The sequence below is a fragment of the Crotalus tigris genome, unplaced genomic scaffold, assembly GCF_016545835.1.
Source record: "Crotalus tigris isolate CLP2741 ecotype Arizona unplaced genomic scaffold, ASM1654583v1 scf7180000018256.244077, whole genome shotgun sequence".
NCBI classification, from domain to species: domain Eukaryota; kingdom Metazoa; phylum Chordata; class Lepidosauria; order Squamata; family Viperidae; genus Crotalus; species Crotalus tigris.
Genome location: NW_024096907.1, coordinates 43,304 through 187,482, shown reverse-complemented (window position 1 = coordinate 187,482; position 144,179 = coordinate 43,304). Strand labels below are relative to the sequence as shown.

The 144,179-nt window shown below is 41.1% G+C and overlaps 2 protein-coding genes across 3 annotated transcripts in view; one reads left to right on the top strand and one right to left on the bottom strand.

Moving 5' to 3' along the window:
* CUNH18orf21 (chromosome unknown C18orf21 homolog) overlaps positions 1 to 4,246 on the top strand; it is an 8,497-nt gene extending 4,251 nt beyond the window's left edge. The window contains exons 3-5 of the mRNA XM_039349300.1: positions 964 to 1,166; positions 1,808 to 1,962; positions 3,746 to 4,246. Coding sequence (XP_039205234.1) covers positions 964 to 1,166; positions 1,808 to 1,962; positions 3,746 to 3,893 — 506 coding nt within the window. The 3' untranslated portion in view covers positions 3,894 to 4,246. The remainder of the gene's footprint in view (positions 1 to 963; positions 1,167 to 1,807; positions 1,963 to 3,745) is intronic.
* A 34,125-nt stretch (positions 4,247 to 38,371) lies between these two features.
* RPRD1A (regulation of nuclear pre-mRNA domain containing 1A) lies at positions 38,372 to 136,987 on the bottom strand. 2 transcript variants are annotated; one of them, XM_039349298.1, is made up of 7 exons: positions 136,384 to 136,961; positions 85,213 to 85,342; positions 84,481 to 84,587; positions 84,314 to 84,399; positions 76,891 to 77,017; positions 76,618 to 76,793; positions 38,372 to 38,884 (listed from the first exon to the last, which is right to left on the bottom strand). In XM_039349298.1, exons 1-7 carry the CDS (start codon positions 136,532 to 136,534, stop codon positions 38,735 to 38,737), a joined length of 927 nt encoding a protein of 308 aa, XP_039205232.1. In that variant the 5' UTR covers positions 136,535 to 136,961; the 3' UTR covers positions 38,372 to 38,734. The 2 variants fall into 2 exon arrangements, with proteins under 2 accessions (XP_039205232.1, XP_039205233.1); XM_039349299.1 differs by lacking the exons at positions 84,481 to 84,587; positions 85,213 to 85,342 and having other exon boundaries at positions 136,384 to 136,987.
* Between the last annotated feature and the right edge of the window lie 7,192 nt (positions 136,988 to 144,179).

The window sequence follows — 144,179 nt, the reverse complement described above, 5'->3', positions numbered from 1 at the left end:
TTTCACCCTTGGTTTCTTCCCTGCCCAAACAAATTTATTAATACCTTTTTGCCATTCATCTAAGTTACGTTCGTTCTTTAAAACAGGTAGCATTTGAAATAGAAAAATAAACTTTGGCAGGACATTCATTTTAATAACTGCAATTCTACCCAAAAGGGATAACTGTAAATTATTCCAATTTTTTAAATCCTTCTGTACCTCCATCCACAGCTTTTCATAGTTATTTTTGTACAATTTTACATTAGAAACAGATAGTGTAACCCCCAAATATTTTACCTTATCAACAATTTCAAAATCTGTTAAGTTAACTAAAGCCTGTTTATCACCATTAGTCATATTTTTAGCTAATATTTTAGTCTTATTATTATTAATTTTAAAACCAGAAACACATCCATATTGTTGAATCAAGATGGGCCATTTTCATAAAAATAGTTTTAAAATAAAAATTTATCATTATTTAGTCAATATGTGCTTTCTGAAAATAATTAAGTCTGAAAACCTTTGTACATTAAATACCCATGTCATCCATCTGCCTCTGAAGATTTTTCCCATCAAATATTTAACAGTCAACTTCTCCTTTTATATATTTTCAGTATGAACATGGGGAGAGAGGGGTAATTCTATGATATTTCTTTTTGTTTATGGAATTAGCTTTAAAAATGCCAGGTTTTGCTTCCATAAAGATAGGAATTACTTTCAGTTGCTTTCATGGCGCTTAAGAAAGACCTTTTCAACCAGCAGGCAGTTGAGCAGCACATTACTCTGCCAGGCAGTTCACAGTTGGCGAGAAAAGGTTGCAGGACATAGCAGTTGATAGTGGACTGGGCTAGTATAGGTGCACTTATGGCTTTACTCTTCCTAAACCCCAACTTAAAAACACTGAAATTTTAATTTGATTGTATTACAATATATTTATAATTAAAATTCAAAGAACTTCACTATTATTATTATTATTATTTACAGGCAAAAATGAACATCCTGTAAATCAGGTGTGCTACTACTGTTTCCAGTTTTTTTTTCCTAATAACTATAGAATGCGTCTGTTACCCAAAATGAAAATAACACCAAGAATAGAAAAAATACTTCATCTGGAAAAAAAAAACTACAGACTTAGTTTAAAGCAAACAAAGCTCTTGAGGAAGTACAAGGAATCAAAGAATGCCCTGGTAAGATTAAACTTGAAGCAATTTGCCTCATAACAATAGAATAACAGATTATTAATCCAATTGAAGAGTTCTTAACTAAAATAAATGAAGGAAATTTTTTAGAAACAACAAAAGTTCTTTTACATTGTGGCATTATATGGTTGAATTAGTAAATGCTAGCAGCATAATGTAATTCATACAGCTTTAGGAATTGTTTATTTTCTAAACATCAACCCATAGTTCTGACACAATAATTGGAGCAACTATGACCATAGAATATTGGATATCATATTTGAGATCCATCTAGTGTAATGTCCTTCTCACTGCAGGAATCTACTGACAGCAAAAGATGTTGGAAAGCAAAGGAGCCAAATTCTTGGTTTCTTCTGACATGTTCCCGTTTTCTTGAAATACAGTTGTGTGATTTCACAGGAGCCTGGGATGTGTTTGGCATATATAAAGTTTGAAATATTATTTTCTTTACTTAAATTAATAAATAGTGATTATACATTTTTTGGGCAAAACTTTGTAGATTTGCAAAACATTACCTATGGATTCTCAGTTATTTTCATAAAATATTTCATTGTAGTAGTTGTAGTGAATATTAATGTCTAAGTAGAAATGAGCTTAATAGCATGTGGACTTTCCTTGCCTCTCTCTAGCTAATTACCTGCAATTCGTGCAAAAAAACAATAAGGCATTATGGAACGAGTAGAGAGGAATACAGCTTAAAAACACCAAATTTGAAGTTATTGTCAAACGGAAATACACCTCTTATCCATAAGAACTCATCCATAAGATCCAAAAGAGGCCTCAGGTATTATTTATTTATCAGACCTATATTCTATGTCTTTTACAAATACTTCTATTTTGCCTTACAACAATCATCCTGTATGTTGTACTGAGATCGAAAGTCACCCAGTGAAATTCTGTGGCTGAGAGTAGATTAAAACCTAGTCCTCACTACTACTCCTTAATTACACACCCTGTTGCTTTTCTATTTTTCTTTTAAAGCTGAGTAGTGTTACACAACTGGGATTCATTCATGAACAAAAGTTTTAATCAATGTTGTTGCTGAAAAACTAAGCCATGGTGGCTTGTGTATGTGTGTGTGTGTGTGTGTGTGTATTTGTATGTGTGTGTGTGTGTGTATGAAGGTGAATGTTCATTCTCTGAACTTGTGGGTGGTTTCCAAACATTTTGTTACCAGGCTTGGTAACATCTTCAGTGGAGTTTAGGCGAACACTGTTGCAAACCTCCGTCCATAGTTCTTCAGGCACTCTGTCTATCAGATCTAATTCCTTAAATCTATTTGTCACCTCTACTGTATATTCATCAGGGATATGATTTAGTTCATACCTGAGTGGCCTAGTGTTTTTCCCTACTTTCTTCAATTTAAGCCTAAATTTTGCAACAAGAAGCTCATGATCTGAGCCACAGTCAGCTCCTGGTCTTGTTTTTACTGACTGTATAGAGCTTCTCCATCTTTGGCTGCAGAGCACATAGTCAATCTGATTTCTGTGTTGACCGTCTGGTGATGTCCATGTGTAGAGCCGTCTCTTGGGTTGTTGGAAAAGAGTGTTTGCTATGACCATCGTATTCTCTTGACAAAATTCTATCAGCCTGTGCCCTGCTTCATTTTGTACTCCAAGGCCAAACTTGCCTGTTATTCCAGTTATCTTTTGGCTTCCTACTTTAGCATTCCAATCCCCCATGATGATAAGGACATCATTTTTTGGTGTTGATTCTATAAGGTGCTGTAAGGCTTCATAGAACCGGTTAATTTCATCCTCTTCAGCACCAGTGGTTGGGGCATAGACTTGGACTACTGTGATTTTGAATGGTTTGCCTTGGATTCACACTGAGATCATTCTGTCATTTTGGGGATTGTATCCCAGTATTACTTTTCCTATTCTTTTATTGTCTATGAAGGCTACTCCATTTCTTCTGAGGGATTCTTGCCCACAGTAGTATACCTGATGGTCCTCACCCATTCCTATCCATTTTAGTTTGCTGATTCCTAAGATGTCTTGTCATCTTTTGTTTGACCATGTCCAGTTTGCCTTGATTCGTGGATCTTACATTCCAGGTTCCTATGGAGAAAAGATCTTTACAGCATCGGACTTTCCTTTCACCACCAGATCATCCACAGCTGAGCGTCCTTTCGGCTTTGGCCCAGTCGCTTCACTCTTTCTGGCGCTACTATACTAACCTTCTGTTCTTCCCCAGTAGCATATTGGACACCTTCCGACCTGAGGGGCTCATCTTCCAGTGTCATATCTTTTTGCCTTTTGGTACTGTCCATGGGGTTTTCATGGCAAAGATACTGGAGTGGTTTGCCATTTCCTTCTCCAGTGGATCACATTTTGTCAGAACTCTCTGCTATGACCTGTCCATCTTGGATGGCCCTGCATGGCATAGCTCATAGCGTCATTGAGTTACGCAAGCCCCTTCGCCACGACAAGGCAGTAATCCATGAAGGAGATTGTATATTTAGTTATTTTAAAATGTACTTTTTATTTGGGTAACTTATGTGCAACAGTAGGGATGCTATAAGTATTATAGAGCATATGTAATACTTAATCTGTGTTTCCTTTCAGAACTACCACAGTTGGATTATCCATACATCATTTCTCTAGGATACAGAATAAAGCCAAAATCCTTTCCAGTCAATTAAGAAAAATGCTTAACTTTGAAGAAGATAAAAGCAAAAAAGGAAACCTGAAGAATTTCTTAATGTCACTTTAAAAACTTAAAATAAGTAAGAACCTATAATTACAATTGTACTACATAAAACTGTATTATACTATGGGAAATATAGCATGAACAAATACATATACATTGCCCTGGAGATCAAAAATGTTTTGGGTGATAAGATAAATTAGGTACCCACGCCACCATAAAGAACGAAAATGGGAAAAAATGTTTTAATACTGCTTCTGACAAATTATGAAAAAGAACAATAAAATTACTCACTTTTAAGTAAGTCTAGGCTGATGCTGTTTTCCCACTTGAATTATTTCTAACATTTGAATAGTTTACTATTACCGCTTATAATCTTCAAAATATATCCTCAAAATAAAATTGGTCTGAACTTAAAACTCATAATATGTTGTGATGGAAAAATAATAGCAATAGCACTTAGACCTTTACAGCCCTCTCTAAGTGGTTTACAGAGTCAGCATATTACTCACAACAATCTGGGTCCTCATTTTATAAAATAAACCTGCAAATTCTTCTCCAAACTCCCCACTCACATTTTTCTTTGCCTCCCCCCCCACTCCCACTTCCTATTACAAGATCCATCCTCATAACAATGGAATTAACAGCTTTACCTCACAAAAAATATAATTTCCTTTATTTAATCAACTATCTCACTTGCTTAAAAAATGTCCACAAATTAGCTCTTATTTAACTGAAGATAATACATATCTCCTATTGAGCTTGTCTCAGGTAAGGAATTATTTAAATTCTTCAATCGTAATCTGATTAGAAGACACTTCAGATTTTTTGCTGAGCTGCACATGTTACAAATCAAAACCTGAACATGACACAAAAGAACGATATTACAAAAGTTTTTGAACGGAACATTATGATTGCAGGAGTATCACTGGAGGAAAGTGTTCTTTGTGTGTGTATACTGGTGCCTTAACTAGTAGACCAAACTGGCTCTATTTATATGGCTACCCAGCTAACATAGGTGACCCAGGACAGCTTATAACATTAAAAATCTACAGCATAAAAACTAATAAAAATATTACCTCATCAACATGTGCTATTAATAGAGGAAAGTCATATATTCAGTCAACAATATACAATAAAACCTGTATACAGATTTGGTTATGCTGCCCCTACCTCTGGCAAAAACAGAATTGATTCTTGGCTTGAAATGGGCCAGTTCTGAGAACTCCCTTACCATTGTGAGTACATAACTTACCCTGGTTCCTCACCTGTCCTGACTGAGGTCCCTGTTACAAAAAGCCTTTATAATGGCCTCAAACAGAGTAGCAGTTAAAACTTTCCAAGTCAAATCCCATAATCCCAATTTTCAGCTTCACTATTTATTTTAATGATAACTTTTTCTTAACATTTTGCTAAATATTTTGGGGAGGATGGCAATCTAGGAAGAGTCTAAGAAGTAGCCAGCATTGTTCTCCAGCAGTATAAAGGAAATTGTATAAAAAGCTTCCTTCAGAGAATAGAAAGTCTGTGCTAATGAGCAGAATGAAAAGGGACTAGGCAGGAAAGCAAAACATCTGGGAGCACAGATGGTGTTTTCATCAATTCTTCCAATGAAAGATTAACATCTAATAAAAGAACAGAGAATTCTAGAAGTAAACTGGCTCAAGGAATGGTGCCACCTAATCTTTGGACTTTTGGATCATGGCTTACATTACCTACAGGAAGAGCTCCTGGCAAGAGATGGGCTGCACCTCACAAGGACCGAGAAAAATATGTTTGCAAAAAAAACTGGTTCAGCACATCTGAAAGGCTTTAAACTAAAACTAGAAGGGGAGGGAGACTTTTAGGCCCAAAACCCAAGCCTAAATACCAGGACAACAATCAGACAATGAGAAAGATAGTGGTGAGAAAGGGGAATTCATAAAACTGGAAGACATAGGAAGCAAACACAAGATCAGCATAAAGGGCTCAGATGCCTAAACATTAATGCTCAGAGTTTGGGTAGCAGAGAAAACCTAAAAGTCCTAGTACCTGAGAACAGATATTTTATAGCTGAAACTTGTTGAAATGGAACCCATAATTGGAACATCTTGCTTGAAGGATAAAATTATCAAAAGAAACAGAACAAACTCAAAAAGGAGGAGAAGTTGCTTTGTAAATTATTACACATCTACAGGAAAACAAAAGTATTTGGATAAATATTGGAGGAAAAAGAAATGACATTGCTTAAGTTTGAACTATAAGTCACTCTACCAACTAGAACAGACACGTCAAGTATAAAACAAAATAAAAACAAAAAAATAGATCAAGTTAAAAATGGGAGACGTAATTAAGCTCTTTTCTATAAATATTAAAGGATTAAATATATCAAGAAAAAGAGTTTAGACGTTTAACAATCCAAGGAAATTGGATGTAGATGTGATGTATCTTTAGGAAGTTTACATAAAATAGGATTATAGAAAATTACTAGAGAAAGTAAAATTTAGAAATATTATACATAATATTAGCATAAAACAAAGGAGGAATTATTATATATGTCAAAGAAAAATAAAATTAAATATACTTGGATGAAAGGGGGTGAATTTTAATGTTGGAAATAGTACTAGAGTAAAAACAGTATATGCACTAAATAATATGAGAATATTTACATGATCACCATGCTTAGATGGAATTCCGGTCGAGCCTTATAAAAAATATGAGTGTTACTACAATGAATAATGTTGGATTCCTAGTAAGTAGTAGAATATGAAAGAAGGGAAATATAAATAAGAAACAATGGGGCAATAAGGACAAATATTTCAAAGAAGAAAGAGGGGAAATGTAAAGAATAGAAGAGTACTGTTACAAATTGCTGTTAACAAAAAAGGATATATTACGTGTGTATGTGTGTATTGTTTGTTGTGCTTTGTTTTGTTGGTCTAAAATAAAATAAAAAATAAAAAAAAGAACAGACATGTCAAACAAGGCCTGTGGGCTGGATCCAGCCTGGGGAGGGCCCAGATTTGGTCCCCTGAGGCTGTCCCAGAAATGGCAAGGGACCAGCCCCCGCTGCCCTAGCCCTGGCCATCCCACCCCAGCTGGGCACCCTGGTACATGCACAGGAAACAGCGAACACTTGGGCTGCTGGTGTGCAGCAGCAGCTGCAGCTCATTTGCCTCAGCCCGCCCCGCCCCTCCCAGCTTAACCCCGTCAAGCCCGACCATGCCCCACTTTGCTGGGCTTCTCCTTGTGTGGCTCTGCTTTGCCAGGCCAGAAAGGGTGAGAAGGAAGAGAAAGCAGGAAGGGTTTCTGTCTGTGTGTGTGTGAGAGAGAGAGGAAGCCGAAGTGTTACAAAAAAGGAGAACTTCCCCCATTTTTCCACCTCTTCTCTCTTTTTTTTATTTCCTCCCACTCCATTCAGGTGCAGCTGGAGGAAAAGGACAAGAAGGAGAAAACAGGAAGGGTGTGTGTGTGTGTGTGTATCAGAGACAGAGAGAGCCAGGAGGGGAAGAAGAGGAAGCTGAGGTGTTACAAAAAAGGAGAGCTTTCACCTTTCTGCCCCCTCCTTCTCTTTTTTATTAACGTGTGTGTGTGTGTGTGTGTGTGTGTGTGTGTGTGTGTGTGTGTGTGTGTGTGTGAGAGAGAGAGAGAGAGAGAGAGAGAGAGAGAGAGAGAGAGAGAGAGAGAGAGAGTTGAGCCAGCAGGGGATATCTCTCTCTGTCTCATACACATACACACATATGCTCATACACATACAAATACATGGGTCGATGGTGTGCAGGCAGGTGAAAGAGCAAACTTGCAGATTACCTTTGTGGTCTATTCTTGCCACCTCCACTCCCTAAAATCCAGGCAATAATAGAACTCTTTGGATTGAATGGGAAGAGGAATTGGTGTGAGTTAAAATTAAAAGGCCGAGTCAACTCCCCACCACCAATTATTTTGTCGGAGACAAAAATACTTCACTTCATCTACTCTTTTATAATTTAATCCAGCCTTACTAATATATTTTGGGTGTCATGAGCCACAGTTCCCATCCTGTGGCTATGCTGGCTAGAAATGCAATGCCTTATTTTCTCTGCAGTATGCGCCTAGGAGGCAGTAGGTCTGTGGGATTTAGATGTATTTAAACATTTGTTTCTTTTGCCTAATTTATTAAATCAACATCTAATTTGAAATTAAAAATTTCTGAGAAATCCAGGGTGGTTTACAAGAAAACTCTCTTGTAACAGCTATTGTAAAGCATCACAAGCACTGCTTAAAACAATATTAAAAGTGTATTTTAAGAAAGAAAAATATTAGTAGTAATTTATTTAGTGCTCTTTGACCATAAAATGTGTTGTTGTTTTACATATGCCTGGCTGAACAGTGTGTTTGGAGTTGCCTCTAAACGGGTGAGGGTGCACTGTTCATATTTTCCTTGGGAGAAAGTTCTATAATGGGGGTGCTGTCTCTGAGAAGGCTCTGCTTGTGGCCACTGTTGTATAAACCAAACCAGGGGGACCATTTGGTCTAAATGGATGGTAAACATAGATGATTAGGGGTCTGGAGGCTAAAACATATGACAAATGTTTGTGGGAATTGGGTATGTCTAGCTCAGGGAAGCTCAATTCCTCTCTCTGTCTCTCTCTGCAAAGGCAGAGGAGGCTGGGAGCCGCAGGGGAAGGCTCAAAGAGCTTAATGAAAAGGACTAGGGGTGGTGACATGATAGGAGTGTTCCAATATCTGATGGGCTGCCACAGAGAAGAAGCTATTTTCCAAAGCATCAGAAGGCAATAATAGATGGAAACTAATCAAGAAGAAAACCAGCCTAGAACTAAGGACTTGTGAAAACACCTAACCAGTGAAAGGCTTGCCTTCAGAAGTTGTGGATGCTCCATCACTGGAGGCTTTAAAGTAGAGATTGGATATTCCATTGTCTGGAATGGTATATGTCCCCTGCTTGAGCAGGAGCTTGGACTAAAGACCTCAAAGATCTCTTCCAACTCTTATTCTTTGAGAGAAGTGCTGCCAACCTCTCCCCCTCCCCTCATCCCTTCCTGGGCACAGAGAGAAGGAGGGAGGGAAGGAGGGGAGGGAAACAGGAAGGAGGGGAGGGAAACAGGAAGAAAGTAAGGAAGGAGATGGAAATGAAAAGGAGGGAGGCAGGGAAGAAGGCGAGGGAGGGAGGAAGGAAAGGAAATAAAGGGAAGGAAGGAAAGGAAGAAAGAAGGAAGGAAGGAAGGAAGGAAGGAGATTGGAATAAGAAGGAGGGAGGGAGGGTCTGAGGGAAGTCCTGCCTTAGCACTTGGCCACCAGCAGCCCTGTGGCCCTTTTGCCATCCCCTGATGGTCTCCTATCCTATTGCTGAAGATGCTTTGGTTACAAAGCCAGGTTTCCTCGTATGGAGAGGAAGTGGGCCTCCCTTTGACCCACGCACTTTGTCCTCCTGCATCCACCATGAGCAACCTGGCCAAGGAGAGTGAGCACAGCAGCAGCAGCATTGAGGAGGAGGTAAGTGCAGCTGGGCGCCCCCTCGGGGAAGTGCGGCTAGGCTAGGCAGGGCTGTGGGGTCCTGGTGCCATGGGAGCTCAAGGGCCAGGTTGGGTGCTTGACCTTTGCTGCCCAGGGCTCTGGGCAGTCCTTGCATTTTCCAGGGGCCCTGTGCACAGCCTGAGGCTCAGTGAGGCTCCTCCAGTGGACCATGCCGTGGCACTGGCCCCGGTCCCACCCACCTTTCCCCACCCTTGGATGCACCCCAGGCCTGCACAGGTGCCCCTGACATAAGTGACATCGAGCTGGCCACGCCCACCCAGTAGGCCATGCCCATGCCAGCCATGCCCCACCCAGTAGGCCATGCCCATGCCAGCCACACCCACCCAGCCCCCCAATGGCAACTACGATGCTGATGCGGCCCTCAATGAAATTGAGTTTGACACCCCTGAACTAGAAAAGCTAAATTAATGTTTTGCTAATCTGTTAGCTAAGGTGGGCAGAAAATGCAACACTGCAATAATGGGGGACTATAAGTAACCTGACATCAACTGAGAAACAAACTCTGCAACAAGTGGGTCTAGCTGACAAACTTGTCACCCAAAAGTGGAGGTGGGAAGTAGAGGGTCAGCTATATTGGATTTAATTCTGACTAATAGAGATAAAATTGTGGAGGGAGTGAAAGTTGTAGCGTCTTTGGAGGAGAGTGATTATGTCATACTAAAATTCCTAATAACGCAGGCACTGAACAAAGGAAACCAGTGTTTTAGATTTTAAGAGAACTGACTTCAACAAACTAAGATTACATTCCATGAATGAAAATCCTAGAGAAAAAACAGTTCATGATGCATGGGAAACTCTGAAAAATGAAATACCAAAGGAAAAAACAAAAATAATACTGCTGAGGAAGAAAAACAAAAGACACCTGATGAAACCAGCATAGTTGCACATAAAACTCTGAAAACTGACAGACAAAAAGGATAAATATTAAAAAAAAGAAAAAGAGGGATACATAATTAAAAATGAATACCAAAAAAATAGTCTGAATCTGCAGGGAGGGAGTCAGAAAAGTTAAAGCTCAGAATGGATTAAGAATGACAACTGATGCCAAATATAATTTTAAAAGTTTTTTAGTAGGTAAGGAACAAGAAAGTCAAGGAAAGAGCGAGAAAGCAAAAATGCTTAATTCATTCTTTACATTAGTTTTTATGCAAAAGGAAGAAATATCCAACCTATCAAAAGCAGCTCTGAAGGAGATAAAACAGGTATAATAGGCAAAATAAGCAAAGAATTAGTAAGAATATCTATCTGCTCTCGAGTACAAATCATCTGAACCAGATGACTTACATCCCAGAATTCTGAAGGAGTACACAGATGTAATCTCAGAGCCACTGAATGTAATCTTTCAAAGCTCCTGTAACAAGGGAACTAACAGAGGACTGGGAAAGAACTGATAGGGTTCCAATCTGCAAAAAGGGCTGTTGCGGGGGGGGGGGAATGGACCCAGGAAATTATAGGCCAATCAGCTTGACGTCAATACCTGGGAAAATCCTAGAAAAGATAAGCAGAAAATTTGTGAGCACCTAGAAATGAATAAGGTGATTACTAGAAGTGTGGTTTTGTTAAAAGATCATGCCAGATAAACCTTATATCCTTCCTTAATAAAGTGACTAGTGGATCCGCAAAATTTCTGTGGACATAGCATACATGAACTTCAGTAAGATATTTGACAAAGTAAACCACAGCCTGCTTCTTGATAAAATAGAATGATGGATTTGCAATTGGCTGATCAATTGCACTCAGCAGGTAGTCCTTAATGGAACAACATCTATATGGAGGGAAGCATGCAATGGTATAACTCAAGGTTTGGTCTTAGATCCAGTACTCCCCAATCTTTTGGGCACCAGGGACCAGTTTTGTGGAGAGAAGTTTTTCCATGGACCGGAGGGTGCATGGTTTTGTGTGCTGCCTGCATCCTGAGGATGGGTCTTTATTTGTGCCGACTGGTTGCTGGCATGCCACAGCCTGGTACTAGTCCACGGACTGGGGGTTGGGGACCCCTGATCTTGATCAGTAGCCCCCAAGTTTTTTAACTCTGTGGGCCAGTGGCGACGGCAGGAGCAGTGGTGGGGGAAAGGGGATGGTTCCATATAAGCAGTAGGTGAGTGCATTCACATGCGAAGCTCCATTTGCACAAATGGAGTTTCACACACTCCAGTGAGCTGCAGACTGTTACTGGGCCATGGATGGGAGGGGGACCCCTGATCTAGATAACAGGAGAGAAGGAGAAGGATAGTATCAAGACCATAAGAAGCGATAATACCACTTTTTATCATACTGTGTAGAATTCTGGTCATTTAAGATAAAAAGTTTCTGAAACTCTAGAAAGTCTGTAAAGAAGAGCAACAAATTGTGTGATGAACAGTTGAGAGAACTAAACTGTCAAAGAGGAGGATTAGGGGTACATGATAATCGTTTTCCACTACACAAGCAACTATCATAGACAAAACTGACTTATTCTCCAAAGCACCATAGGGCAAGACAAGGTGTAGTAGATGGATGCTTGTTAATGCAATATTCAACCTAAAAGAATAAATTTTCTGATAGTGAAAACAATAAATGGAATGTGGGAGGTCCATTACAGGAGGCTTTCAAAAACAGATTGGACAACCATTTCACTGAGATGGTTAAGCAGGGGGTTGGACAAAAAGACCTCCATGATCCCTTCTAGCACTATAATTCTATGTTCTATGAATAAGAGGTACCAATTTAAAGTATTTTGTTTTGGGCTACAGAAAATATCTAAGATGTTTACCTCATACAATTTGTAGCAATTACATTGGTCCATATGAAACTCTATGGTGTATTTACATCCGTATCTATATAGCTGATTACCTTACCTTACTGTTGTTAATGAAATATTAGTAACATTTTCTCTTTGCTATTTATTTAGTTAAAAGTTAATTTTAAATTTTAATTTATTACCCACACAGGAATTTTAGTTCATTAATATTTGTCTGTTTTTTCCAAGAAAAATTGTGTTAATCAAATACAACGTTGAATCCTTTGCATGCCTTATCTTCAGCATTTCTCAACAACCACTTTATTCAGGTTTCTTAATGTAATATGCCAGGACATAATATTAATAACAGCAACAACACTTTCCTAAATGTCTATGTTCCCAGTATAGAATTTGCAAATAATTCTCACTTTGATGATTTCAGTCTGCAATTTATCTTTATATTTGAGGTGTATACAATATTGCTTAAAAGCTTGTGAACCTTCTGAATTTTTAGTATTTTTCATAAATATGATCTAAAATGTGGTATCTTCTTCACACAACTCCACACAACCAAAGAGAACCCAATTAAACAGCTGCCAAGCATCACTTTTATCAGTGAGATGCAGAGCTCTGATTATTCACTTCATTTATTTATTCAAAACCCATTTTTCACAACACAGGAATATAAAAGAGTGTTGTGCTATAAACAAAGAAGATCTCTTAAGACTCCTCCCAAAAAAACAGTTACTGGTGTTCACCAGGAAGGAAAATTACAAAATTATTTCCAAACAGTTTGGACTCCACCATCCATTCTCAGGCAGATCGTGTGCCATTTAACACCAATGTTATATCCCCCAGGAGCAGCCGACCAGCTAAGATCATACCAGGAGCAAGATATATATATTCCGGGAGATTTTACACAACTCCAGGGTAACAGCTAAGGAACTGAAGATGATTCTCTTTCATGAGACCACATCAGGAAAGTACTGATGAAAGGACTACAAGGAGAAAGCTATTATAGATGATGCACAAAAGTACAAGGGAGTGTGTGAGAGGTGCTGCATGGGATCAGGAGTGCAGGATTGTTTTTTTTTGTATTATATTTTTTATTAATTTTTTACACAAGCATAAGTCACTCAATAATTGGTAAACAGTGTGTTGTCTGGGTTACATTTGTAAAAACACTCCTTAACAATAGATTTCTATAATCTATATTCCACATATTAATTTTGGTTGATTTCCTCTTTCCCCGAAACATCCTTTTTTGCAAACATTGAGTTAATACAATTTTTATTGTTTTAATAAATGACAATTTAGTATATATTTTTTCCAATATTCCTAAAAAATAATCATCATATTAATACATTTCTGTATTAATAATGATTGCCTTATCATTGATTCTGTTACAATCCTTATTTTAGTTTATTTCTCCCACCAAATTCTAAATATTTTTACTGGTAAAAGTTTTCTCAGCAATTAGTTACATTTACATTGACAGACTTAATTCTATTTTTTCCATATAAACCATTTTACGTTTCTTAAGTAATGGATATAAGAGTAAAAAGAAAGGGGAAAAGAAGAAGAATGAAAAAGAAACAAAAAATAAAGAAGAGAAGAAAGCAGTAATAACAGAACGTAAGAAATAACACAGTACTTAGAATATATATCCCTCCTAGATTAATAGTATTTATTTTCTCAAATTTCTTATTCTTTTTAATCATAATTAAGAATATATTTAATCTTTAGACATTCTATTCAATAGATCTAGTCATCTAATCCCTTAACTCTAATTCAAAGCATTATATATATATATATATATATATATATATATATATATATATATATATACATACATACATACATACACACACACACACATACATACATACATACATGTATGTAGGTCTTTGGTTATTCGGGTTTTCTCCCGCGTAGAATTGGAAGTGTCTTGGCAACATTTTGACGAAGTCCCATTCATCATCTTCAGGCTGGTGTTTTCAGCTTTGTGCTTGCTCCTCGAAGCACGAAGCTGAAAACACCAGCCTGAAGATGATGAATGGGACTCCGTCGAAACGTCGCCAAGACACTTCCAATTCTATGCGGGAGAAAACCCGAATAACCAAAGACCTACATACAAACACCTGCAAAAACCTCAGAAAACAAATAACAAACCTCTACGGGGAGGAAATCCACCATCTGACCAGGACCTATGAAAAAGTCCAAAGAGTTTCCATTTTATGCGACCTTGCATTCCTACACAACTGCCGAGATCAAAATTTAATCCCCACATGTTTCCAACTGAAATTCCACTCCAATTCTGCAGCCACCAAACGCATCCTGAAAAGAACAGAATTGGCCCTAATCAGAAATAAACTTCACACAAAAAGATTCCTCCTAGACCGAATTAACAAAGATCTCCTCACACTTCACCTCAAACTCAGCAACAAGATCCACCCCGCACTTTGGGACAAATCCAAACAACTCGCCGTCTGGAGAGCCGAAACACAGACCACCCTCAAGACAGATACACACACCAACAAACTCCAAAAACTACAAGAACGCCAGAAACAAACCTCTCCTCCCTCACAGCCACACATGAAACAAACAGTACATAACATCTCAGATAGGATCCTCACCAAAGCCAAAACCAATGTCCTTTCCAAAGGATTCAATTTTGCAGTCGCTCCCAAACACATCCCCACTGAAACCATTATATGTGGAGTTGAAACCAGCCTGACCAAAATCAACCCCGATAACGCTAACAGAATCAGACTCGAAATCACCAACATGCTCTGCACCAGCAAGCCACCCAAAAGCAACTTACCCAAAGAGGAACAGACAGCACTACGTAACCTGAAAGAAGACACCAGCATAATAATCCTACCAGCAGACAAGGGCAATGCCACAATGGTTATGAACACATCTGACTACCAAACCAAATTAACCAACCTATTCCAAGACTCCACATACAAACCCCTAAACACAGATCCCACCTCCTACCTGGAAAAAACCACCAGATCCAAAATAAAAGCCTCCCCCATTAGCGAAGAGATCCAGCAAAGAATCATTCCCAGAGAGAAATCATCCAGATGCCACAAACTCTATGGTCTCCCCAAGATACACAAAGAAGGAACCCCACTCAGACCTTTAGTCAGCTCCATAGGCTCACCTCTACAAAACCTAGCCAAATTTCTCGCCAAACAACTACAGCCCTATGCAGAATCCATCACCTCACACGTAAAAAAACTCATTCCAGTTTATAGAGATCATAAAGAAACAAAACTTACAGCCCAGCGACCTACTAGTGAGCTTCGATGTCATATCCCTCTTCACCCAAGTGCCTATCAAAGAAGCCTTGACAGCTATCCAAAACAAATATAACCCCCCCAACACATCTTAGATCTGACCAACCACTGCCTATCCAACACATACTTCATCTATAATGGACAAAAATACAAACAAACAGAAGGAGCACCCATGGGATCACCCCTCTCACCTGTCATTGCCAACCTCTACATGGAACACTTTGAAACCCAAGCTCTAGAAAAGTCGGATCACAAACCCAAACTCTGGCTCAGATACGTAGACGACACCTTCATAATCTGGCCACATGGAAATAATTTTGTATAAAAATCTAAAAAACTCTTTTGGATCAAATTTTGCTGAAAAACCTCAGTACCTTTATATTTTACTTTCTCTATAATTCTAGCTTTCTGTTTCTTTCGTAACTGATAAGCCAACCACCTCCCAGGCTTATTCGCGTTACAGAAAGTATTATGTCTCATTAGATTAGTAGCCACCTGATCTGCCATCAACACATTAAATTGTTCCTTAAGCATCTTTATAGATACCTTTAAATTATTGTCAATTGGATTAAGAACAAACTCTTGTTCTTTTAATTTAATCTCTTCTTCTATTTCTCTATGTCTTTTTAACCCTTTTTCCCTAAAAACCTTATTCAATTGAATCAAAATTCCCCTCATATATGCCTTATTGGCATCCAAAACCATGGACATCGATGTTCCCTTATTCATGTTTATAGCAAAAAAGTCCTTTAAATGCTCTTTACATTTTTGTACAAACTCTTCCCGAGTAAACAAATTCTCATTCAATCTCCAGGGTCTTCTATTCCCATCTTCCAAATGTAATTCCATCCACACCGGACTGTGATCTGACAAAGTTCTGGGAAAAAATTAATTGAATTGAATACTTGGATAAGAATAATCAGATTCCTGTGGCTTTTATCTTTTTGGATGCTGAAAAAGCCTTTGATGTTGCCTCGTCTTGACACACAAGTAACTGAGTCAGAATCACCACGTCAGGAACGAAGAACTTCCAGTTTATTTCAGTAAAGTAATGAATTAAAGACAGCACTGATAACCATTACATTCATGGCTTCTTTATACAGTTTACAACGGCCCCGCCTAGCCCACACCCATGCTACCGCCCATGCGCCACCACCCTCTTCCGGACCACCCAACACCCCTATATGATAATGCATCCGATTAACACGACCTGTGGCCACTGCCTCCTAACGCTTCCCGACGCCTCGGCCGCTTTCCCGACGCTTCTGCAGCCTCACAGTCTTAATTAGTAGAAGCGGCTTCTGTCTAGTGCCCTCCCACAGGGATTACGCAACTTCCGTTGATTCCACCAACTGCGCACGCGTTATTCTGGTCGGAATGTCTTGTGCGCATGTGCGGCTCCGGCAGTAACATCTGAGCGTCGGAGCGGCTTCTGCGCATGCGTGCCAGCCAGCTGGATGTCGGGCCGGTCTAAGCAGCTTCCGCACATGCGCACCAACCAGCTGGATGTCGGGCTGGTTGGATGCCGTTCCAGGCAGTAGAGGCTTCGCTGATGTAGGTAACCTGAACGGCCTCTACTACGGCCCGACATACTGCCCCCCTTTCACCAAGACTCCCCCTGGGAAGAAGAGAAGATATGTTATATCGGTTCCTTCGCCCCCACCTTTCCAACCCCCGCTGCCCTATTCGGTTTCGGTTTTCCAGGGTTGTGAACATGGAATTGTTTAACTAATCGAGGGGCCCTTACATCATTTACCCGTACCCATGTAGCTTCAGATAAAGGGTAGCCCTTCCACCTAATCAAATAATACAATGTACCTCTCCTAATACGGGAGTCGAGTATTTCCTGTACTTCATAACTACCATCACCAACAGGGCCTGGTTCAGCTTCTTTTTGATACATATAAACTGGCTTTACTAAACTGCACTGGATGTACTTTCCCCAACATCCGGGGTAGCTGCAATTGTACAGTGACCGGATTAATGATCTTAACAATTCTAAACGGGCCAATGTATTTAGGTCCTAATTTTCTGCACGGAACTTTCAGCTTCAGATATTTGGTGGGCAAATAAACAAACTGACCCATGACGAACGGCTTACAGGGCTGCCGTTTTTTGTCTGCCTGCTGTTTCATTTTTCGCCCATATTCTACTAGCGCTGTTTTTACAGCCGCCCATACTCCGGAAACCCTTTGGACCCATTCTTGTGGAATATATTGCCGTGTTTCCAGATTCCGACATTCCGGTATGGGAACAAAATCTTTCCCGGAAACTATCTTAAATGGTGCATAACCTGTACTAGCGTGCATTGCATTGTTGTACGCAACTTCGGCGAACACCAGCAGGTCTGCCCAATTAGCTTGCTGGTAAGACGCATAGCTTCTCAAATACCACTCAACTGCTGCGTTAGCCCGTTCCGCAGCTCCATTGGTGGCAGGATGGTATGCAGTGCTAAGCCCCTGCGACGACCCTAACAGGGCGGTGAAGCCTTTCCAGAATCGTGTGGTAAACTGAACCCCCCGATCTGATATTATCTGCCGGGGAGCCCCATGAATGCGGTATATATGTGTCAGAAACATGTGGGCCAATTTCTGTGCAATTGGCAACTTCCTACAAGGAACGAAATGTGCTTGTTTTGAGAACAAATCGATTACCGTCCAAATTACCGTATATCCCTTACTCCTCAGAAGTTCCACAATGAAATCCATGGCAATATCCTGCCATGGATGTTCCGGATCAGCCACTGACTGCAGATACCCCACTGGCTTTCCTGGTCGAGATTTGCATGTAGCACATACAGAACATGATTTTACATGGTGTTCTACATCCTTTCATAACGTAGGCCACCAAAATTGGCGCCTGGTCAAGTGTAACGTTTTAACAAATCCGAAATGTCCCGCCAGTTTGGCATCATGACATCGCTGAAGGACCTTGAACCGCAACACAAGTGGTACATATAACTTTACTCCGTACCACGCCAACCCGTCTCTATGAGTAAACAAATTACTATGTTCTCTATACCACGGATCCCGCAGTAATGCCGCCCTTAACTCGACTTCAATACTTCCGATATCGGAACGAGTACTTACCCTACCTACTCCCTGTGTATATGGTGGTACTATAGCCTGTATCAACTCCTCCCTTTGGCTCTCGTACTGGGGCAATCTAGATAATGCGTCCGCTAAGAAATTACGACCTCCAGGGACATATTTAAGCTGGAATGTGAATCGTTTAAAGTATTGCGCCCATCTCACGTGTTTCGGGGCTAAACGTCGGGGTGATTGCAGTACTGCTAAATTTTTATGGTCCGTCCATATTTCTATCTCCCGTTTAGCCCCTTCCAAAAGATGTCGCCACGTTACCAAGGCCCATTTAATAGCAAAGGCCTCCTTCTCCCATATTGCCCATCTCCTCTCCGTCTCTGTCAATTTGTGTGAGGTATACGCGCAGGGCTGTAACTGGCCGTCGTTGTTTCGCTGCAATAACACAGCCCCCACCGCGACATCACTCGCGTCTGCTTGGACGATATACTGTTTATCAGGATCTGGATGCAGTAGGATGGGCTCCTTGGCAAACAAAGCCTTTAGATGTTCGAACGCAGCCTGACTTTCTCTGGACCAAACCAATGACTGACTAGGCCGTACCTTTACAGGGGAGTTCCGCGTTTTCAACAATTCCGTAAGTGGCAAGGCCACTTGTGCAAAATCAGGAACGAACTGCCTGTAAAAATTCGCGAACCCCAGAAAGCTCTGCAATTCGCGTCTCGTCCTAGGAGCCTGCCACTCAAGTACTGCTTTCACCTTTGCCGGATCCATTTCTATCCCTGAGGCTGATATTCTGTACCCTAAATATTCAATACGGGTTTTGTGAAACTCACATTTTGAGAGTTTCACGAACAATTGGGCCTGGAGGAGTTTATGTAAGACCTCCCTAACCATCCGTATATGCTCTTCCATTGTCTTGGAATATATCAAAATATCATCAAGGTACACCAACACCCCGCGATATAAATGTTCGTGCAATACTGCATTAATGGTTTGCATAAATACTGCAGGCGCTCCTTTTAATCCAAACGGCATGACAGTGAACTGGAAGCTCCCTAACGGACAGTTAAACGCGGTCTTCCATTCATCTCCTGCTTTTATGCAGATGCGATAGTATGCTTCCCTAAGATCAAGTTTAGTAAATATCCGTCCTTGGGATAAGTGAGTTAGCATGTCTTTCAATAAAGGTAATGGATACATATTTTCAGTGCATACCGCATTCAACCCCCTGAAATCCACACAAAGCCTCAGTCCTCCATCTTTCTTTCCCTGAAATATCACAGGAGCTGCAATCCGAGACCGGGCTGGCTGTATAAAGCCACGCCTCAAATTTTCATCAATATACCTTCTTAGTTCCTCCAACTCCTTGGGAAAAATGGGGTACATCCGGGGTTTGGGCAATTTTGCCCCTGGTATGATATCTATCGCACAATCGGTAGATCGGTGTGGTGGCAACGCATCACACTCCCGCTCACTAAACATGTCCCTCAAATCTTCATATTCCACAGGGAACAACCATTCACCTTCACTAGCTTCCACTGCCACTTTGATCCTTTCTTTACCTAATAGTTTGGCAGGTGGTGATTGTATATATGACTTCTCCCGATCCTTGTCCGGAGGCCGGGGACCTACAACTAATCTCATACGGCGATATCCACTCGCCCACCAGATAACCGATTGCCATTTGTCAAGCCAGGCCAACCCCAAAATCACTTCTTCGGTCATTGAGGGCATTACAATAAAACGTACTAACTCCCAATGATCCCTCATCTCCAACCGTACCAGTTCAGTTACTTGAGAAACTGGCGCCCCGCCTAGCAAGGATCCATCCACCTGTTCAAAATTGATCGGTCGAGACAACTTGATCAATCGAAGGCCCAACTCATCTGCCACTTTCCTACTGATTAAACACCTGGTACAGCCCGAATCTATCAACGCTCTACACGCTATGCGTTGGCCAGAGTTACAATTGGTCAGGAAGATTGGTATGGTGAATGGTACCACTGGACTACTTACCATGGGATCCTGTTCCGGATCTTCCCGATCGTACTTGTCAGGCACCACCTCCGAGGTTGAAACCGCCACTGCTGGTGAAGGCCCATAAGGTGTGTTGCTTTCATCCTGCAAAGCTCTCATTTGATCCTTTCCCCGGAACGGCGTGGCCTCCGGCCTTCTTGTCGCTAGACTGGACTGTCCCGAAGATATTCCCCGTCCAGGTGATATTGAGCACTGGGCCACCCTGTGACCCGGTTTATTGCATCTGAAACAGCGGAATATTCCCCTTGTCGCCCCCGGTGGCACTGGTTGCACTGGAACTCCCAAAACCCTCGGCTTACTGGTTGCTTGCTGAGTGGCTGCCGGAAGGGGAGCGGGTGCAGCTGGTCTTATCTCCTGCACCCCAGCATAGAGTTCAGTAGCCGTCTTATACCAATCGGGTAGACGAGCCGGCACCCCCCTCACCAGACAAGCCTGACAGAGCTCCACATCGAGTCCCTGCTGGAAATGATGCACCAGCAATTTCTCAGGCCAAGATCGTAATTGGCCTGCCACCCGCTGGAATTCCCTAATGAACTCCCTTACCGGCCTTCCTCCCTGTGTCAAAGTCACTATCTCTGCCTCTGCTCTCTGAGCCCTGGTAGGATCCTTGAACCGAATCCTCAAGGCCTCCAGAAAAGAACCTATGTCGGCCAGCTCACTGGCGTGATCTCCAAATAAGTCTGCTGCCCAGGAAGCCGCCTCACCTTGCAGATTGGCAGTCACTGCTACTACTATGGTCCACTGGGAGGTGTAATGGGCTGCAAAGCGGTCTAAATGGTTCAACACGTGACCTAAAAACATGGCCAATTTGTCCGGATCACGGTCAAAAGTGATTCCAAGCGACGGAGGGGTCCATCATATACCCGTGGGCCACACCAATGCTGGCTGGCCACCATGTTGTCCTCCAGCCATAATAGATTGTCGACCCAGATCCCCAGGCCCCAATGGCAGGGAAACAGGGGTAGTACGGATGGCATGTCTGGGTCCCGTTCTCACACCTCCATGTCCCCCTTGCTCCAGCTGCGCCATTGACACCCTCAGCTGAGGGCTAGCCAAACGGAATCCGGCCGAATCTATAGGACGCTGTGAGGCCACCCCTTGTTTGGGAAGAAACCCTGTTTCCCCAAACCTAGCCTTTAACACATCAAGGGTGTCTTGTCCAGGAGCGGTGGAGTAACTCCAATCACCCTCCTCATCGCTGACCACTCTCCTTTCCCTCCAACCCACAGCAGATTCTCTGTCACCCAGCCTGGACCGACGGTCAGTGTCCACACGTTGTAAGGTGGGACTCAGCCACCATCCAGCCTCCTCGGTTACTGCCGGCCTCTGCTTAACCCCAGGGTCCACATCCACAGCTGGCAAAATACTCTTTTCCTTTGGGCGAACTACAGGCCCCTCCATTACTGCACCTGGATCCACAGACGAGCCCTGGTCCTCTGCCTGCTCAGGAGCATCTTCAGCCAAAGCAGCGTCCTTCACCCCTTCTGCCATGCTGCCTTCGGACTGCTCCACAGCTATTCTAATGAATAGGCTTAGGGAGAGTGCTGTCTTACTGTTGCCTCATCTTGACACACAAGTAACTGAGTCAGAATCACCACGTCAGGAATGAAGAACTTCCAGTTTATTTCAGTAAAGTAATGAATTAAAGACAGCACTGATAACCATTACATTCATGGCTTCTTTATACAGTTTACAACGGCCCCGCCTAGCCCACACCCATGCTACCGTCCATGCGCCACCACCCTCTTCCGGACCACCCAACACCCCTATATGGTAATGCATCCGGTTAACATGACCTGTGGCCACTGCCTCCTAATGCTTCCCGATGCCTTGGCCGCTTTCCCGACGCTTCTGCAGCCTCACAGTCTTAATTAGTAGAAGAGGCTTCCGTCTAGTGCCCTCCCACAGGGATTACGCAACTTCCGTTGATTCCACCAACTGCGCACGCGTTATTCTGGTCGGAATGTCTTGTGCGCATGTGCAGCTCCGGCAGTAACATCTGAGCATCGGAGCGGCTTCTGCACATGCACGCCAGCCAGCTGGATGTCGGGCCGGTCTAAGCAGCTTCCGCGCATGCGCACCAACCAGCTGGATGTCGGGCCGGTTGGACGCCGTTCCAGGCAGTAGAGGCTTCGCTGATGTAGGTAATCCGAACGGCCTCTACTACAGACCGACATTTGATCAATTAGATTGGAAATTTCTATTTTCATTGGTAGAGAAAATGAATTTTGGGGATAATTTTTTACATGCACTTAAAGCTATATATCAGCAACAATCCGCACAAATCGTTGTAAATGGGGGATTGACTGAGAATTTTAATATTGAAAAAGGGACAAGACAAGGATGCCCATTATCCCCATTGTTATTTGTTTTAACGTTGGAAATTTTATTGATTCAGATTCAAGAATCAAAGGTAGTTAAGGGTGTAAAGATAAGGAAGAATGAGTATAAATTGCGGGCTTTTGCGGATGATTTGGTCTTAATTTTGGAACAACCGAATCAAGCGATTGATTGTTTATTAGAACTTATAACACAGTATGGGAATGTCTCTGGTTTTAAAGTTAACAATTATAAGACTAAGATACTATCTAAGAATATGTCAGTTAAGGATAGGGAAAGTTTGGTCAAAGCCACAGGTTTTCAGATGGTAAAAAAGGTTAAATATTTGGGAGTATATTTAACCGCTTCAAATGGAAAATTGTATAAGAATAATTATGAACCATTATGGGGAAAAGTACAAAAGAACTTAAAAGACTGGAAAAAACTGCAATTGTCATTGTTGGGGAGAATTTCAGCTGTAAAAATGAATGTTCTACCAAAGTTCATTTTTTTGTTTCAGATGATACCTATTTTAAAAAAAGAGGCAAATTTGATGAATGGCAAAGGGGTATCAACAATTTTATATGGGCCGGAAAGAAACCAAGGGTTAAGTTTAAGATTTTACAGGATGCTCGAGAAAGAGGAGGACTTAAGGCACCCAACTTGAAATTATATTATGATGCAGCCGCTTTAACTTGGTTAAGCGATTGGCTCAACTTAACAAATAAGGATATTCTGTTTTTGGAAGGTTGGGACTTAATATATGGTTGGCATGCATACCTGATTTTCAATAAGAAAGTTGATCGGATTTTTAAATTACATATTTTGAGGAATGCCTTACTTCGTTTTTGGAAAAAGTATTATTTTAGATTGAATTATAAAATACCTATCTGGGGGATTCCCAGACATGCAATTGAGGGAATTTCTAAGGGGACAAATTTCGATAAAATCTCGTATAAAGAATTGTTAATTTGGTCTGGTTCGAATTGGCATTTGAAATCCCTAGATGTATTAAGGCAAGAAAATACTCTACAGTCATGGTTTCAATACTTACAAATAGTGGATAGATGGACTGTAGATAAGAAAGAGGGAATAACATTAGAAGATAAACAACTGGTTATTCAGATTAAAAATCAGAGTCAGGCCCATATAAAAAGAATTTACAATGTTTTATTAGAGTTAGACTCGGAAACAGAATTGGTTAAAGACTATGATTAAATGGGCTCAAAATATACAGGAACCAATTTCATTGGATTTATGGGAGACAATTTGGACTAGAAATGTTAAATTTACACAAGCTCAAAATTTGAGAGAAAATTTTTATAAAATGTTTTACAGATGGCATTTAGATCCTAAAAAATTATCTTGTATGTATCCTAACATACAGCCCAAATGTTGGAGATGTGGCAATAAAGATGCGACATATTTTCATATTTGGTGGAATTGTAAAAAGGTAAAGGCATTTTGGATTATGATTTGGTGGAACATTCAAAAGATTTTTAGAAGGAAGATAAAGTTTACTCCTCAACTATTTTTATTGGGTATCTTTGTGGATTTAAATGATAAAGAAACTATTTTGATGTTGAATTTATTAACTGCCGCAAGGTTATTAATAGGTTTATATTGGAAGAAAGATTCTTTGCCTACTTTAGAAGAATGGGTATTTAAAGTATCTAGTTTTGCAGAGATGGCAAAAATTTCTGCCTATTTAAAGGATCATACAGAAGAAAGATATATCACTGTATGGAGAAGATGGATAGATTATATTCAGAAAAAGTATGGAACTAAAAAGTTTCACTTATTTTATGAATGAATATTATAGTAAATATTACAGAGAATTGTCTTATAGGCTATTGGAGTTAAAGGTTAAGTATGATATTTTTTCCTTTTTTTAATTATTATTATTTTTTCTTTTTTTCTTTTTTTTTCTTTTTTCTTTTCTCTTTTCTTATTATTATAAATCCTTTTAATTATTAACCCTGTATTCTGCTCTGGGAAGTGAAGGGAGGGGGGTTGGGGGTGGGAGGGAGGAAATGTGGGGGGGTAAGTGTAATATAGATAATGGTTGCTTATAGGCGTGCGGCCTGGGCACTCCCCTTATGCTGCGTTCATGGGTTTGATAGGGATGAGAGGTGGGCAAGTGTAGAGAGGAAGTAGGGTAGTGAGAGGAGAAGGGGAGGGGAAGAGAGTAGGATGGGAGGTGAGAAAGAGGAGGGAAGTAGGGAATGTTTTAAGAGAGGGTGGACGCGGCCTGGGGGGAGTGCGCAGGTCGTAATAATGTTTATTTTATCTTAAAATTGTATTGTATACTTTTTTTTATAATGTTTATATGGAAAAAATAAAAAACTTTCATTAAAAAAAAATAATAATCTGGCCACATGGGAAAGAAAAACTGGACAACTTCCTCACACACCTCAACAGCCTACACCCCAAAATACAATTCACCATGGAAACAGAAGCTAATAACCAACTTCCCTTCCTGGATGTCTTAGTCTACAAGAAATCCAATGGCTCCCTAGGACACACCATCCACTAGAAGAAAACACACACAAACCACTATCTGCATGCTCTCTCACACCACCACCCAGCACAGATCAACTCCGTACCCAAGACACTCATCTCCAGAACAAAACGCTTAGCTGATGAACAACACCTAAAAACCGAACTACACACTCTCACCAATGTACTAAAATCCAATGGATTCTAAAGAAATAAGATTACAAACCTAATCCAAAAAGAAACCCCCACTAAAATCCAAGAAAATGGCAAAGCCCTCCTCCCATACATAAAAGGCACCACAGACAGAATCAGCAAGATCCTCCATAAACACAACATCAAAACAGCATTCTGCACAAACAGAAAAATATCCACCATCCTAAGAAACCCCAAAGATAAAATTGAGTTAGAAAATCAAGGAGTATATGAAATCCCATGCATTGCTTGTCCCAACACATACATCGGACAAACCAACAGAAGAATAAGTGCACGCATTGAAGAACATAAGAACTCAGTCAAAAAAGAGGAACCAACATCTTCCCTGGTCCAACACCTTAAAGCCACAGGAAATTGACTTTAAAAATACCAGAACCATTGCCAAAAGTGAACATTTTAATAACAGAATAATCAGAGAAGCCATTGAGATAGAAAAACGCCCACACAGCATGAACAAACGAGATGATACCTCCCGCTTACCACCCATTTGGAAACCCGCCCTTATTGACAAACGACTCCCTAACACAAAAAATGACACCAGACCCACACTCACAAAAACCACACAGGATGTCACCACCACACATCCACGCAAAAAAGCAAACCCAAATGATGAGGCACGATGATGAGGCACGACCGATGAGGCACTACCACAAACCAGAAGCCAGACCAAAGCTGCATCATTAGCCACTTTAAACCCCTCCAATCCATACATGAAGCAAACTGACACCCACCATGAAGATGAGGCACGACCACAAACGCGAAGCCAAAAAATAGCAAGGCATCCGACCATCTTAACCCCCCTCCAACTCAGACTAACCTGAGCACAACAACCCCACCCAAACAGAACACTCCCCCAGCTAATCAGAGCACAGCCAACCCCCCAGACAATCAGAGCACAGCCAAGCCCCTAACCAATCAGAACACACCTCCACCCAATCAGAACACAGCCAAGCTCCCACCCAATCAGTTCATACCCCCACTGGCAGTTAAAAGGAAGAAATAGCTAAGACCACACATTGCTCCTCGAAGCACGAAGCTGAAAACACCAGCCTGAAGATGACGAATGGGACTTCGTTAAAACGTCGCCCAGACACTTCCAATTCTACATGGGAGAAAACCCGAATAACCAAAGACCTACATACAAACACCCGCGAAAACCTCAGAAAACAAATATATATATATATATGTATATGTATATATGTATGTATATGTGTATGTATGTATGTATGTATGTATATGTTAAATAATAAAATATAAGAACACCAGGTGGATTGGCTGGGACCTATGATGAGGTCAAGAAGCCGGGCGCAAAGAGCGCCACATTTGTAAATAGCTTCTCCCATCGACTGGACGCTACCCTGATGATGCTGGCAGAAGCCAGCGAAAGCTTGGTTTTATTCTATTAAAACTTTTTATAGTTTTATAATTTCCTGGTGTTCTTATATTTTATTATTTAACATGAATCTACCCAGGAATCATTGTTTTGTTTTTAATATTCATATATATATATATATATATATATATATATATATATATATATATATATATAGGTCTTTGGTTGTTCGGGTTTTCTCCCGCGTAAAATTGGAAGTGTCTTGGCGACGTTTCGACGAAGTCCCATTCGTCATCTTCAGGCTGGTATTTTCAGCTTCGTGCTTCGAGCAGCAATGTGTGGTCTTAGCTGTTTCTTCCTTTTAACTGCCAGTGGGGGTATGAACTGATTGGGTGGGAGCTTGGCTGTGTTCTGATTGGGTGGAGGTGTGTTCTGATTGGTTAGGGGCGTGGCTGTGCTCTGATTGGCTGGGGGGTTGGCTGTGCTCTGATTGGCTGGGGGGTTGGCTGTGCTCTGATTGGCTGGGGGAGTGTTCTGTTTGGTTGTGCTCAGGTTAGTCTGAGTTGCAGAGGGGTTTAAGATTTTGGGCTGCCTTGCTATTTTTTGGCTTCGCGTTCGTGGTCGTGCCTCCTCTTCATGGAGGGTGTCAGTTTGCTTCATGTATGGATTGGAGGGGTTTAAAGTGGCTAATGATGCAGCTGTGGTCTGGCTTCTGGTTTGTGGTCGTGCCTCATCATCGGTGTGGCTTTGGGTTTGTTTTTTGCGTGGATGTGTGGTGGTGACATCCTGTGTGGTTTTTGTGAGTGTGGGTCTGGTATCATTTTTTGTGTTAGGGAGTCGTTTGTCAATAAGGGCGGGTTTCCAAATGGCTGGTAGGCGGGAGGTATCATCTCGCTTGTTCATGCTGTGTGGGCGTTTTTCTATCTCGATGGCTTCTCTGATTATTCTGTTATTGAAATGTTCACTTTTGGCAATGGTTCTGGTATTTTTAAAGTCAATTTCATGTCCTGTGGCTTTAAGGTGTTGGACCAGGGAAGATGTTGGTTCCTCTTTTTTGACTGAGTTCTTATGTTCTTCAATGCGTGCACTTATTCTTCTGTTGGTTTGTCCGATGTATGTGTTGGGACAAGCAGTGCATGGGATTTCGTATACTCCTTGATTTTCTAATTCAATTTTATCTTTGGGGTTTCTAAGGATGGTGGATATTTTTCTGTTTGTGCAGAATGCTGTTTTGATGTTGTGTTTATGGAGGATCTTACTGATTCTATCTGTGGTGCCTTTTATGTATGGGAGGAGGGCTTTGCCGTTTTCTTGTTCTTCGTCTTGGATTTTAGTGGGGGTTTCTTTTTGGATTAGGTTTGTAATCTTATTTCTTTGGAATCCATTGGATGTTAGTACATTGGTGAGAGTGTGTAGTTCGGTTTTTAGGTGTTGTTCGTCAGCTAAGCGTTTTGTTCTGGAGATGAGTGTCTTGGCTACAGAGTTGATCTGTGCTGGGTGGTAGTGTGAGAGAGCGTGCAGATAGCGGTTTGTGTGTGTTTTCTTCAATCAGTTCATACCCCCACTGGCAGTTAAAAGGAAGAAACCGCTAAGACCACACATTGCTGCTCGAAGCACGAAGCTGAAAACACCAGCCTGAAGATGACGAATGGGACTTCGTCGAAACGTCGCCAAGACACTTCCAATTTTACGCAGGAGAAAACCCGAACAACCAAAGACCTACATACAAATACCCGCGAAAACCTCAGAAAATATATATATATATATATATATATATATATATATATATATATATATATATATATATATATATATATATTTCTTGAATTCAGTCACATTTAAGTATCTAAAACCTTTCATCCTTCTTAGAGTGTTCCAATATTCCTAAAAAATAATCATCATATTAATACATTTCTTTTTTTTTCAGTCATTTGTGTCTTATCATTGATCCTGTTACAATCCTTATTTTAGTTTATTTCTCCCGCCAAATTCTAAATATTCTTACTAGTAAAGGTTTTCTCAGCGATTAGTTACATTTACATTCAGACTTAATTCTATTTTTTCCATATAAGCCATCTCACATTTTTACGTTTCTTAAGTAATGGATATAAGAGTAAAAAGAAAGGGGAAAAAAAGAAGAATGAAAAAGAAATAAAAAAATAAAAAAGTAGAGAAGAAAGGAGTAATAATGGAACATAGGAAATAACATAGTACTTAGAATATATATCCCCCCTAGATTAATAGTATTTATTTTCTCAAATTTCTTATTCTTTTTAATCATAATTAAGAGAATATTTAATCTTTAGACATTCTATTCAATAGATCTAGTCATCTAATCCCTTAATTCTAATTCAAAGCAATATACATACATACATACACACACACACACACACACACTTTTATTGAATTCAGTCACATTTAAGTATCTAAAACATTTCATCCCTCTTAGAGTGGTGTGTTTCAATTTTTTTCTATTTCTTTAACCATATTCAAACACATGTTTCTTTTTTAAGTATTCTCTCTGATATGTCCCATCATCTATTTTCTTGGTTTCCATCTTAATATTTTTTCTTTGCCCAGAACCTTTCTTAATCAATGTACTTTGCTGAATCCAGAGGTTTTCCCATACGATTGTAGGTGTTACTGTAGATGTAGAAAATAAATCAATGTCTCTGTCCTGATCATTTGCCCTCTTCTTTCCATTAGAAAGCTTTTTCCTTCCTCTTTTCTCCACTTTTTGTCTCTTCGTCAAATCCTTTCTCTTGTCTTCAAATTTGTTTTTGATGTTAAAATGTAAACATCTATTGTTTCTGTAAATATCACTTTATCTAAGCAGCTGTGTTTACTGAGACTTTGAAGGCCACAGACAGAAGTTTTGTAATTTTTATAGTCCTCATCCACTAGTAGGTGTCAGTGTTGGATCATTTTTCAGTTCTTTCTAATCTTTTTCCTCCTTAAAGAGTTAGATTTGCTGCTTCCAATGGCCAAAAAAGAGGGGGAATTCCTCCCTTTTTTCACTCTTGGAGATATTTTGCTTCTTGGGAGTTCTTTTTTTCAGGAAAATAAGTAGGATAGAGAAAATTAGTTCTTACTCAGCTTCAAACACACTGTTTACAATCAGCTTAAGTAGAGCTCCTTGACTTCCGTTTGCTTGCAGCTGGGGCTAGACAATGGAGTTAGCTAGCCTTTCTCCTGTTGGTTTCTGGGAGGTTTCTCCTGGACTGATCGGGGAGACCGCCGTCTCTCCTAGGTCCCTGGGACTACCTTCATTGCCACCTCTCCAGGGTGGGTCCTGGCCATTTAGGGTCCCCAAACAGGAAGAAACTCAGCTGAAGAGCTTGGCATCCGAAATCTCTCAGCTGATAAGCATTGCTTGCCAGAACAGGAAGTCAGGAGTGCAGGGGTTTGACGGGTGCATGAAAGGTGTAATGCAAGGTGTGAGGGAAAATTGAGGAAAGTATGCAAGCATGTGAGGTGATGTATGAGAGATAATGGAGGAGACTAAAAAAGAACACTTTGGCTTGAATGAAAAATGTTTTATTTGGAAAAGACATTCCAGCATAAGAACATTATTCCATGTGTGAAACATAATGGTAGCAGTATCATGATTTTGGGCCTTCTTTGTTGCCTCTGGAGTGGGACTATTTGCCATCATTGATGGAACTATGAATTCTGAATCGTGTCAACAAATTCTATAGGGAAATATCAGATTATCTGTCCATGAGCTGAATTTCAAGAGAAAATGGGTAATGGAGCAAGACAAGAACCAAAAACCACTAATCTTAACCAAAGAATGGTTGAAGAAAAAGAAAGTTTATGTTTTGGTATGGCCAAATCAAAATCCTGGGACCAATCAACAATTATTAGAAACATTTAACTGAAGTTCTTGCTTCCCATAGGAGATACACCAATTACTGAAAGCAAAGTTTTAGACTTCTGCTATCACACACTTACCAATATGTAAATCATTTACTCAATAAATAAAAGAACAAGCATTTGCTTAAAAAGGTTATTTTTATCTAATTGAAGGACTTGTTAGGAAAACAGATTACGTTTTTAGATGATATTTATTTTAATTAATGTACTAAATTTCTACACTGCCCATCCCACCTAGGTGATTCTGGGAAGTTTACAAACAACTTAATAAAACAATATAAAAATATGACTAAAAGCAATTAAGAACAAAGTTTAACCAGGAGGTGTTTAAGTGTCCCACTCAGCGAATTGTCTGGGGACAAGAGTCCCTCAGTGAACTGCCTGGGAGAAGGAGAGTGGGGCAGGAGTGCCATCGAACCATTGCCGGGGAAAGAGTGCCAGGGAAGGGACTGCCAAGCCTAAATCCTGCTGGTGGCTTAGCTGCAGTGGAGAGCCTGCAGAGAAGGTGGGGCAAAAAAACAGGTATACTAGGCAAAATAAGCAAAGAGAATATCTATCCACTCTGAGTACAAAAAACAAAACAAAACAATTATTGGTGTTCACCAGGCAGGAAAATTACAAAATTATTTCCAAACAGTTTGGACTCCATCATCCATTCTCAGGCAGATCATATTTCATTTAACACCAATGTTATATCCCCCAGGAGCACCTGATAATACATACAGTATTTTTCTAGACCCAGGCTGGAAGACTGGAGAAGATATAATGTTGTTCTAGTCTTTTAAAAAGGAAAAACATGAGTCCAGGCAATTACAGAACAATTAATTTGACATCAGCATTTGTGAAAATCCTAAAAATAATCAAACAGTGGGCTTGCAAGCAGTTTGAAAAGAACAAAGTGATGACTAGAAACCAGAAAACAAACTAGAGTTTGTTAAAAATAGGTCATTGCTTTATTTTGCCAAAGTGTCTAAATTAGTAGACACTATGAATTTAATGAATCTAGATTGTAAACCATTTGGTAAAATTGACTATACTCTCCTTTTTGATAAAATAAAGCAATGTGTAATGGGTGGTCAACATTGTACCCAATGTATATTTCTTAATGATCACTATCTACATGGAAAGAAGTTAGGTATCTCAGAATTCTGCCATGGGGCCCAGTGCTTTCCAATATTTTTATAAATGACTTCGACAATGAATAAAATAGAGCTGGAAGGGACCTTGGAGGTCTTCTAGTCCAGCCCCCTGCTCAAATAGGAGGATCTATACAATCTCAGACAAGTGACTGTCTAGCCTCTTCTTAAAAATCTCCAGTGACGGAGCTCCCACAATTTCTGAAGGCAAGCTGTTCCACTGGTTAATTGTCCTCACTGTTAGGAAGTTTCTCCTTAATTCCAGGTTGCTTCTCTCTTTGTTTCTTGTCTTGCCCTCTGGTGCTTTGGAGAATAGTTTGATGGCCTCTTTATGGCAGCCCCTCAAATACTGGAATACTGCTATCATGTTGCCTCTGCTTCTTCTTTTCTTTAGACTAGCCAAACCCAAGTCCTGCAACCATTCTTCATATGTTTTAGTCTCCAGGCCTTTATCATTTTAGTTGTTCTTCTCTGAACTTTTTCCAAGGTGTCAACATCTTTTTTGTAGTATGGTGACCAAAATAGGCTGCAGTATTCCAAGTGTGATCTCACCAGGGTTTTATAAAGCGGTACTAATACTTCATGTAATCTTGATTCTATGCCTCTGTTTATACAACCCAGGATTGTATTAGCTTTTTTGGCTGCTGCTGCACAATGGTGGCTCATAGTCAAGTAATCATCCACTAGGACTGGAAGGTCCCTCTCACAGTTGCTGTTTTTGAGCCAGGTCTCACCTAATCTGTACTTAAAACTTACGATTTTTCTTGCCTAAATGTAAAACTTTGCTTTTCTCCACATTAAAACTCATTTTGTTGGATAGGGCCCATTCTTCAAGTTTATCAAGATCTTTTTGGATCCTGAGCTTGTTTTCTGGGGTGTTGGCTATTCCTGCCAGTTTAGTGTCATTTGCAAATTTGATGAGTTTCCCTTCTGTTACCTCATCTAAGTCATTACTGAAGATATTGAAGAGTACTGGGCTTAAGATGGCACCCCACTGCTTACGTCTCTCCATGTGGATGTAGTACCATTGATGACTACTCTCTGAGTACAGTTTGTCAGCCAGCTACAGACCCACCTTTTTCTAGCTTACTAAGAAGCAGTTGTGGTCTACTTTGTCAAATGCCTAACAGAAGTCTAAGTATACTATGTCCACAGCGTTTTGCTGGTCTATTAATTTAGTCACTTTATCAAAGAATGGCATGATCTGTTTTTTACAAACCCGTGCTGGCTACCGGTTATAACTTTGTTTACTTCTAGTTGTTCATAGATCTGTTTTTTTATTATCTTTATTATCTTTTCCAGGATGTTCCCAGATATTGATGTTAGATTGATTAGTCTGTAGTTTCCTGGGTCTGTTTTTTTCTTTCTTTCTTGAAGATGGGAACCACATCAGCTCTGGGATAGAAGGGATGTTCAAAAAATTTGCAAATGACACAAAGTTGGATAGGATTCCTAGCAACTTTGAAAACAGGCTCAAGATTCAAAAAGGTTTTGACAGGTTTAACAGTCCTTTTCTAACAAATGCTGTTTAATGGTAAAAATACCGAGTTTTCAATGTAAGTATAGAAGATTAGATGTACAAGATAGGTAATATCTGGAAATAGTACTTGCAAGAAGAATCTGGGTGTCTTGGTAGACCATAGATAAAGCAATGTGGTCCAACTGCCAAAGGACTAATACAAACTTGGGTTTCATCAACAGAGGTATAATGCTGAGATCACAGGAAATGATTTTCTACTGTATATGTCATACTGATTAGATCCCACTTGGAAGACTGTTCAGTTTTGACTGCAATAAAAAAAAGGAATTATAATGAGAACAGAATAGAATGGCAATAATGTTCAGGATTGGAGGCTAAACTGTATGAAGTGAAAAGGTTAAAATGAGTAGATGTTTTAGTCTAAAGAAGAGAAGAGTAAAGGGAGAGATGCTTTCAATAATTGAAGAGCTGTTAATGATGAGCCGAGGTGGCGCAGCAGTTAGAGTGCAGTACTGCAGGCCACTTTAGCTGACTGTTCAGCAGGTCAGCGGTTCAAATCTCACTGGCTCAAGGTTGACTCAGCCTTCCATCCTTCCGAGGTAGGTAAAATGAGGACCCAGATTGTTGGGGGCAATGTAAATATACATATACATTGCTTACTGGTGTACACCGCTTAGAGAGTGCTTGCACTTAAAGCGGTATATAAGTCTCATAAATAAATAACAAGGAACAAGGTGTGGATTTATTTTTCACAGTGCCTGTCATTAGTTCAAAGACCAGTTGGCTGAAGTTTTACAGTGTGAGATTCAAATTCAATGTTAGAAGGAATTTCTGACTGTGACAGCTATTAAAGCATTTGAACAGCCTGCTTCCTAAAGTCATGGATGCTCCATAATTGATGGTTTTCAAACAAAGGTTGACAGTCCTTGTCTGTGATGATCTGAGAATTCCTGCCTTTAAGAAAGGGCTTGGACTAGAAAGCCTCCACTGTCTCTTCCACCCTGATGTATATAGGATTCAAATGTTTATAAAAGTTAAGCCACAAAAGAATTGCCACAACTGCCCATTCACAGAATAATGCCATTGGATCTATAACTCTTATTGAAGAAGTAGGAAATTAAAAACATTTACTGAAAAGCAAAAGCTTGGAGCAAAATGATCAAACAAACAAAGCAAAATAAACAAAATGAAACCAAAAGTTTATATGAAGTCTAAAGAATTATTCAAATGCTGCTACTGTAATCAAAATTAAGCCCTTTGATAATGTTGAGAGAGACAATCTGGCTCTGAAATCATATGCAGTTCTACAATGTTCTGAGATAAACTCTGCATAGGAGTAGAACTCATTCAGTACCTGTAAATCATTGAGAGTCCAATATACTGGTGCATGTACAATACATAATAAAATGAGGTTTAGATCTTTATCATGCACAATGTTATGAAAGGCAGTGGCACTAATGTAAGTGATCATTTGAAGAATGCTTTGCAAATTCAGATTATATAATCGCTTCAGAAATTCACAATGGAATAATTTAACAAGTAAACATTATACAGTGCAGATGTACAATGTACCTAATCAACATACTGATATTCATCTAAACATCATACTTCAGAAAAATTAACATCATAAAATTTTTGTCCTTTTTTCAGGAAGGTGAATCCAAAAATTGTTCATTTAACTATTAGAAAATATTTTAGGACTATTTAAAAATTATAAGCAGGAAGTTAAAAATAGAAGCAAGCAATAGTAAACATTTTGGATAATAACAGGAGCATAATGCAAAAGTTAAGAATTTTAATATGTTATCTATTTCACTGGACAAGATTTAAACATATTTAATTTCTTCCACTAAAGAAAATGTATTTCATTATGCTTGACTGGATCATGCCTAAAAATTGCAAACAGCATATGAACACATAAAACAATTACTATATAATGCAGATATGGTAAATATACAATACTTATTGCATGAATGTTTACTATAGAAATAAGCGACAGATCAGGAGACTTAAATGGGCAATAAAATGCCCATTTATGTTATATATTTTACTATGTATGTATGTATGTTTGTATGTATGTATGTATGTATATATTTAAATCATAGTAAAAATTAATGTGTTTAATATATAATAATGTGTTGTCCTAGTAGTATTTAATATATTTCTATTAAACAATGCTACAAGCAAAATCTAAAAATATGCCAGCAAAGGAAAAAATAGTAATATACATTGTAAATATACATAAAAATAATTTCATTTGAGATTGTCCATATAGACATTTGGGCAAACATGTTGAGATATAAGGTATAGAGCATGTACTTTCCAACTCATGAGTTGTCAATAATTATTTTTTTCCATATGAAAAATTTGGAACTATGAAATTCCTTTTTGCAAGTAAATGGAAGCAATTGTTATTTCCCAAAGCAACACAGCTCTGAATCTAGCACACTACGATGATATTTTGCACTCATTTACCTAGAGCATGGATCAGCATCAGAGCCGCATGCAGCTCTTTGAGCCATCACCTATGGCTCCTGAGCCTCCTCCGCCATTTGCAGAGAGAGAGAGAGAGAGAGAGACAGAGAGGCACTTACGCTTCCCTTCTCTTTCTCTCTCTCATGTGGACTTGCCCCCTCACAGAACTCCTGATTGGGAGCTCACCTGCTGCAGCTCAGACATGCCTGCTACACATTCCTTCCTGCAACCACTCCTCATTCCTTCGTCGGGGTGTGCTGGCCCTGGAGAGCCTGCTCGCAGTCAGGCACATAGCCGGTTTGGCTGGCATGCAAGGCCGGGGGGGGGGGAGGAAAAACCACCACACCTCTGCCACCCGCCCCCACTCTCCGGGCAGCTGGCTCCCCTCTGGGATGGGACCCAAGCAGCAGCGGGCCAGGGCCTCTTCAGTACTGGGGGGCTTTTAAGAGGGTGATGCAGCAAGGTAGGAGACCCTCCTCCTGGGGCCCGGCAGCAGCGGCGGCTTCCTTGCCCTCCTCCTCTTCTTCCTCCTGCTGCCCCTTGGCGGCAGTCCCAGCTGGGGTAGTGGCCGGCGCCAGCATCACTCCTGGGCAGCCAAACCAGCCACTCATCTCCCTGGGCCAGGCTGGGCAGCAGTCCCGGCTGGGGCAGCAGCCGACGGGGGCATCACTCCTGGGCTGCTCCCTGGCAACCAAGCCGGCCACACATCTTCCCGGGCCTGTCCTTGGTGCCTCAGGCGCCTTCTGCTGCCTCCTGCCCCCCACGCTTGGCCTTCCCGGGACCTCCATCCATTTTCCCACGCCCATGCCTCTTTTCCTACCACCCAGCCTGGCCCGGCTTGCCCTCCTGCAGGATTTGGCACTGGAAAGGCAGCTGGCAGCCGGGGAGGCCAAGCGGCCCTGGCAAGGGAACTGCTCCCACCCCGTGGCCGGCTGGCCAGGAATCCCATCCAGCTCAGTGGGGAGCTCAGGAGCCGCCTGACCGCTGCAGGAGTGTCCATGTCAGCCATCTCCTGGTGGGCCTGCTAATTGTGGGCTCCTGACCTGCTTCCTCCATGAGTCAGGCACCCAGGCCTCCGTGGAGCCGCCTCTAATTGCGCCCCACGAGGGCCTGACCAAGCCCCGGCCTGACTTGCCTGAATTCTTTCTGAACTGTAAGCTGTCCAGAGTCACTGAAAAGGGCAACCAGACATCTTGAGGGGAGAGGAAAGAGAGGAAAGAGAGAGAGGAAAGAGAGAGAAGGAGAGAGGGAGCGGAAAGTGAAACAGGGAGAGGAAAAAGAAAGAGAGAGGGGGAAGAGAGAGAGAAAGAGGAAAGAGAGGGAGAGGAAAGAGAAAGAGGAAAGAGAGGGGAAAGAGAAAGGGAGAAGAAAGAGAGAGGAAAAAAGACAGAGAAAGAGAGAGAGGAAAGAGAAAGAGGAAAGAGAGAGGGAGAGGAAAGAAAGAGAGGAAAGAAAGAAAAAGGAAAGAAAGATAGGAAAGAGAGAGAGAAAAGAAAAAGAGAGGAAAGAGAAAGAGGGGAGAGGAAAGAGGAAAGAGAAAGAGAGGGAAAGGAAAGAGAAAGAAAGAGGAAAGAAAAAGAAAGGAAAGAGAAGGATAGAGGGAGAGGAAAGAGAGAGGAAAGAGAGGGAGGGGAAGGAAAGAGAGGGAGGGAGAGAGAGAGAGAGAGAGAGACCCTTTTGACATCTAAAATGAAGATAACACTGCATAAATCTGTGAAAGTTGGACCATAAGAAAGGCTGAGCGCCAAAGAATTGAGGCCTTTGAACTATGGTGCTGGAGAAGACTCCTGCGAGTCCCTTGGACTGGTCAGTCCTAGAAGAGATCAAGCATGACTGCTCTTTAGAAGGCCAGATCCTGAAGTTGAAACTCAAATACTTTGGCCGCCTAATGAGAAGGAAGGACTCACTGGAGAAGGGCCTAATGCTGGGAAAGATTGAGGGCAATAGAAGAAGGGGACGACAGAGAATGAGATGGCTGGATGGAGTCACTGAAGCAGTAGGTGTGAACTTAAATGGACTCCAGAAGATGGTAGAGGACAGGAAAACCTGGAGGAACATTGTCCATGGGGTTGCGATGGGTCAGACACAACTTCGCAATTAACAACAACAACAACAAATATATAGGTAAAAAAGGATATATGCAGTGTTATCTTCATTTTAGATATCAAAGGGGTTTTGTGGCTCCCAGTGTTTTGTTTTCGGTGGGAAACGGGTCCAAGTGGTTCTTTGAGTGTTTTGGGTTGCCTACCCCTGACTTAGAATATACCCTACTGAAGATACTACTGGGACTTGCTTCTGAATTAGAATTTCACTAATATTCTAGGGTTTTGTTTTTTTTTAAAAAAATACATATAATCACTCCCAGTTATGGGAAGTGAATGATATTCAAGAAACACTGTCCTAGATGTTTTTTAGGTTTGCCTACTTAGGCATAAATCAGAACAGAAATTTTGTATAAGCATTATATTTGAAAGTGTAAACAATTCAGTTTAAATATTATTAATGGTTTGAAGTACTAAATTGCATAACATTTTTAATTTACTTAAGTAAAATCACTGCTGATTTTTCAATGTTTGTTTTTAATATGATTTGTATTCAACATTTAAAAAAATATTTATTCTTCAAATATTTAGCAATCAAAATATGTTTCTGCTACTGGTATGCACAAATTATGTTTAACAGAATTATATCCATAAAAAGGACCAGAAAAAAAGAGGCTGCTTATTATTGAGGGCAAGATTTAATCAAAAAGAATAGAAAAATTAATTGCAATAATCACTTTTTTAACATAATACATAAATGCTGCCTCTTACATAGTACTTGCTTTATCACTTATTAATCAAATATTAACAAAGCAATATAAATTAGAACATTTCAGTGCTATTCTCTGCAAACATATATAAAAATAATGAGCATTCAACCTAACCAATTCCTCATTCCAGTGAAAGATCTGAGTATCACTCATCACTATAGACATCCCCTGCAAACGGTAGATGCACTTGACTTCCTGTAACATTGGGAAGCCTAGACAGATCAGGGAGGCTCTGGATGCGTGACTTGAGTTCTTTCCGTACCTGGGACACACCTGTTAATTTGCGCTTGTATTCCTATAACACATGAAAAACATTACATAAGTCGATCAACTATTTAATTTTTGCCATTGGGAAACAAAAAAAATGACAAGAGTCCCATTTAATTCATTGAATGTCACTGTAGCCTATACAAGACAGAAATTGAATAGAATAAAATGAGCTATACAATTATACAATAATACGAGCAAAATTATAGATTTAAATTTATGAACCTGGGGCATAAAAATAATGTAATAAATTTTAGATTAGGAATTAAATATAATGTAGAATAACAGAATAGTACATTTACTAGTGTAAACTTATCAACCACCCCATTGGTAAATGCAACAAAAGAAACTCCTGGGACATTATTTTACTAAGATTATAACTATAATAATTCCACATAGGCACAGTAGTAGCAAAACCAGTTCTAAAGTTCTCGCATGAAAATCAGCATAGAAAAATCCCCCTTTTCACCTGGACTTCCCCACTGTTCATTGTTCACCAATTAATTGCGTTCATTTTGTTTTGGGAACAATCTCAGTGCCTCAAATTTTCTCAGTGTTTGATCTTGGGGTTTTGGGACTGTCCCAGGATCCATCAGCTCAGCTCATTCCTTAATTTCCTCCCAAGCTTCCCTTATATTCCAATATTTTCCCTCCCCCCTCCCTTTCCCTGTTGTCTGGTTGTGAGCAGGAGTGGGTAGTGAGTCAGCCATGACATGCTGATCCTTCAGAAGAAAGATAATCCTACAAAAAACAAACATATAGAATCTTAAATTACATTTTTTCCTTTTCCCCTATATCCTATCTAGGCCAGTTTGGATACTTAACATGTAACCTGTGGATAAGTCTAGGTGCCCGAACATCCCCTACTGACACACATTCTACATCTGCCGGCGAGAATCCTTCCATAATATTAAATATTGCAACTTCCCTTTATAATACCAGGAGTCAAGGATTTCCTTGATCTCAAAATGTTTCTCTCATGGGGGAGGGGAGGAGGCTTAGTAGCTGGTTTTAATGGTGAACAATGAAAGGGTTTCAATAAACTGCAGTGAAACACTGGGTGAATGTGCCTGAGATTTTTTGGCAGTTTGAACTCCACTGTTACCAGATTCACAATCCAGATAATAGGTAAAGGGCCTGTGTACTTGGGTCCCAACCTTTTGCAGGGCTGCCTCAGATGTAGGAACTTTGTGGATAGATATACTTTGTCTCCTATGCTAAACTCTTTCTGGGGCACTCTCTTCTTATCTGCTTATCTGTTTTGCACTTCCCTTGCTTTTTCTAACGCCTTGTGCTCTATGACCCAGGTGGCTTTCAAAGTGTCTATCCACTCAGTCAATGAGGCTGATGAGGGGATCTCTTGAGTAAGTTCTGGCAAAGGCATTCTCCCTTTGTTTTCAACAGGTTGATGATTGGTAGGGCTACCTGGGCAAATGTGGGGATGAATTGATGGTAGAAGTTTGCAAACCTGAGAAAAATCTGCAATTGCCTCCTTGTTCAGTATCACCTAAACTTTACCAGGGTCCACCACCACTTTCTCTTTCAAAATCCAATTCCCCAGGTAGTCTAGGCTGGTCTTGTGAAAGTCACACTTGGACAGCTTTGCATAAAGTTGAGTCTTCCATAGTTTCTTGAGCACCGTTCTTACCAGTTTCACATGCTCCTTCCTGGTCTTGATATAGATTAATATATTGTCCAGGACCAAGACCCCTTTGTACAGGTGCTTATGTAAGAAATTTATCAATTGCATTAATATCGCAGGTGCTCCTTGAATCCTAATAACATCATGCAGAACTGATAACAGCCCAGGGGCCAATTAAACACTGTCTTCCATTTGTCCTCTTTCTTAATTCTCACTTGGTAATATGCCTCCCTCAAGTCCAACCTCGTGAAAATTCTCCCTTGGCAAAGTGCCCTAGCATATCCTTCATTAATGGGAGGGGGTACATATTTTCTATGCAAATACAATTCAGCCCCTATAGTCCACACATAGTCTAAGAGACTCATCCTTCTTTTCCTTGAAGAGCACAGGGGCCGCCATTCTTTACTTTGTCAGCTGGATAAAACCTCTAGCTAGATTTTTGTCTAACCATGCACGGAGCTTCCCCATTTCCCTGGGTATTATTAAGTATATCTTTGGCTTAGCCCCCTGCAAAATTTAGCCCCCTGCAAAATCTCAATTGCACAATCTGTAGGTAGATGGGGTGGGAGTATGTCTGATTCCTTCTCACTAAAGCCCTCGGCTAAGTTGCAGCATTCCTTTGCAATCAATGGCTCTAAACCATCACTTCCCTCCAGTGTATTAGTGGGTGCGTGGTCGGCTGCTTTTCTCCACATCTGCCAATTATTTTGTCCTAGTCATGGAGGGGTTCCATTTTTGTCAACCATGCTAGCTTTAGGACCATTGCTTCCGTCACCCCAGGGGCTATAATAAATCTAATAGTCTCTACATAGATTCCAGCCTTGATCTTGACAGGCACACTGCCTGTTTTTGAACCATCCAATTGGGAAAATGCCATAGCCTGTCTTAATTTCCTCAGTTTCATCCCCAATTTCTCTTCCACTTGGGGGCTAATCAAGCATCTGGTGACCCCAAATCCAATAGGGCAATAAGGATCCCTTTTACTCCCAAAGTAAAACAAATTCATTTTATTTTGGGAACAATTTCATTGCCTCAAAGTTTTCTCAACATTTGACTTTATGGGGACTGTCCCAGGCTCCATCAGCTCAGTTGCATTCCTCAATTCCTTCCTAAGCTTCCCTTGCATTCCAATATTTTCCCTCCCCCCTCCCTATTTTTGTTGTCTGGTTGTGAACATGTATGCATAACAACAAAGAATCACTATAGTGCTAAAATTCATGGGAAAATTGTGGTTGATATTATATCTAGAGATAAAATGGTTATGTAAGAAAGAATAATATATAAGCAGTTATTATGGTTTCAGAAATAAAAGTTGGAATTGGGACTATTTATCTATATTGTTAAAATGATTCTGGCAGCCAATAATAAAAATAAGTGAGAAATAACCAATTGATATATTGACATGGACTAGCAACTAAATGGCAGCTGCAGTTGTAATGTTGCCAAATGGAAAACATCTAAATGTTTGAGGAAAAAAATATTGTGTATTGTGCAAACTATTGTACATAATTCAGCTACAATATTTAACTATATAGAATCAGACTTGTCTGATAATAACAATTTGAGATAGAAGGAATCACTGCAATGAGGGTGTTTGATAATGATTGGGAATAGTAATTTCTGGCAAACATCAGTATTGATGTACAACATAACATGTTCCAGTGTTTCAATAGTTCCTCCATCACATATGCACAATCCCCGCTCAAAAGGGATTTTTTCAATATTTCTCCTTAATAACTGCTGTTGGATAGGCACTGAATATAGCCAAAGTCAAAGCCCTTTTAAATTTAGGTGTTATGCAATTAGTTGGTTAAAAACATGCAGAGTGGCTCAGAAGATGTTTCTGGATAAGAGTGAGAAATCTGATTGAGTTTCTAAGTCAATGGGAAATTGCTTAAGATTGGCTAAAGAGACAGGAAACTCTCAGTCATAATTAAAGGGGCCAAGCTGACAGGAAAAAAAGAAGCTTAAGCCAGTATGAAAATGTGAATCCAAATGGAAGTTTCTGTTTTGAATAGGCCAGTTATGTCGTCAGAATTCCAATCCTAATATACCCAATTTCCCAATTGCTGAAAGGCAGCAGAAGAGGGGGGGGGGAAATCTAGAAAGGATATGTGTATTATAGTCTTCTGTTAAATACTTTGCTTCAGGTCACCTAGAGATTTAAATTTATTACCAATTTATCTCAGAAAACAGAGCAGCTTCCAGTTTTTACCAATATGCAGGGCTTTTTTTGGTCATAGAACGCCCAGAACGGAGTTCCAGCACCTTGTTTGAATGGAACCTTGTAAGATAGGCAAGGCGGGTTGTATAACATGTGTGCGTTCCGGTACCTTTTTTTTTTTTTTTTTACAAAAAAAAAGCACTGCAAATATGGATTGCTATACTTTGCAGTTTTGTTAGGAAAGGCTTAGCTTCTGAATCAGTCTAAATTTATAAAAGCCTCCTTGGTCACCTCTACTACTTGAACAATTTCAAGGATCTATTTTAGATGTATGAAATTTATCATTAAAAACAAACAAACAAATAAAAAATTGTTTATCAAATTCCACATTTGTCTATTTTCAAACCAGGAGTGACGGTTCATTAAAAGAAACCTAAAAGACACAACATGCTTAAAGAATTTCAAGATTTTGAAAAAATTTTCAAGATGCCTGAAAGGCTGATAGATCTACCTGAGGAGTTGACCATGGATGGGAATGTGGGATCACACAGCATGGGAAGATCTTAAAGATTTCATCCATCCCACCTGGCTATTGGTACAATTTCAAGTGAAAAATCTGATTTCTGTTGAGTGAATAGAACTGAATGAGTGGTACACTAATGCCTTTAAAACAAGTAGATGCCAAAGAGGAAGAAGAGGAGCCTATTAACATAAAATAGGAAAAAAATGTGGTTCTGTACAGGCATCTCTTAATATGAAGAGGTACAAAAATGAATGGCTCCTTGAATCCTGAAAGACCGGATGCTAGTACTGAGACCTGCTGTTTCAGTGAGACCAGCTACATCTTTATAAACTTTTATAGCTTATAAGAAAGGTATATTTTATGAAAAATAGATCACCAGATCTCCCAAATGAGGCAGATGGTCCCATCATTCTGATTGTATTTGATAGAATTGTCCTCTAGAACACGGGTGTTAAACTTGATCATGTCATGTGATGAATCTTGATGTTTTTTGCCTTTGTGTAAATGGGGTGGGTGTGTCCTGTATGCGACGCATCCGACCCGAGGGCCACCAGTTTGACACCTCTGCTCTAGAAAGAATTAATCACTGAGACCCTCACTGGATAAATGGATGGCTAAGTTAAAGCATCTTTGAGGTCAAGAGCCTCCTTGACTAAGGAGAGAAGTGAGTGAGAATTTATTTTAAGTTTTAAAAATTAACAAATTAAATTGTTTGCAATTTATTTTCTCTCCTGTTTCTAAAAATCTAGAAGAGAGCCACCGAATGAGTTAGTACTAGAAGAACCAATACATAGTATTTGAGGATATGCCTCTCCATCTTTTTTCCAGTGACAAAATGAAGAACCTGTCAGAATCCAATTATATTTCATCTTTAATTATCAAATATAGAAACTCCCAATTCTGCCATCTCTGGATTCTGCCATAAGAGGGAGAGAAGGGGGAGAACAAAGGGGCTTTATGGCCCTCACTTCCTTCAGTACACTTCAAAGGGCTGAATGTTGAATGTGTGTTTATTGTAACCTCGAAGTGTTAGCATACCAAAGGAGAGTATTTGCCTTTCATGTAGTTATCTGAAGTCTCCATCCAGACGGAAGAAAGAAGAAAAGGGGTGGAATTGTGATACTTGAAACTATCACTGGAAGGGGGGTTGATTGGGTGGGACTACTGGGGAACCCCTTAAAACCTTGAATGGAAGAGCTTGAACCCCAAGTCCTGTCTAGCATGCCTGCAACCACTTCTCTTAATAAAGGATTCCTGTTGGAAGAATTGTTCCAAGAGTTCTGTCTTCTTAAGATGCAAAGTGAAGCAGTAGTATGTTTTCTTCTAAGGTCAAGACAAAAATCTGCAATTTGGGTGATTTTTTTCCCCAAACACCTGCAATAATTATTTTGAGCCTGGAACATTTTTCAAATATCTAACTTGTAATTTTATCACAAATAAATTTGAACTATCTGCAGCTAGCTTAAATGCCAAAAGCTTAAGAGATTTATAGATCAGCCTAGGATATATTGCAGATATCTGAAACAACTTACATCCAAATGCCTAAGAGAAGACTAGGATGAAATATCAGAGTAGTAAATTAAACAGACAAGATTAGCATCAGGATGAGGTCTTAATAAGCGTTTGCACTATTTTCATCTTTCTGAAGATAAGCATATGAAAATACAATGAAGACAAAGTCAATAGGGATGGTGAGAGCTATCTAATATATATTTGACTGGCTGGATCCCAAACAAAGATCATGAATATGTGCTCAATATAATGATCTCAAAAATAAGTTTGCTCCCTTAGGGCCAAGATCTTCCATAAATACTTTGTTTCCAGGATATCATTTCCTTTGCTATTACAGAAAATGAGAGTTGTGAATAGTAAAATTTCACTTCAAGGTGGAGAGAATTTGCACATTAAAAGTTACCATAAGTATATATGTCCACATAGAAGTTACTTGATTGAAAAAGTTTGTTGTTTTGGGAAGCTCAATCATTAAAGACACAGTGAATTAGCCACATGGTACAAAAAACTTCATTTTACATGCAGACACATAATTAAAGAGATCAGCAATCTTGGTGAAAATTGCCATTATTGATGTATAGAAATGCAGCTAAAGTTGCTTGGTATAGAAGCAATCAAGACTGTAAAAATATATTTCTCTGGAATGCTGCCAATTTGAGAAGGACTAATTAAAGAATCATAGTTTATCATGAGAAAGTGGTGTAGGTGGTTAGATTTGTTAGATTAAAAGCATTTTGGAAAAAGATAGTATAAAAATGATAAATTCTCTCTTTGAGTTTGAATGGATCCAGATCTAGTTTATTACATTAAAATGGTGTCAGAATAATTTTTACATGCCATATATTCTGGCGTATAAGGCGACCCGACGTATAAGACGACCCCCATCTTTGGCGCCGAGTTGCATGTCTAGAAAGTTATCTTATACGCCGGAAACTACCGTTATTTCCAGCGTATAAGACGACTCAGTGTATAAGACGACCCCCGACTTCGGCGCCGATTTTAATGCTTACAAAAGTCGTCTTATATGCCGGAAAGTACAGTAGATCCTTGAAAAGCCAGTATATAGAGTCCACATTGTGGAATAATCTACCATTAACACTGAAGCAAGCTATCTCTTTAATACAATTTGCAAGGTCTAGAAAAATATTAATTTTGTTTTTAAACTAAAATGTTTCTATCGTATTTCTAATGTTTTTATTCCTTTGTACATGCCAGGAACTTTTAAGAGAATGGATCACATATAATATTCCAAATTAAATAAAAATGAATATAAAAAAAGCAGCACTAGGACATGAAGATGTACATATTTTCAATAATTCAAATAGGAAATAAAACTGTTGCCATCATAATTGAATATGACAGCCAATCAAAGATGGCAAAGAGCTGAGGAAAAATATATATAATGAACTGGCAAGAGTAGCTGACGAACTCAGGATCCAAAAAGATCTTGACAAACTTGAACAATGGGCCCTATCGAACAAAATAAGTTTCAATGTGGAGAAAAGCAAAGTTTTACATTTAGGCAGGAAAAATCAAAGGTACAAATACAGATTGGGCAAGACCTGGCTTAAAAACAGTAACAGTGAGAGCTCCCTGAGTCCTAGTGGATGATCACTTGACTATGAGTCAGCAGTGTGCAGCAGCAGTCAAAAAAAGTAATAAAATCCTGGGTTATATAAACAGGCATAGAATCAAGATTACACAAAGTATTATTACTGCTTTATAAAACCCTAGTAAGACCACACCTGGAACACTGCAGTCAATTTTGGTCACCATATCACAAAAAAGATGTTGAGAGTTTGGAAAAAATTCAGAGAAGAGCAACTAAGATGATCAAAGGCCTGGAGACTAAAACATATGAAGAATGGCTGCAAGACTTGGGTCTGGCTAATCTAATGAAAAGAAGAAATAGGGGAGACATGATAGCAGTATTACAGTATTTGAGGGACTGCTACAAAGAAGAGGGGGTCACGTTATTTATCAAAGCATCAGAAGGCAAGATAAGAAACAATGGTTGGAAACTGATCAAAGAGAGAAGCAACATGGAATTAAGGAGAAACTTCCTGACAGTGAGGACAATTAACCAGTGGAACAGCTTGCCTCCAGAAACCGTGGGAGCTCCATCACTGGAGATTTTTAAGAAGAGGTTAGATACTCATTTGTCTGAGATGGTATAGGTTCTCCTGCTTGAGTAGGGGGCTGGACTAGAAGACCTCCAAAGTCCCTTCCAGCTCTATTCTATTCTAAGACATCTTGAAAGGGATATAAGGATGGGGCGGAAGTCCCCCTCCTTCACTTTCAGAGGTATTTTGCTCTTTGGGGATCTTTTCCAGGAAATTAAGTGTAGGATAGAAAAGGGAAAAATCAGATTCCTCACCCAGTTTCAAGCACGCTGTTTACTGTAGTGCTGGTTAGTTCTTTTGGACTCCAATTGCAAGTAGCTTCGGCTGATCGATGAAATAAATCCTTTCTCCTGTTTTAGGAGGGTTAGAAGGCTTTTCCCAAGACGAACGGAATGACCGCTGTCATTCCAGAGTCGCCGGGGCACCCTTCTTTCTTCACTGCCTTTCAAAGACGGAACTTAAAAAAGTAAGAAAACATGATTTAATCCTAGTGGGAAAAAATTTACAAGAAATGGAAAAAACAACTCATCCCTTAAGACTACAAAATAAATCTGAGGACAAAAAAACAGACTGGATAAAATGGAATGTAGAGATGTTGAACACATCAGAGAGAAAGGAAGTGATGAGAGAAACAAAGAAGGAGAAAAAAGGATTTCCAAGAAACATGGAAAGACAAAAGCCTCACATAAAGACACTTTATTCGATTTACTTCTTATACCTACAGCAACAGTCATGAATATATGGAAAAACTTTTTGATTCAGCAAAACACATTGATCAAAAAAGATACTGATCACATGGGAAAATATCTCAATTGGATTATAAATCTGTAATTTTGATGGGAGATTGGAATGGAGTTTTGGATTCAATGACAGATAAAAAGAGTTCTTCTAAAACTTTTACTCAAACTAAATTACCCAAAACTTTCTTTGATTTGAAAGAAGAGTTGGAACTTATTGACATTTGGCAAGAAAGGAATATAAGTGATAGAGACTTTACTTTTTATTCGAACAGACACCAATCATTTTCAAGGATTGATTTTTTTTTATTACTAATGATTTTCTTTCTAGGGTTAAGAAGGTAAAAAATTTTCCTAGGACGTTGTCTGACCATAGTCTGGTGGGGATGGAGTTACATTTGGAAGTTGGGAATAGAAGATCCTGGAGACTGAATGAGAATTTGTTTACTCGGGAAGAGTCTGTACAAAAATGTAAAGAGTATTTGAAGGAGTTTTTTGCTTTAAATATGAATAAGGGTACTTCGATGCCCATGGTCTGGGATGCCAGTAAGGCGTACAAGAGGGGAATTTTGATTCATTTAAATAAAGTTTCTAGGGGTAAAATGTTACAAAGACGTAGAGAAATAGAAGAAGAGATTAAATTAAAAGAAGAAGCTCTTGCTCTTAATCCAACCGATAATAAGTTAAAGGTTTCTATAAAAATGCTTAGGGAATAATTTAATATGTTGATGGCAGATCAGGTGGCTACCAATCTGCGTTATATGAGACATAATACTTTTTGTAATGCGAATAAGCCTGGGAGGTGGTTGGCTTATCAATTACGAAAGAAACAGAAGGCTAGGATTATAAAGAAAGTAAAATATAAAAGGTACTGAGGTTTTTCAGCATAATTTGATTAAAAAGAGTTTTTTAGACTTTTATACAAAATTATATTCAAGTGATAATATAAAGGGAATGGATATAGATAAATATTTACAATCAGTACACTTCCCTAAACTTTCTGAGGAACAACAAAATGTGATGAATTGTTTAATTACTGTGGAGGAAATTGGTTTAGCCATTAAGCAGTTAAAGGTGGGAAAGTCTCCAGGAACAGATGGATTGACGTCAATGTATTATAAAATTTTATCTGAAGAAATGATGGAGCCTTTAAAGGAGCTGTTTAATAGTATTTTGTTGGGAGCTCAAGTCCCCCCTTCCTGGAAAAGAGCGTTTATATCATTGATCCCGAAGGAGGATCAAGATCTTACAGAGCCTAAGAATTATAGGCCAATATCTTTGTTAAATGTAGATTATAAGATTTTCTCTAAAATTTTGGCAAACAGACTAATGCAGGTTATGAAGGATTTGATTCATAGTGATCAATCAGGATTTATAATAGGGCGATATATGAAATACAATGTAAGACAAATTATTAATTTAATTGAGTATTTAGATAAGAACAATCATATTCCTGTGGCTTTTATATTTTTGGATGCTGAGAAAGCTTTTGATCAATTAGATTGGCAATTTTTATTCTCATTGGTAGAGAAAATGAATTTTGGGGACAAGTTTTTATATGCACTTAAAGCTATATATCAGCAACAATCTGCTCAAATTGTTGCTAATGGGGGACTGACTGAGTCTTTTAATATTGAAAAGGGAACAAGACAAGGATGTCCATTATCTCCATTGTTATTTGTTTTAACAATGGAGATTTTGTTGATTCAGATTGAATCAACGGTACTCAAGGGTATAAAGATAAAAAAGAATGAGTATAAATTGCGGGCTTTTGCAGATGATTTGGTTTTAATTTTGGAACAACCGACTCAAGCGGTTGATTGTTTATTAGAACTTATAATACAGTATGGGAAAGTTTCTGGTTTTAAAGTTAATAATCACAAGACTAAAATATTATCTAAGAATATGTCAACTAAGGATAAGGAAATTTTAGTTAAATCTACAGGTTTTCAGATGGTGAAAAAGGTTAAATATTTGGGAGTATATTTAACGGCTTCAAATGGAAAATTGTATAAGAATAATTATGAATTATTATGGGCAAAAGTACAAAAAGATTTAAATGACTGGAAAAAATTGCAATTGTCATTGTTGGGGAGCTGTAAAAATGAATGTTCTACCAAAGTTTCTTTTCTTGTTTCAGATGATACCTATTTTAAAAAAAGATGTAAATTTGGAGGAATGGCAGAAGAGTATCAATAAATTCATTTGGGCTGGGAAGAAACCAAGGGTTAAGTTTAAGATTTTGCAAGATGCCCGAGAAAGAGGAGGACTTAAAGCACCTAATTTGAAAATATATTATGATGCAGCCACTTTAACTTGGATAAGTGATTGGCTTAATTTAACAAATAAGGATATTCTTTCTCTTGAAGGGTAGGACTTAATGTATGGTTGGTACGCATATTTAATTTTTAACAAGAAAGTTGATCGGGCTTTTAAATCACATATTTTGAGGAATGCTTTACTTTGAGTTTGGAAAAAGTATTATTATAGGTTAAATTATAAAATACCTATCTGGGGGATTCCTGGACATTTGAGGGGATTTCTAAGGGGATGAATTTTGACAAAATCTCGTATAAAGAATTATTAATTTGGTCAGGTTCGGACTGGCATTTAAAATCCTTAGATGTATTAAGGCAAGAAAATATTTTACAGTCATGGTTTCAATACTTACAAATAGTAGATAGGTGGACTGTAGATAAGAAAGAGGGAATAACATTAGAAGATGAAAATTTGGTAATTCAGATTAAAGATCAGAATCAGGTTCATATAAAAAGAATTTATAAGTTTTAATAGAATTAAGATTCGGAAACAGAATTGGTTAAAGACTGTATGATTAAATGGGCTCAGAATATCCAGGATCCGATCCCATTGGATTTATGGGAGATAACTTGGATTAGAAATGTTAAATTTACACAAGCTCAAAATTTGAGGGAAAATTTTTATAAAACGATTTATAGGTGGCATTTAGATCCTAAAAAATTATCTTGTATGTATTCTAATTTACAACCCAAATGTTGGAGATGTGGTAACATGGATGCAACTTATTTTCACGTTTGGTGGAATTGTAAAAAGGTAAAGGCTTTTTGGATTATGATTTGGTGGAACTGTAAGGACCCACCCCACTTTGCATCTTAAGAAGACAGAACTCTTGGAATAATTCTTCCAACAGGAATCCTTTATTAAGAGAAAATGGTTGCAGGCATGCTAGACAGGACTTGGGGTTCAAGCTCTCCCATTCAAGGTTTTAAGGGGTTCCCCAGTAGTCCCACCCAATCAACCCCCCTTCCAGTGATAGTTTCAAGTATCACAATTCCACCCCCTTTCTTCTTTCTTCCGTCTGGATGGAGACTTCAGGTAACTACATGAAAGGCAAATACCCTGCTTTGTTATGATAAGGTCCTCTAGTGCTAACGCTTTGATGTTACAATAAACACACATTCAGCATTCAGCTCTTTGAAGTGTACTGAAGGAAGTGAGGGCCATAAAGCCCCTTTGTTCTCCCCCTTCTCTCCCTCTTATGGCAGAATCCAAAGAAGGCAGAATTGGGAGTTTCTATATTTGATAATTAAAGATGAAATATGATTGGATTCTGACATCCGGCCCCTCTTAAAAATAAGAGAGATCCACCTGAAAGAAAACACAAGTATAAAATTTAGTTAGGCTTGTTAGGATACTCTGTGTGAAACTTCTTCAATAGCTTCGGGGCTCTGACATGACGTTTATGGACCCACTCATTTTGTGAGGGAGGGAGGTGTTTCCAGGCAACTAGGTACTGAGTTGCTCCATGATATCTCCTAGAAGTCAAGGATTTCCTTTATTTCGAAGTGTTGTTCACCCTCCACCATGATTGGAGGTGGTGGTGGGGGGGATTTTTGGCCGTAGAGGTGACTGATGCTCTCTTTTCAGCAAGCTGCAATGAAAAATTGGGTGTATTTGCCTGAGATTTTTGGGTAATTCTAATTCTACTGTTACTGGATTTATGATTCTTTTAATTGGAAAAGGTCCTATATATTTTGGTCCAAGTTTTTTACAGGGCTGTAGGGACTTTAGGTATTTTGTAGATAAGTACACCATTTCTCCTATAATGAATGGTGTAGGCTCAACCCTTTTTTTATCGGCTTGTGTTTTATATGCCTGCCTAGCTTCATCTAGTGCTTTTCTGACTATTGGCCAGGTGTTTTGTAATTTCTCCATCCATTCTTTCAGCGAGGGGATCGTTGGTTCGTTTGGGGTTAATTCTGGCATGGGGTTGAAACTTTGACCGGTGGCTATTTGAAAAGGAGTGTAACCTGTGCTGGAGTGGACTGCATTATTGTAGGCAACTTCTGCAAAAGGGAGTAAGTCCGCCCACTCGGTCTGCTGGAAACTAAGAAAACATCTTAAATATTGCTTAAGTACGGAGTTCATTTTTTCAGCCCCCCCATTTCCTTGAGGGTGGTGGCTAGATGTCAGTCCCTGAGTGGTTCCTAAGAGGGATAAAAATTCCTTCCAAAATGCAGACGTAAATTGCACCCCCCTGTCAGAGATGATGCGTTGGGGTGCCCCATGCAATCTGTAAATGTGTTGGATGAAAAGTTTTGCTAAGGCTTTTGCAGTGGGAATCTTTTGGCAAGGGATAAAGTGCACCTGTTTGGAAAACAAGTCCGTGACCGTCCAGACCACAGTATTCCCATTGCTTTCTGGCAATTCCACTATAAAATCCATGGCTATTTCTCTCCAGGGGGCTGAGGGACTTGCCACTGTTTGCAATAGTCCTGGCACTTTCCCTTGCAACCTCTTTGCCGTGGCACATTTTGGACAACTGGCTATATAACTTTCAATGTCCTTTTTCATGGATGGCCACCAAAATTGCCGTTTAATTAAATGTAAAGTTTTTACAAATCCAAAATGCCCTGCTGATTTTGTGTCATGGCAAAGGTGCATGAAAGTTACTCTTTGAGTTGTTGGTATATATAACTTTTCCCCTACCCAAGGCAACCCGTCTCTCATTGTGCACACATTTTTGTTTTTCTGGAACCATTCATCTGTTTCCAAACTTTTTCTAAATTCAATCCCAGTTTGGCTGTCCAGTTGTGGTTTTATTTTGGCTTGGGTTCTTGTGGTTACTGGTGCTGCCAGTTGTGACTCTGCCATTATTGGTCTAGAGTCTGTGGTTCGTGCGCTGTTATATTGGGGCATGCGAGATAGAGCATCTGCCAGGAAGTTCTTTCTTCCTGGTAAATGTTTGAGCTTAAATTGGAATTGGTGAAAATGCTGGGACCAGCGGGCTTGTTTGGGATTGAGTTTCCTGGAAGTTTTCAGGGCTTCTAAATTTTTGTGATCAGTCCACACCTGGAAGGGGATTTTGTTGCCTTCCAGGAACTGTCGCCACGTGAGTAATGCCCAACGTATCCCATAAGCCTCCTTCTCCCATATGGGCCAGCGCTGTTCTGTTTCCGTGAGTTTCTTGGATGTATATGCACAGGGTTGCAATACTGCATCATCATTTTCTTGTAATAGCACAGCCCCCACTGCCACATCACTTGCATCTGCCTGTATTACGAAGGGCTTGTCCATGTCTGGGTGCCTTAGTATTGGTTCGGCAGAAAAAAGTCTCTTTAGTCTCTCAAACGCTGCTTGGCACTCCATTGTCCATGTTAGTGGCTGGCTAGGTTTTACTGAGGATGCTCCCTTCGTTTTTAGTAAGTTAGTGAGGGGCAAGGCTATCTGGGCAAATGAGGGGATGAATTGGCGGTAAAAGTTTGCAAAGCCCAGGAAACTTTGTAGTTGCTTTCTTGTGCGGGGTGGTGCCCAATTTAGTACTGCTTTGACCTTCTCTGGGTCCATTTCAATGCCCTGTGGGGATATGCGATAGCCTAGGTAGTCTATCCTTTCCTGGTGGAATTCGCATTTTGAGAGTTTGGCATATAGGTGAGCGGCTCGCAGCTTCTTTAAAACCGCTCTGACAAGTTTGACGTGTTCTTCTTTTGTTTCAGTAAAGATAAGAATGTCGTCCAAGTAAACAAGGACCCCCTTAAATAGGTGCTCCCTTAGAACGTCATTGATTAATTGCATAAAGACTGCAGGGCCCCCTTGTAATCCAAATGGCAAGACTTTGAATTGATAGCACCCCATGGGGCAGTTAAATGCAGTCTTCCATTCGTCCCCTTCCTTGATTCTCACGCGATAGTAAGCTTCCCTTAGGTCTAGTTTAGAAAAAAATTTTCCCTTTCGATAGGTGTGACAGCATGTCTTTCATGAGGGGCAGAGGGTATAGGTTGCTTTCACTGATTGTATTCAGGGCCCTATAATCCACGCATAAACGTAAAGAGCCGTCCTTCTTCTCTCTAAAAAGGACCGGGGCAGCCACTTTAGGCTTGGCTGGCTCAATGAAACCTCTCTCCAGGTTTTTTTTTATAAATCTTTCCATTTCCTCCTTCTCCTTTGGGCTCATGGAGTATAATCTGGGCTTCGGGAGTTTTGCCCCAGGCTTGAATTCAATGGTACAGTCTGTGGGTCGGCGGGGGGGAAGCTCATTTGCCCTCTCCTCACTGAAGACTTCAGCAAGGTCCCTATATTCCTCTGATATTTCTGTTAATCTTTTTTCCTCTCCTATGGATGCTTTTTCTATTCTTGATTCTGGTAGCCTCCCTTGGGGTTTTAAGTCCATAGGGTCCCCCTTCGGGAATTTGATTTCTGTCGTCCTCCAATTTACCCAGGGGTTCCATTTTTTCAACCATTCCATCCCTAGAATCATTGGGCATTCCATACCTGGGGTCACCACAAACGTTAAGTCCTCTTCATGGTTGCCCAGGGAGAGGTGTATTGGCAGAGTGGCTAGGGTAGCTGGCACCCCCCCTGCTATGGATCCATCTAGCTGGCCAAATGAGATTGGTTGTTCCAGTCTCCTGGATGGGATGCCCAGATTCCCCACTAGTGTTGGGCTAATGAGGCAGCGGGTGCAGCCAGAGTCTATTAAGGCTTCACAGCTTAATATAGTCACTGTTTTGAAGATGGGTGTGATGCATCCACTTACCAGGGGTTCGCCCTCCGAGCTGTCATCTGAGGCATCCACCGGCCCTGTGGTGTAGGCTGGAATCCTTTCCCCTTGGTGAGCAGAGGTGGGGGTTTCTGCAATTTCCATCATTCTCATGGCCGTTTCTTTTGGCTTAGCTGAATACTTTCCGGGTTTGTTGATTGGGGATCTGTCTGGGTTGTGCTGGGGGGCCTTTGAGCGGCATTCTACAGCTCGATGCCCTTCTCTTCCGCACTTGAAACATCCCATTTGCTTCTTGGCTGTATCCGATGATTTCACCGGTTGGTGTGTCAGCTTAGGCGGGGGGCGGCTCCATTGTTTTCCTCGGCGGTGCCTCTTCAATATGTCGATCTCTCCTTCCTCTGCCAAGACGTACCATTCCTCAAGTCGATGTGGGTCCCCTCGGGGCAGGCAAGCATCATATAGATCATAGTTTAGTCCGTCTTTGAAATGGCCAAGGAGGATGTCTTCTGGCCAATTCAGTTTGCTGGCAATGGCCCGGAATTCTTGTGTATACTCAGCCACTGGGCGTTTGCCCTGCCTCATCGTTGTTATTCTTTCACGGGCTTTGCGATCAGCCAGGGGGTCTTCAAATCGTCTTCTGAAAGAGGACATGAAACGGTTGAAATTACTGAGTTCTGGGGCATTGGAGTCATGCAAGTTCACTACCCAATCCGCAGCTGGTCCATCCAGGGCAGATTGCATGATCCGGATGTGGGCTTTGTCGCTGGGAATATCCTGCCCATATTCCTCCATGTAGCTGAGGACTTGGGTTAGGAAAAACCCCAAGCGTGTTGGCTCCCCTTTGAATTTCACTTCCAACGGTGGACGTCTTGGAATGGATCGGTGCCTCTGTTGTGGGTGGTAGTGTCTTCCGTCCAGATTGCCATCTGTGGTCCGGTAGGGGGTGGGGGCTCCTGGATCAGTAGATGTCCCTGGGGTTGCAGGTTCCATGTCCCCCTCGGTGTCTCTCCCTTTGCGGCTCCAGGAACTGGGGCGGCCGTAGGGCTCAGTATTCTCCTCTCCTAGGGAGCTGAGAGTTCTCTTCATCAGGTCAATAGCTTTCTCTAGGATCCAGTCTGAGTACGGTGCCCAGCTTCCTCCCTCTTCACTTGCGTGCAGGGATTTCTCCATCTCCTGCTTCCATTCTGGTTGCTTGGTCCCCCGTCTCAGGGTCACCTTTCTTGATTCCTTTCCCCACTCACTTTTCTTTCCAACGCCCATCGACCAGCGAGGCTTGTGGTCCTGTGTCTCCACCACTTCTTCTCCTGAGGAATCTGGCCTCTCGGATCCCAACATCTGGCAAGGTTCCAACTGGGTCAGCGGCTCTCTTTCCAGGGAGTTTTCCCCCTCTCTTGCTCCATTGTCTGACATGGTAAATTTTTGCAAAATCCCCCGGCAAGGGTCTCCCTTCCAGGTGGATTAATTTTGCAAGTCCTGTCTAATGTAAGGACCCACCCCACTTTGCATCTTAAGAAGACAGAACTCTTGGAATAATTCTTCCAACAGGAATCCTTTATTAAGAGAAAATGGTTGCAGGCATGCTAGACAGGACTTGGGGTTCAAGCTCTCCCATTCAAGGTTTTAAGGGGTTCCCCAGTAGTCCCACCCAATCAACCCCCCTTCCAGTGATAGTTTCAAGTATCACAATTCCACCCCCTTTCTTCTTTCTTCCGTCTGGATGGAGACTTCAGGTAACTACATGAAAGGCAAATACCCTGCTTTGTTATGATAAGGTCCTCTAGTGCTAACGCTTTGATGTTACAATAAACACACATTCAGCATTCAGCTCTTTGAAGTGTACTGAAGGAAGTGAGGGCCATAAAGCCCCTTTGTTCTCCCCCTTCTCTCCCTCTTATGGCAGAATCCAAAGAAGGCAGAATTGGGAGTTTCTATATTTGATAATTAAAGATGAAATATGATTGGATTCTGACAGGAACATTCAAAAGATTTTTAAAAGGAAGATAAAGTTTACTCCTCAATTATTTTTAGATTTAGATGATAAAGAAACTATTTTAATGTTGAATTTATTAACTGCAGCAAGGTTACTAGTAGGTTCATATTGGAAGAAAGATTCGTTGCCTACTTTAGAAGAATGGATATTTAAAGTTTCTAATTTAGCAGAAATGGCAAAATTTTCTGCTTATTTAAAGGATCATACACAAGAAAGATATATTATTGTATGGAGAAGATGATAGATTATATTCAGAAGAAGTATGGGACTATAAAGTTTCATTTATTTTATGAGTAAATTTTATAGTAAATGTTGTATAAGAGATTTGTTTATGATGATGTAATTTAAGGGGAATTAAGAGCTAAGTATGATTTTTTTCTTTCTTTTTTCTTTTTTCTTGTATATTGTTAATTTTATTATTAATAACCCTGCACTCTGCTCTGGGAAATGAGGGGGGGTTGAGGGTGGGTGGGTGGGTGAGTGGGTGGGTAAATAGGTAGAATAGGATAATATAGATATGGTAATTTATGAGAGAGGTGCTGCTTGGGCATTTCCCCTATGCTGTATTCCTGTATTTGAGAGGGATGAGAGGGGAGGAAGGTGAAGGGAGGAAGTAGGATGGTAAGAGGAGAAGGGGAGGGGAAGAGAGTAGTGAGGGGAGGAGAGAAAGAGGAGGGAAGTAAGGAAGGTATTAGGGAGGGTGGATACAGCTTGGGGGGGAAGGAGCAAACGGCACCTATGGTTATGGTTATGGTTATGATTATGAATTTATGTTATTTTGTAAAGTGAATTTTGTTGTACAACTATGCTGGATAAATGGAAAATTAAAAAAAATATTGAAAAAAAAAGATACTGATCAAAGGAAAAAGATCAAAATGAAAATTAAGAAAATAGATGAAGGGATCTACCAGAGAGAATATTTTAAAAAGAAACATTTGTTTGAATATGGTTAAAGAAATAGAAAAGAGAGATGAATTCCTTAAATAATACTTTATGCTTCCCCCCTTTTTATTTTATTTCTTGATATAAGTAATATAATACTGCTGAAATGGCTTAGATGAAGGAAATGTTTTAGATAATTAAATGTGTCTGAATTTAAGGAAATTATAATGTATAAAAAAGAAAAAAATGTTTTGAATAAGAGTTAAAGGATTAGATGACTAGACACATTAAATGGAATATTTAAAGATTGAATATATTTAATTATTTATCCTTTTAAAAAGAATAAGAAATTTTTGGAATGAATATATATTAGCTTAGGAGGAATATATATTTTAAGTAGTATTTTACTTTTTATGTTTCTTTACTCTTGCTCTTTTTTCCTTTTCTTTACTGTTTTCACTTATTCTTTAAGAAATGTAAAAGTGTTGAGATGGTTTATATGGATTTAAATCTTTAAATGTAATTATCTGTTGAGAAAATCTTAACCAACAAGAATACTTTGAACTTTATGGGAGAAACAAATCTAAATAAGGACTGTAACAGGACATAAGATGAGGCAACCAGAATGATTAGATAGAAAAGAAATATTATATTGATGTGATCATTATTTCTAGGAATATTGGAAAAAAATCATATGTAACTGTTATTTATCAAAATAATAAGAACTGTATTATTTCAAGGTTTGCAAGAAGACATTTTGGGGAAAGGGGGAAATCATCTAAATGTACTATATGGATTATGGATTATAGAAACCAATTGTTAATGATTTTTCTTTACAAATGTAAACCCAGCAAACACACTGTTTATCAACTATTAAGTGATTTATGTTTTAAAAAATCAATAAAATATATGGGGGAAAAAAGAAACAGGAAAACTTTGAGTTCTAGTCCTGCCTTAGGCATGAAAGTCAGCTGGTCACATTGGGCTAGTCACTCTCTGTCAGCCCAACTCACTTCAGAGAGGTGATTGAGTTTCAGTGGAGAACATGAGACTCAGAAGTCTTTATACAAACAAAGGAAGTTGAATTGGAAGTCTCTATACAAATACAATAAGGAAGGGCAAGGGCAATGAAAGCATGTCCCATTAAGAACAAAAAACAAACAAACAAACAAACAAAAAAACCAAGAAGAATTACTGCCCTTTTAGTAATTGATTTCATATCCTCCCCAGGAAGGAAGCATGCAGATAACTGAAGAAAAGACTTTGCCAAATATACCAATGATAAGTAAAGTAGCTCAGACTTCCCTAAAGAAAAAAGGGCATATGTTGGCAATCGGAGATTCACAAACTAAAAGAATAGTCAAACATTTGTAGAGAAGTCATGGTCTTCAAGGTGCAAAGATTAAAGATATGACAGAGAGGTTCACCAAAATAATCAAGCTCCCCAATTATTATCCCTTTCTTCTCTTTCACATTGGGGCAAATAATGTAACTAAAATCCTGAAAACAATTTCAATGGCCTATGAGCAATTAGGAAGGATAGCCAAAGAATTAGCAAATAGGTGATGATCTCATCTATACTTCCAACTGAAAATCAACATCCAAAGAGGGAACATAGGATTTTAGAAGTAAATGGCTGGCTCAAAGAAAGATGCCATCATGACAGTTTTGACTCTAGACCACAGACTACATTACTTACAGGAAGGGCTTTAGGCAAGAAATGAACTGCATCTCATAAAGACTGGCAAGAATGTGTTTGGGAAACATCTGCCTCAGCTCATCTGAAGGGCTTTAAACTAAACCTGGTGGGGGAAGGTGACCAATTTATAGGACTAAACCACAAATCAAATAACAAGAAAGGGTCTCACAAGTACAGATCAGGAGGTTCAGAAAGCAAAACTAGAGACAGCTATAAAGGACGCAATTGCCTGTATCCCAATACTCATTGTATGGGGAACAAAGAGGGAGAGCTTGAAATTCTAGTATATGAGGGCAAGTATGATATTGTAGCTATTATTAAAACTTGTTGGAATGGAACCCATGACTACAACACACAACTAGAAGGAATAGACCCAACAAAAAAGGGGGCGGGGTTTACATTGTCTGTAATGAATTACTATACCTCTAAAGAAATAAAGAATACTAGGGAGGAAAGCCTTCTTGAAAGTATTAAAGTATAAGTAAATATTTTTAAAAAAGAAATGACTTGGCTAAATGTGTGTACTACAGACCAACCACCCAAAGAGAAAAGATAAATCAACTCCTGACATCAACTGGGAAACAAACTCTGCACTGAGTGAGAGATCAGACAGGTTCCTGACATGCTCAGCTAACAATTTTGTCATACAAAAGCAGAGGAGGGAATTAGAGGACAACTATACTGGACTTAATTCTTATTAATAGCGGCAAAATGGTTGAGGAAGCAGAAGTTATAGGAACTTTGTGGGGCAGCAATCATGACATATCTGAATTAACATAAAGCAACCGTAGATAATTAAACCAAGTCAGAACAGTGTATTAGACTTTAAGAGAGCTGACTTCAACAAGCTAAGAGAGAGATTAGAAAGAACTCCATGAATGGCTAACCTATAAGAGTGATGGCGAACCTTTTAGAAATCAAGTACCCAAACTGCAACCCAAAATCCCTTATGTATCATCGGGTGCTGGGTGGGTGTGGCCCATTGGGTGGGTGTGGCCCATTGGGTGGGCATGGCTGGGGTGGGCGTGGCCACCTTGATGTTGCTCGTGGGGAGGGACACCTGCGGGGCCAGGCAGGGTTGGGGGATATCCAGGGGGTTTTTGGTGGGTGGGATGGTGGGCAGGAGGCTCGTTTTGCAGGGCGAGGTGAGGCTGGGGGCAGGGCAGGGGTGCCATTGCTGCAAGGCAAGACGAGGCAGGGGCTGGGGCGGCTGCTGCCTGGCACCATCATTCCCTGCACAGTGAGCGCAAGGAGGCCAACTGTGTCCATCAGCAGCCACAGCCTGCCAGCCCATTGGTTTCAGTGCACCATGGCTGTTTGCCGCCTCGCACGTTGCTCCCAATGTGGCTGCCATGAGACCACAGAACAAACTGGGAAGAGGTAAGGAACCGGTTTACCGATTTCTTACCACCTCCCGGCTTGTTCCGCAGCCTCATGGCAACGGCACTGGGCAGGAGGCAGCAAATGGCTGGTTTCAGTGCGATGTGGCTGTTTGGCTCTGGCTGCGGCTACTTGCCATCTCGTGCGTTGCACCCACCCTGTTGCAAATCTTTCCAGAAACTCACTGCAAAGGACACCCAGCACGAAGGACGCCAGCACAACTCCCAGGAGCCAGAGGGGCATTCAGGACTTTTCTTATAAACCAGAAGGAATTAGAAGATAAAAAAGAAAAACAGATGAAAGAGAAGATAAATACTTTGGGACAACTGCATTGAACTGGAAAAACAAAGAGATGACCTGCTAAATCAGCTAGCCCTCTTAAGAAAACAGCAACTGAACACCCTTATTAATATCAAACAATAGTCACAAAAATACAAGATCTTTTTGATGATTTAAAAGCGAAGATACGAAAGATGATTTGGCAGAGGAAAAAAGCTAAAATAAGACTGAAAGGGATTGGGGTTTTGATCTATACATGAGGTCTAAAATAGAATATATCTAAATGGATAGAATATCTATTTTGAACGTAAAATATTGTAATGATTTGAGATAAAATTGGTTTTATAAAATCTAGAAATATAAATATCAAAATAAGAATGTTATATTGTCTTATTAGTTTCTTAAGATATATGGTAGAATTTACATATAAGGTTTATATTTTAAATATTAGACTATATGAGGAATTGTAATAAAGGAATAGTGTTTAATTACAATTTGGGAAAAAAAATAAATGTTAAACATCAAATTAAAATATTAAGGGAAAATTAATCACCAGGTCACTGATTTGCTAAAAGTTTGAATGTTTACAGATAACTAAGACTTGAATTTAAAATGTTGTCATGAGTTGAGACACAGGTTAAATAAAACTTAGAAGTATAAATACTAATAATTAAATTTGTATATTGGCTTGTGGTATAAATGCCGATGGTTTATTTATTTATTTTTTTCTCTTTTTCTGGAAAGGAAGGAAGTAGAAAGAGGAAAAGAAAAAAATTATTAGCCCTAAATATGAGATAGGAGACTGAGAAATTGGGATCATTTAAAATCCGGAAATGATAAAGATTAAACGTTAAATTTAAATATCAATGCAAAATTAAAGTTAAGAAAAATTTATTAGGTTATTGTCTAAAAGATGGAATGTCAAATTAATTAAGATATGTATAGACTGAAGATTATTGATGAATACTAGAAAGGTATTTTTTGTTTGATTGATAGAATAAGAACTGTATTGATCTGAATATAACAGTAGATCTTATGGGGGAAAGAGAGGGAATTAGTTGTTGTAATACTTTGAGATTTGTATTGATGATATTCAAATGTAGTGGAATTACAGTACTCAACCGCCATGCTACTTTTCAAATATGTAAATGTAATATTGGAAAATTAATAAAAAACTTGGTAAAAAAAAGAAGTTAGAAAGCTGATGGAACTTTTTTTTTAATCGATAGTCCCACAAATATGTGGCGAAGGCTAAGAAGCAAATGGAGAAATGGAATGAAGCTGAAAGGCAGGTTAGTAAAAAAAAAAACACTTGGGGAGGGGAGGGGGCAGCCGCGGCAACCTTACCCTGCATGGGTATTGATGCAGATTGCTCATGGACAGGACTGAAGGCCTAGGACTGGGGCGATGCCACATGCCCACAGAGAGGCCTCTGCATGCCACTTGTGGCACTCATGCCATAGGTTCCCCACCATGGCCCTATAAGGAAAAACAATCCAACATATTTAGGAAACCCTAAAAAATGAGAATCTGCAAGGAAGGAGTCAGGAAAGCTGAAGTCCCAGAATGAGCTAAAATTAGCAATTAGTATCATAATAAAATAAATTTTCTTTCAAAATGTAGGGAACAAAAATGACAAGGAAACAGAGAGCTTCTGGTGGCTAGCGACGATGATGGCGGCTACTTTGTAGCCGTCCTCCTGAGACGGTGTCAGATCTGCGGAGCATAGCGTGCATCAGCTGGCCCGCGGCTCGAAATCCCCTTCCCGGGCGAAGGGAAGGCGTAGAGACTACACGAATAGAGGTAGAACCTCTTAACCCCCCCTGGATTTCTTTTTTTGGGGGGGTAGAAAGAGTGTTCCCTCGGAGTTCGTGCTTTCTCCGCCTCTCAGCTGTTTTTGTTTCTTCAGAAACAAAGTGAAACGCCGCTACCATCTCTGCGCTTAAAGTTTTCTGGTGAGTGATTTTTAAAGCGGACAGAACTGTTTAAAGGATTTTACTTAGAGTTAGAGATTTATTTATTTATTTATTTATTTAGCTTATGCTGATTCTGTTTTCTTTTTTTTTTGGGGGGAGAGTGAGAGTGAAAGTAAAATGGCGTTTTGAAAGTGCTTTTTTTTTTCCTATTTCCGGAAAGAAAAGACAGACTTAAATGAAATGTATGTTTAGCATTTTTTTTCCTCTCTTTTAAGTTTCTTTTTCCTTTTTCTTTTAAAGTGCTTTGGAAGTTTTTCTTTTTTTTTGCACTCTCCCTGGTCTTTTTTTAATTTTAAGGATTTTAGTATTTTTTTTTTAAGGAGAAGGAAAGAGAGAATAAGATTTTTAAAAAATGGCTTCAAAGAGACAACCAGCTTCTATAGTTTCTAAGGTGGTTTCTTCTCCTGTAATTGCAACTGTACAACAACAACTTAAAGTAACACCACCGGTGCAGCAATCTAAGGCTACACCTCCATCTTCTCCTCCCCTGCCAGGCTTGTCTGCACAAGATATTAAAGATATAATGGGAAATGCTGTGTCCCAAATCAGGGAGGAAATGAAGCAACTTCTTGAACAGAGCAAGTCTGAAAGTAAAGAGGAAATGAAGGAGCTTTTAGTGCAGAATAATACTATTCTGAGGCAAGATATAGTTTCAGCTTTATCAGGATTGGCTTCTGTGGTCGTGAAGCTGGATTCCAGAGTGGAAGAAGTTGCAGAGAAAGTAGATTTCCTTGAGTACAAATTCCAAGATATGGAAAAAAAGATGGAAACTTCACAAGATGATATTCTTATGTCTCAGTATAGACAAATGGAATATGCTTTGAGAATCAGGGGTCTTAAAGAAGACATGAATCAAGATCTGATGGAGATGGTGATTAATGATCTAGCTGTTGTTTTAAATACAGATAAAGATGAATTACGTAGAGAAGTGGAAAAAATTTACAGAGTTAACTCTTGGATTGCGAAACAAAAGAATTTGCCAAGAGATGTGGTGATCTACTTTGCCAAGAGGTCTCTGCGTAATGAGATTATACAAGCTTTTTATAACAAGAGGTTCCAGATTGCTGCCCAAGATGTCATCATTTTAAAGGAAATCCCATCTAAAATTTTAAGAAATAGAAAAGATTTTGCTTTTTTAGCTAATGAACTTAAAACAAGATTGATGCCATTCAGATGGGAGATTCCGATGGGTATTGTTTTGAGCCATGCGGGGACACGTTATAGACTTAATACGGTGGCCAAAGCTAAAGAATTTTATAATACGGTCCTGGGAGCAGGCTCATTTTCATCTATGACTCAGAAAGCTTTGGGCGGCAAAGAGGTAGAACAGCAGTCTGAAGGACTAGGTTTGATGGCTGCTGGAAAATTACAGGTGGAATGGCTGCGTCAAACAGAGGTCAAAGAGCAGAGAATGACCAGTGCAGCACATAAACGTAAGGAAAAGGAACAACAGAAGAAAGAAGATAAAGAATCTTCTCATGAGAGTGCTTCGATGGTGGTGGGAGGAGCAAGACCCAAGAGTTCTGCAACACATTCTTCAGTGGCAGATCTTCAGGCAGTCTTCTCCAGGCTCCTGGTTGAGGGAGATGGCAAAGTTCCTGACCTGGAATGCTAATGGTCTCAATTCTCCGCAGAAAAGAAAGAAAATCTTTCATTATTTAAAGCAACATAATAATGATATTATTTGCTTGCAGGAAACTCATATTCTACTTAAAGATCAAAAATACTTAGCTAATGCTCGCCTGGGATCTCACTTTGTATCTCCTGCCCCTGGAAAAAAAGGGGGTGTGGTTATTTATGTTAAGCAAAGTCTACCAGCTTGTCTGGTAGAATCAGATCCTCAAGGAAGATATGTTATGATTGAACTTGGCTTATATGGTAAGAAAATACTTATAGTGGGATTGTACGCACCAAACCAGCAACAGGAACAATTTTATAGATTGTTACATCAGAAAATAACTTTGTTGGATTATAGGTCTGTGATATTAATGGGAGACTGGAATGGTGTTTTAGATACACAAAAGGACAAAAAAGGTTCTTCTACTTTTTTTAAACAGGCTAAATTACCTAAAGCCTTTTTTGATTTGAAAGAGGACTGGGAGTTGAGAGACTATTGGCGTGAATGTAACCAAGAGGAAAGAGACTTCACTTTTTTCTCAGATAGACACCAATCTTTTTCAAGGATTGATTTCTTCTTGATTACGACTGACTTATATAATAGGGTGAAGAATGTAAAAATTTTTCCTAGGTCATTGACGGATCATAGTCCAGTCTGGATGGAATTGGCTGCTGAAAAAGAGGAGAGGAGATCTTGGAGGGTGAATGAGAATTTATTTAAACAAGAAAAAAATGTTCAAAACTTAAAGGAATGTTCCCTTATACATATTTTGCTTTAAATATGTATAAGGGAACATCAATGTCAATGGTATGGGATGCAGGTAAAGCCTTTATGTGTGGGATTTTGATAAAAATGAATAATGTTCATAGACAAAAGCAGATTCAGAAACATAAAGAATTGGAAGAGGAGATTAAATTAAAAGAGAAGTCTTTGATTTCAAACCCTTCAGATGAAAAGGTTAAAGAAGCTATAAAGTTGTTAAAAACACAATTTAATATGTTGATGGCTGACCAAGTCGCAACTAACTTAATGTTTATGAAGCAAAACACATTTTGTAATGCTAATAAACCAGGGAGATGGTTGGCCTATCAATTAAGAAAGAAACAGAGACAGAGAATTATAGATAAAATAAATTATAATAGTAAATTGGTTTATCAGAAAGAGCTGATTAAGAAATCTTTCTTGGATTATTATCAGAAATTATATAAGAGCACCAATGTACAAACTTTAGATATAAATAATTATTTAAGTAAGGCTAATTTTCCTAAACTAACAGAAGATCAGAAACAAGAAATTAATGGTTTAATTACTAATGAGGAAATTGTAATAGCTATTAAGCAATTAAAATTAGGTAAAGCGCTGGGTACGGATGGCTTGACATCTATTTATTATAAAACCTTAGTAGAAGAGATGACTCAACCTTTATGCGAGCTTTTTAATAATATATTACAGGGTTTAGAGATTCCTCCGTCATGGCGCAGTGCTTTTATATCTTTGATTCCAAAAGAGGATCAAGATCTTACCTTACCAAAGAATTATAGGCCTATATCTCTCTTAAATGTGGATTATAAAATATTTGCAAAAATTTTAGCTAATAGGTTTATGAGGGTTCTGCAGCAGCTTATATATAAGGATCAATCGGGCTTTATAACTGGAAGGTATATGAAAAATAATGTTAGACAAATTATTAATTTATTAGAATATCTAGATAAGAACAACCAAATCTCTGCAGGGCTGATATTTTTAGACGCTGAAAAAGCCTTTGACCAACTGAATTGGCAGTTTATGTTAAGATTAATTAAGGAGATGAATTTTGGAGAAAAAATATCACAAGCTCTAGGTGCCATATATCAAAAACAAACTGCTCAACTTATTGTTAATGGGGGTTTGTCAGAGGTTTTTACAATAGAAAAAGGTACAAGACAGGGATGTCCATTATCACCGTTATTGTTTGTTCTAACATTGGAAATTTTGTTGACCAAAATTCGGGAGTCGCAAGAAATAAAAGGAATAGAAGTTAACAAAAAAGAATATAAGTTAAGAGCTTTTGCAGATGATTTGGTGGTTACTCTGTCTCAACCTACTTACTCTGTAGTAAAGTTATTACAACTGATTCATCAATATGGATGTGTCTCGGGTTTTAAAATTAATAATAATAAGACCAAAATATTACCTAAAAATATGACTAACCGTGATAAACAGATTTTGGTTAATTTAACAGATTTTGAAGTTGTTGATAAGGTAAAATATTTGGGGGTCAATTTATCTGTTTCTAATGTAAAATTGTATAAGAATAATTATGAAAAGTTGTGGATCAGGGTACAGAAGGATCTGAAGAATTGGGATAAGTTACAGTTATCTCTTATGGGTAGAATTGCAGTGATTAAAATGAATGTCCTACCAAAATTTCTTTTTTTGTTTCAAATGCTACCTATTTTAAAGAATGAGCTTAACTTAAATGAATGGCAGAAAGGCATTAATAAATTTATTTGGGCAGGGAAAAAACCAAGGGTAAAGCTTAAAATTATGCAAGATTTCCGTGAGAGAGCTGGACTCAAGGTACCGAATTTGAAATTATACTATGATGCTGTGGTTTTAACATTGATTAGTGATTGGGTAAATTTAACAAATGTAGACATACTCCATCTGGAGGGTTGGGATTTACTTTTTGGATGGCATGCCTACTTAATTTTTAATAAAAAAGTGGATCGAGCTTTTAAATCACATATTATAAGGATTTCTTTACTTAGGGTTTGGAGGAAGTATTATAAGAGTGATTTTAAAATACCCTTATGGGCCATACCTTGGCATGTGATAGAGGGGATAAAGAGAGGAGTTAAAATGGATAGGGTTTCTTATACACAATTACTTAAATGGGATGGTCAGAGTTGGCAGTTAAAATCTTTGGAAGATTTAGCACATGAAAATATTACCTATTCATGGTTTCAATACAGACAAATAGTGGACAGATGGAAGATGGATTGTAATGTGGGCTGCCTTAGAGAAGATGAAAATCTTTTTAAACAAGTAAAGGATCAAAAACAAACTCACATTAAGAGGGTTTATGGGGTTCTAGTGGAATTGGATTCAGAATCTGAATTAATTAAAGACTGTATGATTAAATGGGCACAAAATTTTGGTGAGCCAATCCCACTGGATACCTGGGAAATTATCTGGGTGAGAAATGTTAAATTTACACAAGCCCAGAACTTCAGGGAGAATTTTTATAAGATGTTTTATAGATGGCACCTTGATCCACAAAAAATGTCTCTTATGTACCCTGACTTACAGCCTAAGTGTTGGAGATGTGGCTGTTAGGACACCACTTATTATCATATCTGGTGGTCGTGTAAAAATATAAAAGCTTTTTGGATTAAGATATGGTGGAATATTCAAAGAATTTTTAGAAGGAGGGTAAAATTTACTCCGCAATTATTTTTGTTAGGTATTGTTACTGATTGTGATGCTAAGGAGGTTATATTAATGTTAAATTTGATTACAGCTGCAAGGCTGTTAGTAGGGCAATATTGGAAGAAGGAATCTTTGCCTACCTTGCAACAGTGGTTTTTTAAAGTTTCTTATCTGGCAGAAATGGCAAAGATTTCGACTTTTTTAAAAGGGCAATCGCAAGAGAAATTTCTTGCTGTATGGGAAAAATGGATAAATTTTATACAATATAAATTGGATATAAAAAATATTATTTAGCCTTTTTGTAACTTGTATATAATTTTTGATATTTTATAGATTGTTTTCTTTTTTTTTCTTTTTCCTATTTCTTTTTCTCTTTCTTTCTTTTTTCTTTTTTTCTCTTTTTAAGTATTTTTTTTCCCTTAACGTTTATGTCATATATATTTTATTATTAATTATTTTATAAGTTGTAAAAATTTGATTAGGTTTCTTAAAATTTTAATTAAGCCTATATTCAGCTCTGGGAAGCTCGGGGGGGGGGAATGGAGGGGGTGGTTTGGGAGGGGTTGGGTGAGGGCTGTTTTGTTTTGTTTTTCTTGTTTGTTGTTGTTTTTTTGTTGTTATTTGTAAAAACTTTTAAAAATTTTCAATTAAAAAAAAAATGACAAGGAAACAATAGGCCCACTAATGCAGGGCTTTTCAACCAGTGGTACGGGTACCACCTGTGGTACATTGGCACCTGGCAGGTGGTACGCGACCATCCTTGAAAAGTGGTAGCGGGGGAGGGGAATGAGCTGAACCGGTGACAGCACCATACAAGCCTGAGCGAGAGATGGCTGGAGTTGCAGGGCTGTCAGAACTCAGCGGAAGCACCAGATCAGTGCCACTTTCCAGCTGATCGGCACTTCTTCGGGGCTGTCAGGGCTCAGTGGAAGCACCAGAATCAGCGCCAGAGTCCAGCTGGAGGTTGGTGCTGATCCTGGTTCTTCTGCTGAACCCTGAAGAAGCACCAATCAGCTGGGAAGCAGCACTGATCCTGGCACTTCTGCTGAGCCCAGAAGAAGCATTGATCAGCTGGAATGTTGCAGCATCTCCAGGATCTTGTGATTTACATTCAGATACTTGGCAACTGATTCATATTTATGACGGTCACAGTGTCCCCGGGTCATGTGAAGTGACCAAAACCTGATGCATCCACCCAGCAGACGGGGGGAATAAAAACCAAACACCCCCACCCCACCCCCACTACCAATTCTCAACAGAAATGCTCACAACAATGAAAACCTCGGACAGTAGGAAGAGCGCTGCCAGGTGGGCAGGCAGGTGTCTTGCTTGGCTGTGGCTTGGGGGGCACTTTTTCAGTGCCATTGTAATTTCAAACAGTCACTAAGTGAACTGTTCTAAGTCGAGGACTACCTGTACTTTATCACTTTTTTCCTTTTTTTTTTTTTTTTTGAGTCATCAGGTTTTTGACACCTAGCTAGGCGACTGGTGGTAGTCGGATGTTGCCATATCCTAAAAGTGGTACAATGGGTGAAAAGGTTGAAAAGCCCTGGTCTAATGAAGGGAAGGATTTGGGATGATATTATAGTGGTCTTCCAGTATTTGAGGTGTGTCACAGAGAAGAGGTCAATCTACTGTATTCTCCAAAGCACCTGAAAGAAGGATAAGTAACAGATGGAAGATTAAAGTGATCCAACTTCTAACTAAGGAGAAATTTTCTGACAATGAGAACATCTAATCAATGGAACAGCTTACCTCTGGAAGTTGTGGATGCTCTATCACTGGAGGTTTTCAAAAGACTATATAGGTATTTGACTGGAATGGTATAGGGTCTCCTACCTGAGCAGGGAATTGGACAAGAAGGCTTCCAATGATCCTTCCATCCCTATTATTCTATGTTCTAACTAGACCTGAATGAGTTCTACATCAAAACATATCAAGCTTCAATATGTTAAAAGAATCCTGATGCCTGTCTACAAATGAAATCCCATAATCACGAATTTCCAGATATTAAGTTTCATGGCACAGAGTAAACACCACAAAATCAGCAAATAAAAATATGCCTGGAGTGGGGGAATGAGGTACGCAGATCAGATGCAGATGCTTGGGGCTGTGCCCTCTTCTGCCTATACAGACAATGGCCGGACAGACAGGAGTCTTTGGACAGAAGATCCTGCAAGGCAGTGACTAAAGGTCACTATAGGAACAGTCAGGGAAAAAAATTTTTCCTCACCTCCTCACCTAGTCCAGACAAGAGCAGTTTATATCTCTCTCTCCCCCAGTCTGTGGCTGTAACAGCAGACCACGATCAAAACGGATCTCTTCCTTTTCCCTCTTCCTTCCTCTTGCCTTATTTTCTTGAGGAACCTCAGATCCTTACCTAAAGGGATCCCTTCTTTGCTTGCAGGGAAAAGGAGTCCGGGTGGTAGCCCCACCCCCAAGGGAAAATGCAGCGGGAATCCGCTTGTTCAAAATGGCGAATGGGAGGAAGCCACGCCTCCTAAAGATAGCCCGGGAAGCCACGCGGTTTAAACAATGGCGGATCTTTGAATTCAGTGGTAAGGGAGACTCCTTTGGTTTTAAGGGGCTGCACCTCTCCTCTGAGGGAAGGAAAATAGCGTTAAGGCTCTGTCCTAGTCAGGGCTGCTTTTCGCGCCGCTCAGCTGATCGATGCCGAGCAGCGCCGCAGTTTGCCGCTTCCCGCGCGGCTCAGCTGTTTCGCGCTGAGCGGCGCCTCAGTTCTGTCGGCCGAGCCGAGCCGGCCACTCAGCTGTTTGTCGGATCGGAGGGCGACGAACAACCCGGTGGGATCCCCGCGCCAAACAGCTGCTCGGCGGGCCGGATATCGACGAGCGATCCGGCCCCGTTCCAAGCCTCCCCTGCTAGCCGCCCTGACGCCCCACTCACAACTCCGCCGATCCTGGCTGTGCCTTTTAAGTTCTATCAGCTACCAGAGAGCTTTTCATTCAAATGGAAGGAAGAGGCTTCTTTCCCTTTTCTTTTGGGATAAATTCCTATTGTTCTGAGAGCTGCTTCTTGCACGTCTACCAGGCTTCGAGACTGAGTTAAAACTGGGGTCACGCCCAAAGGAAGGGGTGTGGCCGAAGTTTTACCCAGTCTGCCAGGCAGGAAGGCCGTCATAGAACCCATTTGGACTCTACAGCCATCCTGCTGGAGAAATAACGCCTTTCAGAATATACTAACGTACAGGTAGTCCTCACTATATAACTCCTCTGTTCAGTAACCATTCAAAGTTATGACAGCACTGAAAAAATAACTTTATAATTAGTTTTGCACAACCATCAATTTTTATGACTTTTGCAATATCCCAAGGTCATTTGATCGTCATCTACATGCTTCAAAGCCAGCTTCCATCAAGCAGTCAATGGAGAAGCTGGCAGTAAAATTGCAAGTTACAATGCCTAATTTAATGACTGTGTCAGATTATAAGTCTATTGGGGTCACATGATATCTTGCTTAACAACTGTGTCACTTGGTAATAGATTTGCCAATCCCAATTGTAGCTGTTAAATGAGGATTATCTGCAACAAGAGAGTTGATCCCATGCCAATAACACAGTAGAATGCTTGGGCCTAAACAGAGCCTATTACACTGGTCTACAAGGAGAAAGCCTTAGAAATGAAAGTAGCTCAATTTTATCAGAATTGGGTCACTAATAAAGGAAAATTAAGTCCTGTGTATTAATTGGCTCATTTCCAAGATACAGCTTCAGTGAAAATTTCATCAAAATAATTCAAAATTATGAGGGGGATGTACGATTATGCTTCATAACTTTTCTACAAAATGTGATATAGCAATGAGAACGGTGCCACACCAATTATTATAAATTTATCTTTTTATTGATACCAATAACATAACTTTCTATTCATTTATTGATTTTTCACGTAACATTTCATGCTTTTTGCACGAAAAACTGACAAGCTCTAACATCAGATTAAATGACAAGGTTCCATCTTTATTTGGTATCTAAACTGCGCTTTTTGGGTTTTCTCTTGTGAACTGCAGTAGAATCATCCCTGGGGAGATTCCAGCAGTAATCGGCATTTTTTCTCCATGCCTGTAATATTCTGGTGGAATCTGTCCCCATGATCATCATTCACTGCCCCAAAGTTCAAAGGAAAATAGTCTAAACGTTGAGTGTAAGAGGTGAATTCTTAGTGACACGTTTGCGTCAAGTGCTTTATAGGACCTAAGTAAATTTTCTACCTGTTTTTCAATCATCTGCCTTGCTGTTCCCGAGAAACTCCGTTGCCACAAACTTGAAGGCTTTCCATGCCTTCTTTTCCTTGCCACACAACAGACGATCAGACTTTTCATCTCAGAGAAGTTCTTGAATCTGTGGACTGACAAAGACGCCTTCAGTGATTTTGGCTTTAAGTCTTAGAAACTTTTTATAGAGATATTGGAAACCTAGTTTTGTTTTGTCCATCGCCTTTAAAAAGTTCTGAGATCCTGACAGCACTCTGCAAGAGGTTCCACTGTTGTAATCTGGAGTCCAGTAGCTCTGCCTTATTATTAGGCAATTCCAAATCCCTGACCAGGTCATTTAATTCTGTGAAATTAGATGTGGTTCAGGAGGAGCATACAGTGGGCTGAAGTTTAGGTCTGCTGACATCGATGGCTGCATCTTGCTCATCATCTGAGTGGAGAGAGTAGGATTCTGGTGGATCTGGAATTGGCAAATCCTCACCAGAGCGTACAGTGCAGATGGAATGTTTGGATATTTCACAGTCTACTTTTTTTCTTGAAATCCCTTTTGCAATTGGGAGAACTATGCAAAAATAGCAGTTGCTACGATTGGTAGGATCCCTCCATATCATTGGCACTGCAAAAGGCATGGACTTTTTCTTCTTATTTAGCCAATGATGCAACTAAGTTGTACATGTAATGCAACAGTAATGGGGGGCCCAATTCTTGACCCGATCCCATATTTTGCATCCAAAATATAGGTGGTATGCCTTTTTTACCACTTTTACTGCACTTCTGAGATGCAAATGTAACCTTGCCACAAATGTAGCAGAAGTTGTCTGTGTGGTTTACAGTTTCAAGGCATCTTGGCTTCTGAGGGAAAATATCCTGCAACTGTTCCTTGAAAATGTTAGGCATTGACATTTTCACAAGCTACCAGATGTAACTGTATGATGCGTAGATCTGACTAAGATAAATGTATCTTGCAATTAAAGAATAAATTACAGATATGTAATAGTCTTTAGTCTCAAAGTGAAGATAAATTTATATACACTTCCATGTGGTACCATTTTCATTGTTCTACTGTACTTTGTTGAGAAGTTATGAGGCATCATAATCATTAGACACCTCCCTCCCTTGTAGGCAAATATACTCTCCTGTGTATAAATCTTTATTGTGAAATATCTTGACAACTTTAACCAACAACACCTTTATCACCTGTTTTCTAATTCATCTCATCAAAATATGTAAGAATTAACACATTTTATCTCGGAGGTCAATAATTTCCCAAAATTTGTAGAACAGTTCTGATAACGTAATGTCCAAAGTGCTCTCACGATTTCATTCTCTCCCTGAGGTTACTGTTTAGGCAGTCATGTTTATAAGAGACATACTATTCTATTGTCAAATATTGAAGTGTTGTAAGAAAAGATTTACTGTTTTTAATTGTTTTAGATGGACTCCTATATCCCTAACATGTAATTTTACTTTGGAGGGTGCAAAGAAATCTCAACATGATGTCATGTGACGTCGGGACTTTTCCCCCATTGCAGGCAATGGGGTGGGCACGGTTTTGGTGTGACGCATCCAGCCCGTGGGCCGGCAGTTTGACATGCCTGGTTTAGAATATTCTTACAACAATATATGCATACGCACACATGCATACATACAGAAGTTTAGAATAACCAATTACAATTTGATTGATTGAACTGATAACCAATAAATACAACTTATATTTAGATAACAGCAAACAGTTTAAAAAATAAGTTGTTTTTCAGTTTATGAGCATTTTTAATGTATCAGTATAAGTATGCGATCTATTCTCCATACAGGTCTACACAACTAAGGAGAACCCAATTAAACAAATGAATTTAAAACATTATATACGTTTGTTTATTGAGGAAAATTCTCTGAAGCCATATGTGATGCCAAATGTATGTGAAATTCTAGAATTATCAGCACATTTGAAGGGAAAATTAGTCAAGTGTTTCAACTGAGAAAATAATCAAATCCTGTGGGACACTAGTTACTGAAAGCAACAGTTCACATACTTTTGCTATACACAAACATGTAGCTATAGATAAATTTCCTCAATAAAAAAAGTTTTCTGGATTCTCTTTACCAAGTTTAAGGTCTTTATCAAGTTTAGGACATATTTATCCAGGAATATTGGAATTTTAAGAGTTCACAATTTTAAACTATATTTTTCAGCATGAAGAGATGTTATACTTCTCACATCTTTTACTTTTTCACATAATTATTTCTTTACATAATCCACCATTCTTCAATTCTGCTAAACACAGAATATAATATTTCTTTTTCAGGTCAATTGGAGCATTTGGACTTTAAGTGGCATGTTGAGATCACATTCCTACTTTGGCAATGTCCAAGATAAAAAATATTTAATTGAAAAATCTCCATGTATTCAATAGTTTTTCCCTACTACATTAATATGATAGCTTGAGACAACTTAATTTAAATGATTTGTGGGGGATCTCAGATTTTCAAGGGCCACGTATGGTTCTTAGGACTTAATTATACACACTTGTTCTAAACAACAGATATTGCAAACTGACAAGGGAAGATTTTAATCTTTATGTCGCATCAGAATAATATTAAGACTATCCTTTCATTCTTAAAATTTCAAAAGCAATCCACAATTCTCTATAACCCAGTGGGCAGAAAGGAGGAGAAAAAGAGGAGGAAAAAAAGCAATCAATCCTATTAACAGAGGGAGTTCCCATCTCTCATATATTCATTCATATACATACACAACCTAGTTATTCATGCAATTTAATATTGCATGCACAGACATGTTTACTAAGTGATTTTCTAATAATCTCAATAGACAATATTAAATTGATGAACTCAATTGTATAGAAATTAATTTTAATGAATTTCATTTAACACATTCAGTTTGATGAGAATGATTGGTATACAGCTTATTGTAGTTTAAGCAAAACTGATTTGTCAAACATACAGGTATAAGAATTATTCTTTTTCAGAAAGAGGAGACAAAACAGGATTTTGATTCTGAATTTTATTTTTAGCAGGATGCATTACTAACAAAAGATGTCACTATAAGAAGATAATATCCATGTTCCTCACCTGAAATAGAAGCTGGATATATATTAATGACATGTTACTATCAAAACTGTAAGATATTACCCACCCTCATGGAGGATAGAAGGATAATAATATTAGGTTTTTGTTATATGCTGTTGAGTAAGAAATTATACAAGTTTAAGGTACACATATGAAGAACTGGTATGTAATCTGAATTTAAAGTTGTTAAATCAGGTTAAAAGTTGTCAATTTTAATAAATAGGTCTATCAGAATCACCAGTGTTCCAATTTCCTGAGGGAAAAAAGTGAACAAATTTATGGCATTCAATCAACCAACATTTATTCAAAAGTACAACTACTAGAATATTTACCATAAATAATGATTGCTAAATAACCTATCACAGTATTTAGTATTTTAGAGACCAAGTGCCCAAAACCTACTTATGTATCGTCAGGTGCCAGGTGAGTGTGGCCCATTGGGTGGGTGTGCCTGCAGTGATAATGGCAGACTGGGTGGGACTAAAAAGTTCAATCAATCAATTCCAACTTTGCGAGATCTTTTTTTTTCCCACAAGAAGTTGAAATTGATTGATTGATTGAATCTTTATTTTTTTGCACATGGCGGCGGAGGCCTAAAGGGAAAAGGTTTTATAATACCCAGCTGAAGGCCTAGGACTGGGGTGACAGCGCACGTGCCCACAGAGAGGGCTCTGTGTGCCATCTGCGGCATGCGTGCCATAGGTTCGCCCCCATGGACCTATCATCTTAAAGCTCTATATGTAGTTGACTTATGACAATTCATTTTATAATTGTTTGAAGTTATGATAGCACTGAAAAAAAGTTATCTATGATCAGTCCTTGGGCTTATCACTGTCACAATGCCACCATAGCCACTTGATCGTGATTCAGGTGCTTGGCAACCATCACACATTTATGACTATTGCAGTGTCTTGTGGCAATCTATAATTGCCATTTGCAACCTGCTAGCTGGGTTCCCACCAGCAAAGTGAATGGGGAAGCCAGAAGAAAAGGTCACAAGTTGCAGTCACATGATCTCTCACTTAACAACCAAGGTGATTTGCTGACCATGGCAAAAAAGACTGTAAAATCAGGGGCATTCATGTGATGCCTCACTTTATGACATACAGCTTAATGATGAATTTTCTGGTCCCCATTGTGGTCCTAATAGCTTTTTTTTTTCTAGGTAGAATTTTGAAGTTAATAAGTATGACTTTTATACTTTTGTTTTAAAAAATTCAATTTTAAACACTTGAAACTTCTAAGTTGAAAAAAAATCAACTTAAGACTTCTACAAAGAATGCAGATAATCTAGCATTAAATTTCACCTCACAAAAGGCTGATAAAAAAAGTATATTTGTGATTTATTTTTTCCACAGTGAATGTATGTACTTTACTGTTTAATACTTCAGAAGAGTTAAAACCACCTATTATGAGAAAGCTGAAGTATCTTATGATCTAAACACATCCTGTGGGGAAAAGCAAACATAGTAAAGAATGTTAACTAAGGGAAAAAAAGCTGGGGAAAAGAACTACCACAATAAAACACGCACTTCCAATGTTTGTTCTTTCTCTGACAGGATTTCTTTTTGGAATCGTAAGAAATCTGATAACATCTGATTTAGTTGTTTTCTATCATCAATTTCAGCTGCCAACCTGCCATTGTAATCCGCCAGCAACATACATGAATCATCTACCATCTTGGAAAGCTGTTCTCCTGATTCTTTGTCTGCAAAGTGAGCAAAAATGTATTTAAAATTCACATTATAAATTATCCAATTAAGTATAATATTCTGATACTACAATTATAACATAGTTTGCCTAACCTGTGATTCTGTTAAGCAAAGTTGCATCTTGAACCTCTAGAGGTATTGAGGCTATCCTCTGATGAACTGCTGCATCTCCAGAGGTTGCATTTTCTAATTCTTGTAATGCTCTTATAAGATCCATCGTCTATAAAAAATGTGTAAGTTTGAAAAATTACAAAATAAAATACTACAAAATAATAATAGAGCTGAGAAAAATTGCAATAGTTATTCTTAATTCAACTGAGAACAGAACTAGAGTATTCTTATTCAGAATACCAACCAATCATGATTTTTTCCAGGATATTTCATTACATTCTCACTCTCTATCCCAGTTTCTTTTCCCTGTCTGGATTTTTCCCAATCCACTGCTACTGTGGCTTCTGATGTGTGGTACTTTTTAAAAAATTCATAAAAGTTGACTTTTTAAAAAATTCATAAAAGCTGACTTTTCAGTTGAATCAGTTGATTCCCAAGGATTTTTTTTTCTTCACTCTTTCTGTACTTGTACTAAACATGGGATCTGTTAATATCAGCCTTTCTGTCAATGTGTGATACAGTTTTGGCAACAGAACTCTAGAGGAATGTAAACCAATGTATCTTCTAGTACATATGCAGGCCCACATTAAAATATCATACTGAATCTCTGGAATTGGCTATTTGAAAAGGAGTGTAGCCTGTGCTGGAGTGGACTGCATTATTGTAGGCAACTTCTGCAAAAAAGGAGTAAGTCCGTCCAATCACTTTGTTGGAAATTCAAAAAACATCTCAAATATTGCTCAAGTACTGAATGACAACGTTCTGTTTGTCCATCTGACTGAGGGTGATGGCTAGATATCAGTCCGAGTGGTCCCTAAGAGGGATAAAAATTCCTTCCAAAATGCAGATGTAAATTGCACTCCCCTATCAGAGATGATGCATTGGGGTGCCCCGTGCAATCTGTAAATGTCCTGGACGAAAAGTTTTGCTAAGGCCTTTGCAGTGGGAGTCTTTTGGCAAGGGATAAAGTGCACCTGTTTGGAAAACAAGTCCGTGACTGTCCAGACAACCGTATTCCCATTGCTTTCTGGCAATTCCACTATAAAATCCATGGCTATTTCCCTCCAGGGGGCTGAGGGATTTGCCACTGGTTGTAATAGTCCTGGCAATTTCCCTTGCAACCACTTTGCAGTTGCACATTTTGGGCAGCTGGCTACATAACTTTCTATGTCCTTTTTTATTGATGGCCACCAAAATTGCCGTTTAGTTAAGTGTAAAGTTTTTACAAATCCAAAATGCCCTGCTGATTTTGTGTCATGGCAAAGGTGCATGAAAGTTAGTCTTTGAGTTGTTGGTATATATAACTTTTCCCCTACCCAAGGCAACCCGTCTCTCATTGTGCACACATGTTTGTTTTTCTGGAACCAGTCATCTGTTTCCAAACTTTTTCTGAATTCAATCCCAGTTTGGCTGTCCAGTTGTGGTTTTATTTTGGCTTGGGTTCTTGTGGTTACTGGTGCTGCCAGTTGTGACTCTGTCATTATTGGTCTAGAGTCTGTGGTTCGTGCGCTGTTATATTGAGGCATGCGAGATAGTGCATCTGCCAGGAAGTTCTTTCTTCCTGGTAAATGTTTGAGCTTAAATTGGAATTGGTGAAAATGCTGGGACCAGCGGGCTTGTTTGGGATTGAGTTTCCTGGAAGTTTTCAGGGCTTCTAAATTTTTGTGATCAGTCCACACCTGGAAGGGGATTTTGTTGCCTCCCAGGAACTGTCACCACGTGAGTAATGCCCAACATATCCTGTATGCCTCCTTCTCCCATACGGGCCAGTGCTGTTCTGTTTCCGTGAGTTTCTTGGATGTATATGCACAGGGTTGCAATACTCCATCATCGTTTTCTTGTAATAGAACAGCCCCCACTGCCACATCACTTGCATCTGCCTGTATTACGAAGGGCTTGTCCATGTCTGGGTGCCTTAGTACTGGTTCGGCAGAAAAAAGTCTCTTTAGTCTCTCAAACGCTGCTTGGCACTCCATTGTCCATTTAGTGGCTGGCTAGGTTTTACTGAGGATGCTCCTTTCGTTTTTAGTAAGTTAGTGAGTGGCAAGGCTATCTGGGGAAATGAGGGGATGAATTGGCAGTAAAAGTTTGCAAAGCCCAGGAAACTTTGTAGTTGCTTTCTTGTGTGGGGTGGTGCCCAATCTACTACTGCTCTGACCTTCTCTGGGTCCATTTCAATGCCCTGGGGGGATATGCGATAACCTAGGTAGTCTATCCTTTCCTGGTGGAATTCGCATTTTGAGAGTTTGGCATATAGGTGGGTGGCTCGCAGTTTCTTTAAAACCGCTCTGACAAGGTTGACATGCTCCTCTTTTGTTTCAGTAAAGATAAGAATGTCGTCCAAGTAAACAAGGACCCCCTTAAACAGGTGCTCCCTTAGAACGTCATTGATTAATTACATAAAGACTGCAGGGCCCCCTTGTAATCCAAATGGCAAGACTTTGAATTGATAGCACCCCATGGGGCAGTTAAATGCAGTCTTCCATTCGTCCCCTTCCTTAATTCTCACGTGATAGTAAGCTTCCCTTAGGTCTAGTTTAGAAAATTTTTTCCCTTTTGAGAGGTGTGACAGCATGTCTTTTATGAGGGGTAGAAGGTATAGGTTGCTTTCACTGATTGTATTCAGGGCTCTGTAATCCACGCATAAGCGTAAAGAGCCATCCTCCTCTCTAAAAAGGACCAGGGCAGCCACTTTAGGCTTGGCTGGCTCAATGAAACCTCTCTCTAGATTTTTTTTAATGAATCTTTCCATTTCCTCTTTCTCCTTTGGGCTCATGGAGTATAATCTGGGCTTTGGGAGTTTTGCCCCAGGCTTGAATTCAATGGTACAGTCTGTGGGTCGGTGGGGGGGGGAGCTCATCCGCCCTCTCCTCACTGAAAACTTCAGCAAGGCCTCTGTATTCCTCTGGTATTTCTGTTAGTCCCTTTTCCTCTCCCATGGATGCTTTTTCTATTCTTGATTCTGGTAGCCCATCTTGGGGTTTTAAGTCCATAGGGTCCCCCTTCGGGAATTTGATTTCTGTCGTCCTCCAATTTACCCAGGGGTTCCATTTTTTTAACCATTCCATCCCTAGGATCATTGGGCATTCCATGCCTGGGGTCACCACAAACGTTATGTCCTCCTCACGTTTGCCCAGGGAGAGGTGTATTGGTAGAGTGGCTAGGGTAGCTGGAACCCCCCCCCCGCTATGGATCCATCTAACTGGCCAAATGAGATTGGTTGTTCCAGTCTCCTCGATGGAATGCCCAGATTCCCCACTAGTGTCGGGCTAATGAGGCAGTGGGTGCAGCCAGAGTCTATTAAGGCTTTCACCTTCACGGCTTCGGGCATGGGGGGAATTAACATAGTCACTGTCTTAAGGATGGGTGTGAAGCATCCACCTTCCAGGGGTTCGCCCTCCGAGCTGTCATCTGAGGCGTCCACCGGCCCTGCGGTGTAGGCTGGAGTTCTTTCCCCCTGATGAGCAGAAGTGGGGGGTTCCGCAATTTCCATCACTCTCATGGCAGTTTCTTTTGGCTTAGCTGAAGACTTTCCGGATTTGCTGATTGGGGATCTGTCTGGGTTGTGCTGGGGGGCTTTGGAGCGGCATTCTACAGCTCAATGCCCTTCTCTTCCGCCCTTGAAACATCCCATTTGCTTCTTGGCTGTAGCCAATGGTTTCACTGGTTTGTGTGTCAACTCAGGAGGGGAGCGGCTCCATTGTTTTCCTCGGCGGTGTCTCTTCAATATGTCGATCTCTGCTTCCTCTGCCAAGATGTACCATTCCTCAAATTGGTGTGGGTCCCCTCGGGGCAGGCAAACGTCATAGAGGTCATAATTTAGTCCGTCTTTGAAATGGCTAAGGAGGATGTCTTCTAGCCAGTTCAGTTTGTTGGCAATGGCCCGGAATTCTTGTGTATATTCAGTCACTGGGCGTTTGCCTTGCCTCATCGTTTTTATCCTTTCGCGGGCTTTGCGATCAGCCAGGGGGTCTTCAAATCATCTTCTCAGAGAGGACATGAAACGGTTGAAGTTACTGAGTTCTGGGGCATTGGAGTCATGCAAGTTCACCACCCAATCTGCAGCTGGTCCGTCCAGGGCAGATTGCACAATCCGGATGCGGGCTTTGTCGCTGGGGATGTCCCGCCCGTATTCCTCCATGTAGCTGAGGACTTGGGTTAGGAAAAACCCCAAGCGTGTTGGCTCCCTTTTGAATTTCACCTCCAACGGCGGACGTCTTGGAATGGATCGGTGCCTCCGTTGTTGGTGGTAGTGTCTTCCTTCCAGATCGCCATCTGTGTTTCGGTAGGTGGTGCGGACTACTGAATCAGCAGATGTCCCCGGGGTTGCAGGTTCCACTTCCCCCTTGGTATCTCTCCCTTTGCGGCTCCAGGAGCTGAGGCGGCCGTAGGGCTCAGGATTCTCCTCTCCTAGGGAGCTGAGAGTTCTCTTCATCAGGTCAATAGCTTTCTCTAGGATCCAGTCTGAGTACGGTGCCCAGCTTTCTCCCTCTTCACTTGTGTGCAGGGATTTCTCCATTTCCTGCTTCCATTCTGGTTGCTTAGCCCCCCGTCTCAGGGTCACCTTTCTTGATTCCTTTCCCCACTCACTTTTCTTTCCAACGCCCATTGACCAGCGAGGCTTGTGGTCCCATGTCTCCATCACTTCTTCTCCTGAGGAATCTGACCTCTCGGATCCCAACATCTGGCAAGGTTCCAGTTGGGGCAGCGGCTCTCTTTCCAGGGAGTTTTCCCCCTTTCTTGCTCCATTGTCTGACATGGTAAATTTTTGCAAAATCCTCCGGCAAGGGTCTCCCTTCCAGGTGGATTAATTTTGCAAGTTCTGTCTTATGTAAGGACCCACCCCACTTTGCATCTTAAGAAGACAGAACTCTTAGAATAATTCTTCCAACAACTATCCTTTATTAAGAGAAAATGGTTGCAGGCGTTCTAGACAGGACTTGGGGTCCAAGCTCTCCCATTCAAGGTTTTAAGGGTTAGGGTTAGGGTAGCCAGTAGCCCCACCCAATCACCCCCCTCTTCCAGTGACAGTCTCAGGCATTACACTCCCACCCCTTTTTCCTTACTGCCGGCTGGATGGAGACTTCAAAGAAAACTACATGAAAGGTAGTAGCCCCATTCTTATGGTTAGTTCTTTTGGCGATACACACATCCAGTTCCTTTGAAGTGTACCAAAGGCAATGAAGGCCATAAAGCCCATTTGTTCACCCCCTTCCCTTCATCGTATGACAGAATCCATAGAAGGCAGAAATGGGGTTTTTTATAATTGATAACTAGAGATGAAATATAATTGGATTCTGACATCCAGGTTGACATTTGGCAGCTCGAACCTTAAGCTCCCTCCACAGATTTTCTATAGGATTAAGCTCTGGAGACTAGGCCATTCCAGGATCTTAATGTGCTTCTTCTTGAGCCACTCCCTTGTTGCCTTGGCCGTATGTTTTGGGTTATTGCCATGCTGGAATACCCATCCACAACCCATTTTCAATGCCCTGGCTGAGGGAAGGAAGTTCTCACTCAAGATTTGACAGTACATGTCCCCGTCCATTTTCCCTTTGATGCAGTGAAGTTGTCTTGTCCCTTTAGCAGAAAAACACCCCCAAAGCATAATGGTTCCACCTCCAGGTTTGACTGTGGGGATGGTGTTCCTGGGTTCATAGACAGCATTCCTCCTCCTCCAAACACAGCAAGTTGAGCCGATGTCAAAGAGCTCGATTTTGGTCTCATCTGACCACAACACTTTCACCCAGTTCTCCTCTGAATCATTCAGATGTTCATTGGCAAACTTCACACAGGCCTGTACATGTACTTTCTTGAGCAGGGGGACCTTGTGGGTGCTGCAGGATTTCAGTCCTTCACGCTGTAGTGTATTACCAATTGTTTTCTTGGTGACTATGGACCCAGCTGCATTGAGATCATTGACAAGATCTTTCCGTGTAGCTCTGGGCTGATTCCTCACCGTTCTCATGATCACTGAAACTCCATGAAGTGAGATCATGCATGGAGCCCCAGACCAAGGAAGACTGACATTTTTTGTTTCTTCCATTTGCAAATAATTGCACCAACTATTGTCACCTTCTCACCAAGCTGCTTGGCTCTAATCTTGTAGCCCAGAGGTCTCCAACCTTTCCAGGCTCACGGCCCAGAGTGAAGGAGAGCAGCTTCCAAATTGTTGCACTAGTGCAGCACTAGTGGTCCTGTTTGCGCATATGCAAAATCATGAAGGAGAAACGGCACGAGGCTGGGAGTCAGGTAACCAAAGAAAGGCAATTCCTGTGGGAAGCGAGGATTTCTTTCCTTACCTGCCCCACTTGTTCCGAGGCCACTTTCTGCCATGCCGCATTGCGCTCACCAATGGTCCGCCCACCTTCCCTGAGCCTCCACCATTCCACCTGCCACTTTGGTCAGCCTGGCAGCTCCCACCTCAGCACCCTGCCCGCCTCTACCCAGCATTTGCCCCAGGGCTGCAGGGGCTGGCCTGGCACAGAAAGGACATGCACCCTCCCCCCCCCACCACGCAGTGTAAGGTTCCCTCCCTTGTTTAGTGCTTTTATACTGCAAAGTTCCATCTGTTATTGCATTAAAGTCTCCCATTATACAGAGATTTTGATAGTTCAATTCTAATTTTTTTAATGTAATTTTTGGTAAAATTGTTCTTGCTTATATCAGTATCTGTTTTTGATCCATCATTATTTCCACCATTAATATTCTCCCCTCTTTATCCACATAAATTTGTTTAGGGTTCATTGTTTCTTTAATGTATAGAGCTGTTCCTCTTTTCTTTTGAAGTGCTAATGCAAAGTGAAGTTTACCCATTTTCGGTTGTTTTAACAACTTATAGTGTTGTCTCAAGAATTTAGAAAGTCTGATTGAACTTTTTTTTTTATCGGTAGTCCCACAAACACGCGGTGAAGGCTGAAAAGTGGACAGAGAAACGCAATGCAGCTGAAAGACAGGTTAGTAAAAAAAATGCTTGGGGGAGGCGAGAGCGTCTGGGTGGAGATGGAGGTGGCAACCTTACCCTACGTGGCTTCAGTACGTGTCTGGCAGGTGGAGGGAAGCAACGTATCCACCACCATGCTCTCGCCGCTGCGTTGCTTCTCCATCCCATACACAGGCCCCGCCTCACCCCCACATGCTTGCACCTACTGGTGCCGGTACTGGCAAAAAGTAAGCACTCCCCCAAAGCAAAACCTAGTGCTTACTTCAGAGCCCAAAAGACAGGGAAACATGGTAGTACCCAGCAAAACAACAATATGGGGAAAACACAAGAGACAAAAAGCTTATAGTTGCTGGAAAAACACCCTATCGATCTCTTTAGAAAAAAAACACCTCAAAGTGCAGTATCAACAGAATGTTTAGAAGCAAGACATTTGCAGTTGTTATTTTTATACATTGCTAGTACCTGGGGAGGATCACATGGAGAGCTTTGTGCAGAGCAATTATTTTCAATCTTTATCTGCTCATATGTGCGTTTCCTTGGGTTTCCATCTAGAAATTAAAAATTAAAGATTTAAAAATCAAGTATAAAGTTATACAAACCATAAAAGGCTGCATATGAAATTTACTTACACAAAGCTTGTCTAAGTTGTTCCAATACATCATTTTCATAAACAGACCTTTCTTCCCAAATAGATAGCACACGGCCCAGATGCTTTTTGCAGCTATCATCAGTTTCACTATGATGGCAAAAAAGTCATCAATAGAAATGGAAGAAAAATAAGTAAACAGAAACTTATCTCAACAAACTTCTAGACACCTTATTTGTTTTATACAAATTTATTTCAAGTCACCACATTTTAATAGATTGTTATCTGTATTTTCAGTCAGAAAAACAAAAGTTTCTGCATATCTGAATAGCTCCCATGTTAACTCTTTTCAATTTTTGGTGATAGTATGATCTTTTGGACATAACAGGATTTTCTATTGGAAGTTCATCATATGATCGTTTCAAATGTCTGAATCTTGATATTCACATTGTTAAGATTAAATAATGCTGCTTACAAACCTCTGGTCCAATTAAAATCATACATTGGTATAGATTTAGCCTTACAACAATCATCTTTCATCTATGCCAATTACAAGTCCAATTCTATACACACAAACACACACACACACACACAGCCCTTCCATTACACTCACTCACATACACACACACTTATGCATTCACTTTAGTTCCATTTTTTAAATCAAATCAAACCAAACAGCAATCTATATGTCAAACTTTCATTATTCTAGGATGATGATTTTTGCCTAGAAAAAAATAGTTCTTTAGATTAATATACTGAAAGGAATGTACTATACCTCGATACGTGTTTAAAAGCTCCCACTATGACAGGTGCAAAATCTTTTGTAAACTCTGGTCCTTTTCTTTTGCTATTCTGAATAACATCATTAGCCAGATACAAAAAAGTTAGCTTCCTGTTTGATTTGGCTAAAAAAAGAAACAAACAAGGAAAGAAAGAAAGAGAGAGAGAGAGAGAGAGAGAGAGAGAGAGAGAGAGAGAGAGAAATGATTGTAGAAATCTAAACTAGATTGAACAGTTTTTGTCAAATTCATATTTGCATACGAGATAATAAGACAGTAGTTTCAAATCCAATGTTAGTTATACTGCAGCGCTCTCGCTCTCTTCCCCCCTCCCTCGCCTCTTCTATGTAACATACTATATAAGTTAGTCATTTGGGTTTCAAGAAGACATGCTGTTGTGCAGTTCATTTATAAATATAGAGGTGGCTATGCAGTTCCAGTGGAGAGTCTAGCACAATGAGAACACTGAAAGTCCATTGCTATAGTAATTCCGTGTGTTATTCTGTGACATCATTACAGCTTTCTATCAATTTGGTGGCACCTGTCTTCAAAGCCAATGCAGGTTTTAGAATAGAGGCCTTGCCTCTGGATTCTGTCAGCGGCAATTTATAATTCCCTAGGCTGGATGTCACAGTGAAGCAGGATTTCATTCATAGTGTTTTTGTAGCACTTGCATGGTTGACCTCAAGATCTTTTATGGACTCCACTCACTATAAAGCAACTAGCATGGCATACAACGATCATCCATTCTGATGATGTGTCCTAGCCATCTCATCTGGCTCTGATAATCAGGGATTCAATGCTGATGGACTCTGCATAATCCAAGTCCTTGAGGTTGGACTTCATGATGAAATGACAGGGCAGGTTCTTTACAGCGGTGAAATATCAGCTGCATTTGCCATTTCCAATGTGTGTAGCCCAAGTCCTATTCAATCTGTGTTTTGCTTGTATGTTGTTACATGCTGTAAAAGTAATCTGACTTACAACCATTCATTTAATAACTGTTCAAATTTACAACACTGAAAAAACTGACTTATGGCTGTGGTTTTCATACTAGAATAGAATAGAATAGAGCTGGAAGGGACCTTGGAGGTCTTCTAGTCCAGCCCCCTACCATCTCAGACAAGTGACTGTCTAGCCCAGAGGTCCCCCACCTTTTGGGTACCAGGGACCATATCGATGGAGAAAGGTTTTTCCATGGACTGGAAAATGCATGGTTTTGTGTGTTGCCTCCATGCCACAGATGGGGCTTTGCTTGTTTGTGTGGACCGGTTGTTGGCATGCCATGGCCTGGGGGCTGGGGACCTCTGGTCTAGCCTTTTCTTGAAAATCTCCAGTGATGGAATGCCCACAATTTCTGGAGGCAAGCTGTTCCCACTGGTTAATTGTCCTCACTATCAAGAAGTTTCCCCTTAATTCCAGGTTGCTTCTCTCTTTGATCATTGTTTCTTGTCCTGCTCTGGTGCTTTGGTGAATAACATGACCCTCTCTTCTTTGTGGCAGCCCCTCAAATACTGGAATACTGCTGTCATGTCTCCCCTATTTCTGTTCTTTAGATTAGCCAAACACAAGTCCTGCAGCCATTCTTCATATGTTTTTGTTTCCAGGCCTTTGATCATATTAGTTGCTCTTCTCTGAATTTTTTCCAAACTCTCAACATCTTTTTTGTAATATGATGACCCAAACTGGCTTCAGCATCCCAGGTGTGGTCTTACTAGGGTTTTATAAAGTGGTACTAATGCTTTGCATGTTCTTGATTCTATGCCTGTTTATACAACCCATGATTGTATTAGCTTTTTTGGCTGCTGCTGCACACTGCTGACTCATAGTCAAGTGATTGTCCACTAAGACTCTAAGGTGCCTCTCACAGTTACTGTTTTTAAGCCAGGTCTCACCTAATCTGTACTTGTACCTTTGGTTTTTCCTGCCTAAATGTAAGACTTTGCTTTTCTCCATATTGAAATTCATTTTGTTGGACAGGCCAATTGTTCAAGTTTGTCAAGATCTTTTGGGATCCTGAGTTTGTCTTCTGGGGTGTTGGCTACTCCTGCCAGTTTGGTGTCATCTGCAAATTTGATGAGTTCCCCTTCAATTTCCTCATCTAAGTCATTTATGAAGATATCGAAGAATACTGGGCCTAAGACGGAACCTTGTGGTACCCGACTGCTTACTTTTCTCCATGTGGATATAGTGCCATTGAGGACTATTTGTTGAGTACGTTTTGTCAGCCAGCTACAGATCCAGCTGGCAATGATGTTGTCTATTCCACCTTTTTCTAGCTTACCAAGGAGTAGGTTATGATCTACTTTATCAAATGCCTTACTGAAGTCTAAGTGTACTATATCCACAGCATTTCACTGGTTTACTAGTTTAGTCACTTTATCAAAGAATGAAATAAGATTGGTTTGGCATGATTTTTTTTTAACAAACTCGTGCTGGCTACTAGTTATAACTTTGTTTGCTTCTACTTGTTTGCACATCTGTTTTTTGATTATCTTTTCTAGGATCTTCCCTGGTATTGATGTTAAACTGATTGGTCTGTAGTTTTCTGGGTCTGGTTTTTCCTCCCTTTCTTAAAGATAGGAACCAAATCAGCCCTTTTCCAATCCTCAGGTACTTCCCCGATGCTCCAGGATTTGTGAAAGATACGGTGCAATAACAACTGCCAGTTCCTTCAGAATGACTAATGACTGTTGTAGCATTCTCATGGTCAGGGGTAGGCAACCTTGGGTTTTTTATTACTCGTGGACTTCAATTCCCAGAATTCCCAGCATGGCTAGCTCAGGAATTCTGGGAGTTGAAGTCCACGAGTCATAAAAGGGCCAAGGTTGCCTACCCCTGATCATGGTCATGTGATCAAAATTTGTGTGCTTGGCAACTGGCATGTATTCATGACACTTGCACTGTCCTAATGATGTGATCACCATTTTAACCTTCCAGCTGGCTTCCAAAAACAAAGAAATGGGGAAAGCTAGATTCACTCAACAACTGCATGATTCACTCAACAATTGCAGTGATTTGCTTAACAACTGTGGCAAAAAAATTGTAAAATGGTGTGCAACTTGTTTAACAACTATCTTGCTTAGCAATGGAAATTTTAGGCTAAATTGTGGTTGTAAGTCAATCATTACCTTACATTATCTGAAGAAGGGTATATCAATCAGGTACTGATTTGACAATTCTCCCTTTGACCTTTATTTCATCTGTATTTATTCACTTACTTATTTATTCATTAGATTATTCATTATCTGTTTTGTTTCGAATGACTCTGGGTGCTTACAGCATAATAAATATTCAAAACATTAAATAATATAAACATTAAACATTGAATATAAAATGATAGACAAAATAATTAATGTAAGATGGAAAAAGAGGGAGCAGGAATGAAGGTGGAATTAGCTTTTGATTACTCAACTACCTCAAGTGTCAAGCTGCCCCACAGGGGTCCCAACCCATCTTGCAGAATCAGGTTTTATGAAGCCAGGAGGGTGGGAGCCAATCTTACCTCAGAGGGTAAGATGTTCGAAAGGGCAGGAGCCACAGCACAGAAGGCTCTTCTCCTGTACCCCACTAGCCAAAATTCTTTGACCAACAGCTCTGCCAGCATGGGTGGAGTGGGCCAGTCCCACTAAGATAAGAAGTTCCTCAAGTAACCTGGAACTATGCCATGAAAGGCTTTATAGATAATTACCAATACCAGCAGTGGTGTAACATGGGCCACTCTAGGGGCTCCAAGAACTGACAACCCTGCCATACTCTGCGCCAATTGTAGCTTATGAATGCTCTTCAGTGGTAGTCCCATGTACAGCACTGCAACAGTCCAAACATGAGATGACTAGGGCTTGAGTGATTGAACACAGGGATTCCTGATCCACGAAAGGCTGCAACTGATGCACAAAATGGAATAGAGCCTAGCCGTTACTGCTACTTGCTCTCTGAGCAGGAGTCGCAAGTCCAAGAAAATCCCCAAGTTGCAGATCAGGTCTATCTGTGGTAATGCCATCCTATCCAGAATTAAAGAAGTTAAAGTCCTACATCTTGAAGCTCTATGCACTTGGTTTTGCCAGGGTTCAGACGAAGCCTGTTGTCCCTAATCCAGGCCCCCACAGCCTCCAGATATCCCAAAGCATCACTTGGATCACCGGGGTGGAGATATAAAGCTGAATATCATCAACATATTCATATTGCAATCCATGGTGACAGATGATCACATCCAGTGGCTTCATGTAAAAGTTAAAAAGGAGTTGAGAAAGTACAGAGCCCTGCGGCATCCTACAAAGGAGTGGACAATCACTCCTCATTCCCTATCAACACAGATTGGGACAGACCCTAGAGAAAGGAGCTGAACCAATGCAAACTGCACCACCCAGCCCCAAACCCACAGTGACCCAAAAGGATAACACAGTCGATGGTATCAAAGGCTAATGAGATGTCAAAAAGAGCAAGGATGATTGCACTACCCCATTCCACTCTTGCCAGCAATCATCAACTAATGCAGCCAAATCTGTTTCTGTCCCATAACCAGGCCTGAATCTGATTGAAAAGGCTCCAGAAAATCATTTGTTAACAATAACCTGGTGTATGTTATATTAATAGAATTATAATATTATTATAATCATATGTCATAACATAATACCATCATAAATAATATCTTTGTTCAAACTATTGTGTCTTAGTCTGACATACAGATAAAGCATGGTAAATTGATTTAATCAGATTTAACTAGAACCTTCCCAAAGCCTTTATTCTATATCTTACATTTCTATTTCATACATTCAGCAATGCTTCAGATCCAGCAGATAACAGCTCATGAAGGTGTACTAAAGAATGGTAATGGTCTAGATAGGGACTAAAAAAATAAGATTTAATCCAAACAAGACTGAAATGCAGTTGACCATTTGCACAAGTGAAATCCCCACACCACATAGGAGTGGTGATGTCCTGTTCTGAAACAGAAATACTTTGGAAATTCTGCTTCTGAATCATGGACAGGGGCAAAAATACTTTCACAAAGCTTTGCCTAGCTACCATGTTTCCTCGAAAATAAGACCTGGTCTTATATATTTTTTTGACACCAAAAATGCATTAGAGTTTATTTTTGGGGAATATCTTATTTTTTGGGGGGTGGAGCTGCTTCACACACCCTGCACCTACTTACTCCAGGGCCCCCTCACCCAGGACACTCCCCACTCAGTGATCTCCCCGCCAGCTGCTCACCCATCTCTTCCCTTTCACTCCCCTCCCAAGCCAGACTACCATGCTATGGAGGGTGGGCCTTACCTGGTCCCCCTCCGCCATTTCGGGGGGAGTGACAGCGAAAGGCTCTGCTGCCGCTGTGCAATAGCTGTGTCTGCTGCTGGAGGGGCTTTTTTTGGTCCCCGCCATCCTCGCTTCGCCGCAGATGACCTGCCTGGTGGTAGCCACCTCCTCCTTCTCCACCAATCATCCCATGGCTTGCACTGTGACCGAGGATGCAACCATCCCTTGCTGTCTTCCTCTACCAGCCCTCTATCACCACCACCGCATTTTCTTGCACACTTTCTTGGTGCCCTGCATCAGCCCACGTTTTCCTTCTCCATTCTGGAAATGGCAGCCCCGTTTTCTGCCACCTTCCTCCCAGCAGAAGGAGGAAAAGAAGGATGCTTCATATGGAAAACTACACTAGCTGGAGCTGAGCAAGGAAGGCCAGGGCCCCTGCGGAAAGCAGATCAGCTCCTCAAGGGCTTTGCAGAACCATTGGGGAAGGGAAGCTTGGCCTTCCTTGCCCAGCTTCAGATGGCGTAGTTTTCCCAGAGCTTAGCATCCTTCCATACAAAGTGTCCTTCCTTTCCTCCCTTCTGCTGGGAGGAAAGCAGCAGAAAATGGAGCTGCCATTTCCAGAATGGAGAAGGGAGATATGGGCTGATGCAGGGCGGCAAGAAAGTGTGCAATAAGGTGTGGGGGTGGCAATGGAGTGCTGGCTGAGGGAAGTGGCAGGGGAGGCTTGCGCCCCCAGTCACAGTGCAAGCCAAGGGAGAGTTGGTGGAGGTGGCAACTGCCGCCAGGCAGCTGATCTGTGGGGCTAAGTGGAGGCGGTGGGGACCAAAGAAAGCCCCTCAAACAGCAGACGCGGCTGTTGCACAGTGGTGGCAGAACCTTTCCTGTCACTCCCCCTGGCTTCAAAATGGCAGAAGGGGATCGGGTAAGGCACATCCTCCGTAGCATGGCAGTCTGGCTTGGGAGGGGAATGAAAGGGAAGAAGTGGGTGGGCAGCCAGGTGACTGAACCAGCAGGGAAAGGTCACCGAGCAAGGAGTGGCCTGGGTGTGGGGGATCCTGAAGTAAGTGGTGCGGGGTCCATGGCACAACTCCCCCCACCCTAGCTTGATTTTTATGTCTGTGCCTCACCCCACCTGTTGCAACTAGAGGGCAGGGTTTTTCCTCAGCACTCTTATTTTATTAATTTTATCAAAATATAAAATATAAGAGGAAAAAAGCATAGAAAAGTAAAAGAAGAGGGAGGGGGAAAAGGGGGGGATAGTGTAAAGGAGAAAAGAAAAAAGAAAAAGACACTGACTTCCGACTCTGTTTAGCACAGTAAAAGGTAACAACATTACAACCACAACTTTCTGCTTTTATACAATAGATATACAAGCCATTTCTATAACAATAAGCCTATCTAGTTCACAAAAACAGAATCAAAGTTTCATTTTTTTTCTCATTGCAAGCACAAAATCCGGAAGCAATTTCAAAATAGAGACAACATTAAGTATATTCTCTTCTTTGGGTAAAAAAATCAGTTTAACCATCTCTGCTTCATTTTGCTGTGGGGAATAATGTATCATTTTTTTTTAAACTCTAAAGGAAGACACTTTTTTTTAGTTTTAGTAATTTACTAATTCTAGGAAGTACTCAGGTATTACATATAAAGGAGATGAAAGAAAACCTTTCATTTTAAAACCAAAACTCAAAGTTAGCTCATTAAGTTCGACTCTCTCCCTTGAGTTTAATCCCATAAAATGGATCTTTTTCTTCTCATATTTTCAAATCCAGTCAATAGTATTTTACAAACTTTGGAAATTGTTCAACATTATTTAAAAAACCAGAAAACATGCATTTACATATATACTCATGTTGTATATATAAAACTAACTTAAAATTTTCTTTCAATATATATATTGAGCTTTTTAAGAAATGCATCCTAATTAATTAAGATGTTAATTTTAGGTCACTCCCTCCAGCTTATCTTCATAGCATAATCTTTTTCTTGTTCTCAAGAGTCTGTCAGATCTTTTTTCTTGAAAAAAATCTCACTTTATTTATATCCATATAAAGTCCCAAATTTGTTCTATTTGACATTGTAAGTTAGTCTGAGGCAAATCTTCCCAGAATAGAGTTTCCTTCACTAAGATGACTATTGTATCTTTTTTTCTCAAAGCATTTTCAACCTTGTTAATATCCATAACGCAAAAGTCCGAAACTTGACCTCTTGAGAATTGTGAATTTACTTCTCTTCTTTCAGTTGCACTGGGAGGGTTGTAGTCATACTATCATCGAGAACCAGATGTCAGATATATATTCTGAAGTTACAGTTAGGTCATTTGCATTGTCCAATATTTGTAAGGTTGACACAGCAGGTTGATAATTTTCAATATCCTCTGTATAATTAATATATATTATGAAATTAAATATCTTTTGTAATGACTGGTCCAGGGTCTCTTTGATAATAACAAGCAGCTCAGGATTAATCATCCTCATAGCTCCCTCTGGTGGTCAAAGACTTATTTATTTGCTTTCTTTTCCTGGCCAATCAGAGTCCATAAAAATAGGCAAATTTCAAACCCCCACATCAAAGCAATACAACAGAGCAACTAAACATTTAAAAGAAAGTAAATTAAAAGCAATTTTACCTTCATATTTCAGGAGAAAAAAAATACTCCATGCTTCCTTGTTTGGCTGCCTTCAGCAAACCTCTTCCTTATCGTTTAACAACAAAGGAGTCTCAAATATGGTGTATAGCTTCAAAAAGGAGTATTGAGCTGTAGTTAAAGAGCGCCTCTTTTAGCTCATAAAGATAATAGTCTCAAAAACTGATTAAGAAATGAAGGGCACGGCTTATTGTCTGTTTGAAAAATAAATCCCAAAATGGTTGCTTTATCCAATACCAATGTGATTTCTATCCTGCCCCCACACTTCAACTCATCCATTTTGGAGCTCAGCTTCTAAAATGGCTTGCAGACTGATGCTTTATGGGAGGATTGTAAGGACTGATTCAAAGATACTTTCTAATCCAGGAGGATCAAAAAACAAGAGGAAGCCAGTTCCTTCTGTTACTGAGTTGGAAAAACGACAGTCCAGAGAGAGAAGCTCCTCTGGGTGTGTCAGCTGCTGGCCATATCTTCATAGGAAGTCACAACCAGAAGGCAGGGTCTTAACTAGGGCTTATTTTGGGGGGTAGGGCTTATATTAGGCACATGCATAAAAATCAGGCTAGGGCTTATTTTCAGGATAGGTCCTATTTTCGGGGAAACATGGTATGTCAACTTCTTTCTTGGCTAGTCTTTTTTAAAATCATGATTGCATTCTATAGAGTAATGTCTCTAAAAATGTTACCTTACTGAGAATACCTCAATAAACAACTGCCTGGGCTTGGAGGGTTTGGCAGGATAACAAAGTCCAAAGTGAGCAGTTATTTTTAAAAAAAAAAAAAAACTACAAATGCACACATGCACAATATTAGGGAGTACCAGGGTGTGGCAGCCTTGGAAAGGAAAGAGAGTAAGGTGGATGGGGCAGGGGAAGGCTTGCTTCAAAAGGTAGTTTACAAAACCTTTAGAATAATGAATAGATGCCAGATTAGGACTAGCAATAAAAAATTCTATTTTGTACAATAGGACACAGAATTTCAGGGTTGGAAGGAACCTTGGAAATCCTTTTTTTAATAAATATTTTATTGGTTTTTAACTATAATAATCTCCAGTGCCTAGTGTACAGCATGTTGTCTTGGTTTATATTTTAACAAGAAAAAAGGACAATAATAATTAATTAACAATCAATAATAATTAATTGATAATTCCACAATATATTAATTAATGATATATTTCTTTGATCTTCCCTTCTCCCATTTGTTTTTTTAGAAAATTTTATTGATTTTTTTTAGTTTTACATTTAAATATTTGAAAAGCAACGTGGTGGCTGAGTTGGTCAATAATTCAATAACATACAAATATCTTTAGTACAGATCTCAAACTATTACATTAAATATTTCCTCTCTTTTCCCCTTGGTATTTACTGTCTCATATTTAAATTAGTACAATTCTTATTATATTGATTAAATAAAAATAACTTCTTGCATTTATCAATAATTTTTAGTTTATACATATCCTAGTTGTTTTAACTTTCAATCTTTTTAGACAATCAATGTCCTGTTTAGTTTTTCCCCAATTTTTAGTTTCCCATTAAAATTTAGATTTAACATTTAATATTTATAATTTCCAAGTTTTAAATAACCCCAATTCCCTTTATCACAATTCATCACAAGATCTAATGTTCAGGATACACGTTTTATCTATTTGAATTCTCACCATCTTACATTAACTAATTAATAATACAAGATAATATTCTTATTTTCTGGTAATTTCCAAATATCTTAACTATAGTAACCAAAATTTCTCTTATTTCAACATTTAACACGTTCTCTCTTTTTCTCTTAATATCTACTATCTCATTTAAGCTAGTAATTTTATTATTACCGTTGAATAAGAACATATTTATTACATTCATTGATAAATTTTTAGCTTATATATATCTTAATTACCTTCACATTTAACCTTTATAAGCAAATGAATGTTTAAATTTAACTGTTAATATTTATATTTCCAAGTTTTAAATGACCAAAGTTTTCTTTATCTCAACTTAGAACAATATCTAATATTCAAAGTACAGATCTTATCTATATGAGTATATTCTATTTTAATTCTCACTAAGTCAAACCCCCAATTTTCTTTAGTCTTATTCTAGCTTTCTTTCTTTGCCAAATCATCTTTCATGTCTGTGCTTTTGAGTCATCAAATAAATCTCCCTGTGTTGTTATGTATATTGTCTGACGTAGAAAAAAAAAACATCTGGCCGCCATTTTTTTGAGAGGACTAACAAATTGTCTCTCTATTTTTCCATCTCGATGTAGTTGTCCTGAACTGTTCATCTTCTCTTCAGTCTGTCCTTCTTCTTGATCCTCAAGTTTTTTCTGATTTATGTATAAAGTCTTTTCCCTTTTCCATATTGTCAGACCCTTTTCTGGATTTTCCATTGACTGTATTTGGTGATCATCTGAATTCTCTGTCATAATATTTAATTGTTCCACTTTTTGTTATATTCTGTGTAGTTGATTTTTTAGTTGTAATCAAAGTTTGAGTTTGTATATCTGGACTGACATCTTGTTTTTTTCTGTTACCTCTTATTTCATGAGTAGCTGTAAGAATAGTTTGATGAATTGCTTTCAACATAAAGAGAATCTGTTCCTGATCTTCATCCATATTCTCTTAGTAGTATATTAGGTTAAAAGCTTTACAATCAGAGAATGCAAGCAGAGTATGGAACACAGCTGGGCTTCTCACAGCTGATATGTCAAGGTTATATAAGTCTTATCTATTGTCTGGGCTGCTGGCCAAGTCTCTTTTCAGCAATAACAAGTTGTAATATCAGGTTTAGCCACAACATGTTGCCCCTACCATTTAAAGTTTTCTTTTAAGTCCAAAGTTTTTATAGTCTTTTCAGTTTTGCTTCTTTTTTATAAGTAAAAACTCAGATCTTCAATAAGAATAGAAAATCTTTTAGTCCACAAACTTTAAAAAATAAAATTCCAGTTAGGATCAAGTTATTCTTGCAATGTTTTAAACTACCCTGGATAGTCAGTCGCCGCTGTTTCTAGAGGGAGGGGTAAAATCTCCCTTTCCTCTCCAGGGAGAAAAGTACTTTAAGCAGCTTATGCAGGTAAAGAAGATAGTTAGGATTTAAGAGAGGTAGATCTCACCCAGTCTCATCTGCCCTGCTTTATAGTTGCCTGGTGGTAAGTGTGACTTCGGCTGTCTGCAGCCTAGTGACGAGCCATATTGCTATGGCCGGTCTTTCATCCACTGGTTTGGAGAGCTACCCCGGATTGAGTGGAAGGGCTACTGCCTTCCCACGACCAAGTGGGGATTCTCTCCTTGTTGGTCGTCCCTACAGGATGACTTTCGACCTTTCCAGGTTCCCCCAGAAAAACGAAACTGGATGCGGAAGACGGAGCTCGCCTTCCAGACATCCGTGGCAGCCGCATTGGCAAACCGGAAGTCCCCGCTTCTCCCATTTGTATTCTCCTTCTTCAGCCTTAGCCAAAATATAATTCTTAATATTTTCAATATATAATTGATTAGATATAGGCATTTTTTATATTTATACAAATAATAATAATCTCTATATATAACATTTTTTTCAGCTTATATTATTCTCATAACCATCATCTCATTAGTTCAGCATGCATCCTATTTTTATAATTTTTATAATATAATTCCCTTATATTCAATCCAATTCTTATCAGTCATAATTTCTTCATATTAGCCATCTAACTGTCCAAATTTTCCCATTTAGGTACATTATCCCAATATTTTATGTTATACATTATAAAAATAGTATTCTTTTTATCTATCTTATAGTATCTAAATATAATATCCTTTATAATCAGTTTATAGTTCACTTATATTAATAAAAGTTACATCAACCTGCTATTTTTACATTTCATATATTATAGAACATACTATATTACTTAAATCTCTTATCCTTCTTATTATAAGCCCCTTTATGTTCAAAATTCTCTGTTCTTTTAGCCATATTCAAACAAATGTTTATTCGCGTCCATCTGGTAGGGTGAGTCAAATCTCTTGTATCTGTCTCTGGTCATCTTCTTTTGCCGAGTAGTTTTCCAAGTTGATGTAATCCACTTACCTGGCAATTCCTGTATTTTTACAAATGTTGTTGGGAATACAAAAGATGAAATGAGTAAGATAAATACTTCCTGTCTCCCAAACTTTTATGGTTCTCCTGATAATTCTATAGTCCATTCCATTTTTCTTGTTGTATCAGAACCTTGTAGATTTTTTCCTGTTTGTGTTAAATTGTAATTCTTTTCCTTTGTTATTTTATCAATCTGATCATACTCTTCTAATTTGTAGTCTGTTATCTGATTTATTTGTTCATTCACTGTTATTTCCTGGGTGTTTTTTAACTGTAGATTTAGATTGGAAATATGCTTATTTAAATCATCAAAGTTGTTTCAAATTTCTTCATGGTTTGAGTCTATTGTCATTTGTATTTGTCCTAACATTACATATATTTCTTCCTGGAAAGTATTTATCTTGCCTTGAAGAATTGCTTCTGGAGGCCCTTGATTTCCCAGGCTAAGTCCTTCAGGAGAAAATATTGAATGTGGCGTCCTGTCATTTTTTTGATACGTTTGTGATATCCATGTTGTCTCCCCCCCCCAAATAATCTTTCATCAATGATTTAATTCAAAAGTCAATTTATCAGTCAGTCAACATTACAGTTCAGTGTGTTAAGCCACCTTAAATCCTTCCTGTAGATTCTCCTCTAAAAGATTAGCCGAAAGGCCAAGGTTTTTCTTTTCCATAAACAGTTCTTAGATTTAAGCAACAGTCCAGGTATTTTTTTTTCTTTCAGACACTTTTTTCTTTCAGACACTTTTTTAGCTGGCTCTTCCTTTGTTCCTAGCTGTCTTCAAGGTTATTTGCAATTCAAAGGAACAGCTTTTTCTTTGTTTATAGGCATTCTGCTAATTTCTGAGTCCTTATTATTAGTGTTCTATTCTCTGATTCTCCATTAGACGTCAGCAGTTATTTCTTTTTTCAGGTTTTTTTTTTCAATCAAAAACCTATTTTTGTTATATATTTTTATAATTCCATCAAAAATTCTTTAGGGTATAGTCTTGACAGTTTTTTAGTTCCTAAATTTGTCCAGACTTTAGTATTTTAAATCAAATTTTAGTATATCTCTTTCCTCTTTTAATATTAATTCGCCGCTTCCATCTGTAAGGGGAATGGGGATATAGTCCTCTCCCTTCACTTCTGGAGGTTTTCTTGCTTTGGAGATCTTTTCAAGGATTCAGTTAGTAGATAGAAGAAGTAAGATCAGTATTCTCACCAATTCCAAGCACGCTGTTCACCGATGTTCAGATTCGTGCTCTGGGACTTCAGCTGCAAGTAGCTTGGGCTAGACCAGGGATCTGCAACCTTAAACACTCAAAGAGCCACTTGGACCCGTTTCCCAGAGAAAAGAAAACACTGGGAGCCACAAAACTTGTGCATGCACGCACCTGCGCGCACAAGGGGGGGAGCTTGATTGAAGAGTTTAATTAAAAAGGAATAGAGGCTGCTGTGCATGAGTTCTCTCTCTTCCCCTCTCTTTCCTCTCCCTCTCTCCTAATTTCCTCCCCCCTTCTCTTTCCTTTCTCTCTTTCCACTTTCCTCTCCCTTTCTTTCTTCTCTCTCTTCCTTTCTCTCGCTCGTTCCTGTCTTTCCTCTCTCCCCTCTCTCTTTCTATCTTTCCTCTCCCTCTCTCTCTCTCCCCTCCCTCCCTCTCCCCTCCCCCTTCCTTTTTTCTTCCTCTTGGAGAATTCTAATAAATCACTCTCTTCTGAATAGATCTCTGCCCTCCTGATCTCCATAGCAGAGAAACCCACTTAGAGAAAAGATAGACACCCATCAGTTAGCCATTTTGTGAGAGCAGCCACAACATGTCCCTACCTCCAAATCTCAAAAGAGCCTCCCAGGCGACTTCCGGTGGTTTAGCGTCAGTGATGACGGCTACTTTGTAGCCGTCCTCCTGGGAAAGCGTGAGAACCGCAGAGAATAGCAGGCACCAGTTGTCCCGCGGCTCAAAACCTCCCTCCCGGGCAAAGGGGGGAGGGGAGTATCACCTGAATAGAGGTAGAGCCTCTTGGAGCCCCCAGGAAGTTTTCTTTGGGGGGTGAAAAGAGAGCTCCCTCGGAGTTCGGGTTGCCTCCGCCTCCCAGCTGCCTTTGTCCCTCGGGAACAAAGCAAGACGCCGCTCCCACCTCCGCGCTTAAAGAGACCGGGTGAGTTACTTTTAAAAGCGGACAGAGCTGGATAAAGGATTTTTTTATTGGATTTTATTTGGACTTAAGTTTGAAAGGTTGATTTTTATTTCCCTTCTTTTTTCTCTTTTTTTTTTTGAGAGAGTGAAAATAAAATGGCGATCAGAAAGTGAGTGAAACGGAATGCAATGGACTAGATTGTTCCCTTTTTAAAACTTTTTCTCAAAGTGGATTGGTGTTTTGGGAAGATTTTATTTTTTTGTTAAACTCTCCTTTGCCATTTTTTTGTTTTTTTAAGGGATTTTTTTTGTATTTTTTATTTTTTTTCAAAGAAGGAGGAAAGAAGAAACAAAACTTTTTCTTTTTAAAAATGGCTTCAAAGCGGCAAGCAACATCTACAGTACCTAAGGTGGCTTCTTCTCCTACGATTTTACCAGCACAAACACCTAAAGCTACACCACCACCCTCTCCCCCTTTGCCAGCAGGAACAGTAAAAGATATGCAAGACATAATGGAAAATGCTGTATCTCAAATCAGAGGGGAAGTGAAAGAGCTTTTAGTGGAGAATAATATTATTTTGAGGCAAGATATAGTTTTGGCTTTAACAGGACTTGCTTCTGTGGTTGAGAAGTTGGACTCTAGAGTGGAAGAAGTAGCAGGCAAGGTGGAGATTTTGGAAGATAAATTTGAAGGCATGGAAAAAAAGATGGAAATTTCACAAGATGATATTGTTATGTCTCAGTACAGAGAAATGGAATATGCTTTAAGAATCAGAGGCCTGAAAGAAGACATGCAACAAGACTTGAGAGAGATTGTAGTAAATGACTTTGCTGCTATTCTGGATAGAGAGGAGGAAATATTCAGAGAAATTGAAAAAATATTTAGAGTTAACTCTTGGGTTGCAAAGCAAAAAAACCTGCCAAGAGATGTGGTAATTTATTTTGGGAAGAGATCTCTGCGTAATGAAATTATACAAGCTTTTTATAACAAGAGGTTTCAGACTGCTGCTCAAGATGTCATTATTTTAAAGAAGATTCCATCCAAAATTTTAAGAAAGAGAAAAGAGTTTGCTTTCTTAGCCAATGAACTTAAAAAAAGATTGATGCCATTCAGATGGGAGATTCCGATGGGTATCGTAGTGAGTCATGCGGGGACGCGTTATAGACTTAACACTGTTTCTAAAGCAAAGGAGTTTTATAAGTCGGTCCTGGGAGCAGGCTCATCACCACCTAAGATGCAGAAAGTCTTGGATGGCAAGGAGGTGGAATAGCAGTCTGAAGAAGTAGTATTGATGGATGTTGGGAAATCACAGGTTGAGTGGTTGCAACAAGCAGAGATCAAAGAGCAAAGAATGACTCGGGCAGCCCATAGACGTAAGGAAAAGGAACAACAGAAGATAGAAGTTAAAGAGGTTGTACAAGAATTTGTTTCGGTGCCTGTGGGAGGAGCAAGACCCCAGAGCTCTGCAGCACATTCTTCAATGGCAGATCTTCAAGCAGTCTTCTCCAGGCTCTTGGTCAAGGAAGATGGTAAAGCTCCTGACATGGAATGCTAATGGTCTTAATTCCCCACAAAAGAGAAAGAAAATTTTTCATTATTTAAAGCAATATAACAATGATATTATTTGCCTGCAGGAAACACACATTGTATCTAAAGATCAAAAATATTTAGTTAATGCTCGTTTGGGATCTCATTTTGTATCTTCTGCTCCCAGGAAAAAAGGGGGAGTAGTTATTTATGTCAAGCAAAATTTATCAGCCTGTTTAGTAGAATCCGATCCTCAAGGGAGATATGTTATGATTGAAGTGGGTTTGTATGGTAAGAAAGTACTCATAGTGGGACTGTATGCACCAAATCAACAACAGGAACAATTTTATAGATTGTTACATCAAAAACTAATTTTGTTGGATTATAGATCTGTTATATTAATGGGAGACTGGAATGGTGTTTTAGATACACAAAGAGATAAAAAAGGACCCTCCATTTCTTTTAAACAGGCTAAATTACCTAAAGCCTTTTTTGATTTGAAAGAGGACTGGGAGCTGCGAGATTATTGGCGTGAACATAACTTGGAGGAGAGAGACTTTACCTTCTTTTCGGATAGACATCAATCTTTTTCAAGAATTGACTTTTTCTTGATTACAACGGATTTATATTTTAGGGTAAAGAATGTTAAGATCTTTCCTAGGACATTGACGGATCATAGTCCAGTTTGGATGGAATTGGTTAATGAAAAAGAGGAGAGGAGATCTTGGAGGATGAATGAAAATTTATTTAGACAAGAAAAGAATGTTCAAAAATTAAAGGAGCAATTAAAGGATTATTTTGCCTTAAATATGTATAAGGGAACTTCAATGTCAATGGTCTGGGATGCAGGTAAAGCTTATATGCGGGGGATTTTGATACAAATGAATAATGTTCATAGACAGAAGCAGGTGCAGAAACGTAAGGAGTTGGAAGATGAGATTAAACTAAAAGAAAAAGCTCTGATTTTAAACTCCACAGATGAGAAGATTAAGGAATCTATAAAATTGCTTAAATCACAATTTAATATGTTGATGGCTGATCAAACTGCAACTAATTTATTGTATATGAAACAAAATACATTTTGTAATGCCAATAAACCAGGGAGATGGTTGGCTTATCAATTGAGAAAGAAGCAGAGACAGAGAACTATAGATAAAATAAACTATAATGGTAAATTGGTATATCAGAAGGAGTTGATTAAGAAATCTTTCTTAGATTATTATCAAAAATTATACATGAGTACTAAAGTACAGTTTTCAGATATAGATTATTTAAAAGAAGCTAATTTTCCTAAACTAAGAGAAGATCAGAAACAAGAAATTAATGGTTTGATTACTAGTGAGGAAATTGAGACAGTAATTAAAGAATTAAAATTAGGTAAAGCACCGGGTACGGATGGATTGACATCTATCTATTATAAAACTTTGGTTCAAGAGATGATTCAACCTTTAAGGGAGCTTTTTAATAATATATTACAGGGTTCAGAGATTCCCCCGTCATGGGGTAGAGCTTTTATATCCTTGATTCCAAAAGAAGATCAAGATCTTACTTTACCAAAGAATTATAGACCTATATCTCTTTTAAATATAGATTATAAGATTTTTTCGAAAATTTTAGCTAATAGACTTATGAGGGTTTTGCATCATGTAATACATATGGATCAAACGGGTTTTATAACTGGAAGGTATATGAAGAATAATGTTAGACAAATTATTAACTTATTAGAATATTTAGATAAAAATAATCAGGTTTCCGCAGGATTGATATTCTTAGATGCTGAAAAAGCTTTTGACCAGCTGAACTGGCAATTTATGTTAAGATTAATTGAGAGAATGAATTTTGGAGAAAAAATTTTACAAAAGCAAACGGCACAACTCATAGTTAATGGGGGTTTGTCAGAGGTGTTTTTAATAGAGAAGGGGACTAGATAGGGTTGTCCATTGTCACCATTTCTGTTTGTTTTAACTTTGGAAATTTTGTTGATTAAAATTCGAGAATCACAGCAAATAAAAGGAATAGAAGTTAATAAAAAAGAATATAAATTAAGGGCTTTTGCAGATGACTTAGTTGTTACTTTATCTCAACCTACTTATTCTGTAGTAGAGTTATTACAATTGATATATCAGTATGGACAGGTTTTGGGTTTTAAAATTAATAACAATAAGACTAAAATATTGCCTAAAAACATGACTAATTTGGATAAGGAGACCTTGGTTAAGTTGACAGATTTTGAGGTTGTCAATAAGGTAAAATATTTGGGGGTTATTTTATCTGTTTCTAATGCAAAATTGTATAAAAATAATTATGAAAGGCTGTGGGTCAAAATACAAAGAGATTTGGAAAATTGGGAGAAGCTGCAATTATCTCTTTTGGGAAGAATTGCGGCGATTAAAATGAATGTTCTGCCAAAGTTTCTTTTTTTATTTCAAATGATACCCATTTTAAAGAATGAGATTAATTTAAATGAATGGCAGAAAGGTATCAATAAATTTATCTGGGCAGGGAAAAAACCAAGAGTAAAACTTAAAATTATACAAGATATTCGTGAGAGAGGTGGACTCAAGGTACCGAATTTGAAATTGTATTATGATGCTGTGGTTTTAACATTAATTAGTGATTGGGTTAATTTAACAAATGTAGAAATACTCCTCTTGGAGGGTTGGGATTTACTTTTTGGATGGCATGCCTATTTAATTTTTAATAAAAAGGTTGATAGGGTTTTTAAATCTCATATTATAAGGATTTCCTTACTTCGGGTTTGGAAGAAATATTATAGAAGTGATTTTAAAATTCCACTATGGGCCATACCGTGGCATGCGATAGAAGGGATAAGGAGAGGAGTCAAGATGAATAGCGTTTCTTATGCACAATTACTTAGATGGGATGGTAAAAACTGGCAATTAAAATCTTTGGAAGATTTAACACAAGAAAATATTATTTATTCATGGTTTCATTATAGACAAATAGTGGAGAGGTGGAAGAGAAGATGAGAATTTATTAAAACAAATAAAAGATCAAAGATGAACTCATATTAAGAGAATTTATGGGGTGTCAGTAGAACTGGATTCAGAAGCAGAATTAGTGAAAGAATGTATGGTTAAATGGGCACAAAATTTTGATGAACCGGTTCTATTAGATACCTGGGAAATTATTTGGGTGAGCAATGTTAAATTTACACAAGCCCAAAATTTAAGGGAAAATTTTTATAAAATGTTTTATAGATGGCACCTTGATCCACAAAAAATGTCTCGTATGTATCCTGACTTGCAGCCTAAATGTTGGAGATGTGGATGTTTGGATGCTACTTATTATCATATCTGGTGGTCATTTAAAAATATAAAAGCTTTTTGGATTAAGATATGGTGGAATATCCAAAGAATTTTTAGAAGAAGGGTAAAATTTACCCCACAATTGTTTTTGTTAGGTATTGTTTCTGATTGTGATAGTAAAGAGACTATATTGATGTTAAATTTAATTACAGCGGCCAGGTTGTTAGTAGGGCAATGTTGGAAGAAGGAATCTTTGCCTACTTTGCAAGAGTGGTTTCTTAAAGTTTCTTATTTGGCGGAAATGGCAAAGATTTCGGCTTTCTTGAAAGATCAATCGCAAGAGAAGTATTTTTTGGTATGGAAAAAATGGATAGATTTCATACAATATAAGTTGGATATAAAAAAATATTACTTAGTTTTTGAATAATTTATATTTAAAATTTAAGATATTTTATAGACATTTTTTTTAATTTTCTTTTTATTTTTATTTGATTTCTTCTTTTTCTGTTTCTTTTTTCCTTCCTTCTTGTATTTATATATATATATATATTGTTAACTATTTTATAATTTGTTTAATTAACATATTTAGATTTGCTTATAGTTTATATGTGTCTTAAAATCTTTTTAAAATTTTTTTAACTAAGCCTGTATTCAGCTCTGGGAAGGTCAGGGTAGGGTAGGGGAGGGTTGGGAGGGTTTGGGGAAGGGAATTGTTTTGTAAAACTTAAAAATTTTCAATAAAAAAAAAAGAGCCTCCCAGGCTAAATAAAATTGGCAGTCCTTCTAGCTGTGTTTCTCAACCTCTGCAACTTTCAGAGGAGGAGTGGTGGATTTCAACTCTCAGAATTCTGAAAGTTGCAGAGGCTGAGAAACCCAGCCTTACCGAAACAGATTTTTGTACCCACACAAACACACATACACATGCCTGCACCAACCCAGCTCCCTCCGTCAAAACAGGATGCGTCTTTTTCCAGCCTCCCATCCATATGGCAGCCAAAGTCAGCTCCACTCGCGAGGAGGAGGCTGACCATGAGGAGGATTCTGCTGGTGGCTGAGATGACGCGGTGGCCATGGAGGCAGTGCCGAGCGTGGAGCAGAAAGGGAGCCGGCAGCAGGCCTGGGGAAGCAACTCTGGGGCATTGAAGGATCGGTAAGGGGGAAAGGGCTGTCTGTCCAGTTCGAATATGCTCTGGAAGTCTTCCAGGTTCAGAGCCGCTGCTGCCACTTGGTGCGAGGCTGGACATCAGTGCTCAGTCACCTGGCAAATTCCTTCAATTGCTCTCTCTCTCTGTGTGTGGGGCGGGGGTCGACCCTCCAGCTCTGACCAGTGAGCGGTACAGCCAGCCCCCTTGGAAGACTCCCAAAGCCGCTCAGCCGGGCTCCCTTCGGAGCAAAGACCCGGAGCTGAGCAGAATCAGAAAGAGACATTCCAGGGTCTTACAGAAGACCCAGCTCAGACCCAATTGTCTGCCCATCTGGGGACCCCACCGCAGCCCCCCCCTGCAAACCAGTCTGCAGGATATTTGGGAGGGAAGCCCAGCACTGGGCCATCAGGGTAGCCAGGCTCCTAGAACCCCCTGCCCCAAGGAGAGGAACCCCCGGCCAACATTTGCCAATCCTTCCAGGTGGCCCTTCTTCCCTCCAGCTCTGGGGCTCCTACAGCATCTGGTTTCCTCTTCCCCCCAGCCTGGAGCCAGGCTCCCCAGGAAGCCACGGGACCGGGCAGGTGTGGGGATGGGCTGGGGAGGGGTCCTCCCGCTCCAATTGGGTTCCCCCCTCTTTTCAGAAACAGTACCTGAAAGGAAAGGAAGGACGGAGCAAGCTTCCCCTGTGGGGGATCCAGCACTCATTGCCTACCTCCCATTCCTGGGCAGGGATTGCCCAGCAGATCCACCAGTCTGGCGAGTGGTCCCTTGAGAGAGCAGCTGCCGCGCCTCCCCTGCCATCTCCCAGTGGGCTTCAGGGAAAACATTGGACTTCAGGGGGGGTTCCTGTTCAAAGCAAGCCTTGCACCTTCAGAGGTTGGGAGACAGAGCAATGCTGACACTAAATGGGGCAGACCCCTTTCGTGGGGCCGCAGCTTGCGGGAGGGCTGGTCTGCTCAGCGGAGGCTCTGGCGGGCCGTTCCCAGGGGGGATCCCAGGGCTGCCCTGCATGGCTCCCTGGCCATGTGCCCCTCGGACGGGGCCAGCCCGGGAAAGGACATCCTGGCTGTGCTTCTCCCAGGGGGTGGAGTGCCCAGGCACAGGCCAATCATGAGCCCCATGAGGGGGCAAGTCCATATAAGAGAGAGAGAGAGAGAGAAGGGAAGCACACGTGCCTCTCTCTCTCTCTCTCTGCAAATGGCGGAGGAGGCTGGGAGCCGCAGGTTGTCGACCCGTGGGCTAGACGCTGATCTCATGCTAGCCTTTCACCTGTCAGGTTCGGAGGGCTTTCCCCGGATCAAATGAAGCAATTGCCATCGCTTTATGATCAATGGGGCACCCTTCTTTCATGGTCACCTCTTTGGGGCAACTTCAGACCCATCTAGGGTCCCCCTGGCAGGATGAAACTAGCTGTGGGGAGTGGATGTCGCTGTTGCGTGGCCATGCGCTATGGGTGCAAAACCAGAAGTCAGGACCTTGGAAGTCTTCTAGTCCAACTCCCTGCTCAAGCAGAAGACCCTATACCATTCCAGAGAAATAGTTGTCCACTCTCTTCTTGGAAACCTCCAGTGATGGAGCACCACAACTTCCAGAGATAAGCCTTTCCACTAATTGTTTTCACTGTCAGGATATTTCTTCTTAGTTCTAGGTTGGATCTCTCTTTAATGATCTTCCACCCATTACTTCATGTCCTGCCCTCATGTGCTTTGGAGAATAGGTTGACTTCCCTCTTCTCTATGACAACTCCTCAAGTACTGGATAACTGCTATCATATCACCCTTAGTCCATCTTTTCATTAATTCTATTCATTAATTTTATGAATACTGAAATTTTCTTGTAATATTTTAACAGAGAAGTATTTTTAAATTTATTTTTATGAAGTTAAATATCTGTATTTCACATTTCAGAAAAACCAAACTGAACATTTGTTTTAAAAAAAGAAAATTAGTGATAAAATATTTCCTTCGCTGTTATTTATTAATGCTATTATGTTTACAATTCTTAAGCAACTGGCATCCATCAATAAGCATAAAAACTCCTTCCTTTTTACAATCCTATAATCCCCTAATTAGGGGTGGAATCAGGATGACTGGATGGAGCTAAGCGTTTACTGGCCGGATGCTCTTCTTGATGCCACATGGAGTTCACAGCTATTTTTTTCCCCCTTTTTATCCTAGGAGAGAAATATCTGCCAATACCTAGGATTGAAATTTCAACCTTCCAAGTGGGAGGTGATGATCTCATCACTGGACTACCATGCTGTTCATTATCTATCAATAAGGACATGAATAAGAACTTCCGGTTTTGCGCAGTAGCACAGCAGCCGAGGGATCGCAGGGATCCGCTCCCTACAGCTGATTTCTGCCTGCCAGGGGACCCTAAATGGGCCTGAAGTTGCCCCATAGAGGCAACACAGAAGGAGGGAAGTCCTGTCGATTGCGGAGAGATGGCAGTTGATCCGATCAGTTTGGGAAAAGCCCTCCAGAAACCGGTAGGAGAAGAGGCTAGCTCAACTTCCGAGTCTAGCCCAAGTTACAATCAACCGAAGTCCAAAAGTACTACTCTAAGCTGACTGTAAACGTGTTTGGAACTGGGTAAGAACAGTGATTTTCTCTCTTCCATTTGGAAATTGATTTCCTGGGGGGGGAAAACCCAAAGAAGCAAAAAGTCTCCGAAAGTGAAAAGGAGAGGGACTTTTGACCCACCCTTCTGCAGACAGAAGTGGCGAATTAAACCTTTCAGGGGGAACAGAAATATATTGAAATAAAAAGAATATAAGACTTAATTTGGATAAGTTTGAAATCGGTGGAATCTATTAAGATTTTCCTTTTATATCATCAAAACAGAATAAGTGTTTATTACTGAAAGAACTGGTGCTGATATCTAGTGGTGGATGAAAATATACAACAACAGCTGCTCTATTACAGGGACTGGCAAGGCCCAGGAAAAGATAAATTTGATTCTGGTGACCTTCAATGTCTTAATAACAAAGAATAGCTGTGATTTAAAAATAGGAAACATCTTGGGCTTTCTATAAAGTGAAAATTATAAACTCTAAAAAAAAAAAAAAGAATTGACCTATCACAACTGTGACTCTAAAGCAGGCGTGTCAAACTGCTGGCCTGCGAGCCGGTTTCATCATACCAGACCTGCGCTTATCCCATTGCCAGCAATGGTGAAAAAGCTCTGATATGTCGCATGACATCATGTGACGTCGCGAGTTTGACATGCCTGCTCTAAAGCCATCTGCAGAAAAAGGAAAACTCTGATTTTTGGCTATGATGGAAAACCAGAGATCTGCAGAAAGAATATACCAAGAAAAAACAAATACTTTTCAGAAGGAGATCTGTACTATATTGCAATCCAAACAACAATAATCTCAAACCACAAGGAAATTAAACATAACCTTGAAAACATCTCCAATTTAACTTTACAACATAAAAATTCTCAGAAAATAAAAATAAAGAGCGAGCAGAGAAAACAGACAATTGATTATGAGACAGAGGAGAGAGATTTCAAGATGGAATTTAACAATACTAGGAAATATGACTTAACCCAGATGGAAAAAAATCTACAGGGAATTCTGGACATGGAAAAGACAAACTACACTTTAAGATTACATATAAGTTTGAGGACAAGAAAAAAGATTTGGTAAAATCTTTAGCCAGGAGAACTACGAGATCTTGAGAGACAAAAAATAATAAATAAAATCAAGAAAGACAAAAAGGAAAAGATTTTCAATGAATATGAAGGGGCAAGACCTTTCTATAAAATCATCTTACCTGTTCTGCCTTTTGTACCTGCAATAATATTTATAAGTTTATGGGAAGACTCTTTGATTCATCGAAGCATATTGAACAAGAAAGATATTGGGCAAAAAAAAAAGGCTAAAGTGAGAATTAAGAAATTAGATGATGGGAATTATCAGAGGGAGAATTTAAAAATTAAATATTTGTTTGAATATGGTTAAAGAAATAGAAAGATTTTGAATATAAATGAAGATTGGTTTAAGAGGGTTGAGCCCCTCAAGTAATATAGTATGCCTTCTTTCTTTTTTCTTTTATGTTTGATTTTTTTTTTACATGAGAAATGTAAAAATGTTGGGATGGTTTACATAAAAGAAATGTTTTCTGTTTTGTCTTTTTTTGCTCTTATTTTCTTTTAAGATATGAGAAATGTAAAAATGTGATGGCTTGTATGAGAAAAAAGATTTAAATACTTAAGTGTAACTAATTTTGAGAAAATCTTAACCAGTAAGAATGTTTTGAATGAGCATTCGAAGTTACAGCAGTACTGAAATAAGTGACATATTTTTCACTTATGACCATTACAGCCTCCCCTTGGTCACATGATTTATATTTGGATGCTTGACAACTGACTCACATTTATGATGATTGCAGTGTTCCAGTGTCATGTGATTACCTTTTGTGAACTTCTGAGAAGCAAAGTCAATGGCAAAACAAGATGCACTTAACCATATTACTAATTTAACAACTGCAGTGATTCAGTTAACAAATGTAGCAAGAAAAGTTGTAAAATGGAGCAAAATTCATAATAAATTTCTCACTTAGCAACATAATTTTTGGGCTTGATTGTGGTCCTAAGTCGAGGATCACCTGTATATCAACTATCATGCTGACAGTAACAACTATGCACTTTCATCTTGCTAATGTTCAGTCAAAGACTGTTTTTCTTCATCCCGACCCTAACAGCCTCCAGATACCAGGCCAGGACCTCCATTGCCTCTCCTGTCTCCTGGAATGGAGATGTCTATTGGATATCATCTGCATATCAATAATATCTTACCCCCATGTGAATGGATGGTAGGAGCTTCATATAGATCAGGGGTTCCCAACCCCTGGTCCGTGGACCAGTACCAGGCAACTGGTCTGCACAAAGAAGGAAAACCCCATCCACAGGATGCAGGCAGCACACAAAAGCACGCCCCCTACGGTCTGTGGAAAAACCTCTCTCCACGTAACCAGTCCCTGGTGGGGGACCTCTGATATAGATAGTAAACTAGAAAGGAGACTGATATCTAATATAGGAGCAATTTCTCCAAGGAAGATAAACTGCTAAAAACATGTATGTTCATGACATTGCAAGCCACTGAGAGATCCAATGGGAGCAGGCCGATCACATACCCCCTTACTCTGTTGATCAAAGAGAATTAAAAGACCTACCACTGCAGTTTCCACTCATACAATAAGGCTGAATCCTGATTCACAATGTTCCAAATAATGCATTTCATCAAGGATTTTCTGTAACTGCAAGTTCACCATCTCCTCAATAATTTCCCATAATACAGGGCTGTTGAAAACCAAATGAGTGCTAAAACAATCTTGTTAAGGAGGATACTATTGTTGTCTCTTTCAAGATCAGAACCCACCATCTTGCCTGACAGCTTTCACTAGATCAGTAGATCGGGGATAACTAGGTTAGATATGTCCTTTGTTATCTCAATTTGACTTGCCCATTTAGCTTACAATTCTGAGTGAAGGGGCGTTGTCCTACCTGAACGCCTTTTCTCAGCATGATGATGTAGAATCCACTGGTGGGTAATTTCAGCCTTCCTGCTCAGATGAGACTAAGTCAGAACTTTAGCCACGCCTCCCTCTGGGTGTGTCTTCCCAGTTTTTGACGAGGCGAAGCATCCATGACGAAGTCTGGCGCAATGGCTCCAATAATCGTGACACTTGCCTAGACTATCCTAACAGGAGGGTGTGGATTCTACATCATCATGCTGAGAAAAGGCGTTCAGGTAAGACAACACCCCTTCTCCAGCATGATGAATGTAGAATCCACCGGTGGGACATACCAAAGCCGCTCATGTCCCTATGGGGAGGGAAAAGTCTAGGCTTGTGTCCCCTGAGAAGAAACTACTTGTTGTAGAAGGGGCGTTGGTCTTACCTGAACGCCTTTTCTCAGTACGAAGATGGAAACTCCACCAATGGGTTTTCTTTGTCTGCCTGCTCTTGAGACCAAGTAACCAAATTTGACACACACCCTCTTGCCAGGGGATCCATTCTTAACGAGGGCGAAGTGGCTGAAGGTTGGCGAGGTATTGGCTCTCAGTTCCCTAAAAATGGCCTAACTGACCTTAGGGTGGGTGTGGATTCTCCATCTCCGTACTGAGAAAAGGCGTTCAGGTAAGACCAACGCCCCTTCTCCAGTACAGGAGATGGATAATCTACCAATGGGACATACCAAAGCCTCACTGTCCCGATGGGTGGGAGACAGATAAGGACGGAAGAGTGTCCTTGGAAATCACTTGCTGGAGGAACCTCCTACCAAAGGAGGCATCCGTCGAAGCAAAGCGATCGATCTTGTAGTGGCGCACGAACGGGGAAGGCGAGGACCATGTCGCGGCCCTACAAATTTCCTCAATGGATGCCTGAGTGGCCCATGCCGCCGATGTTGCAGCACTTCGAGTAGAATGGGCAGTGAGATGGCTTGGAGGCGGCAGAGATGAGGCTTGGTACGCCTCGGCGATACAGTTCCAGATCCACCTTCTAATGGTACTGGCGGAAGCTTTCTGCCCCAGAGTGCCCGGTCGAAGGACACAAAGAGGGCCCCTGACTTGCGGAAAGGCTCCGAAGGTTTTGTGTAACGTCACAATGCCCTGCGGACGTCCAACGTATGCCACTGCCACTCCTGCTCATGTGTTGGATTCGAACAAAAATTTGGGAGAACAATTTCTTGTGCCCTGTGAAACAGAGAGTTCACCTTCGGGATGAAGGAAGGATCTAGCCTAGGGACCACCCTATCGCTGTGGAAGGTGCAGAGGTCATTCCTGACCGACAGTGTGGCCAGCTCAGAAAGTCGCCTAGCCGATGTGATGGCGATCGGGAATACCACCTTTAGAGACAGGTGTCGTAAGGACACGGTCGCCAGTGGTTCGAAGGACGGTCCTACGAGAGCGCAAAGTACTCTCGGCAATTCCCAAGATGGGTATCTGTGCACCATTGGGGGTCTGGTGTTACATGCACCCTTGATAAAGGCGCGAACCCTGGGATGGTGAGCTAAGGGAACCCAGTCTGCATATGTTAGAAGAGTGGACAAGGCCGCCACCTGTCTGCGGATAGTCGCCAGGGTGAGGCCTCTGTCCAGACCATCCAAAAAGTAATCTACTATTTGAGAGTGGTCAGTTTGGAGATGTCAAACTGTTGCCTCCTACACCAAAGGCAAAAATTTTTCCAAGTGGAATCATAGATGTGGGTGGTCGCTGGACGGTGTGCAGCCTGAATCATGGTGATGGCGCGAGGGGAGAACAACTTCTGCGCCATTATGCAGTGTTCAAGTGCCAGATGGTCAGTTGTAACCATTGAGGGTCCGGATGGCAGATGGTTCCCTGGTGTAGGGACACTCAGTGAGAGGGGATTTTCCACGGGGGTGATTGAGACACTCTGCGAACCAGTCTCTGTGGCCAGTGTGGTGCCATGAAAATCGTCTCCACCCGCTCGTGTATCAACTTGCGGATGGCCGCCGGTATGAGCGGAAGTGGGGAAAAGGCGTAAAGTAGGCCTTGAGGCTACTGAACTCTTAATGCGTCCATCCCCTCCACCCCTGGATTGAAGTAGCGGGAGTAGAACCTGGGGAGTTGAGCATTGTCCGACGATGCAAACGGGTCGAGGATCGGCTGGCCAAACCTGCGGGAGATGTTTAGGAACAGGTCCGGGTGCAGCCCCCACTCCGAAGGGTCCACTGTGGCATGACTCAGGAAGTCCGCTTGTTGGTTGTTGACTCCCGAAATGTGTTCCACCCTTAGCGACTCCAGGCTGGTCTCTACCCAGGCGAACAGGAGCCATGCCTCTGTCATGAGGGCCTTGGACCTGGTGCCCCCCTGACGGTTGATGTGTGCCTTGGCTGCCACGTTGTCTGTAAGGACTAGGACATGGCGACCCTTGATTCTGTGTTTGAAGTGCCATAGGGCTAGATGGATTGCCTTGAGCATTAGCCAGTTGATGTTGTTCCTCAGATCCGCGGCGGACCAACGTCCCTGTGTGAAGTGAGAGAGGAGGTGGGCTCCCCAACCGTACAGACTGGCATCTGTAGTGATGGTAACCCTGTCTGGTTCCTTGAAGGGTGACCCCTTGGTCACCGCTGGAGAGCACCACCAACGGAACGCCCTACGAATGTGCACTGTAACCCTGACTAGGCGGTTGGATGCGCTGGTGTTCTGTCGTTGGCACAGAAGAAGGAACCATTGTAAGTCCCGCAGATGAAGCCTGGCCCAGGGGACTATGGCTATGCAGGATACCATCTTGCCTAGCAACTGGGATAGTGTGACCAGGGGAACTGTGTGTTGTTTGTATACCTGGCGAGCCACTTCCCTGATGCTGACCGCTCGCTCCTGGGAGAGGTAGACCATGCAGTTGGATGTGTCTATGATGGCCCCCAGATGCAGTAGCCTGGGGGAGGGAACTGTCTGGCTCTTCTGGAAGTTTACTGAGAACCCATGCTGCTGAAGGACGCGAATGGTGGTTCTTACGTCCGCCTGAGCCGCCTGAAGGGATGTTGCCTGGATCAAGATGTCGTCCAGGTAGCATTGGACGCGTATTGGGATTTTTCTGAGTTCGGCGGCTACTACCGCCAGAATTTTTGTAAACACCCTGGGTGCTGAAGAGAGACCAAAGGGAAGGGCCCTGTACTGAAAGTGTTTGCCTCCGTAACAGAAGTGTAGGAACCTGCGGTGAGATGGATGGATGGGGATGTGAAGGTAGGCTTCTGTGAGATCTATCGATGCCAGGAAATCGCCCTGCCTGATGGCTCCCAGGATGGATTGGAGGGATTGCATCTTGAATTTCTTGTATGTTATGTAATGGTTGAGATTTTTGAGGTCCAGGATTGCCCTCCATCCTCCTGAGGTCTTGGGGACTACGAAGAGGATGGAGTAAAATCCCTTGCCTCTGTATTCTGGTTGAACCGGTTCTATGGCTTGAATATCCAACAGGTGTTGGATGGCCTCCTGCATAAGTTTGCGTTTTATGGAATCCCTGGAAACTGAACAACTGTTGAATCGATCTGGAGGTATGACTAGAAACTCCAGGGACAACCCGGACTGAATGGTCTGCAGTACCCAGTTGTCCGTGGAGGTTTGTTCCCACTGATGGAAAAAGTGGGCTAGTCTTCCTCCAATGGGGAGGTCGGGGTAGGGGTCATTTGTTCTTCCGGTAGGGGTGGCCCGTTCCACGAAAGGGCCACCTGGTCTGATTCTGTTGCCTGGACCTGAACCCTGTTCTGTCATAGGGACAGTCGTATGGTCTGTCCTGTCTGGGCGTATATAGTTTTGCGTTCTGATTGAGAGGCACGGTTGTCATTTGGCGAAAAGGCTGCCTTCGAAAATAAGGCACGGGGTGTCTGTCGGATTTTTTGTTTAAGGGAGCCATGACCTTACGTTTGTCCTTATTCTCAATGAGATAAGGAGCCAGGGCCTCCCCAAACAAGTTGCTGCCTAAATAAGGGGCTGTCGCTAGGCGTCACTTAGTCTTGGTGTCAGCCTGCCAGTGTTTTAGCCACAGCATCCTTCTGGCAATTATATTGGATGCTATGGATCTAGAGAAGATGGCCGATTGGAGTGTTGCATCCGCAGCATATTCCGTGGCTGCCACTATCTTGGCCAGGTCCTGTTGAGTCTGCAAGTCCTCAGCAGGGACCCTGGCCTGTAGTTGCTGTAGCCACAGAAGGGTGGTCCGAACAAAGAAGGAGGCCGAAGTGGTCGCTTTGGTGGCCCACGCCGCTGCCTGATGAGTTTTGCGGAAGGTTTGCTCCCACCTTTTGTCATCAGCTTTGAGGATCTCCATGAGGTCTTCCGCAACGGCTGTCTGGGAAACCAAGGGGGTCCAGGCTTCATCCACCTTGGGTATCTCTAGTGCCTCCTTGAGATCTGAGGATGTACTGTACATCCTCTTGTCTGTGCTACTCACCAACGGGAGGGAGGAAGGGGAGGCCCATTGTTTCTTGATCTCTTGCAGAAACATGTCGGGACAAGGCACGTGGTGTTCCGTTGTCACTTTTGCAAAAAATATCGGCCTGGACGTGGTGCCCGTTGTCACCTGCAGTTGAGGGAACTGTTCAGCCCCTATGTTCGCGGTGGATATGGCCTTGCGAAGGATCGTGAGGAATAGGTTGGGATTAAATAGGCCTCCCGATGGGGATGGTTCAGGGGTGAGTTCCTCATCCTCTGAAAGGTAATTTCCAGTGGCTCCTCCTCTTGAGGAGAGAAGTAACCGCCCATGGAGGAATGGGCTGGAGATGTGGGCTCCTGAATAGCCTGGATCTTTGTGGGGAGTTCAGGGGATGGTGTGGCCGCTTCCTGGTCATATTGGACGGAGCGCTGCGATAGAACGCGGTCCACCACTTTTGTTAATAAGGCTTCCAGACGTCTGTCTGAAAAAATATCCCCTATGTCGTGACCTCTGAGTGCAGAGGCCGAGGGTGATGGTGGATTCCGTGGTAGCACCCATGACAGTGGCTGTTTGTTGGGCCGGTGTGCGGGGCGGGCCAGGTCGTGGTGGTGTCCCCGGAATAGACCATGCTCCCTGAGTTGATGTTGATGGGCCCAATGGTAATTCCATCTCAGAGGTCGCCATTTGATACAAATCCAATTGGGCCTGCCTCTGCGCCCTGGAGAACTCCTTCTCCCGGGCCTGGTGCCTATGGCTGGCTTACTTTTCCGCCAACTTGGAGGGCTTCTTAAGCATATGTTTGGTCTTGGTTTTGCACTTGCCTGCGGCCTTCTGGCCCGAAGGCGCATTGCAGCCGTAATTGGGAGGTGGAGAGGTCGTGCCCATGGACTGAGGCAACGGGGATCCCTCCATCCCGTTAGAGCAATCTCAGAAACAATCGCTGAGAAAAGGAGCTCTGGCAGGCAAGTAGTTGGCGGAAGTGAGATTGGAGCAAATACCAAGACTGCTCCCCTGGTCACCCGACCAATAAAAAAATTCTCTCTGGGCTGCGGTCATGGTACTTGACCAATAAAAAATTCTCTCTGGGCTATGGTCACATTAATTGAGACAGATACCGAAGGCACGTTTGGAGCCACTCTCTGGGCTCCTCCCGGAGGCCTTAGATGACCAGGCAATGTGCACCAGTAAAGGAAAAAAAATTTTAAAATTTGAGGCTACCTCAATGAGGACTAGAGGCCTGAATAGTTCAATAAAAATATTCAAGATGGCAACTACCAAGTGGAAGGGATGTCCAGGGTTCCCCTCCCCCTGTTCCTTGTGCCCTGCTGTAATTTTTTTTAATTTTTATTTAATTTATTTTTTTATTTATTTTGATTGGCCTAGCTGGGCCTCTTTGAGCCCACATGGCCTTCTGGTTTGCGCGCCTCCTGCAGCAGGCTTTGTTAGGCCCAATGGGCCTTGTCAGTCAGGGCAGGCCTCGTTTGTTCTAGGGCCTCACAAGGAATTTGGGCGCTGAGTGTGGTTGGGGCCAGTTAAGGGAAGGCAAACCCCCCCCCCCGATCCGCAAAAATGCCTTTAAATTGCTTCCCCAACTGCCAGCAGGGTCTGAAGCTTGTTAATGGTGGCTGCGGCCCGTTTTACCTCCGAAAACGGGCTGCGCGGTGATCCAATGCCCAGGTGAATCGTTCCCTGTTACTGGGCTTGAATCTGGAGAATTTGGGGCAAAAACGGAGTGTTTCTTCTCAGAAACGCTCTATCTCGTTCTCCGGAGTTCCCAGTGTTTGCAGGGGCCCACGGTGCCTGAAGGGCAGTTAAAATGATGCCCGCGGCTTCCCTGGACTGCTCAAGCAAGCTCCGACGATCCGGACTCAAATTTGAGTCTGGGTGTGGAGCTTGCTATTTTCCCCCAAATTGGGGTAAAAAGCTGGGAAGGCTGGGGAGAAAGCACAGCAAGCAGCCTCTGCTAGTGCCTTCTTCCCCCCCACCCAGAGCCCTGGGAACTGAGGGAAAACTGGAAGGGATTCTTCCCCCCACACCCTACCTTTAAATGAGTTGAGATCCAAAAGGATCCCAGTATCTATGGGGAATTTTGTCAGGGAGGGTAATTAAATTTAAAGATAGCCAATTATCTAAAGATAATCCACCAATAAATTTCTTGTCTGACCTGAAATAGCTGACAGCCAAGCCAACACGAGTCCTCAAGAGCTGAGATCAAGTTAAGAATGGATCCCCTGGAAAGAGGGGGCGTGTCAAATTTAGCTACTTGGTCTCAAAAGCAGGCAGACAAAGAAAACCCATTGGTGGATTCTCCATCTCCTGTACTGAGAAGAGGCATTCAGGTAAGACCAACGCCCCTTCAATAATCGTGACACTTGTCTAGACTATTCTAACAGGAGAGTGTGGATTTTACATCATCATGCTGAGAAAAGGCGTTCAGGTAAGACAACACCCCTTCTGCAGCATGATGAATGTAGAATCCACCGGTGGGACATACCAAAGCCGCTCATGTCCCTATGGGGAGGGAAAAGTCTAGGCTTGTGTCCCCTGAGAAGAAACTACTTGTTGTAGAATCCGTCTGCCAAACGTGGTGTCCGCCGCTGCAAACCTTCAATCTTATAATGCCTGACAAATGAGGAAGGGGAGGATCACGTCACTGCCCTACATATCTCCTCGACCGAAGCCTGGGTGGACCAGGTCACTGACGCAGCTGCGCTGCGCGTCGAGTGAGCTGTGATGTGTGCAGGAACTGGAAGTAACTGAGAAAGATAGGCCTGAGCAATGCATGCTCTGATCCACCTACCAATGGTTGAAGATGAGACCGTCTGACCCATGGCTGAGGATTGAAAAGACACGAACAAGGCCTCCGACTTGCGAAAAGCCGAGGTTCGCTTGACATAATGGCGCAGAGCCCTGCGCACATCCAATTTATGCCACTGTCTTTCAAGACGATGTGATGGATTAGGACAAAAATTAGGAAGAACCAGATCTTGGGACCTGTGAAACAAGGTATTGACCTTTGGAATGAAGGAAGGGTCCAATCTGAGGACCACCCTATCCTCGAAAAAGGTGCACAAATCACTCCTGACTGAGAGTGCGGCCAATTCTGAAATCCTTCTAGCCGATGTTATGGCTACTAAGAATGCCACTTTCAAAGACAGAAAATGAAGAGAACAAGAGCTGAGAGGCTCGAATGGAGGAGAGATCAGAGCCTGCAACATGCTAGGCAAGTCCCAAGATGGATAACGATGTACTGCAGGCAGTCTAGCGTTAACCGCCCCTTTTAGAAAGGCACTAACTGCCGGATGTTGCGACAAAGGAACCAAGTTGTCACAGGTAAGGACCGTTGACAAGGCCGCGACCTGCCTGCAGATGGTATTAGGTGATAAAACCTTGTTCATACCTTCCAGCAGATAATCCAATATGTTAGGAATGGTGACCGATAGCGGCCTGAGCTGTTGCCTAGTGCACCAGGTGCAGAAATTCCTCCACGTGGCGTCATAAATCCTATTAGTCGAGGGGCGCCTCGAGGCTTGAATCATCGAGATCACCCCAGACGAATAGGATTGCTTAGCTAAACTTTCCCGCTCAAGTGCCAGGCGGCCAAGTGAAGCCACTGTTGATCTGGATGCTGAAGATTCCCTTGGCTGAGAGCTACTTGATCCGGGGGAATCCTCCACAGTGGCGAGAGTGATAGATCCACAAGGTCAGCAAACCAAGGATGCCTTGGCCAATGTGAAGCAATCAAGATTATCTCCGCCCTTTCCTGAATCAGTTTGTGGATGGTTCCCTGTAACAACGGAAGGGGAGGAAAGGCATAAAGCCGGCACCCCTGGCCACTGACACTGGAGGGCGTCCGTTCCCTCCACTCCCTGTGTCGGGAACCTGGAGAAGAATCTGGGAAGTTGGGTGTTCGATGGGGAGGCAAAGAGATTCAGATGTGGACGACCAAACCTGATTGAGATGTCCCTGAACAGTGCCGGGTACAGGCGCCACTCCGAGTGGTCCACTATGACCCTGCTCAGGGAATCCGCTTGTCGATTTGCCTCCCCCGATATGTGCTCCGCCCTGATGGAACCCAGAGTGGACTCTGCCCACAGACCTAGAACCAAGGCCTCCTGCGTGAGTGACCAGGACCGGATCCCTCCCTGTTTGTTGACGTGAACCTTGGCTGCCACATTATCTGTCAGAATCAGGACGTGCTATCCCGTCACTAAGGAGGAAAACCATTGGAATGCTAAGTGTATGGCTCTGAGTTCGAGCCAATTTATGTTGTGAACTAGGTCTGACCGGGACCACTGTCCCTGAGCCAGATGAGTTTGAAGATGGGCACCCCAACTGAACAGACTGGTGTCTGTAGTCAAGGTGAGCATGAGAGGCTCCTTGAAAATGGTCCCCTTGGTCATTGTGGATGAAGCTCACCATAGGAGGGATAACAGAGTGTGGTGAGGGACCCTGACCCTTCTGTTGGATGAACTGAGGTTCCGTTTCTGAAAGGGAAGGAGGAATCACTGAAGGCTTCTTGAGTGAAGTCTGGCCCATGGAACGATCCCCATGCAAGAAACCATCTTTCCCAAGAGTTGAGACAGCAGTACCAGAAGCACTGTTTTCTCTCTCCGAACCTGGTGTACCAGCTTTCGGATGCTGACCCGACGTTCCTGTGAAAGATAGACCTTGCAAAGGTCTGAATCTATGATCGCCCCTAGATGAAGGAGGCGCTTTGTGGGGATCGTGTGGCTTTTTTTGGAAGTTCACGGAGAACCCGTGAACCTGAAAAGTATGTATCGTGATTTCCAGGTCTGACTGAGTCGACCGGAAAGAACTGGACTGAATTAGGATGTCGTCTAGATAGCATTGCACGTGCAACGGCATCATCCTGAGATGAGCCGCCAAGACTGCCAAAATCTTTTTGAAAACCCTTGAAGCTGAAGATAGACCAAAGGGAAGGGCTCTATATTGGTAATGCCGTTGCGCGTAACAAAACCGAAGGAACCTGCGGTGTTCTAGAAGTATCGGGATGTGTAAGTACGCCTCTGTCAATCTATGGAGGAGAGGAAGTCCCCTTTCTTGATGCTGGCGAGAATGGACTTTAGGATCTGCATCTTGAACCTTCTACAGGTCAATAAGTAGTTCAGACCCTTTAAGTCCAGTATCGCCCTCCATCCCCCTGAGGTTTTGGGGACCACGAACAGAATGGAGTAAAACCCCTCTCCTTCCTGTCCCTGTGGTACAGGTTCTATGGCCTTGATTTCTGTTAAATGGGAGATGGCTGTGGCTACTAATTGTGCCTTGGTTGCGTTTCATGGCACCGGGCACTGTATGAAATGGTCTAGGGGAAGAGAGTAAAACTCTAGACTGAGACCGTATTTGATGGTCTCTCTGACCCAAGAGTTGGTGGTGGTAGCCTCCCAAATGTCGCTGAACAGAGCCAAGCGACCCCCAATGGGAGAGTCCTCCTTGGCGTTACTTGGACCGCCTGTAGGGACGGCTCCCCAAGCCCTGGAAGGGATGTTTGGACTGGAATTCGCCCTTGGCTCCAATGCTCTGGCAGTCCTGTGGACGATCCTGCCTGGGGGGAAAGGATCGCGAGCCTCTTGACCAATCCCAGGACTGCCCGGCCTGAAAGGGCTGCCTCCACTCCCAGGAGCCACTGGGATGGAAAGCCTGCCTATGAAACTCCTGCTGGGGCTGCCTATCTGACCGTTCGAAGGGGTGTGCCAGGATCTTGCGTTTATCCTTGCCCTCAATAATGTGTGGTTCGAGGACTGATCCGAATAATTGTGTACCGCTGTACTTGGCCATCGACAGACGCCACTTGGACTTCTCCACTGTTCTCCACTGTTCAGCCACAGTAGCCTACGAGAGGCAACCATGGCTGCAACAGACCTAGCGGAATACCTGGTTGAATGAAGAAAAGCGTCTGCCATGTACTCTGAAGCAGCCACTAGTTTCCCTAGTGTCTGATGTGGCCGAACATAATCCGAGGGAACGATTGCTTGCAGTTCGCGGAGCCACATGATTGATGCCCTTGCAAAGAAAGAGGATGAAGTCACAGCCTTGATCGCCCATGCCGAAGCCTGGTGAGCTAGGCGGAGAGAGAACTCAAACTTCTTGTTCTCCACCTTCAGAGACTCAGCCATATCCCCTGGAATAGCAGATGTGGAAAAGAAGGAAGTCAGTGGAGTGTCTACAGAAAGCACCTCCAAGAGGGAAGCAAATGAAGAAGAAATATTGAACAGTTTCTTCTCTGTACTATTAGAAGAAGGTAGAGTAGCCAGGGATGACCACTGTTTCTCCATCGTAGTACGGAAAACCTGTGGATAAGGAATCTGCTTGTCCTCCACAACCTGTTCTGCGAACAAGGGGTTAGACTCTTGGCTGGTGGAGGTGGAAGGTTTCTCTTCCTGTACTGAAGTGAGGTTGGCAGTGGTACAGGCCTTCATCAGTAGAGACTTGAAAAGAGAAGAGTCAAAAAGCCCTGAAGTTGGCACCTGTTCAGGCGCTGCCTCCACATCCTCTGACATGGGCGTGTCAGCTATCTCCAGGTCCACTGACCCCTCTTCCCCTAGCTGGGAGGAAGTCTCAGAGATGCCTGAACCGGGGACTGTGGCATGTCCCGCTTGAGAAGGAGGTATAGACAGAGGTGGTAGTGGCTGCAAAGATCTTTGACTCCTAGAGGAAGACATGAATTGCATAACGCATGGTGCATAAAAGACTGAAACTGTTCTGACCACATATCCCTTTGTTCCATAGAACTAACCCCAGCCTCAGTTGGGATAAACGTGGCTTCGGGACCCTGATGAGTAGATGAAGATGAGGAGCAACGGGGACCATCCTGTTCGGTTTCCCCTGAAGAGACCATGCCCTAGGGGCATCATGAGAAGGTGCAAATGGAGGCTCAAATGGAGAAGTGTCCAATGGAACAGGGGGAACCACTTCAGCTTCACTGGACATGAGCCTTTGGGCTTTGGAGAATTCTCTTTCCAGTGCCAGATGTCTCCTCAAGGCCTCTTGCTCGGCTGCCTTGGAGGGCTCTTTGGTGGAAATATATTTTATCTTTTCTTTCCCCCCCCCACATCCAAATCAGTTGATCTGCACTTTGTTTGTGCGGGGGGAATACCAGAGCCCTGTGATGCCTGGGGCGAGGAACTGTCTGCCTCTGTAGTCTAGATAATCCAGGTAGGAGATATCCAGAAATGGGGGAAACCCAAACACGCAGATCAAGTTGTCAGAGATGGAAAACGATCCTCGCTCTGAACAACAACAATGGCAAAGAGACAGCCAGACAGCTCCCTAGAACTGCCTGTCTAGGCCTTGTGGCACAGTGCCACACACTAATTGGAACAAGTGGATCTAAAATAAATTCTCCTTCGCTCAACTCGCACAAGAAATTAAGGGTATGTGACTGAACCTCAATGAGTAGTTAGAACAATAACACTAATACAGTGCAGTAGTCAACCATGTGATTCTCCTGATAACGTACTGAAAAACTTGCCCTGGTAAAGGCCTCACTACGCAGGCCAATGGCAAATAAAGGCAGGCCTCAATAACTTTGAGAGGAACACGAGGTCCCTACAAAATGGCGTCCGTGACTAATGACACTCTCAAAATGGCGGCTACGCCTGATAGCACTCTCAAAATGGCGGCTGCGCCTAATAACACTTTCAAAATGGCGGCCGCATCTTGAGCACACAGTCAAACTGGCGGCCCACCCGTTCAGTGCCTCCAAAGGAATGGTGACCATGCTGAAAAAGGGGAATAGAAGGTAATCAACCCCCCTGCTAAGTAGAAGCTTTAAGAATCAGCCAAGCTAAGTAAAGCACTCTTCCCCCCGTTCGTAAAAGGTACTTGCTGTTAGTCGCGCAGCCTCCGCTGCGATCCGAACTCTGCTGCTGAGAGAAGCCTCGTGTCAACGAAGCTTGAAAACGGAAGCCTCCAAACTGCCTGAGTCCCGAAAAGACTCCGTTCGTCGCAAGCCAGCTGGTCAGCTGGTCCGCGCTCCCGCTGATCCGCTCGATCGGGGCTGAAAGCCCCACCTGAAATCGGCCTGCAGCCTTCTCCACAGGAGCCTGTTAGGCTCGAAGCCAAAATGTCTGAATAAAGTTCCTATGCCAAATTTAGTCAATTTGAGTCCCAACTGAAATAAGGAAAACACTACAATTTAGATACTGCAGAATGAATTAAATTCAATTAGATGATCAATTAACCTAGTCTAGCTAAGGAGCCAAAAGATTTGTGCCCTACTGAGCCGAGACTAAGTCAAAAAAACTGGGAAGACACACCCAGAGGGAGGCATGGCTAAAGTTCTGACTTAGTCTCATCTGAGCAGGAAGGCTGAAATTACCCACTGGTGGATTCTACATTCATCATGCTGGAGAATATGAGTAATTGCATTTTTCAGATGCTGAGTGAATTCCTTGCAACTGATCATTAGGCTAAGGTTTCCCCAACAAGGATGTGCATTTTTAAACAATGCTGTCTAATATCTACCCATGAATGGAATAAGAACAAGCCTACTTTGCTCCTCTTGGTGCCATAGTATATATTTAAAACTGAACTCTTAGTATAATCTGCAAACATTCATTTTCTGTTTTGTTTCCCATCACTTTTTTTCTGCCACCTGGTAAATGGAGATATTCTGTCAGAGTAGTGGACAGGGAAAGGTTATAAATATGGAATTCTATCAGGTGCTTACATCACCTGCCTATTGTAAGGATTAATCAAATTCTCCAGAGAAATGCCTGCCCAAACTTCAGAAAATTCTGTTTAGAAACCCATAGGAAAATATCTGGTGCTCAGGATAAACTATATAAATTGGATCCTACTCCCTGCAATTTCTTTTTTTTTAAAATTTTTTTATTTTTTAAACCAACAAAACATAACACACACAAACACACGGTATATACTCCTCCCTTTTTTTAAACAGCGATTTCATAATAGTAATCTATTATTTACATTTCCCTCCTTTTTCTTCTTTAGAATATTTGTCCTTGTTGCCCCGTTGTTTCTTACTCCCTGCAATTTCATGGCACTGGATCACTCCAAAAAAATAGAAGCCAGAGTATGACAAAGGTATGACATAGCCCTGATCCTCAAATCGCATCTCATTAACTCTCAAACAAAAAACAGAAGTGTGTGATCTCCTATGGGGTAGGGTCTGCAATTACCTGGACAAGCACAAGCACAAGTTTTTGGAATTAACTCACAAGATGGTTTCCAGGAAAGAAAACTGAAGTACCCCAAAACCAACAGTCTGAGTATTCTATCATATACTGAGATTCAGCAGCTTGGGTAAAGATGACAATGTATAATAGAGTGGCTGATACAAAATCAGTGTGGTGGGAGCTGGTCAGTGGGGCTTGTCCGGATATTTGTCATGGAATTGGTGAAGAAGGCATGAGGTGCGCACATCTTGTGCGTCGACCCATTCTGTTTTGGAGAAAAGTCCCTCCATTGGATAAGGTATTGGAGTTTGCCTTTATGTATGAGTTAACTTTGAAGTGTTATTCCTCTTAGATCAGTACCTGGTCTGGAGTGGTTCTGTGGCAGGGTGTAAGGGGGAGAAGGTAATAGATTTTAGGAGGCTACAATGGAAAAGAGTGGATGTGTTTGTTGGATTTGGGTTATTTTAGCTCAACTGAATGGGTTGATAATTCTGGCAACTGGGAAAGGGCCGATGTTCTTCAATCCTTTTTTGAATGGCTGCCTGAATTGGAGAAATTTAGTGGATAGATACACCTCATCTGTGATTTGAAAGTCCTCGTGGGGGTGGAGACTGCATGTCTGCATATTTCTTGTGCACTTTTCTTGTGTCTCCCAGAGCTTTGTGTATTACTGGCCATATGCCTTGGAGTGTACTGACTGGCTAGACCAGGGTTGTCAAACTGCCGGTCCGTGGACTGGTTGCATCATACAGAGGCCACACCCACCCCAGCTCTGGCATTGCAAAAAAAGTCACAATATGTCACGAGACATCACATGATGTAGTGAGTTTGACACTTGTGGGCTAGACTAATGAACAGTGGGAAGAACAGGGGGAAAGGGAAAAATTTTATGCTGTTTGCATACAAAACTGTTAGAATTGGCTTTCCTATTTCTGTATCCATATGGAATCTTCAGTAAAGTTATGTTCTTGGTAAAAAGATGTCCCAGGAATTTCCTTTGCTGGTTTAGCAAGTGGGACGGGTGACAGGCAGGCAGCCGAGTAGGATGACCTAGTTGAATGGAAGCTGAACTTTACCCCAAGGCCCTCCACGAAGCATTTGAGGGAGAAGTTTGGAGGAATGGAGATTCATGCAGTGGTGACACCAGAGACCATGGCCGCCTCCACCGGCTTGGGAACTGCCGAATCACTGGAGAGCCTGGCTACTCCTACTCTTCAGCTGGTGAAATAAGCCCCCACAGCCACAGTTCCAGTGCAGAGAGCAGTGGCAGATCTTGCCACCCTTCCTCTTCCGCTGGTAACACTGGCAATAGCTGGGATTCCACCTCAGGGCTTGTCCTGATACAGGAAGAATGCCAGCCAAGCTCTTTGTTCAGCATGTATACTGCTTGCATGGCATCCCCAGCTGTTTAATTTCAGATTGGGGAGTGCAATTCACCTCAAAAGTTTCAATGTGAATTCCTAAGCTTGCTAGGCTCCTCCTTGGATCTTAGCTCCATCCATCATCCTCAAAAGATTGGAGCCTGTGAATGTACGAATGCAGTCGTAGAGCAGTACCTTCGATACTATGTGAATTACCAGCAATATAATTGGGATGAGGTTTTACTCTTCAGGGAGGTGGCATACAATAACTCTGTGCTACGTAGTATCAGATTCACCCCCGTTCGAGTAGACACTGGTGCAGAATTTGTGCCTATATCAGAACTCTCTCAGAAGACCTCTTCAACAACATTGCTAGCTGAACGGATCAGTACTGTGAAAGCCATTTGGCCCATAGTACACAAAGCACTGGAAGCAGTGAGGGAAGCACGGAAGAGGCAGGCTGACAGAAAAACAGCAGCCCAGAAGGAGTTTAAGATAGGAACAAAATATATCTGTCCATAAAGTTCTTGCAATTGAGACAGCCCTGCAAAAAGTTAGGTCCTACATATATGGGTCCTTTCCCTATCATCCGGATCATAAATCCAGTGATAGTGGAACTGGAATTGCTCAAAAATCTCAGGCACATCCATCCAGTGTTTGACTGCAGTTTATTAAGGCCCTTCTGTAATTCATCACTGAGACCAGCTACTAAGCCACCTCCCTCCCCTATATGGGTTGAAGGGGAAAAACATTCAGAGGTCAAGAATGGGGAAGCTACAGTATTTAGTTTTGTGGAAGAGGTTTCCTTTAACAGAAGCAGAATGGCTGGTGGCAACGAATGTCCATGTTCCTAGATTCACCCATAGGTTCAACAGCAGATATTTGGACTGACCACAATGAGGCTTAATGGTACCAAGAAACTGTGATGTAATAATGTGTTTGTTTTCTTATAGAATTAATCTTTCTGGATATCATGGTTGGCTCACCATGAAACCCCCGCTCAAACCAGACAGCAGCAACAGGAGGGGAGAGGGAAGGCATTAGAATGCAGAGGAAGATATTGGGGAGGCCAAAGGAATGCAAGTGTGCTGACTTGAAGCCTGAGATAAATCCAACATCCAAAGTCGTCGGCTGGGAAAGTCCAAGATGGAGAGACTGTTCCCAAACAAAACGAGTGTACTAATTGGCTAGATTAATGGATAGTGAGGGAACCAGGGGAAAGGAGAAAGTTTTCCAATGCTGTTTGCATGCATTAGAATTGGCTTTTCTATTTTTGTACTCATGGAATCTTCAGTAAAGTATGCTCTTGGTAAAAAGATGTCCCAGGAGTTTCCTTTGCTGGTTTTAGCCAGTGGGATGGTTGACATATAGCAGTGAAAGTATTGTTCCAGGACGCCATTCATGTGTTCACAGCCTCCATTTGTCTCCAGATGATGGGAAAAACTGAGTCCTTATGAGGTCCTAGCAGTTTCAGGAACTCCTGCCAGATATGGAAAGTGAATTGGACCCCTCTGTCTGATATGATCTGGTCAGGAGCTCCATGTAGTCGATAGATTGTTACACAAAGAATTTCACCAAAGTGTGTGCAGACAGGATTTGAAAGCAAATGTACTTGTTTAGATAATGGGTTAGTGACCACCCAAACCACTGTATTCTCCATGCTTTTGGACAATTCTATGATGAAGTCCATGGAGATTTCTTTCCAGATGCCTTGGGGTTGGCTACTAGTTGCAATAGTTCTGGTGGTTTACCTGGATGCCCCTTTGCAGATGCGCATATGGGATAACTGCCCACATAATGTTCAATGTTCTTTTTCAGGCCTGGCCACCAGAACTGGCATTTTACTAAGTGTAGGGTTTTGATGAACCTGAAATACTTGGCTGTTTTAGAACCATGGCTCCGCTGGAGGACAAGTGTGTGTTGGCTCTTGGGAACATAGAGTTTGGAGCCTATTTAAGCAAGACCACCTTGCAGGGTGCAATCCACTTGGTGGTAGGTAAGCTAGATGTCTTGAGCCAGGGAGGATCTCAATACCTGGGTAAGGTCATCACTGAGGTTTGGTTTGGCTCTTGTCTGTGCTCAGAGGATTGCTGCGGCTGTCAATTAGTTAGAATGAACAACAGAATATATGACTTCCTCATTGGAACTATTGTATTGTGGAAGCCTGGAGAGGGCATCTGCTAGAAAGTTCTTCCTACCAGGCAGGCAACGGAAAGTTAAATTAAATCATTAAAGTATTGCACAAATCTCACTTGTTTTAGGAAGAGTTTATGTGGCATTTTGAGGCTTCTAGGTTTTTGTGGTCTTTCTATACTTCAAAAAGGGTTTTATTGTCTTCCAGGAAGTGTCTCCAAGTGAGGAGTGCCCATTACAAGATGTATGCTTCTTTTTCCCAGATAGCCCATCTGCGCTCCACATTGGAGAGTTTTTTTAGAAGTGCAAGTACAGTGTTGCAGAACTTTATGATTCCTTGGTAGTACAAGGGGGAGTTGGGGTCTGGGTGCTTAAGGACTGGCTCAGCGGCAAATAATCATTTCAATCTTTCAAAGGCAGTCTAGCACTTCATTGACCATTTTAAGGATGGGTTCAGTTTACTTTCTCTTCATTTTTAACAGGTTAGTGATTGGCAGAGCTATCTGTACAAATGCTGGGATAAATTGTCTGTAAAAGTTTGCAAAACCAAGGAAACTTTGGAGTTGTTTTAGTGTACAAGGGGCTTCCCTCTTCCCTCACTACCCGCACCCTTCCCATGGCCATTTCTACTCCCTTATGTGAGATGTGATAGCCTAGATAGTCTGCTTTACATTTATGGAATTCATATTTGGATAGTTTGGCATAAAGTTGAGCAGTGCAGAGTTTTCCCAGCACTGCCCTGATGAGTCTCACATGTTCTTCCACAGTCTCCATATAGATTGAATGTCATCCAGGTAAACAATGATTCCTTTGTACAGGTGCTCAGTACAAGATCTCATTAATCAGTTGCATAAAAACAGCTGGGGCCCCTTTCAGTTCAAAAGAGAGCAGCCAGAACTGGAAACACCAGCTAAATGCGGTCTTCCATTCATCTCCCTCTTTGATTCGGACTCAGTAGTAGACTTCACTCAAGTCGAGGTTGGTGAAGACTCACTCTCCCTTTCACCAAATGGCTTAACATGTCCTTCATTAGTGGGAGGGGATATATGTTTTCGACACAGATCACATTAAGTCCCCTGTAATCTAGCATGTGGAAGGACCCTTCCTTCTTCTCCCAGGGACTGCCATGCATGATTTTGTTGGTTGGATGAATCCCTGGGCTAGGTTTTTGTCAATAAACTTTCTGAGTTTCTCTAGTTCCCTCGGGGTAATGGAACATAGTTTAGATTTAGATAGCTTGGTCTCTGGTAAAATTTCAAGACTGCAGTCTGCGGGGGGGGGGGAAGCATTTTGAGTTTTGCTCGCTACACATCTCTGCCAAGTCCCAATATTTTCTTGGGATCGGGGAAACAGAGTTTTTCCTTTTGTAAGCTGCCACTGCACTCTCCCCTTTCACTTTTTTAATAGGCAGCGAGTGGCAATGTAACAGTGTTTCTCCTGCTTCTCTCTCTCTCTCCCCCGTTTGTTTTCACTGGATTTTCCTTCTCCAGTCTATTGAGGGGTTCCACTTCTCTAGCCAGGCTAGCCCTAGTACCATAGGCCTGTCCATGCCAGGGCCCATGATGAATTGATAACCTCCTTGTGGGGTACCATCCTCATCCTTACTGGCTTGATGATACCTCCCCCCCCACTAACAAGCCATCCAACTGGGAAAAGGTTATTGGGACTCTCTGAAGTACATCCCCAATTTCTCCATCATGCTGGGACTGACAAGGCATCAGGTGCATCCTAAATCCAATAGGGCTGCAATACACCCCTGCGCTCCGAAGAAACCACTATTAATTTTATTGGGACAATTACTGGTTTGATGGGATGACTTAACAACAAATTATTATCTTCTCCGCTGATGCTCTTTGATTCAGCCCTTTCCACTCTGCGAGAGGGTCATCAAACCTCTTCCTTAAGGCATACATGAACCAGTCAAAGTGGCATAGTTCTACCACATCATCATGAAGGGTCACCAACCACTCTGCAGTTTCTCCCTCTATGGCCATGGTAACACAGCACAACTGGCTGGATCAGTTGGGAGGTATGCCCCATATTTCCTCCATATAGCTCCACACATGGGTGAGGAATAATGTCAATTGCCTCGCATCCTTGTTGAATCTCACTCCCAGTGGGTGTCAGTGCCTTCTCCCTGCAAAAATGGCTTAAGCTGGTAACGGCATTGGGGCAGGTCCAGCAGCAGTGAGTTGAGTTGCTGCCACCCTGTCTGGTGGATCTGGCCCCATTTGAACCTCTAGGGTCAACTTTTTAAAGGTGTCCTTCAGGAAGTTGATCACCTGTTCTAGTACTATAGAGTGGGGGACTAGCTCATTTGGTGCTGGGCGCTGGCATTGAGACCACCCTTCTTGGCCAAGAGTCACCCCGGAGGGGACTTTTCCCATTCCTCCATCCTCCCAATCCTGGTTGACCACCAGACTCTGGATCAGGTGCCCCGCGCTAGCGAGGCTTCTGCCTATGCTCTCTGGCCAGAGTTCTTTTCGTTGCTATCTGGTTTCAAAACTGCCAATTCCACTTCTCCACTCCTCCTGCTCTATTTGTTGAGAAGCCATCTTTTGCCCAATCCCCATGGAGGGGTTGTCTTCTGGGTAGATCTTTATTGCAGATCTAGCTTAAAGTTAGATCTGTCCCAATTCGGTCATCTAATAACGAAAGACCCTCAACTTCATTTATAGTGAAAGGTATATGTTTTATTTATGTCAAGCGGCTATAGCATAATAAAGCTAGATCTGAGGATTCCCACGCAAGATGCCCCAAGTTTTCTCATACCTTTCCCAAGTCCTACTCCCTTTGTCAATTTCCCAAATATCCAATAAAATTTAGAATTTGTGGCTTCTGGTGCTGCTTTGGTGGCCGGTTGTTTCCTGCTCCCAGGCCCATTTTCTGGTGTCTCAAGTCAGCAATTAGAATGGTCTCTGTTTCCTGTCTTTCCCTCTCTGGACAACTCCTCTCCCCTGGTATTTCATGTCAGGTTGGCATCAAAGCGAGGAGGGCTGCAGTGGGGTGATGGCAGCTCTCACCCTAATTTCCAGCAACAGAGTATTTTCTATGTTTTTTGTTTCCATTGTTACGCTATTCCTTATGGAACGTGGTTTATATTGTCAAGTTTCCATTCAGTATCTTTTTTTTTTCCTTTGAACTGATAAATCTTGGTACAACTAAAGAATGGCCATATGCTGCTCAACCTTTTGACTGGTTCTTCAACAACTGTTAACATGCTTACATTTGTTGCAAATATATGTCATCTAATTTTCAAGTATAAAGACTAACATACCATGATCATTGCAAGTCACAATTTCCAACTCCTGTCCTTTTATCCTCATCTGTTCTTTTTAAAGCAATATTAAAAGGCACTTCATCATGTTTTGTTTTCTGTCTCTCAGGTTAATCGAATATAAATTCAGGTCTCCATCTATCTGACAAACTACTGTTAATTCATTCCATTTGTTTCCTCATGCAAAGCAAAATTAAACAAAACCATATATGGCTTATATACTATGCATCCTCAATTTTTTCTCTTAATTAGACCTTAATGTCAGATAGAATAATTTAGTGCTATTTATGTTGCACTAAAGTATTAATTTCTCTCACATATTACTAGTTAATTTTTAATAATTAGTTCAGTGGTGGCGAACCTACGGCACGTGTGCCAGAGGCAGCATTTAGAGCCCTCTCTGTGGGCATGCGCGCCGCCAGCAGCTTGCGCAGGTCCATTAGGCCACCACCGCCGCCCGGAGCAGCAGCCCCACCCAGCACAAAGGAGGCGAAGCGACCAGCTAGCAAACTCAAGTAGAGGTGGTAGAGCATGCCCACACCCAGCAAGCCAAAGGCCAACCTGAGCACGGAAAGACGGATCCCCATCAGTGCCATGGTCCCCCAGTCCCCAGCTAGGATTGTGTGCTCCCCCATCTATGCTGGGCCTCCTGCCCACTGCCCCACCTGTCAGAGATCCCCTGGATCTCCCCCAACCCTGCCCAGCACCCACAGGCATCCCCTCCATGAGCAACATCAAGATGGCCATGCCTACTCCAGCCACGCCCATTCAGTCTGCCATGAGAACAGCAGCCATGCTCACCCAGTGGGCCACGCCCCCATGCCCCCCTGAGGGCACCACAATGCTGATGCGGTTCTGGCACTTTACGATAAATAAGTTTTATGTTGTGGTTTGGGCACTCGGTCTCTAAAAGGTTCTCCATCACTGATGTAGTTGAACATAATATTTCTTATTTCAATTTTCCAAGATTATCTGTATATACAGCAGGAGGCCAATATTACTAAAACTATAGGAGCTATTTTTTTAATGAAACAATGGTCACTTGATTGTCTCTGATATTAAAATATATAAGCAAAGGATACTTCTTCTATGCTGTATAAAGCCTCTACAAGTTTATTAAATTCCTAGAGAATAAGCTAAAGAAGATTTGGAACTTTACCTTAGTAAACATAGATATATGTATACTGAGCTGGACATATTGCATTAAGAACACAAATCTGCTTCTTACCAATTATATCAGTATCAACTGAATTGTTTGTGAACTGAATGAGATTCAATTTTAGAAACAGAATTAGAAACACAGAATTGGAAGGGACCTTGGAGGTTTTCTTGTCCAACTCCCTTCTCAAAGCAAAAATCTTTATTCCTTTCTGGAGAAATCCATCTCTTCTTGAAAATCTCCAGGAATGGAGCATCCACAGCTCTGGAAGGCAAGTTATTTATTTGATTAATTGTTCTCACTATTAAGAAATTTCTTAGTTCCAGGTTGGGTCTCCCTCTTACAGTCTTCTACCCAACTCCTTCTTGTCCTGGCCTCAGGTGCTTTGAAGAATAAATCAATCACCTCTTCTCTGGGACTGCCTTTCAAGTATTGGAACATGCCTAATCTTTCTCTCTGTTAAGCTAAACACATCTAGGTTCCCTTTGTTGCTCCTCCAAAGATTTAGTCTCCAAACCCCTTATAATATTTGCTGCTCTCTGTTCTTTTTCTAGGGCCTCAGCATCTTTTTTGTATAGTGGTGATCAGAATTTGACTCAACATTCCAACTGTGGTCTACTAACACAATATAGAGCAGTACTATCATTTCTTGTGATCTTGATGCTATCCCTCTGTTGATGCAGCCTGGAATTGTGTTGGCTTTGACAACTGCAATACATTGCTGGTTTATGGTTCACCAGAAAACCTAGATCTCTCTCAAAATTACTACTGTTGAACCAGGTATTGTCTATTCTGCACCCATGCATTTATTTTTTCCTGCCTAAGTGCAGGACCTTGTTTTTCGCTCCACTGAATTGCATCTTGGTGGATACGGTCCAATGCTCAACTATTAAGATCCTTCTGAATTTTGAGTCTACCATCCAAAATATTAAAAATTCTCCCCATCTGCAAATATGATGAGTGCCCCTACAATCCTTTCATCTAAGGAATTTATGAGGATGTTGAAAAGTACTTAAGGTACTCAACAGCAGAATCTTGAGATACTTCATATATGCATGGATGCATGCACACACACATGTACATACACATAGTCAACTTATAACAGTTAGTTTAGTGACCAAAGTTATGATTGAAAAAAGTGACATGACCACTTTCATACTTGTGACCATTGTAGAATCCCCATGTTTATGTGATCAAAATTCAGATACTTGGCAACTGGTTCATATTTATGATGGTTGTAGTATCCTGGGGTCATGTGATCATCTTTTGCGACCTTCTGACAAGCAAAGGCAATAGGGAAACCAGTCACTTAACAACCATATTACTAACTTAACCACTGTAATGATTCACTTAAAAGCTGTGGCAAGAAAGGTTGTAAAATGGGGCAAAGGTCATTAACTGTCTCACTTGGCAATAGAAATCCTAGTCATAAATTGAGGATTACCTACACATACACATATATATTCAAGCTATAGAAGTAGTTATTTTATACTACTAGTATTTTATCTATGCTAATTACACAATCATCTAGTTCAAGGCTTTTCAACCAGTGCTACGGGTACCACCTGTGGTATATTGGCACCTAGCAGGTTGTATGTGACCATCCTAGAAAAGTGGTAGCGGGGGGAGGGGAATGAGCTGAACTGGTGGCAGCACCACACAAGCCTGAGCGAGAGATGGCTGGAATTGCAGGGCTGTCAGAGCTCAGTGGAAACAACAGAATCAGTGCCGCTTTCCAGCTCATCGGTGCTTCTTCGGGGCTGTCAGAGCTCAGTGGAAGCGCCAGGATCAGTGCCAGGGTCCAGCTGGAGCTTGGCGCTGATCCTGGTTCTTCTGCTGAACCCAGAAGAAGCATCGATCAGCTGGAATGTTGCAGCATTTCCAGGATCTTGTGATTTACATTCAGATGCTTGGCAACTGATTCATATTTATGACGGTCAGTGTCCCCGGGTCATGTGAAGTGACCAAAACCTGCTGCATCCACCCAGCAGACGGGGGGAATAAAAACCAACCCCCCCCACCCCACTACCAATTCTCAACAGAAATGCTCACAACAATGAAAACCTCAGACAGGAGAAAGAGCACCGCTGGGTGAGCAGGCAGGTGTCTTGCTTGGCTGTGGCTTGGGGGGCACTTTTTTCAGTGCCACTGTAACTTCAAATAGTCACTAAGCAAACTGTTATAAGTCAAGGAGTACCTGAACTTTATCACATTTTTCCTTTTTTTTTTTTTTTTTGGTCATCAGGTTTTTGACACCTTGCTGGGCTACTGGTGGTAGTCGGATGTTGCCATATCCTAAAAGTGGTACAATGGGTGAAAAGGTTGAAAAGCCCTGATCTAGATCAGGCATGTCAAACTCGTGACGTATCTGAGCTTTTTCTCCATTGCCGGCAATGGGATGGGTGCAATTTTGGGATGATGTGTCCAGACCATGGGCCGGCAGTTTGACACCCCTGATTTAGATATTGCAGATTCCACCTTCTGATTTAAAAGAATTCTACATATATGGGCTTTCTTATAGTACTCATCTACAAAATGCCTTCATCTAATTGAATTGATCTAAATAAAATTTAACATTTCAATTTCTGCTTTTATTCTGGATTAGTTACAAATTATGCAAATGATCAGCAGTATTGAATGTTTCAGTGAAAATATTACTTTGGAATGCAATGCCTTCAGATTTTCCAATTTACGAGAAAAAAATCTTGTTAGAATGAAAAGTTCCAAATGAGTCTACATTATCTGCTATCAGATAATTTAAACTGTGATGTTCTGGTTTTTAAATGTGCTATCAATCCTGCTGGATTCAAGCGTAATAGAGGTTAGTAAATAGATAATATAAAAATGCTTAGAAGAGTTTTTTTGTTTCTCCAATAAAGTCAATTCAATAATATTAAATATATGATGGGATAATGTTCACTTCCTGGCAATGATGCTAAACTTGTCTCTTCTGATTCCTGACATCAATACTGATCTGGCTTGGTGAGCAAAACTGATTTAATTTTAAGTGAGCTACTACTCTCATTTCAATTTCTCCATTTGCAACATGAGAATAGTATTATGATATTGGCTATAGTTATAATTAAGGCAATGACATGTTTAACATTTTGAACACTAAAGGTGGTGTATTTTTTTTCTCAACAAAGTATTTTCATTACTATTGCTTATCACATTTTGTAAAAAGCATCCATTATGTTTCAACTTGCTATGCATGTGCCAAATTTCTTCAGATTCTTGTCAATGTTCTATTATATTAAGATATAAGATATTCAATGAAATAATATACAGCTGCTTCTATTAAGACAAGCAAGAATCAATATCCACCAGCAAGCATGTGCCTCCACTCTTATCTGAAAATATTTATCATTATCTATGATGTTCTACTTATATTTCTTACCAAGCTATCAGGTAACACTCCTCCAACTTTTTCTCTGTCCTATCACATGGAAGAAACCTTTAAGCCTAACAGTTGCATAAACAGCTTATTTTAAGCAAATATTTAACAGAATCAAACGCAATATAAACTTTAGCCTATCAGAATGTAAAAACGAATCTTTTCCAAAACAAGTTGTACTTTTTCCCGCAGCACCCTATGCAATATTAACTTAATTTTCCTTTAATGGATTGATAATAAAGTGGCCTCAGGTTGTAGGCGCATGTATAGTTCATATTCTAAATTTCTATAAACTCAACAAGACACTCTGCTGTTTTAATTTCAGCGCATGTAGACAAGACTCTCTCTTATCACTGTCATGCAGCAGGGATTAAAGAAGGAAATCCTACTGTTAATAAGGCTGTTAGGAAGGCTTCCCGGCATGAGCAAGAAAAATCTTTCTCCACTATGTCTCCTCTTCCTCATGGCCTTGTGACATCCCGCTCCCTATCCCTGGGGGGAAAAAGGCCCAGACCAGAAGATGCGCCAACCTCTGACAGTCTTTCCATTCTCTTCCCACGTCTTCTCTGATCCCTCCGTGTCATCACTAGGCCGCGGCGGACAGCCCTCGAGGACTCAAATCGACCAAACGAGCACTATACCAATAATTCCTTTATCCACAGAGGGAAATTCAGCCCCCCTCTGAGAGAGGGGGCGCGGGCTGAGCTCGGGCAGCCGACTCCCCTTAGATCACCCATTCGTCCCTCACCTTTGCGCAGTTCGCGCTCCCAGACGGTGACAATGAGCGGTGAATGTTTTCGGTGATGGATGAGCCACAGGCTCAGTGTCTGGACACTTTGCTGAGAATTGCTTAGCTCCGACAATTTCCTCTCCAGCGCCGATTCTGAGAAAGCAGACATAGCCGCTCTATCCTTTCCCCCAGTTTCGGATCTTAAATTGAATGAACGTTGCGATAAGCCGATCGCGTACGCTGACGTACCTCAAACAAAATGGCGGCTAGTCTGTAGAGCCGCAGGGGTACGCCTTTTGCGCAACGTCACTAAGCGAGACCTATACTACAGAGAATTATAAAAATAGAGATACCATAATCCGTTTTAAAAAACTCCAGTTCCAAAAAAGGGAGCGTGGCCTGTTAGAGTTTTCTTAAGTATGGTAAACCGAATTGCACAAAAACATAGCTTTCAAAAGGAATCAGAACACACACATGAACAGCGATTTTCTCATTGCAGCTGTTTTGTTTTGGCCTTCCTTCTGAACTTTACAAATTATCCTGAATTCTGCACTAACTTTTTTTTTTAATAGAATAGAACTGGAAGAGACCTTGGGAGTCTTCTAGTCCAGCCCCCCCCCCCCACTCAAGCAGGAGAACCTATACTAGGGGTCTGTAACCTTAAACACTCAGAGCCACTTGGACCGGTTTCCCAAAGAAAACAAAACACTGGGAGCTGCAAAACTTGTGCTTGCAGGCATGCGTACACACAAGGGGTGGAGACCTTGATTGAAGAGTTTAATTAAAAAGAAATAGAGGCTGCTGTGCCTCTCTCTTTCTCTCTTTCCTCTCTCTTTTTCTCCTCCCTCTCTTCCCCCCTTTCTCTTTCCTCTCTCTTTTTCTCTCCCTCTTTCTCTTTCCTCTCTCTCTCCCTTTCCTCCCCCTTTCCCTCTCTTTTTCTCTCCTCTCTCTCCCTCCCTCTCTTTCTCTTTTCTCTCTTTCTCTTTCCTCTCCCTCTCTTTCTCCCTCTCTCTCTTTCTCTCTTTCCCCCCTCTTTCTTCTCTCCTTTTCTCTTTCCTCTCTCTCTCTCTCATCTCTTTTTCTTTCCTCCCCCTCTCTCTTTCCTCCCCCTCTTTCCCTCTCTCTCTTTTACTCTTTCTCTCCCTCTCTCTCCCATCCTCTCTTTCCCTCTTTCTTTCCTCTCTCTCTCTCTCTTCCCTCTCCCCCTCTCTCTCTTTCTTCTCCTTCTTTCCTCTCCCTTTCTCTCTCTCTTTCCTCTCTCTTTCTCTTTCCTCCCTCTCCCTCTCTCTCTTTCCTCTCCCACTCTCTCCCCCTTCCCCCCTCTCTCTTTCTTGCTCTCTCTCTTTCTTCTCTCCCTCTCTCCCCCCTCCCTCTGTCTGATCTTCTGCTCACCTGGCAAACTGGCTTCAGGCTCTTCTCCAGCAAGCTGACACACATTATTGGGCTGGCTCTCTCCTACCCTTCCTGCTTCCTGCAGAGATGCAGCAAAGGGAGGAGCCCTGCCTAATAAGCTTGTTGGAACAGCATGAGGCCACTTTCTTTTTTACACACACACTCACAGAGAGAGAGAGAGAGAGAGAGAGAGAGAGAGAGAGAGAGAGAGAGAGAGAGAGAGAGAAGGGAAGGGAAGTAGGGAAGCACAAGTGGCAGAGGAGGCTGGGAGCTGCAGGAGAAGGCTCAAAGAGCCACACGCAGCTCCGGAGCCACAGGTTGCCAACCGGTGACCTATACCATCTCAGATAAATGGCTGTCTAGCCTCTTCTTAAAAATCTCCATGATGGAGTGCCCACGATTTCTGGAGGCAAGTTGTTCCACAGGTTAATTGTCCTCACTGAAAGGAAGTTTCTCCTTAATTCTAGATTGCTTCTCTCTTTGTTCAGTTTCCAACCATTGTTTCTTGTCCTGCCCTCTAGTGCTTTGGTGAATAATGTGACCCTCTCTTTTTTGTGGCAGCCCCTGCTATTATGTTTCCCCTATTTCTTATTTTCATTAGACTACCCAGACCCAAGTCCTGCAGCCATTCTTCATATATTTTAGTCTCCAGGTCTTTGACTATCTTAGTTGCTCTTCTCTGAATTTTTTCCAAATTTTCAAACTATTTTTGGTTATATGGTGACTAAAATTGGCTGCAGTATTCCAGGTATGGTCTTACTAGGGTTTTATAAAGCAGTACTAATACTTCATGTGATTTTGATTCTATGCCTCTGTTTATACAACCCAGGATTTTATTAGCTTTTTTGGCTGCTGCTGCACATTGCTGACTCATAGTCAAGTGATCATCACTAGGATTCCAAGGTGCCTCTCACAGTTACTGTTTTTGAGCCAGGTCTCGCCTAGTCTGTACTTGTGCCTTTGATTTTTCCTGCCTAAATGTAAAACTTTGCTTTTCTCCACATTGAAACTCATTTTGTTGGACAAAATGCCATTTTGTTGTTCAAGTTTGTCGAGGTCTTTTTGGATCCTGAGTTTGTCTTCTGGGGTGTTGGTTACTCCTATCAGTTTGGTGTCATCCCCTTCAATTCCCTCATCAAACATATTGAAGAGTGCTGGACCTAAGATGGAACCTTGTGGTACCCCACTGCTTACTTTTCTTCACGTGGATGTAATGTCATTGAGGACTACTCATTGAATACAGTTTGCCAGCCAGCTACAGATCCATCTGGTGGTGATGTTGTCTATTCCATCTTTTTCTAGCTTACCAAGGAGTAGATTGTGGTCTACCTTATCAAATGCCTTACTGAAGTCTAAATATACTACATTGACCATATTTCACTGGTCTATTAAGTTTAGTCACTTCATCGAAGAATGAAATAAGATTGATTTGGCATGATCTGTTTTTGACAAAACCATGCTGGCTATTAATTATAACTTTGTTTGCTTCTAGTTGTTCGCAGACCTGTTTTTTTTTATTATTTTTTCCAGGATATTCCCAGGTATTGATGTTAAACTGATTGGTCTGTAGTTTCCTGGGTCCATTTTTTCTCCTTTTTTGAAGATGGGAACCAATCAGCCTTTTTCCAATCCTCAGATATTTCCCCAATGCTCCAGGATTTTTGAAAGATATGTGCAATGGTCCTGAGATAACATCTGCCAGTTCCTTCAGAACTCTGGGATGTAATCTGTCAGGTCCCAGTATTTTATATTCGTCAAGATTGGATAGATGTTCTCTTACCATTTTCTTGCTTATTTTAATTTTTTTTCTAGTTTATCTTTTTCAGTGGTTTTTTTGATATGTTGGGTTATAGTTTCTTTTTGTGTGAAGACTGATGCAAAGTATGAGTTAAGCAGCTCTGCTTTCTCCCTGTTGCCTGTTATTTCCTTGCCATCTTCTCTCTTTAGTGACCTACCGTTTCCTTGATTTTTTGTTGTTAATATATTGGAAGAAACTTTTTTTTATTATCCTTGATTTCTGTTGCAAGTCTTTGCTCATTCTGAGCCTTTACTTTCCTGACTTCATTTTTGTATGTTCTGGCTGTCTGCTGATAATCGGCCTTAGTTATGTGCCCCTCTTTCCATTTTTTGTATCTGTCCTTTTTGTCTTTTTGTTTGTCAGAGAGATCTTTGTGCAGCCATGCTGGTTTCTTCTTGAATTTCTTGTTTTTCTTTTTCAGTGGTATTGTGCTGATCTGGGCTTTTATGATTACATTTTTCAGAGTTTCTCATGCTTCTTGGATTGTTTTCCCCTTTAGGATTTTCATCCATGGAATCTTTCCTAGATTCTCATTGAATTTGTTAAAATCAGTTCTTTTGAAGTTTAATACCCTGGTTGGATTGTTTTCTATTTCTATTTAATATAATGTTTGCATTATATTAAATTCCAATATGATGTGGTCACTTTCACCCAAGGTTCGGGTAATTTCAACTCCCTCTATCACTTTTTCTCTATTAGTAAGAATTAAGTCTGGTATGGCTTTATGTCTAGTTCCCTCCTCCATCTTTTGTTTTCATGGAGTATCCAGTCAGCGAAAATAGTCTTAAGATATATAAACTGACCAATAGTCTTTATTTGTGCATCCAGTAGAGACTAGCCCAATATCCCTTTAAGCATTGTAAGTGTAAGAGTCAGAAGAATGAATTTTGAAATAAGCCAGAAGTGAAAATGTCCCTGACTGCTCCTGAATTACTTCACAAACCAGTCCAGTTGTTTTGGCATTCATGGAAGAGGAGAAATGGTGCCAAGTTACCCCATCCCTACAGTTTTCAGAGGGGGAGAATCCTCTACCTCTAAGGTTGCCTGAAGAAATGATGTCATGATGTTTCTCTTTAGTGACCAATTGCTTCAGAAAAACAAAGGTGACAAAGCCTATTGCTGGCTACCAGAAAGTGTTAGTAGAGTTTTTTTTAGAAAGAAATATCTACCCATAAGGCTACTCAAGCAAAGGATTAAAATCCAGGTGTAAATGGTAAGTAAGCCAACAGAAGATACTTTTACTTACTTTGAATCTTACATTAATAGCTCTGATAAGTGCATTGGTTCCTGCTCACTTTCTCTACTCTTTTACCTCCAATAGTTAAACAGATTCAGTTCTCCAATTTAAAAGGATCTAGGCCAGGGATCTCAGACCCAAATTGCTATTTGGAAACCAGCCTACCAGTTATCAGTATATGTAAAAAAGTTTCTAGAGAGCTAAAATTAAAAGCAAAATAGCAGGGCACTAAAGGTTCCTTTTTTAAAAAAAATACCTCCACTGTGAAATAGTCACAGAGAAACCTCACTTTACCACCACGACTATATTTTGAAAAGCACCAAGCCTCATGCATTAAATTTTGAAAACTTTCCCACTTATGTTAGTAGTAAGCTGACAATTCCTAGCAATAATGGCAATCCAAAACAGGACCATTATTAAGGTGACCAACCGTCCTCCTTTAGGGAGGACAGTCCTCCTTTTGTAAGTTCTGTCCTCCTCAAAAAGTGTCCTCCTTCATGTCCTCCTTTTCGATGTTTGAAGACTAATCTGCAGGGCTTTTTTTCCCCTCATAGAACGCTCAGAACGGCGTTGTAAGGACCCACTCCACTTTGCATCTTAAGAAGACAGAACTCTTGGAATAATTCTTCCAACAGGAATCCTTTATTAAGAGAAGTGGTTGCAGGCATGCTAGACAGGACTTGGGGTTCAAGCTCTTCCATTCAAGGTTTTAAGGGGTTCCCCAGTAGTCCCACCCAATCAACCCCCCTTCCAGTGATAGTTTCAAGTATCACAATTCCACCCCTTTTCTTCTTTCTTCCGTCTGGATGGAGACTTCAGATAACTACATGAAAGGCAAATACTCTCCTTTGGTATGCTAACACTTCGAGGTTACAATAAACACACATTCAACATTCAGCCCTTTGAAGTGTACTGAAGGAAGTGAGGGCCGTAAAGCCCCTTTGTTCTCCCCCTTCTCTCCCTCTTATGGCAGAATCCAGAGATGGCAGGATTGGGAGTTTCTATATTTGATAATTAAAGATGAAATATAATTGGATTCTGACATCCGGCCCCTCTTAACAATAAGAGAGATCCACCTGAAAGAAAACATAAGTATAAAATTTAGTCAGGCTTGTTAGGATACTCTGTGTGAAACTTCTTCAATAGCTTCGGGGCTCTGACATGACGTTTATGGACCCACTCATTTTGTGAGGCAGGGAGGTGTTTCCAGGCAACTAGGTACTGAGTTGCCCCATGATATCTCCTAGAATCCAGGACTTCCTTTATTTCGAAGTGTTGTTCACCCTCCACCATGAGTGGAGGTGGTGGTGGGGGGATTTTTGGCCGTAGATGTGACTGATGCTCTCTTTTCAGCAAGCTGCAATGAAAAATTGGGTGTATTTGCCTGAGGTTTTTGGGTAATTCCAATTCTACTGTTACTGGATTTATGATTCTTTTAATTGGAAAAGGTCCTATATATTTTGGTCCAAGTTTTTTACAGGGCTGTAGGGACTTTAGGTATTTTGTAGATAAGTACACCATTTCTCCTATAATGAATGGTGTAGGCTCAACCCTTTTTTTATCGGCTTGTGCTTTGTATGCCCGCCTAGCTTCATCTAGTGATTTTCTGACTATTGGCCAGGTGTTTTGTAGGTTTTCCATCCATTCTTTCAGTGAAGGGATCGTTGGTTCTTTTGGGGTTAACTCTGGCATAGGGTTGAAACTTTGACCGTTGGCTATTTGAAAAGGAGTGTAGCCTGTGCTGGAGTGGACTGCATTATTGTAGGCAACTTCTGCAAAAGGAAGTAAGTCCGTCCAATCACTCTGTTGGAAATTTAAAAAACATCTCAAATATTGCTCAAGTACCGACTGGCAGCGTTCCGCTTGTCCATCTCCTTGAGGGTGGTGGCTAGATGTCAATCCCTGAGTGGTCCCTAAGAGGGATAAAAATTCCTTCCAAAATGCAGACGTAAATTGCACTCCCCTATCAGAGATGATGCGTTGGGGTGCCCCGTGCAATCTGTAAATGTGCTGGATGAAAAGTTTTGCTAAGGCCTTTGCAGTGGGAATTTTTTGGCAAGGGATAAAGTGCACCTGTTTGGAAAATAGGTCCGTGACTGTCCAGATAACAGTATTCCCATTGCTTTCTGGCAATTCCACTATAAAATCCATGGCTATTTCCCTCCAGGGGGCTGAGGGACTTGCCACTGGTTGTAATAGCCCTGGCGATTTCCCTTGCAACCTCTTTGCTGATGCACAGGTTGGGCAGCTGGCAACATAACTTTCTATGTCCTTTTTTATTGATGGCCACCAAAATTGCCGTTTAATTAAGTGTAAAGTTTTTACAAATCCAAAATGCCCTGCTGATTTTGTGTCATGGCAAAGGTGCATGAAAGTTAGTCTTTGAGTTGTTGGTATATATAACTTTTCCCCTACCCAAGGCAACCCGTCTCTCATTGTGCACACATGTTTGTTTTTCTGGAACCAGTCATCTGTTTCCAAACTTTTTCTGAATTCAATCCCAGTTTGGCTGTCCAGTTGTGGTTTTATTTTGGCTTGGGTTCTTGTGGTTACTGGTGCTGCCAGTTGTGACTCTGCCATTATTGGTCTAGAGTCTGTGGTTCGTGCGCTGTTATATTGGGGCATGCGAGATAGTGCATCTGCCAGGAAGTTCTTTCTTCCTGGTAAATGTTTGAGCTTAAATTGGAATTGGTGAAAATGCTGGGACCAGCGGGCTTGTTTGGGATTGAGTTTCCTGGAAGTTTTCAGGGCTTCTAAATTTTTGTGATCAGTCCACACCTGGAAGGGGATTTTGTTGCCTTCCAGGAACTGTCGCCACGTGAGTAATGCCCAACGTATCCCATAAGCCTCCTTCTCCCATACGGGCCAGCGCTGTTCTGTTTCCGTGAGTTTCTTGGATGTATATGCACAGGGTTGCAATACTGCATCATCATTTTCTTGTAATAGCACAGCCCCCACTGCCACATCACTTGCATCTGCCTGTATTATGAAGGGCTTGTCCATATCTGGGTGCCTTAGTACTGGTTCGGCAGAAAAAAGTCTCTTTAGTCTCTCAAACGCTGCTTGGCACTCCATTGTCCATGTTAGTGGCTGGCTAGGTTTTACTGAGGATGTTCCCTTCGTTTTTAGTAAGTTAGTGAGGGGCAAGGCTATCTGTGCAAATGAGGGGATGAATTGGCGGTAAAAATTTGCAAAGCCCAGGAAACTTTGTAGTTGCTTTCTTGTGCGGGGTGGTGCCCAATTTAGTACTGCTTTGACCTTCTCGGGTCCATTTCAATGCCCTGTGGGGATATGCGATAGCCTAGGTAGTCTATCCTTTCCTGGTGGAATTCGCATTTTGAGAGTTTGGCATATAGGTGAGCGGCTCGCAGCTTCTTTAAAACCGCT

What these genes read in the sequence shown, in the direction of transcription:
- RPRD1A (XM_039349298.1), bottom strand. Translation starts at nt 136,534, where the DNA reads ATGTCTGCTTTCTCAGAATCGGCGCTGGAGAGGAAATTGTCGGAGCTA. An exon ending in GCTTTTAAACACGTATCGAG is followed by an intron (nt 84,588 to 85,212) that starts GTATAGTACATT and finishes TTGCCATCATAG; the next exon opens with TGAAACTGATGATAGCTGCA. An exon ending in CTCCATGTGATCCTCCCCAG is followed by an intron (nt 77,018 to 84,313) that starts GTACTAGCAATG and finishes CATTTTTTATAG; the next exon opens with ACGATGGATCTTATAAGAGC.